The sequence below is a fragment of the Candoia aspera genome, chromosome 10 (genome assembly GCF_035149785.1).
Source record: "Candoia aspera isolate rCanAsp1 chromosome 10, rCanAsp1.hap2, whole genome shotgun sequence".
NCBI lineage: Eukaryota > Metazoa > Chordata > Lepidosauria > Squamata > Boidae > Candoia > Candoia aspera.
Window position 1 is genome coordinate 17,561,787 of NC_086162.1, and position 104,047 is coordinate 17,665,833.

At 41.8% G+C, this 104,047-nt stretch overlaps 3 protein-coding genes and 1 long non-coding RNA gene across 4 annotated transcripts; 1 reads left to right on the top strand and 3 right to left on the bottom strand.

The window, feature by feature from the left end:
- The first annotated feature begins 24,312 nt into the window (after positions 1-24,312).
- FCGBP (Fc gamma binding protein) lies at positions 24,313-60,483 on the top strand. Its single transcript, XM_063312299.1, has 20 exons — positions 24,313-24,334; positions 26,027-27,052; positions 28,560-28,909; positions 30,985-31,558; positions 32,383-32,984; positions 33,629-34,187; positions 35,822-36,420; positions 37,513-38,092; positions 39,639-39,838; positions 40,831-40,972; positions 43,558-43,886; positions 44,976-45,549; positions 46,169-46,764; positions 48,703-49,267; positions 51,723-52,315; positions 53,662-54,232; positions 56,111-56,310; positions 56,902-57,282; positions 58,239-58,525; positions 59,662-60,483. Exons 1-20 carry the CDS (start codon positions 24,313-24,315, stop codon positions 59,669-59,671), a joined length of 8,760 nt encoding a protein of 2,919 aa, XP_063168369.1. The 3' UTR covers positions 59,672-60,483.
- Positions 60,484-60,953: 470 nt separating this feature from the next.
- On the bottom strand, positions 60,954-80,216 carry LOC134503499 (IgGFc-binding protein-like). The gene is made up of 13 exons (XM_063312300.1): positions 80,157-80,216; positions 77,718-78,986; positions 75,873-76,201; positions 74,835-75,453; positions 73,081-73,679; positions 71,871-72,435; positions 69,834-70,429; positions 69,090-69,660; positions 68,352-68,551; positions 66,326-66,706; positions 64,682-64,968; positions 63,646-63,682; positions 60,954-61,218 (listed from the first exon to the last, which is right to left on the bottom strand). The coding sequence occupies exons 1-12, from the start codon at positions 80,197-80,199 to the stop codon at positions 63,676-63,678; spliced, it is 5,466 nt and encodes a 1,821-aa protein (XP_063168370.1). The 5' UTR covers positions 80,200-80,216; the 3' UTR covers positions 60,954-61,218; positions 63,646-63,675.
- A 6,631-nt stretch (positions 80,217-86,847) lies between these two features.
- On the bottom strand, positions 86,848-93,325 carry LOC134503065 (fish-egg lectin-like). Its single transcript, XM_063311684.1, has 5 exons — positions 93,252-93,325; positions 92,126-92,179; positions 90,638-90,871; positions 89,438-89,774; positions 86,848-87,399 (listed from the first exon to the last, which is right to left on the bottom strand). The coding sequence occupies exons 2-5, from the start codon at positions 92,175-92,177 to the stop codon at positions 87,255-87,257; spliced, it is 768 nt and encodes a 255-aa protein (XP_063167754.1). The 5' UTR covers positions 92,178-92,179; positions 93,252-93,325; the 3' UTR covers positions 86,848-87,254.
- Positions 93,326-99,782: 6,457 nt separating this feature from the next.
- LOC134503170 (uncharacterized) lies at positions 99,783-101,568 on the bottom strand. The gene is made up of 2 exons (XR_010068508.1): positions 101,482-101,568; positions 99,783-100,763 (listed from the first exon to the last, which is right to left on the bottom strand). It is a non-coding gene; the product is annotated as an uncharacterized LOC134503170 (long non-coding RNA).
- Between the last annotated feature and the right edge of the window lie 2,479 nt (positions 101,569-104,047).

Here is a 104,047-nt window from a genome sequence, read left to right on the forward strand (position 1 = left end):
CTAGCTTATATAGGAATGGAACCGATGCAAACAGATGTGTTCAATATCTAACCTTTGCAGATCATCCAGAAAGATACCATGGTTAATGGCATCAAATGCTGTCAAGATGTCTAATAGGTCTAGTAGGGGTGTACTCCCTCCTTTCAGACCCCTACCAAGGTCATCCAATTCTGTTTCCATCCCATAACCAGGCTTGAATACACACTGAAAGGATCCAGAAACTCAATTTCTTCCAGTACCCCTGTAGCTGAAACCTCAAGATCTTCTTCAAAAACTTCCCCGACAAGGGAAGACTGGAGATTGGTCTAGAGTTGTCCAAAATGGCTGTATCAAGAGATGGTCACTTCAGAAGCCAATGAATCATTGTCTCCTTGTTGCAGGTGGTTCCATTCTCCTTTTCAAAGACCCACTTATCCCCTTCCAAATCTAGCTGCACATGCTGCACCCAGCTGATCAAATAAACTAGGAGCATGGATCTAGCCTACACGTGGCACAGCAAATGCCACACAGTGTCTTATTCACATCTACAAGCTCCAAAAGAATCTGAGGAGAATTCTGAGGTGCAACCTTCAGAGAGCAGTTCTAACTCTCCACCTCAGCCTTCCTTGAAGCTCTATCGTGGCCAGCAACTGATTGACATCTATGGCCCTACATGATTTCTTAGGGACACCAGTTGAGTCCAACACATACTTTAGGTCATGAAATTAAACCTAGATCCTTATGCTTGTAGGACCCCAAGGTGAGCAGTACTGGTGTTGCTGAGAATAACCCTAACCTGCAGTGCTATTCTTAGTTTTATCCTTAGATTGCAATAGGGCTGAAATAGGACCATGTAACAACCTTGCACTATAATTCATGGCTATGTTCCTATCTTGGGTTGGAGAACTAGGTGGGAGAACAGCTGTAGCCTGAAAGCACCCTTGCAATATTGCCTGCTGAATATTGTAGGTCAGTGGTGGGACTGCATTTGCTTGGATTCTTTGTGAATCCTTCTCCTGTGTCTCTGGGGTTACAACAAAATCTCCTGCATGTAGCTGAGGACTTGGCTTGGTGTGGGAAGAGATTACATGCGGGAGATTCACGTGCCAGCAAGGCACGCAGAACAGTTGGCATGTCTGCAGTCTTATAGCCTTCATTTCTAAATCTGGCAGAATTTGGTTTTCCAGTCCAGTTTTCCCAGTACAAGTCCTCTTCACACAGAGGGGAGAGGTTTAAAACACACACACACACACACAAACACACACCTATGCAGGCATTTAAAGAAAGTGGTAGTTTGGTTGTGATCATGGGATGCAATCTTGGGCAGCATACTCAGTACTGAGATATTTGCATCTGTGCCCAAGTCATGATATATTATGGCTTGTTTAACCATGGTCTATTGTTTGCACAATGTACAAACCAAACCTTTTGCTTGCCTTGTTTTCCATCAAACCTACAGATAGTCCTCGGTTAACAATGGCAATTGGGACCAGAATTTCCATCACTAAGGGATGTGGTCCTAAAGTACAATGTCACCCAACTGCACTGCTTAGCAATGGCAATTCCAACACTCTTGACTGCCGTTGTTAAGCAAATCCCATGCCATTGTTAAGCAAGGATGTCTGGTGGTTGACCTCCTGCTGGCTTCTCCACTGACTTTGCTTCGCAGAAGCCATCAAAGAAGGTCGCAAATGGTGACCATATGACTGTGGGGATGCTGCAATGGCTGGAATTCTGAGGACCAGTCATAAGTACCACACATTCAGTGCTGTCACAAATTTGAACAGTTGCTGCACGAATGGTCATTAAGCGAGGATCACCTGCCCTGAGTAACATAAATTGTCTATGATTTTGCGGAACTAGCCCACTTCTTCCACAGAAATATTCAGAATCCTGCAAGGCTGTACTTACACAGCAGAAGAACCAATTTCCTCAGAAGCTGCATTCTGGTTGTCTTGCAATCTGGAAAGTAAAGCAACAGAAAGTGCGTTAGAAACATCCGAATAAACGATAGGGTCACCTTTCCTTCTCATCGTTTTAAATGAGTTAGAAATGACCAGTTTCTAGCAAACTGCAGGCTAAAAAACTGAGCTTCCACACAACAGAGAGGGATTTCTTTTGAATAAATGTACTTAAGGTTGCTTTCCACTAGCTGTTCCATTTGATGAATTAAATCCCTCTGTGCTCAAGATTATAGACTAAAGTCATATCCGTTCGAAATAGGAACAGAAAGATATAAGCAGAAGCTGTCTTTGGGTGCATACAAGTTAGCGCTGGATAAGAAATCTGGTTTATCAGGAATTTTAGAAGAACATACCAATTTCAGAGCTGCCAAATATATGCAGAATATAAATGCACCTGAATGACATTGCTTTTTAAACTTTTCGGGATGTGAGTTGCACAAGCACATTTTTGTTCACCTTGTTCAATCTGCACAACAAATTTTTGCAGTGTCTGGCCAATTGCTAGATTAATTTATTTCAGCAAAAACAATAGTCACCTTGCTAGGGCACTTTAATAAAGTTATTATTGTATGGCCTTGCATGGATCACACCCCAGTCACTGTTGAGAAAAAGAATAGCAAGTTTTCAAGAATTACAGGCACAAAAAAATAAGCGTTTTTCTATGGAGGAAAAAAAAATGCCTTGCCCCAAATGGTACACTATGAAAAGAGAATACAAAAACACTTAGATTTGAAAATGTGTGCACAACAGTGCATGTAAATATTTGTTGTGCATTTTTCTGCATAAATAGTAGGTTGGTAATTTACAGTTGCTAAGTTGAAAAAAAAAACCCAATTGATATTCATTTCCATACAATAATAGGAGTGATTTCGCTCTTTTCATTACTGTGACATTAATCCTGCCCAAAGGCTGTTAGCTAAATATTCATGCAAAAAAAGTGGGTGTAAGGAAAATAACAGCTGCCCCTCCCCTACTTTCTTGACTAAGTGCAGCTTCTGATCTTTTCAATTTCATGGTAGGAAAGAAAGAACCTTTGAACTTGCAGAAGAGAGAGTGCATTTTATCTAATATCTTTACAAAGAAGATCTATTTGAGAGCCCTGCAATGGATATTTGAAAAGCTACCAGGATTCTCTTAAACGTATGTGAATTTGCATAAACCCTTTACCACATTAAAAACAATGTTTACATTAAAAGTCTTAAAATGCTCCAAGCATAATATTTGTATGTGAGAGAAATGGGTGATGATTTAGGTAGGATCCAACAGAGTTTTAACCAACTTAGGAGAGAGAACTAAAAAGCATGAATTTTACAATCACTTATGAATTCTTCAGTGCCACTTCTCAACTGATGATATTGGACTGCCTATTTGCCTTTTAACAATTGATTAGTGAAGTATTGATGCAGTTAGTTAAAATATTGATCAATGTTTCTCAATAGTAGCGGTTCTTTAAAATATTGAAGGAAGGGTAAAATAACTTTACTTGAATAATGGATAAATTCCACTCATTGTTATGTTGTCTTTCATTAAAAAAACCCAACTTCCTGATGAAAGAGGAATATTGGAACCATAATATAACTTGATGATGACGACGATGATGATTTGCTTGCCAATTATGGTTAGTTCCCACCAGCTATTCTGTTAATGCATCTACCCTTGTTCCTCCCAGTTGTGCTGAATAAAAAATCTCATGATCTTTTGACAGCATGGCACTTTTTTTTTGCTCATCCATGTCCTTCTAGCTTTCTCAGTTGCCTTTTTCTTCCAGACTGAATATACAACAAACCACAGACAAAATTCAAGGCAAGAGTGAACAAGTGGGAGAAGCAAGGATCTGCAACTAAGATTAGGAGGATTTGAAGATTAGAACCTGACATCCTTAGAGAAATATGGGCCTGGGCACATGCCCAGTGGTTCCAGCCCCAATGCTGGTTCTGCTTCAATCACTTTTACAGGACACTCATCAGTATTTTTATCACTCCAGATATTTCTCCCAATTAAGCATGCTGCAGAAGAATACAACTTTGGGACATTGACCTTCAAAGGACAGAGAACCTGGTTGGGGGAAAATATTGCCTACATACTGGGTGACGTTGGCCTCACTCTCCTGCATAGAATATGTATTCCATCCTACCTTGATTGACTTGATCTTCCCAGTCTTGATCTACCTCATTCCTGGGTCCCAGGTGAGAACTTGGACTCAATGTCTCAGTTTTCTAGGCTTCGTCCAGCCAATGAGATAAGGGACACTCCTTGACTTCAGAAAGACTATATGCTGATTATAATAAATGAAATGGAATAAATGAAATCCAGGATTTCTTTCTGATTGGTTGCTTCATAGCATAGAAAGTGGGAGTTGATGGTGACATCATTCTGGTAATAGAGTCAGGTTGCCACGTGGGGGCAGCCCTAAGAGTCAAACCATGTGGTGTTTCCTCTCTATAAAAACCCTTGGATTTTATAGAGCCAGTATGACCCAATGGTTAAGGTGTTGGGCTAGGAATTGGGAGACTCAGGTTCAGATCTACCTTCAGCCACAGAAGCTCACTGGGCAACTTTAGGCTAGTGATTTTCTCTCAACTTTCCAATTAGGATTGTTGTGAGAGAAGATAGGGGCAGGTAGAGATACATATATGCCACCTTGAGCTCCTCAATGAAAGGCAGAATATAAGCCACATACATACATACAGTATGTACATTTTCTGTATAAATGTATTAAAGACTTCAAGAAGAGGAGGGGGAATGAGCAAAACATGACCTTTCATTTTAACAATGATTATTTTTTAAACTGGCAAATTTGGACTTGTCCATTTTGTGAATTGTTTATTGAAGGCTAAAAATGAGGACCCTTGAGGTCAGGGGTGAGAATCTCCAGCCCTCCAGATGTTACTGAACCACAACACCCGTCAGATCCAACCAGCATGGAAATAACTTTCTTTTCCTCTCTTCTCCTTCTCCTTCTCCTCCTTCATTTCCCCAGCCAGTGTTGCATTTGCAAGAACAGAAGAGTATTAAATATTTTAAGTGGGATTACTCAAGGGCAATTGCTCAACTTATTCAGAAACCTTTCCTACCCTGGCACCCCTCCTGCTCTCAGAGAAAAGAAGCCAATGGCCACTAGCTGGAAAGGGTGGGACCTTTCATCCAATACATCTGAAGCTTACCAGTTAAGGACAGGGAAGGTCTTCTTACCTTGAAATCATGAAATACTACTCAGCTTTTTAAAAAAGCCTAAGAGAGGAGTAGGGGTCCTGCATCCTTGGTCCTTGGCCTAAGAGTCACTTGCTGAGATGGGCGGCTATAGAAATCAAATAAATAAATAAATAAAACAAAGTCTTTACAAGTTAACAGTTCGGACTTCTTGCAAGGGTTAGGCATCCCCTCCACAGGAATTTGGAGCAAGAGGGAAAGAAAATCGTAGCTTTACCCACTTCTGGCCTCAGCTGTGACCACAGCAAATATGCATTCCTCACTTGATTCCTACTGTGAACTAAAATCCTTCAGGGATAAAGAGATTTGCCATGCCTGCGCTAGAGGTAATAATTTTGTCCCCCCCCCCCCCCAGGTTGGAGGCTGACTTGATTTATTTAACTTTCCCCGATCAGATTCATTAGCCCCGTTGTGTCATTCTGCTGTGGGTCAAAGGCAGGATCATGTCACCACCCAATTATGCCTTTTCTTCCCCTTAATTGCTGAGTAAATTAAAAGCATAGACACAGTCACGGTGGAATCACTGCACATAGATTTACGGATAGAGTGTCTCCCAGCCTGGAGACGGAGAGACCCAACTCTAAGGTTGATCCATGCTCAGTGGCAGATCGGCCCTTCAACATCCATCTTGTGGCACGGAAACTAAGAAAAAATTGCCCTCTCCTTGCAAGACATTTTCTTTTCTATTATATAAAATCATACTTTTTGAAAAAGTCTCAGGGACATCTATCTCTATCTCTATCATCTGTCTATCTATCATCTCTCTCTCTCTCTCTCTCTCATCTTCTAATTAATTTCTAGGTCACCCTATGACTCCAGGCAGCTTCCCAAGTTAAAAAAAAACAGATTAATCTACCCTCGGCCACTGTGCAGAAGTCTTGCAACTACACAGATGACCACCCAATAACTTAAGTTCCTCCAATGAAAGACAGTCTGCTACTTTCCAAAGTGGTCTGTTCAATGGTCAGACTGTTGTCTCTGTCTCTCTGAGATGGACCTTTCTTCCCTTTTCCATTCATTTGTGATCGTCCTGCCCTCTGAAGAACATGGGACTAGTCTGCTATTGGTATGACAGTCTTCCAGATATTTGTAGGTTTATTTATGCATTTATTTATTTATTTATTTATTTATTTATTTATTTATTTAACAAGTGTATAGAGCCGCCATCTACCTAGGGGCACTCTGGGTGGTGAACAGGAACTGAAACATAGCCCAACTATAGAAATCAAATACAAAGAAAACTGGGTCAAGTCCCCCCACATCGTATCATTAACATATAAACAAAATGCCCATGACTGAGCTCTATCAACACCCCAACCCCAGTACCAGCCCCAGTAACTATCACAGCCTTCTGGAAGGCTGAAAAAGTTGGGGCTGTCTGTATCTCAGCGTTCCTTCCAAGTTGCCTTCCAGACTAAGCACATCCAGCTTTTTCATCCCTTTTTCATCTGACTAGTCACCCAGTCTTCTGTTTTCATGGATGATAGCACTATCAATAGCTATGAATCTTAGTGGGTTTATTCTCTCTCCTAAATCAGAGTAGCTGGGGACAAATTGAGGATGACAACACCTTCCAGTTGGACCCCAAAGAAGCAGGTTAGAAAGAGTATTGATGCTTTTGAATATTGTATTGGAGGAGATAATAGAGCAAATCAATCCAGAGTTCTCCCTTGAGGCACAAATGACTGGACTCAAATTACCTTATTTTGAACTCATCATGCAAAGATCCAGCTCCCTCGAGAAATCCATAATGCTGGGAAAGTGGAAGGAAAGAAAAGAAGAACATGATTAGCAGCAGAGTGGATAGACTTGATTATAGCAGTGATGGGTGTACCATTGGAAGACCTGAAGGGCCAGGTTGGGGACAGATCATCCTATGGTCTATGGTTATTAAGAGTTAATATCCACTTGATGGCAGATAATTGATTGATCAATCAATCAATGCCCTTCCATATTTGTGAACTCTTTTATTCTGGTATGTGGGACACAGAATACTTGATGACTTGGGCTTTGGGTCTGATCAAGCAGGATTTTTCAGCTATTCTGATACTGCTTCTCATCTTAGGAGTATGCAACACTGTCCACATTGCTTTCTTCCATATTTCTTTTTCTTTTAATCAACTCCTTTCTTTTTTGCTTAGGAAGGAACGCGAGAATTCCTTAGAAGAGCCTTCTCCAGATGTGTTGGAAATTGCAGACCCAGACAGCTGGACGATGCCAGAACAGAGAAGGCTGCTGTAGAACTTAGAGGCAGCAAGTCATAGTGACAGGAGAGAATGACAGATGGGCTGATGGCAAGGGATAGGGGCCTGCCTAGAAGCTGCAGGCTGGATGGAGGGACCTGGTGGGCTGCAAGAACATTACTTTATTTAATATTATATTAATAGTTAAGAACAAACGATTTATTTATTTACAGGACTCTTATGGCTGCCTATCTCATATAATGATTCTAGGCAGCTCATAACAATCCATAAAACATGTTGAAATTAAGGATTCAGCCTGTATCAAACAGTTGCAAATGCAGACTTTGGAAAGAAAAAGATGAAACTGTGGATCACATAATGCAGCAAAAGTGCTCAGAAGGACTATAAACAACCTCATGACAGAGTAGCCACTAGGATCCATTCTGTGCAAAAACTGTAATTTCCAAGTTTCCTGAACGTGGTATGATCACAAAATTGAGAAAGGAGTTGAAATGATGATGCTAAATATTGTGGGATTTTTGCATACAGACTGATTGCCATCTAAAATGCAACACACCAGGTATAACAATAATTGAAAAGAAAAGAGTAATTTTCATAGATATAGCAAAACCTGGGGACAGCAGAATCAAGGAAAAAGTATTAGGAAAAAATATTTAAAATATAGAGATCCAGTGTTCAAAATAGGTAAGTTATGGAAATGATCTTGCAATGTTATCCTTATAATTATTGGTGCATTAGGCAGAATAACAAACAAATGTTTACAGAAACTAGATATTTTGACTATATCTACTGTGGATTTGAAAAAAAAAATCCACTTGGTGAGGCACATGTAATGTCTTATGACATTACTGGGATAACATCTAGGTTCCTGGCTGAAACTGAATTTCCAAACAATGTACTGAATACTGAAATCCCCACAGTGGAGGAATGGAATGTGAAGATGGCAGAAATGGCAATCTGTCCAGTCAGGGACAAAACAGTAAGTGCTTTTTTAAAAGACTGGAAGCATTTTATGGACTTTTTGCTGAAAATAAAAAAAGTGATAATTTATGGATTTGATGACTGAAAAGGGATTAAATAAGGGGCTGGAGGGATTTCTGTAATACCAAAGAGGGAGGATGGATAATGAGTTTGTGTAATTGTTGAAAAGGTCAGAAGTCACTTATTTTTTCTGATTCTTGTTTCTTTAATTTTCTTTCTTTCTTTCTTTCTTTCTTTCTTTTTCTTATTATTTTTCTTTAGATTTGTCTTTTACTTATGGAAAAATTCTTAGTAAAAATTATACTAAAAATGAATTTCCAAACAACACCAACCAAAGATGTCATTCTTTTTATTTGTTCTTTGTACTGTGTTATTCCTTGAAGAATAAAAACCAGTAATAATAATATCAACAATAATTTTACATAAACATTACTGTTATTGAAAAGAAGAAGGTAGGGTTCATTGACATGGCAATATCTGGAGAGAGTCAAACTGATGAAGAATAACTGCAGAAAATAGCCCAATATTGTGATTTACCAATTGAGGTTGAAAGATTATTTATTTATTTATTTATCTATCTATCTAATTTATCCCCACCCATCTCCTCCCATCGGGGGACTCTGGGAGGTTTACAACAATCGATTAAAAACCGCAACCATAAATACACAAAATAAAATACAGTAATAAATAATCTAAATAGAGGTAAAAATAAAGAGTCCAAGTGGTGAAGAATCTAAAACAGTCCAAGTGTGGGAGGAGTGGAGGGAATTATGGAGGAAAAAAACACCGTCATGCTGATTGTAAGTTGGAGACTTTGGTGCAATGCCCTCAAAAGATCACCAAATATTTAGAAATTTAAAACTTATTGGACTTGATCCCTTTGATGATATAAAAGACTACCATACTTGGAACAGCATACATTTTACAGCAATACTTCCATGACTTTTAGATTAGGACCTGAATTGTTGGAATTAACACCTGGTTGATTAGACTGTGATAGTCATTTGGATGATGGTGATGGTGATGACGATGACATTCACCACCGTTCTGTGATGCCTCTTCTAAGAGAGCAAGCCAGAAGTTCCCTATTCCCTGCTTATTGCACTGAGCAAATTCTAGAAGAAATCCCCGGGATGCTTTCCAATTGCATTAGAGAAGACACAACTGGAAAGACTTCCTAGGGCTTTGCTGGGACAAGTGTGTGTGTGGTGGTGGTGGTGGTGGGGGGTCCTTTTCAAAAGGCAGTAAGTACTTATGAGTTACCTATTGCATCAGGAACAAAAGCCATCAAGCTCTGTGATCAGGATGGCGGTTCTTTCAGGGTGCAATTACTGTGGGCAGAGGAGCATGGGAACCTCAACTGGAGTTAAGGAATAGTGTGCTACAGCAAGCAACCTGATAACAATGGGACCCATGGTTATTTGCAGTTTGAAGGGGCCACACTGACCTGGTCAGGACCAATGTGCCTTTAGACAATCTCTGCAAGGCATGAGTGTAAAACAATGGGCCAGCTGGACCTTCTGCTGGTTCAGATGTCTATTCAAAGACGAGAGAGTCCTACTGGTTAAAAGGGGGCAGACAATTGACCACCAGGGGCTTTTTAAAATGATTATGTTGCTTGTTCCCACAGGAAGAAGGGTGCAGCTGTATTGTTACCCCAAGGGCAGAGACAGGATGCTCTACCTTATTTTCTCTTTGGGGGGAAAGGATTAGATTTTTTAAAGAAATCCAAAACAATTATCATAATGCTCGCCCACTGGTTGTATTCCCTTTTTTGACAGAAATCAGTAGGGTATTTAAAACAATAACAGCAGCAGCAACAATAACTAAGCAGGCTGCTGTTGATTTCTACTGGCGAGGTCCGGGAGGAAAAAAAAAGAGGGCTGGTGGCCCATGGAACAGAGTTGCCCACCCCTTGGTTAACTCTCGGGCTGTCTTTTCAATTGCTTGAAAAGAACTCATGTGCCATTTGGAATACTTTTTATGATTCTGGCTGAAAGAGAGTAAATAAATAAATAAAAGAAGGAATAAAGTAAAAATGAAAAAATCTTGGGAATTTGTTGATACTCAACAACCTCCCCCCCCCCCTTTCCTGCAATTTTAAGATGCTTCACAAAAAGGAGGCATGGATTTGCCATTCTTCTGATTCCCCCTGGTTTTGGGGGGAAGGGGGGCAGCTTGCCCATTTTAGAAATTGCCATGTTGATCAGGACTGCTCAAAGCTGAAAGGTCAAAATTAATGTCTGCTGCATCCTTTCTCTTCATCCATCTATCGGTTATGTATCTTTTTGTTTTCTGAGGGTCCACCAGATATTACTGGTTCTCATCCCTTTGAAACAAAACCCCTGCATTTGTTGAAACCCCCTCTAAACAAGACTGTTGAAAACAGAAGGTCCAATTTCCCAGCATGTTGGGGTAGGAAGCAGAAAAAGTGTACAGGTAGTCCTCGCTTAACGACTGCAATTGGGACTGGAATTTTGGTCACTAAGTGATGCGGTCATTAAGCAAGGCATCATATGACCAGACCTGATTTTACAACCATTTTTAGCACAGCCATTAAACAAATCACGCAGTTGTTAAGCAAATCAATGGTTCAGGATTGATTTGGTTTGTCAGAAACTGCAAATTGTGATCATGTGACCACAGGACGCTGCAACCAGTCATAGATGTGAGCTGATTGCCAAGCACCCAAATTGCAATCACGTGACTGCAGGGGTGGTGCGATGGCTGTAACTTCGAGGATGGATTGTAAGTAACTTTTTTTAGCCCTGCCATATCTCCGAACTGTTAAACAAATGGTCATTAAGTGAGGACAACCTGTAGTGCAAGCTACCAAAAAAGGCAAATAATTGTTAAAAAAAAGAGAAAAATCTCCAAATCTTTTTTCCCAAACTTATAATCTATGTGGTTTGACTCCCCCTACGTTACACCCTACATCCTTTCTCCAAAACTGTTGAGGGGGGTCCTTTGGCTATCAAAAGTCGGCCATCCCTGCTACAGGTGACGCTTTACTTGATTTGCTCCTCAGCTGACACCTGCAGATCACTGTCTCCTCTTTGATTAGATACAGTGAAGGAATGGAGCAAAGATATCTGGCCTCTGGTTCAGGGGAAGATCCTGAGCATAATGGTAGAACCATGCTGGCAGGCTGGAAGTCCCCAACTTCTTCCATCCCTGAATGAAACCACAGAAATGTGCTACCATTCAAGTTCTGAGTCCAGTGCCCTGTTGCTCAGGTGGTCCTGGGGTAGAAACAATGCTCTCAGCTGTCACAGATAGAATTTCCCCAAGTTTGGGAAAAGGTGCTGCTAATCCTGTGCAGGGACGCGGTGGCGCTGTGGGTTAAACCGCTGAGCTGCTGATCGGAAGGTCGGCGGTTCGAAACCGCGCGGCGGGGTGAGCTCCCGTTGCTCGTCCCAGCTCCTGCTCACCTAGCAGTTCGAAAACATGCAAATGTGAGTAGATCAATAGGTACCGCTTCGGCGGGAAGGTAACGGCGTTCCGTGTCGTCATGCTGGCCACATGACCCGGAAGTGTCTATGACAACGCCGGCTCTAAGGCTTAGAAACGGAGATGAGCACCGCCCCCTAGAGTCGGACACGACTGGACTTTACGTCAAGGGAAACCTTTACCTTTACCTTTAATCCTGTGCACAGAAAGTTTCTTCATTCAATAGAACTTTCTTCTTAGTATGTAGGGAGGGGGGACTGCCCTAGCCACTATTAAGGGCCTCACTCCAAAAACAGGCAGGGCCCGGACCTATTTTTAGAGAGGGGATTCAGAAGCTTTAGGGTGTAAATTGGGTACTTTAAGCATATACAGGGCTTAAGACTAAAGATGTTGCCCATAAGCTTCTAACACTGTACGTATGTATGTATTATGTATGTATTAAATTTATACGGCCACCCAACTCACACATGGTGACTCCAGGTGTCTTACAGAATTAAAATCCACAATACAAAAACCCATCAACCCCCCACCCCCTGCAGCAGTTACAAACACAATCAAATCAGCCACTTGATGGGCTCTGCGTCAACCTGGGGTCCCCAGGCCCGCTGATGAAACCAGGTCTTCAGGGCCTTCCGAAAATGTATCAAGGTGAGGGCCAATCTTACCTCCGGGGGAATGATATTCCACAGGGAGAGAACCATCACTGAAAAGGCCCTTTTTTGTGGTCCCATTAGATGAACTTCCCTCATAGAAGGGACCCGCAACATAAATATGTATCTTCTATATTTTATAATACGTATATATTTTTAAGTATTAAAAATATTTATAAACATAAAACATATTTTATAATGTTTTAATTGAAAGGAACCATTGTTGTTTTAATGTATTGCAAGCTGCCCAGAGTCATGTTTGAGATGGGTGGTGGAAAAAAAAAAGTGCTAAACAAACAAACAAACAAACAAACAAATAAATATCCTGCCTCCCCACTCTGGTGGGCCGGGTAGATGTGACTGGGGAAAGGAGGTCCTTCAAATAACCAGTCCCTGAGCCATGTAGGGCTTTAAAGGTGATACCCAGTACCTTGAACTGGACCCAGAAGCAAATTGGCAACCCATGCAGCTCCCACAAGAGAGGTGGCACATGAGCAAATCTAGGCTTGTGCAAAACTATGCCGGCTGCTGCATTTTGAACCAACTGGAGCTTCTGGATACTCTTCAAGGGCAGCCCCATGTAGAGCATGTTACAATAGTCCAAATGGGAGGTGGCTAGGGCACATTGGTCCAAGAATTGGACCAATGTGTGAGAAGGGCACATTGGTCCAAGAATTGTAATACAAAGCCAACTTCATTTGCTCACCTACTCTGGGAGGGCTTTGGGGTTACAGAAGGTATGCTGGAAGAATGCATGTGGTGCCCAGGCCACACGTCTTTCATCCCTGCCCTAGTAAGTGTGCATTCATTTCTAGAATTCAGCTAAGGAGTTGTACTTGTGTTTTTGTTGATGGTGGCTCACATCATGGGCTGTTATCTGGCTGGGGGAAAACAGGGGGGCTAAGAGTACTGCAAGCACAAACACCCAGCAGAGGGCACTGTTTGTCTACTATCAAGAAACTGCAGAATGCAATAAGGAGCAATTAGATTTCTTGGATTTTTTTTTTACACTGCAGTGAAATGTCCTTATTGCAGGACTCATTGGGAGAATATGAATTAACTGCAGCTTTATGGCTGAGTAGAAGTTGTGGCTAATAAACACAGAGGAGACTTTTGGTGTGCCTGACATTTCTGCTTTCCTTTTCCTTAGTTCTCAATTTTATTACCTCTTCCCTCCTAGGACTTTAAGGTTCTTCCTCCATTCAGTCTTCACAAGCCCAGTGATGGAAGTTAGGAAGAGAGAGGGGCTGGCCTAAGATGTTTAGAAGTACATGTCTGAGTATTTAATCTTGGATGGTTGGGGAATTCTGGGAGTTGAAGTCCACACATCTTAAAGTTGCCAAGGTTGAGAAACCCTGGGCTAGACCTTACATTGAAACAGCTGCAATTAAACACGACCTTGATTTTATTCTTTGTTAAAGGCACTAAAACTGGAGCCAGCAAAAGAATTGGCAACTCTGCAGAGAAAGAGGCCCAGAGTTGTTCCTGTACATGAAGGTGAGACTTTAAACTGTGTATTAAGGCTAGCAGATCTGGGTTATAAGAACCTGGATGGAAACTAGATGGCAGAAAAAGGGTTATGTAGCAATTTACTGCCAGTTAGTAATCATCTGGATTTTTGCTGCGGGATCTGGCAGCTTCTCTATATCAAGAATCAACTGTCACAGAAATCTTACAGGACATGTAAATCAGGAAACCAGGCAAGGCATTTGTTATCTTCCTGAAACAAAAAGCGAACACCATCTGGAAATTTTGAATTGCCTAATTCTGATCTCAGTTCTCAAAGTGTTGGTTCTTATGAAGTCAAAGCAGCAGAACCTTTTTAAAACTGGGAGCTACAATTCAGCAAAGTCACAGCTGAGGTGAGATGTCACATGAGGCTTCCACAAATCTGTGGTTACGTCTTTCTTTTCTGGGGCTCTGGTGGGTTTGGCTACAGAAGGACTAGAGTCTTGAGAACTGAGGTTATGATGGTATGCAGTGTAATTCCGCAGAGAGTGCTGTATGAACACTGCCGCTCATGACTCCAAGAGGGGAATTCTTGATTCTTTCAAGAAATTGTTATGTGACAATTAGGTTGTGATCTTGATTGGGTCATTTAGGACTAAAAGTGTACCTGGCAGTCAACCTCAATCCCATCATTGGGAGCAAGAAATAGCATATTCTGGGATGATTGGAAGCAAGCTATTCAAACATCTCCAGCACAAACAATGAGTATCCATCTCAGAATTTACATGGATAATCATGGCTTGTAGATCGTGATTGTAAGAGAGAAGTATGGTGTTGGCTCACGCCGTCTTAGTAAGTTTAACCTGTAAAATCCTGACCAAATGAGTATGCAGACTCATCCATGGGCTCAAGAATTGAGTGTCATGCCCATGTAGACCCCCTTCTGACAAGTAACCTGCATCTTCCTGGCTGAACAATGCTAGGATTTTGTGTGCAATAAAATCAACTTCTTTTCTTCTTATTTAATGCTGTCTGTCGTCTTGAGATCATCTGAATTTGATGGAAAGGGGTTCCTTTCCCTGGCTTGTTGAGAAATATGCCTGATCTGGGTGGTTGGAGATATATAATGCCAAGACCCAGTGGGAAGCTTGACATGGCAATCTCTTTATTTGTCTAACACCTTTTGCTAACACAGGGTTCATTTCTGTTTTAACCTAGTGCAAGAGGGTAAATTTTCCAGTGATAGTTTAGGCGGGTGGCCAAAGTACAAAAGAATAGAAACTCCCCAAATTATAAATGAGCTGTTAAATTCCAGTTAAAATATTGATCCTCTGGGACTGGTTTCTTTGTTAGTCTATTTTCATTTGAGGACATGAAATATATTTTCATCGGACGGGGTGGAGGGCCAAATCAATAAATACCAGTTCCGCTGAGCAACATGGAACAACTCTGGCTTTTACATGCCTGTGCATTATCACTGGGTTCTAATAGCTGGAGGGAACAGCCATGCAAGAGGTGACCTTTTCCATCTAGTCCAGGAGATGTACAACTTTGGGGGACTGCAGGAAGTCAACACAAGCCAGATGGGGTTGCTGCTTTATTTTCTTGCTCCTGAACTTGAAGAGGGCAAGTGAACAGGCAGGAGAAAAAAAAAGAGTTGCAGGGTTGTAAGTTAGAGCAGGAAGATCCAGAGATCAGCACTGGGTCACCTGCAGAAATGTGGGTCTGGGCATAAGCCCAGATCTTGGTCCTTGCTCTGCTGTCAGTCTCTTTTGCAGAGCTGTCGTACGTGCTTAACTACTCTGCTCCAGTGTTTCTCCTAGTTAAGCCTAGTGCAAAAAATGAAACACAGGAATACAATTCTTAGCCATTGACTTGGAAGTTAAGTAGGGTCAATGTTGATTAGTACTTGGCTGGTAGACCTCCAGGGAATACAGGTAGTCCTCACTTAACAACCATTCATTTAGTGATGGTTCAGACTTATGTCGGTGTTGAAAAAACCAACTTACAATGCTCACACTTAGAATCATCGCAGTGTCCCCCTGGTCACACGATCACAATTTGGGTGCTTGGCAACAGGTTTGCATTTATGAGCATCACAGCATCGCATGTTCATGTGATCGCCATTTTTGACCTTCCTGGCCAGCTTCTGGCAAGCACAATCAATGGGGAACTTGCTTAATGGCCATGTGGTTTGCTTAATGCCTGCAGTGATTCGCTTAACGGCCACCACAAAAAAGGTTGTAAGATCGGGTTGGATTCGCTTAATGACCACTTCGCTTAGCAACCAATATTCTGGTCTCAGTTATGGTCATTAAGCAAGGACTATTTATACCTGGACTGTCCATGAAGACACCAGGTGTCACATTCAACTTGAAGAAGATTTGACCTTTGTCTGGATAGAGACTCAGGCACCTCATTGGGGGCATCTGTAATCCGTAATCTCAGCCTTCCTTTTGAGTCTCAGACAGGGGATGTTGAAGGGCAATACTCGGTCTCCGACTGGCATACCAGTGGCCACATCCCAAAAAGTGTGGGTCTGAGCCAAATAAATAAATTCAACTTACATTTTTAAAATGAAATTAATGATGTACAAACATGACTACTCTCCATGACTACTCTCCATAAATCTAACCACGTTTCCGTTTTGCTACAGTATAAATTACAAATTACAGGCTACTGAGGGGCTCTCTGAGGATCTTGCAAGCATCTGTTAATTATCTGCAGTTCTGGTTTTCCCTCTCAGATTTAGCTGATAAAGTTCTGTTAGCATTTCATCAACTTTTGTAGCTTTATTATTAGTCGTATTTTCTAGGGGGCTTGTAATTGCAATTTCTAAAATGTCTGCACAGGGGTCGATAGTAGTATTTTCAGCTCTTGGAAGGGAGTTGTGGATGGCTTATAGAAATCAGGGAGTGACCAGAAAGGGTTAATTCAAATTACAGAAGTGCTCTTTCTTACTTGTAGAAGGATAAGGGTGACTGGCCCAGGGGAGAAAATTCAGCAGAGAAATAACTAATCAAGCTGCTATAATCCAGCAGCTAAAACTGATATACGTGCAAGCCTGGATTCCTGAGTCTGATGGCATGGTCTGTTAACCTAAAACCAGAAAACAGCAAGCATAAGGAAAATTCTGTTCTGATTTGAATAATTTGGATATCTCATTGGTTTTTATTGCATTGGTTTCATGGGGGAAAGAATAGGACTATATGAACTGGAAAACAATTATGCACTGAATGCTCCTTTTTTTTTTTTAGTATTGCAAGCCATTTTCATCTCCAAAAAAAGTGCGCCAAAAAGTATATATTGGAGGAAGTTTCCTTACCAAACTGTTGTAATATAAGATATTGTACTTTGGGAGGGTTCAACTTCAGTTTTTGTTTGCTTCCTTGTGCTTTGACTTGGCCATCTAACTAAAGGTTAGTTACATTCTGTCCGGGATTTGACCAAATCTGAAGTCCATCTCTGTTTTAAATTCCTCTTCCAGCCAAAAAGGGAAGGAAGATCGCTTAGCAATGCAAAGGAGTCTTAGCATGAAAGCACCCTTTTACAGTAGTGTTTCTCAACCTTGGCCACCAAAATGTGTGGACTTCAATTCCCAGAATTCCCCAGCCAGCCATGCTGGGTGGGGAATTCTGGGAGCTGATGTTTACACAACCTCCAGTGGCCAAGGTTTAGAGTATGATCCATGGAGCACTCTAGAACAACTGAAAGATCACGTTGGCTCTATTAACATCTCTGGCTGACTCTTTGTGCTAGGTCTCCAGAATCTATGATGGCTTTCTACTGGTAATCAAAGAAACAGTCATAAATCATGGCCAAGTGTAACTTGTCACATTTAATGAGGCATTTTTTAAATAAACAAAAGAAAAAGTGCCATCCAACTTTACTGGACAAAACCCATGTAGCAAGAAGGTGAGGCTGGGAATATTTGCCTCATTGCTTTATTAAGAAATCATCTGCATAGAATTTACTGTTTGAGGATATTATTTATTTCTCCTCATGCACTGACTGCCTAGGTGAGAGTCAAGGATGTTTATATACTTCGGACCGTGGAGTTGGTATCATCCGTTCTTAGAAATATTTATCTGATTTTTGTACATAATTTAAATTGAAGGAGTGGTGAAATCTCTAGGCTGAAAATTGTTTTCTGTAAATTGACTGTGCTAAGATTTGTAAACTGCAGAATGCAAAATGACACAGAATGTAAACTAAGATGATCCAGGGCCTGGAGCATTTCCTGATGAGGAAAGTTTGTGACATTGGAGCCTTCTTAGTTTAGAGGTGAAGGAGAGGGGACATGACTGAGGTGTACAAAATGAGGCATGGTGTGGATAAAATGGACATGAAGAAGTTATTTTCCCCTTCCCAAAATATTAGAACCAGAGGTCACCCAATGAAATTGAATCTTTGAAGAATCAGGACAGACAAAAGGAAATATTTTTTTACACAATGCATAATTCAACACTGGAATTCACTACCATGAAATGTGGTGCTGGCTACCAGCTTGGCCGGCTTCAAAAAGGAGTTGGAGCAATTCATGGAATTCATGGGGATCCATGGCTCTTAGCCTTGATGGCAGTGGGACTGTCTCTGAAGGCCATCTGCTGGGAGACTTGTGGGCTTCCTTGTGCAGCTGGTTGACTATAGGAGAACAGACTGCTAGACTAGATGGGTCAGGGGTCTAATCCATCCAGTTTGGTCTAGTGGTTAAGGTGCTGGGCTAGAAACCAGGAGACTGAGAGTTCTAGTCCCGCCTTAGGCCTGAAAGCCGGCTGGGTGGCCTTGGGCCTGTCACTCTTTCTCAGCCCAACTCACCTCACAGGGTTGTTGTTGTGGGGAAATAAGAGGAGGAAGGAAGGAGTAACAGATATGTTCACCACCTTGAGTTATTTATAAAAAAAAATAATAAAGGTGGGATAGAAAAAAAAAATCTGATGTAGTCCATGGAACTGCCAGGCATCTATGCAGATTACAGCAGTATGTAAATAATGGAAGGAAGGAAAGCTAACCGGATGATGGTCAGCAAATGATCTCTGTGTGGCACGTGAGTTTAAATATGTGGCACACAGGCTCTTGGTAACAGTGATAAACTCTGGCCTGGTCTACTCAGCTATAATATACTTTGTTGATTTTGGCTTTGCACAGACATGAATATTCTGCTCCAATATGATTTAGTATGGTGTGTGAAGAAGGCCATTATGACTTAATCAACAAGTCATGGTCAGAAATTTGGGGACAACTTTATGTGTGAATGCAGCCTTTGTGCTTTCCATTGTCTGTTAGTCTTCATGGTTCCTGCGACGCCTTCAGTTTTATGGAGGCAAATGTCCTTTTGTGTGGTATCATGGTTAGAACATAGAATAGTGCTAAGGTGGACTATGACTTGGGAGACATAGGTTTAAAATCCCATTGAACATGGAGCACTCTGGAGATTTGGGGCCAGTTACTTTCTTTCAGCCTAATCTTTTTTACCAGGTTAATGTTGCAAGGATAAAATAATATGGCTTCTTGTAAGCCATCCTGAGCTCTTTAAAAGCAGAATGATGAACAAATGAATGATAGATAAAGGCTGTTGAATACTTCCTCTTAACCAATCTAACTGTGGCTTTCCTAGGCTTCTTGGATCACCCCTGGATATATCTGGCTGCCTTAGCTTTGAAACAAAATGTAATATAAGGTGAGGCCAGGCTGCTCTGAAATGGAACCCATCATCTCACACTCTCTGTAAGTTGAAAGTGTTCTCGTTATTTTCTTTATCATTAATATATTTATTAGCAATTTTCCAGCCGAGGCCTATAAAGTGGTATACAACAAAAGATATCCAATTCAGGAAGTCATCAAAACAGTATTTGTGGTGTGTCATGGATGAGTTCAGAGACGGCTTGCATGAGGCCTTAATTCCTTTGCTGTACACAGTTTCAGTCAATAGCAGATTAAAGAGCCATGACTGTGAAAATCTCTTTGTATTTAATCCCCAGTGAAAACGGGCAACAAATATTGATAGGATGGGTCAACAAACATTTTAAATGTAAAGTTCTGAGAAAGGGTAAACAAAAAGGGGTAGTAGTTTTGGGTGGCGAAAGAATTGAGGGGATGCTGGAAGGAGACATGGCGCAGAAAATAGTCTAGAGGCAAAAGTAGAGGAAAATGATGGGTAAAGGTTAAGTAACTTTTTCTTCTGAATCTTCCCTGAAAATGTTCCCATCCAAAATTTGCTATGAGATAAATGCTTAGTTGAGAACTGTGCCTTAGACTCTAAGAAACCCAAACTGCCAGATTCTTCCTGAAATAGCTTTCCCTTAAGGAATATGTCAAACCCATCCTCTCCAATGTTTTGGAGAAGAAGACTCAACCCATCCTTGTGCATATTTGCTAAAAGTAAAATTCCACTTTCTTCAGCAAAACTTTCTTCCAAGTAAGAAATTGGAAATATATTACAGGAAATATAATGCAGACTGTGAATTCACATATCTGAATTTTGCAGTGTAATCTGCTGCTCAGTTTACAAAAACAACAAACAAACTTTGCATTTAGGATCAAGATGCAATGTGAAGGAAATGCATTTAGAAATTGTCCTAACAGCCAGGAACCACGCTGAGACAAGGAATAGGTCTCTAGTGTTTTATTACTGCTACATAACAGAGAATCCTAACAAACTGAAGAAGCGTGGGAAAACCCAGACATATAAACCCCAAAGACTAAGGCGGGCCTGATCTGTGTCTCTTTGAATGGCCACCTAATTCCTCAGTACTACGCATGCGCTTTACAGCCTGGATGGGAGCCCCCTGCTCGCCATCCTCACTCATGACAGAAATGTTCATTTTTAAAAAAATAAACCAACATGTTCAAGAATGCTATTTAAATAATGTATCCATTGCAATTTTTTAGAATTTGGAAATTTAAAGATTAATGTAGACAGAAAGAGTTTTGAATGGAAACTTGCAGAACTGACACATTTCTATCATCTTATCTGTCCATCTTGGTTGTTTAGGTAAACTCCCATCCTAAAACCTCTTACGTGGGAATGTATTTCATTGATCTCGGAGTTACATCAGTAAAAACATGCGTCTGATCACAGCGAAGTTTTCCAAAAAGGTTAACTTTTTGTAAACTTATCATTGAACAAAATTTATGAGCATGGGAAATTACACCAAATGAGCTGATATAGGCTGGAAACCAAAATGTGGATGGGAAATTACACCAAATGAGCTGATATAGGCTGGAAACCAAAATGTGGATGCTCAAATTCCTTTAGAAAAAAAAACTGTAGAAAACTTAGCTACAATCCCAACCTCAATACTTTTCCTAGACCCTGATGTGGTGAATTCATATCCCTTTAAATAATCCAGACACTACCATGGTAAGGAGAACTGAGTTTGTATTGACCCAAAGCCACGCTTAGCATCCCTCCTCCCAGAAACAATAATGACTCAACCTGTTACTCTTATCGCTGAATGTGTTCTGGGCTCCCACGATATATAAAGTCTGCAGGTGTGATGTGATACAGACTCTCATCAGCAGGTAAGTGTGATACTCTCTTTAACTTCTCATGAAACAGACATGGCAAGGTGAGATCATTGTAGATTTTGCCTAAGCCTTAAGAAGGGGGTGTAATGGGGAAGCAGGTGTCCACTAAATATGGTGAATTCTCTCTTCCTGAAGGTAATAAGGTGGAAACCCAACAACCATCTACCAGAGATTATGTAACACAGCCTCCTCTTCTCTGATACCTTGCTGATGTGTGGATGGGATTTCTGCAAGTTGCTTTCTCATGATAGATGGAAGGTACCAGGCCAGAGAAAGCTCTGTAGCGAATTATTCCCTGGAAATCTGACAAGAAGCTGGGACTCTTTTTCTAAATCAAAAGGCCACCTTCCAGTTGCACACCACGAGCCATTCTCAAATTATTTTTAAACTGGGCTTAGGATAAAAACTAAATAAGTTTCACACACAAGTGTGTGTGGATGGATGGATAACCAATAATCAGGCACCATAGGCCAATCACAATACGTTTTATTAATTTTCTTTCTAGAGAAAAAGTTGCTGTACTTAGGAATGTTCAAAATCATTGTCAAACAACTAAAGTGTTTAAAAGAAAATGGCAACCAATTTGGACATTTCATATAACTTATACAATAAATTGTCTATGGAGTCTGATTTTTGGAACATCCTGTAGATACGCTCCCCAGTCATGTATCTCATAATTGTTTATGCTGTCACATCAAAAATTACCATTTGAGAACCATGTTTGGGGGATCTCTAGGGGCTGCACCCAAAGATTTCTGGCACCAGGTCAAAACCTAGGACCACAAATAGCCCACTTCTGGGAGATATAATTCCCCCAAACTATAATATGAGCTTTAATCAATTATAGCTTGAACAATTTGCATCTGAATAAAACAGTGAATTTGAATAAAAGGGAGAAACTTCTTCCTTTTTTTTTTAGATAACTGAATGTTCTTATCATGGCAGGCATCATTTTTTAAAAAAGCATTTTATGCTGTGCATGGGGGGAAAATGGTTTTGATTGATTTTGGAGCAACTCCACGAACCAATGAATTGAAGAAAATGTTGCAACCCTAATAGAAAGAAGAAATATTTTTTAAATTAGCCACAGCTGGTGTGAAACAATAATGAGAATTTTGAAGCCATTCCGCTCATGTTGAAATGGGTTGCTTCATTTAATCAATCTTTTCATCAAAATAAATGAGAAAAACCAAAGTGTTTCTTTCCACTGCGCCTCCCCCCCCAAGCATTTCAGGGGATTGGGAGCAGCAGAAAAAGAAATGTAGGTTAAGGTCCAGCCCAGTCCATGTCTAATCAGAAATGCATTCCATTGAGTGGGATTTATTTGCAAGTAAATATGCTAGAAAAGCTACAAAAATCAACCTGCAAAATTGTGTATGTGTGTGTGTATGAGGAAAGCCATTTTTTCAAATCGCTTCTTGAATACTATATCAATTTCACATTGGGGTTTGTCTGTAGGGTGATTGGAAAAGTCAAGATGACACACTCAGTGCATTCAAACAATGTATCAAAGATCTTAGACCCTTATATACCTGATTTTGAAGAAATTTCCAGGTAGGGAGTGTGATTTCAATTTAATGCTACTTCTTTCAGACAAGGACTCGAAAATATTCTCCCAAGTTGCCCAGTTTTGTGCTACCACATCCAAATGATACGCCACTTAGGTTTAGAATTTCTTAAAATAGTATTTTATTTTGATTTATTTTAGTATTTTTATTCTTAATTATTTTTAGATCCTAACATACTTATTGTTTTTCCAATGTGTCTGTGTGTGTGTGTGCGTTATTAGGGTTTTAGTGTATTAGGGTATTAGACCAGAAGACAGTGGTGGTGATAGATGTAGTGGTGCCAAGTGACAGCAACATCAGGAGGAAGGAGTATCAGAAGCTGGAGGAGTACCATGGCCTGAAGGAGGAACTAGAGGGCATATGGAAAGGGAAGGCCAAAGTGGTCCCAGTGGTGGTAGGAGCACTCGGGGCTGTGACTCCCAAGCTGGGAGAGTGGCTCCAACAGATTCCAGGAGCAACATCAGTGCTCTCTGTCCAGAAGAGTGCAGTGCTAGGAACAGCCAAGATACTGTGCAGACCCTCAAACTCACAGGCCTCTGGGAGGAAGACACATACCACCCATAGGGGTGAGAAGGGAATTTTATTTTTAACTAGATATTTTGATTCTATCTGGCTTTAGGGCTGTAATAAACGTGATTTGATTATCAAAGACCTGGAAGCCCAACAGGACCAGTCTGCTCTATCCAATAACATTTTTCTGAGCAGTCTAGCCCCATTTTACAAACCCGTGAGATACATACATCATATAATCATTGCCAAACTCTAAAGAGCATTAACTCTAGCACGCTTCAAGGCTCTCCCCACAGCATTGTTTTGGAGGGCCCAATTTTGTTATACTGCTTGTAAAAGTAGACAGACTTTGAATGCCCATCGATGAACCCACCACCAACTGTAATATTTTAATCCTGTTTTGTTTTGTTTTTACTTTATTTTTATTCTTCGATGGGCTTCAATCTGTAACTCTGGTCTGTGACCATAATAAAATAAAAATTCTATTCTTCTATTCAAGATGGCGTCCATGACAGTGTGATCAAAGCTCTGCCCTTTTAAATTATGCACATAGACATTTTTGCCCCCCACTACCACAGATGCTCATGACTAAGACCATTTTTTTCCTCCAAAAATTTCTGCAGCAGGCAAATGGGCAGGGTCAGATTTTTGCTAGGACCATGGTAATATTCTATTTGAAATGTTTTGGATTTGATTTAATTTAAGTCTAGTGATCCTTGATATTGAATTTTTACCCTCTTCCAACTCCTAGTCCTTAATTACTGTTTTCCTTCTCTTTTTCACAGCCATGGGGACATGCAGGCTACTGCCATTAGCTATGGGGCTGGCCTTGCTCACAGGTGAGTAGGAAATTATCTTCAAACAAAGGCCTATAAGTAGACTGGGTTCACGGACTCAGATGAATAAATTGCAAATTGAATTTAGGTAAAACTAGAGAGCAGATTCACATCACAGAGTCAGGGAAGAAAATAGCTCTGGGATTTGAGTTGCAGTAAGTGCATAAGTCTGTCAAGACATACTATCTTGGTTGATGTGCTTTGAAGATATATGAACTCTCAGAAACCCAGAAATCCTGTGAAATCCTTTAATCTACAGATAAAGAATTATTCATTTAAAACATTCACTTGTGAACCATCTCTTCAATGTATTTGCTAAAATATTAAGGAGGTAATCAGTTTAAATTGTTCTAATTATGGACTTAGGGAGCCCCCCTAAATATGTCAAGAATGCCTGTTGATTTGTAGAAGTAAAGACTTAGGTCACTGAGTCGAGCCCTCCTTGTGCAGGAATCGATATTAAAGCATCCCAAGCAGATGGCTGTTCAGCCTCTGCATGAATGAATCTCATGGAGAGAAGCTCATCAAATCCTCTTAGTAATTAATTCCTCTGTTAAACCACGCTAAGGAATTTTACTTTAGACATTCAACAGGAATCTGTCTTTCAGTAGCTGAAACATATTATTCTGTATCCAATTTCCTGAGCTGATAGAGAACACGCCTTAGACGGCTTCTCTGTGATGTTCTTTCAGGCATGTGAAAATATCGCTGTCTAACAGAAATGATTACTCTTTCCACCAAATTAGTTTAGTGAGATTTATGAAATGGATATGTGTCTTTTTGCCCACAAAATCTCCAGCTGCTCACCTGAACATGTCAGTTGTAAAAAAAAAAAAGACTAAAAGCTGAGATATGACAACATTTAGAAAATGTGTAAAGTGCCCAGAGTCACTGGGAGTTGGTGACATATCAATTTAATTATTATTATTAGAAACCAGTGTTACATATGGTAAGAACTAGTTAAAATAGCAATTTGAGGGCTATTTACCTAGTTCTGAAACACTGGTCACCTAACAGCTTGGAAACACTAGTCTTAAGCCAGGAATGTCAAATCTGTTTTGGACTGAAGATTTTAAATTATATTCCGGGTTGTACTTCAAAAGGTTCACATGTCTAGGCTGATGAAATGGATGGAAACAGGACAAAAACTCACTTGATTAAAACTGAATTAAATGCAGTTTATTTATTTATTCAAATTTTTGCCACTGCTCATCTCTCCCCACAAGAGGGGGAGTTACTATAATTGTTCCCCATGTATTTAATAATGTCCCCTTTCTGTCATAACAATATTATAATTTAGTAGCAGCTTCGGGGGTAGTGGGACTAATTTACAGCCAAGGTGTTGGGAACTATACAGTCGGCTGTTTCATCATCTTCTAGGGTTTTACAAACTCTGTATTCAGAGACTACACTTAACTGGATTATTGAATTAACTCATTTGTATAACATATCAAACCATCAGCAAACTAAATGGGATGGGTTCACACAACAGACAAAGTCTCCCTCTCCCTAAAGTAACAAAGGTTACGTAAAGCAAGCTTAGCAACTGTGTAAAAGGAGGAACTAGGTTTTTACCTGATATGGTTAAGCGTGTTGTGTGAACTCATTCACTGAAAGGAATTTACTCAAGCATGCACATATATTGCTTAGTTTTGCTTCCTAGCTCTCATTTCCTATGTTTTCCCTTCCTTGTAGGCCTCCATGCTGTAGCACCAACTGGCCAGGAATTCATCACAGCCTTCATGCAGAATTACCAGTTAGACTATTCTGAGGCTGAATTTCAGCTTTTCATCTCTGGCAACTTACCCACCACTACTGTTAATGTCTTAGTCTATAAATCCAAATTCCAGCTTCAGTTCTCTCTTTCTCCAAGACAGACCATGTTAGTGAAGATCCCTGCTTTTGCAGAAATGGTTGGCACCATTAAATTCTGCCACACTGTCTTGGTGACAGCCAATCAATATATCTCTGTGTTAGCCTTGAGCTCAAAGAAAAATTCAGCTGACACCACAGTTGTCTATCCTATCCAGAGTCTAGGAGTGGAGTACTATGTTCTCACACCCTTGGGGAAAATGTCCAAAACGTACAAGGAGTTCTCTGTCATTGCATGCCATAGTCGCACTAAGGTAGAGATCCATCTCAAAGGAAGCGTGAGATTCCAAGAACGCATTTATCCTGCAGGCAGCAAGCTGCATGTTATCCTTCTACCCTATGAAGCCATCCAGCTTCAGAGCCACCAAGATCTCTCTGGCACACTTGTCAGAGCCACACACCCAGTAGCAGTGCTAAGTGGGCACAGCTGTGCCCAAACAAACACCAACTGTAATCATGTGGTAGAACAACTGCTACCAGTGCCAAGCTGGGGCCGATCCTTCTTTATCCTTCCCTTTTCCTTCCAAACTCAATACGATATTGCATATATAATAACCTCCCAGATGACCACAATCACCTATGTCTCTGGTAGGATCCATAAAAATTTTGACCTCAAGTCTGGACAGATACTTCAGCTGAAAGTCACACAAAGAAGCCCGATCTACATCACAGCCAATGTTGGCATCCAGGTCTTCTTTTTCTGCACTGGTGGTACCCATTCTGGTCACACATATGACCCCTTCTTTTTGACCATCCCTGATATTCTCAGCTATTGCACATCCTACTCTTTTCAGAGCCAGATGGGCTTTGAGAATTATGCACTCATCGTTGCTAAGACTGCTGCTGCTGGTGAGATCACCATGGATGGGCATTCGTTGGGAAGTGTCTCTTGGAAACAGATTACAGGAACAGAATATTCATGGAGCGAATATAGCCTTGGGAAGGATGGATATCCCCATTCCATAGCCCATCCATACCACCCCTTTAGCTTGCTAACTGTTGGCATTGCTGATAGGCATGGCTATGGAGCAGTAGGAGTCTGCCAAAATGGTGAGTACTGGGATCATTAAGATAGGAGAGAAGGCGGCTGGATAACACTTACAAAGCAAAGTGTGATGGCCTTTTTTAGCTGTGGGCATCCAATTGTGGAATGATCTCCCACAGAGGCTAGGCTGGTAGCAACACTGGCTTTAGGTCAAACTCAAATGACTATTCACTTATGATTTGGGGGTTTAATATTCTCATTTTATGTAGGTTGTCAGAAGGGGGGTCTCTTATGTTTTATTGCTTTTATTTATTTTATCTTACTCAAAGATCTGTTCTTATAGGCTAAAAAAAGCCTTAGACAAAATTAAATTGTTGGGCTTCTCTATGGAAAGTCTGTGCTCATTAGGATTTGATAATGCTAGAACTACCCTGAAACAACGAATCTCCAAACCAATTTAAGTAAGGTGCTACACCCCAATATCTGTCATTTTCTTCCGGAAGGGTTCGTTCCAGCTTCTTATCTATCATCTATCACAATTTTGAAATTTTGTAAAGCTTTCACCTTAGCCAGGCTGGATGCATTAACCTCAGCAGTCTTTTTTGGATGTTTTAAGGGTACTCCTATACACGTTCGGTTATGTCCATGTGGTGATGGCTCAATAGAAACCCTAAGCCATATATTGTTATACTGTTCCCTATATAAGGACTAGATGGATCCTTATATATATCCATTATTGAAGAAATTTCCAGGCAGGGAGAGTGACTTCTATCTAATATTACTTCTTTTGGACAAGGACCCAAAAATATTCTCCCAGGTTGTCCAGTTTTGTGCTACCATCTGCACAATACACCGCACCATCACTTAGATTTTGAATTACTTAACATAGTATTTTATTTCAATTCATTTTAGTATTTTCATTCTTAATTAATTTTGGATTGTAGTATATTAATTGCTTTTATGTGTATGTATGTATGTATTAATGTAAGATTCTTGCTATTGTATAGTTTTATTGTATCTGGCCTTAGGGCTGTAATAAACGTGATGATGACGTTCTTACAGGCTGGTTATAACTATTCAAATTAAGAAAGAAAAGTGATGCAGTCATTCTTAGTAAACTTTCCTCAGGTTGATGCTCCCTAGGTCTGTTGGATTTCAACTCCTGTAATCCTATTGAATGAGAGATTCCCTCTCATTTTCTTCTTTTTCTCTGCTTCTCCACCTCCTTTTCTCTTCTGTTGTATCCTTCTCTTCCTCACTTTTCACTCCTTACCATACAACCCAGGTTGTAGCAGCTAAGATGTTGGAGGTCCTAAAGGAAAGGCAAGATACAATGGATAATTAAATAACATGCTGCCTTTTGTTGTCCAGAAGTTCAACCTGTTTCCAAGGCTTCCTGCAGTTCCACACAATGCCGGAAGAAAGAGACTTGCCAAATACAAAATGGCCAGACGGTCTGTGTGCCTCAATCTACTGCCACTTGCTGGGCTCTGGGTGACCCACATTACCGGACGTTTGACATGAGGAAATATAACTTCATGGGTACCTGCACCTATACCATAGCCAAGACCTGTGGACCAGACACAACTCTCCCAGCCTTCCACATCACCATCAAAAATGAGAATCGGGGCAAGAAGAGCGTGTCCTACGTTGGACTGGTGATGATCCAGGTCTACCGATATGACATAGTGGTAGCCAGAAAGGAGTATGGGTTTGTCAGGGTAAGAATAACTACATTTATTGCTCTTAATTATACATGCAAGTGCCCAGATCATGCTGTAAGACCTTCTATGTTATCAAGGCATACGTATCATACCCAGCATTCCACTGGGGACAGCTCCTTCTTTTGATAACCTAAGGCACCCTTTCCTAACTCGCACATGTTCCAGATGTGTAGACCATCTCTCAAGATGCTCAGCAATGTTCTGGTTAACTAAGTCCTGAAAACTGAAGTACGCACAAATGGCAGATATCCAGGTTGGGGAGGGGGAATTAATGTCAGGCAACAAGAATGGGAAACGTATCAAGCTGCTAACTGGCTGTTATATACTGTATGTTAGTAAACTGTAATTTGGGTTATATGCTGCCAGCGATTAAATAGCACATCCCCTCTCTGCTCCTACAAGTTTAGTTGTTTAAATTTACCTCTTGGTTTTCAAGAGGCATCCAGGGAGCCAATGTGGATTTTGAATCAAAGAAAATTCATCACTTTTGGAGAAGCAGATGCTATTTTTATTTCCACTACCTTTGCCTTTGAATATTTGCCTTTTAGGGGGAGATGGGCGGTGATAGAAATGTGAATAATAAATAAATATTTAACATATTTCCAGGAGACTTGAAGTTGCACCAAAGCCAAGTCTAAATTTTTCAAGGAAATATTGAGCATTTGTCAAGACGCACTCCTTTCTCTGATTTTGGCACCTCCACCAAGATTTTTGTTTGTCTTCAGCAAATATTTTAGATCCTAAGCCAGTGTTTCTCAACCTTGGCAGCTTCAAGATGGGTGGACTTCAACTCCCAGAATCCCCCAGCCAGAATCCCCCAGCCACACATCTTAAAATTGCCAAGGTTGAGAAACACTGTACTAGACATAACTGACTCTCACCATGTTGTTTAACCTTGAGTGTAATGCACATGGTGCATCCCCCCCACCCCAAATCTTCCCCTCTTTTTGAGCTTCCCTATAGAAAAAGCCAGATGCACAAAATAAGATGGAGTTATTGGCTCTAGAGGCACCCATTTGCTATCTTCTCTTTCCCCCACCAAAACCAGCCTTAAACAGCAGGTTGGTAGGCAGATATTCAATGGGTGAAGTCTCCCATTCCTTTGACTGATTTTCCATGCTGAGTAAAGGCATCTCTCTAGTCCAGTGTTTCTCAACCTTGGCAAGTTTAAGATGGGTGAATTTCAACTCCCAGAATTCCCCAGCTAGCCATGCTAGCTAGGGAATTCTGGGAGTTGAAGTCTACCCATCTTAAACTTGCCAAGGTTGAGAAACACTGTCCTAAGCTAAAGTTGATGATGACACATTGTCATACATAATGTAGGAACATGATCACATTCTGTCCCAAACATCAGAACTGACTGAGCATGTAAATACACAATATTTCAAACAGTATTGACTCTTAGTCAATATTTTCACCAAATGTAATGTGATCATTCAATTTGCAATATGTTATGTGATTGTCTTTAGTACTATGATAGTGGTAGGGATCAAATCTTTGAGTATTGAGCATAAGTTTGCTTGCCAAAGATCCCAGGTACAATTCTTAGAATTTCTAGTTAGATGAATGAGAAGGATCTGTGGTTGAAACTATGGTTGGTCACAGAATGACAAATAATATGAAATGGCATTAGAGAGCTATATTTTTTGCTACAATTTTCCTTCCGTATGAAATTCTGCTGGGGAGGGATGAAATGGCATGACTGAAAGCATTGCTTTTTCCAAGTTTGTGCTTGTAGAAAACTAACTGATCTAAATGAAGATTAGATTAGAATATTTACTCCCGAGGTGCTAGTTTTCTGTGGGTAAGAACTGAAGCCTTAAAAAAAAAAAGCTTAGAGGTCAAAATTGCACTTCTTCCCATCTGCATTTTGAGATGGTAGAGTCCTATGGGGATTAAACATTCTTCTATTTCTGAGCAAATTTGCTTAGTTCCACACTGCAGCTCAGATTGCATAGGTGAGTGGCTTTTTAAGGGTGGATGGTTCTGCCTTTCAACAGGGGTTGATCCTTGGAGTTGTATCTACACCTGAAGTATATTGTGATGCATCTTTAACACATTTATTGCACCAGGTGAATAACCAGCGCTTCCGACTGCCTGTCTCTCTAATCAAGGAAAAATTATGGCTCTTCCAAAGTGGGACCTCTGTCAATATTGAGACAGACTTTTCACTGAGGGTGTCCTACGACTGGAACAGCCGCTTTGTAGTGAAGATCTCCAGCAGTTTCTTCGAGAATGTTTGTGGCCTGTGTGGTAACTATAATGGAAAACCTGCTGATGACTTCAGGACCCCCAGTGGATCCTTGGCCCCAGGTCCTGTGGAATTTGGGCAGAGTTGGAAAGTGGAGGATGGAGACCCATTGTGCTGGAGTGACTGTCATGGAAAATGTAAGAATATCCCCAGGGAAAAGCTCATTAAATACAGAGGCGAAACATTTTGTGGCTGGATCAGCAAAAAAAAGGGGGGACCATTCAGCAATTGCCATTCTTTGGTTGATCCTGAGGTCTTTGTGGAGAATTGTGCCTATGACCTCTTCATCTATGAAGGCCATAGAGATGCTTTGTGCCAAGCACTGAAGAGCTATGTCGATGCCTGCCAGCAAGAAGGTGGAGCTGTATTTGACTGGAGGAGCCTCACCGGATGTCGTGAGTAGTAATTGCTTGCTTATGGTAGCTTTCCTCTAGATGTGTTAGACAGGGACTGATGGGAACTGTAGTCTAGAATACCTGAAAGGAGCCCTGGTTGAGAAAAACTGACTTGAAACTTTGTCATAGAATGGGATAAGTACAATAATAACAAATTGCAGCAGTTACTTAGAAAGCCCAGCCTTTTCCCCTCTTGTGGAATGACTAACTCCAGTTCAACTTCAATTAATTTATCCCACAATAGCCCATTTGTTTCAATATCTTTTTGAAAAGGCTACACAAATTCACTGGAGGCAAATTTATCAGTAGGTATCAGAAATGAGAAAGAATGGGACATTCATGGTAAATGACTTCGGTACCTTTGAGGTCTAGGGAAAAAGAAAAGAGAGAGATTGCCCTTTTACCTAATTTTTAATCTTTTGAACTCAGTCCACATCCATCAATGTCACACTGAGGAATCAGCAGTTATCTAGCATAGCATGCAAATTCTTTAGCATACTCCACACTTTTTTTTTACTCACTCTTTGATTCTGAAGTAATATTAATGGGGAACAGAGTCATGGAAATTATTACCCAGCTAAGAGGATTTGATCTGGTGAATGGACAAACTCCCTCCCAGGACAGTTTGTTTGTGAAAGCGCACGATGCACACTGTCAAAATTCTAAGTGTGCCTATAGCTCAGAAAAGTTAGGGACTTCTGCCCTAGAGAATTGGGCTAAACAGAGGCTCTTTTTTGTGTGGGTACTCCAGAAATTGAAACCTGCCAAAGGAGTAAGATATGGAAAAAATGGACTTTTACAAATCTTCCTTTTCTCATTCATAGCTTTATCCTGCCCTGAGAACAGCCTCTATAAAGTCTGTGGGCCACCCTGTCCTGCCACGTGCAGTAATCAGCCTCTTCCATCCAACTGTTCTTCTTCGCAATGTGTGGAGTCTTGCCAGTGTAAGGATGGCTTTGTGATGGATGGCGGGAAATGCATCCCACGAGCTGCCTGTGGCTGCCTCTTTGAGGGCCGTCTCTTGGCTCCCAATGAGCAGTTCTGGGGAGACAGCACATGCACGAAGCGCTGCACCTGCGATCTGCAGACCAAGAGTGTGAAATGCCAGGCCACCCGGTGCAGGCAGGAAGAGCAATGTCAGGTGAAGAATGGCATCCAGAACTGCTATCCAGTGAGTTATGGGATGTGTTCTGCCATTGGCCACTCCCATTATCACAGCTTCGATGGGCGCAGTTTTAACTTCCAGGGCACCTGTCTGTACACGTTTGCTGGGCTGAGTAAGAAGAGCCAAGATGTGGTTGATTTCCAGATTTTGGTTCAGAACTCACATCATGGGGGCTGGCCCAGAACCCCTAAAAGGGTGGTCAAGGTCGAACTCTACAGCCTGCAGATAATTGTCAGCTGGGCTTATCGGGGCCGAATTATGGTGAGTTGAATCTCATGTGCTTCTGAGAGTGTTTCCATTACCAGGCTTAGAATGCAATATGGTAAATCTGGAAACTCATATTTAAATATTTATACTGAAAGACTTTTCATAAAATAAATAGTATATTTATATACAATTTATACTGTTAATACTTATACCTAAATTTAATTTAAACATACTGAATTTCACTAGGATTAGATGAGTATTTAATTACATGTATCTCTTTCTCTGTCTGGCTCTAATTTTACCTCTCTATCAGTTTGCCTACCTAGTCACCTACCTATCTGTATATTTTCCTACTTATCTATCTACCTATCTGAAAAACCTACCAATGTGTCTTCATAAATGAGATAAAAAGAACATTACAGTTTGTTTTCTCCTAAAATAACTCTATTGGGGGTAAATAAAATGCTAACTAATTTGTCCTTTCTTAATTCTGAGTAGACATGCATGGGATTAGACTGCTCAGAAATCTTAAAGGGTTTTCGTTTAAGTCAACTTTTGAAAACAAAATTAAACACTTATTTTTTAAGCACCCTAAGAAGAAACCTGTCCATTTCAACAGCTCTGATTGACTTAGAGCCAAACTTCTGGCAGGTGGTTTGTTTCTTCATTGTTCCTTCTCCTATGTCTCTTGCTTCCAGATTAATGGCCAGCTGACCAACCTGCCCTACAAGGTGGGCCCAGATCAAATTATCATCTACCAAAAGGGCTGTGACACTGTGATCCAGGCAGATTTTGGCCTCATGGTCACCTTCAACGGTCAGAGTCATCTCACGGTCACTGTGCCATCAACTTACCGAGGTGCTCTGAGTGGACTCTGTGGCAACTTCAATGGAGATAAGCAAGATGACATGGCATTGATTAGCGGTGGGCAAGCCACCAACCTTGGCCAACTCTGGAAGGTGGCTGAGTTCACTGGCTGTGGAGAAGTAAGCCCAAAGGTGTGTCCAGACTTGCAGAGTGTGGGCCAACATCAAAGAGGCATTAGCACGGAATGTGGACTCCTTGTGGACAAGCATGGCCCATTTAGGGAATGCCATGGCAAAATCAATCCAGAGGTGTTTTTCCTTGACTGTGTGTATGACTACTGCACATCCAACAGTCAAACATCTGTACTGGGCTACATCATCGCTGCTTATGCATCTGCCTGCCAAGCTGTGAGAGTGACCATATATATTTGGAGGATCCATATAGCCTGGAGTAAGTAAGATTCCATGGGGTCTCCCTGTAGCTGGGGAAAAGGTAGGGCTACTGAAGGTACATTTAGTCTGCACTGAATGTTTCAAAGGGACTTGACATCTATACAAAGCTATCTTCTAGCCAGACTAAACACATTGCTCTGCTCCTTATTTAGGAAGCATCTTTGGTAGCAACTGGGCAATTGCCTTGAAGAGGGACTAGAGTTTGTAGCAATGCATAGCAATTCCATCAGCTCAATTAGTCTTAAAAGAAACTTTCCCCAGGTATTCCCTGACTTCACTCTGTTTTCTATTGGAAATCGAAAGGAAGGGAACCTTATATATTAAGGGGTGAATGCCATATGCTTCCCAGTTTATTATAGTCACTGATTTCAAGTCAGTCAGTCTAAAGTAGTTAGAATTTATTGGAGTAGGACTGGAGAAACCAGGTTTAGTCAGTTAGTGACTTTGAGTTGTTCACTCCCTTTTAGGCCATTGGGTTGTGGTGAGGATAAAAGGTATTTCATTCATAGATTCTTTGAAGAAAGGTGGAAAATGAAATATATAAAAAGGGTATACCCCAAGTTGTAGTTTTAATATATTTAAATAAATGCATGATTATCATAAATGACTTGTGCAAATATTCTGCATTTCAGAAACAGTTCTGGTAATAATAATAATAATAGCAACAACAGCAATAATATCAGTAACATCAATATAGTTTGTATTCATATGCACAAATTGCCTTGAAAAATTCTCCGCCATATCTGTGGATGGAAAAGCTTGGTAAACTACTTCAACGAAATTCTCCAGTGGGAGAAGACATTTTCTTGGGATCACTTTTGGCAGGCTCCTAAACAATTCTCAGACATGGTGGGAGAAATATAGCTGCCCCCACATATATGGCACAACTATACAGAGGCACATGAGATTAAATAAAAATCTCAAAATTTTCTCAGGAGAAAGTCTCCTGAGAAATTTCAAATCACTGATTGATTGATTGATTATGTGCCATCATGGTGTTGTTGACTCTTAATAATCTTGTAGATAGATTTTCTCCATGACACTTCAACTCATTTCAAATGTAGGTGTTATAATGAATGCTCTAGATCAGTGTCTCCCAACCTTGCCCATTTCCAGATGTGTAGACTTCAAATCCCAGAATTTCCCAGCCAGAATGGTCATTGATGAGAGTTCTGGGAGTTAAAGTCATCAATGTCATGAGCACTGATGGTGAGCAGGAGGGGGCCCCTATCCAGGGGGGAAAACGCATGCGTAGTAGCGAGAATTTGAGCAGCCATTCAAAGAGACACAGAACAGACCCGCCTTGACTTTTGGGGTTTATCTGTATGGGTTTTCTCACGCTTCTTCAGTTTGTTAGGATTCTCTGTCTACTGTAGCAGTAATAAAACACTAGAGACCTATGCCTCGTCTCGGCGTGGTTCTTGCTTGTCAGGACAATCAATCTGTTAACACCTGGAAGCTGCCAAGGTTGGGAAACACTACTGTAGATCAACTTTCCCATCCTGGCCTCTCTCTTTCTCCCAGAATTCAAAACACATCTGGAAGGCTACTTAGGTTGGAGAAAAACAAAGGAAGCACCTGAACCAAACTCAAAAAAGATGGTCAATATCTTTCCTTATTCTCCCATTTCAGAACTTGTATGCCCATCAAACAGCCACTACGAGCTCTGTTCCAGAAGCTGTCAACAGACATGTGACAGTGTCTATTCTGCTCTGCCTTGCTCCACTTACTGCACAGAAGGGTGTGTCTGCAATGAAGGCTTTGTGCTCAGTGGCGACCGTTGTGTCCCTCTGCATCAGTGTGGCTGCTCATACCAGGACCACTATTATCTAAGTGGGCAGATCTTCTACCCAACCAATAACTGCAATATGGAGTGTATGTGCCAAGCTGGTGGAGCTGTTACCTGCCATGAATTCTCCTGTGGGCCCAATGAAGAATGCAAGACAGTGGATGGATTCCAAAAATGCCACCCAATTAGTTCAGCCACTTGCTCAGGTTCTGGTGATCTTCATTATTTCTCGTTTGATGGAGTCCACTTTGACTTCCAAGGCAACTGCTCGTACGTCCTGGCTCAGACTACTGTTGAAAGCAAGAGTAATCTGGCTCCCTTTACTGTCACAGTGGAAAATGAGGCCTGGGGGACTAGAAAAGTCTTGGTCATTAAGCAAGTATCTGTGGAAGTCTATGGCTTCAAGCTAACTCTGCTGCAGAAGAAGGAAGGACAGGTCCAGGTCAGTGTTCACTCTAACATTGTCCAGTCTATTTATGTAAAGCATTGTCCTCTTAATCTGAAAAAGCTGGAAACTGCAGCCATGGATCTCCTACTATCTCTCTAATTTATTTCCACAACAATGCTATAGAATACACTGATCAAAAAGATAGTGGCTGTGGCAAGCAGAAGCTCATCTAGTAAGCTTTTGGGTCGGATTGCTTTGAACACGGGTCCTTCTGGTCCTAATTTGTCATTCTAACATTTCCCCAGGCAGTTTGCATTCTTTGTATCTGTGCAGTCCTCTACTATGTGGCATCTTTTCTCCATAGCCCAACAGCCCTGACCTTTATGCAGCATTTAGGCTATAAAAGAACTCTGAATAGGGTTTGCTGCACTTGAGAAAAAGAGGCCACTAATGGAGGCTTTTTAAAAACCTATTGCTGCATAGGGGAGACTTTTTCAGGGAACAGCAGTAGACATGGAATGCTTGACTCTTGTTCCTACAGATGAGTTCCCTGGACCCTCAAACCTCTAAAGAAGCTTCTTTTGATTCAGTGGAGCCTTCTAAAAACACTGAATGGTTTTGAAGGGAGCAAAGTAGAAAGGGTGGTTTCAACATGAAACATGAAGGGCCTTTTCTATCTGTAGGTTATGGGATGTATGGAGAGGCCCTTTGGCTGCATTTTGACTGGAACTACAGTACTTCTGCATCGCTTCCATTTGTTTTCAACCCAGGAAATCAAAAGTGTAACTGACTTGGATTAGGGGGGGAAAAGTGGGGTGGGTGGGTTGAGAGTTATCTAGCTCAGTATTTTTCTAATTAAATAAGGCATACATGGAATCTGCACTGTCTTGTGAACTGATCTAGCTGGGTTTGAGGATCTATTTTGAAATAGCTTTTCCAAATGTGTCTGCTCCTGAATGGAGCACAGTTAAGCTTTGTTGACCTTTCACGTGCATGTTTGTTAAAAATGTCAATGTGTATTGACTTCCACATGTCAAGAATGATGGTATGAACTGGGAACATCAATGTTCTGCCATTAGAAATCAAAGATCCTTGAGGCCACCTTTGTGACTACCTTACCAATTCCTTGCTACCCCTCTCTTCCAGGTGAATGGGGTATTCTGGTCCCTCCCCATAGACCTTTCTGGAGGACATCTCAGAGCCTATCAACATGGCACTAAGGTCCTGATAAAAACCAGCTTTGGCCTTGTTGTGAGCTATGATCTGGTTTATCATGTGAGAATTACTGTCCCGAGCAGTTATCAGAAGCAGATGCAAGGTCTGTGTGGGAACTACAATGGGCTGAAGGATGACGAGTTCATACTTCCCAGTGGGAAGAAAACTTCTGATGTGGCTGCATTCGGTGCTTCCTGGAAGGTCCCAGTCCTTGGGGCAGTGGGACCCTGTTCAGGTGGATGCTCTGGGAAAAACTGTCCAAACTGTAGTGAAGAAAAGAAGAATATTTTCAAACAATACAACTACTGTGGGATCCTCACTGCCTCGGATGGCCCCTTTCAGGCTTGCCACAGCAAGGTGGACCCCAGTGTGTTTTTCAATGACTGCATCTATGATTTGTGCCAAAGCAATGGAGACAGCCAGGCCTTGTGCCCAACCATTCAGAGCTATGTGTCTGCTTGCCAAGAAACCAAGGTCCTTATCCAGCCATGGAGAAGTCCATCTTTCTGCCGTGAGTAATGTTGGATTTCAGATCTTGTGGACCATAATTTCTCTTCTTTTAAAATATAGAGCTTTCCCCTGAATGGTTTAATGGAGAAAAAAAAGCCAACATGCTCCTGTACTTAGGCTTTCTCTTACCACCAAAATTAGAGAAGTTAAAGGGGAAGAAAAGAATCCAGTTGAGAACTTGTTGCAGAGATTGAAATAATGGAACAATTCATAATCTGGTCTTTTTCAGAGTGATCCAGATGAAAACACCCATCATCCTCAGACGGAATGGATGAGCTGATACGAGTTCTAGTTCACTCATTAGTAAGGTGCTAGACTGGAGAAGGTCGGCATAAATGATAGGATTATTTCCTGCAAGAAATAATCAGTTGTCCACACACACACACACACACCATAATTTCTGGAGTCCTCTTAATATTGTAAATCAAAGATGATCAGCCTTTTTCAGACTCAGGGTAATTCTTAGAGTTAGTGTGACATGGGTCACACTTTCAAAAATGGATGGCAAAAAAATAAATTGAGTTTTATTTCCATATGCATGCAAACACACATAATTGCTTACCCATCAGATTTGTATAAACAACATTATGCAAAGTATAGAAAAGGAGTAAGAACTAATAAGGCAAAGGAATTAAAGGCATGAGAAAAGCAAAAGAAAAGGAAATATAGTTAAATCTGGTTCGCACCAAACCATTCACTATACCTCTCCATGCCTTTCTTTTCTTGCAAATCATCCTTTCTTCTACCATGTCCATAAACTCTTCTATACATTATATACATTATCCATTCTTTGAATTGAAGCATAGATGCAATTACGATTTAACTAAATATAGCTAATAGGATTAATCCCATTAGTATTTCTATTCTCACCTTTCCAGGGTGTACATAAAGTGCTTCTGCTGATTATTGAATGAACCCATTTTCTAGATTTGAACAAGCCACAGAATCATCCCCTTTGGGGCTAAGCCACCAAAGACTCCTGAACCCAGATTAAAAGGGACACCCACTTTCTCTGTTCAGATATCTGCCCCCTTCAAGCAGGAAGCTTTTTTGCAGCTGTCAGAATCCACGATCAAAGGATTAATGAATCTGCCATGATGAGCCAACACATGTCAAGCACCAGGAGGGAGGGGGAATCCAAAAGGAGTGTGAAAGAATGCTGTTTGGGCTAATGATGAGAGCCCAGGTTGTACCAACTGAAGACATCTGTGCTTGGCATGCAGGAAGGGGGAGGAAGGCAAAGGTGGGGTGGGGGGTGCTGGTTTGTCTGCTTGCTTTTACTTAGGTAGTGAAGGCAGGAATCTCTAGCTGTGGCTTTTTGCCTTGTTCTGTACACATCTTCAGTAAATCTGAATTCTGCATTTCAGCTTATGCATGAATCAGACTACTATTGGAACAGGTGTGTCAGATTCTTACAGCAGCCCTAGGTGCTCAGCGCATCTGTTTCACATGCCCCTACAGATGACATAATGCAAAGGCTGCAGCGGATGTGAATCCTTCTTTTCCATTGGGGGTGGGGTCTCCCCCCCACCATCTCTTTCTTTCAGCTCTGAGCTGCCCTCCCAACAGCCACTATGAGGAGTGTGCCGATCTTTGTTCTGATGACTGCTCTGGGCTCATCAGCCCCAGAACATGTCCTGAAACCTGTGCAGAGGGGTGCCAGTGTGATCTTGGATACTTCTTTGAAGGGCTTGGCTGCGTCTCAGTGGAGAGCTGTGGATGCTTTGGAAACGGAAGCTATTATAGGGTAAGGCTACAGTCTTCACTTGAGTCAGATCTTTGCTCCGCCCAACCCAGTTTTACGTGTCCCAGTGCAGCGGCTAGTCAAGCCTTGCTCAAGAGGCTCTGTCTTCATTCTTCTCTGACAATCAGCTAACAAAGCCCAGGATTCACCCCTGGGCAAAACATTTTATTCTTCCTTGTGTCAAATGAATCAGGATGAACTAAGAAGAACCCAAAATGTAAACAAAATATAACACTGAAATGTGCCCAAAAAATAAAGAAAAGGGGAAAAGACAGAAAAAAAATGTAGTTGAAGAATAAAGAAAATAGCAAAAGGAAGTGACAGAGAGTAAATATCCCAGAGATAAATCTATTTAAATCACTATATACGTAGTCCTTGTTTAGCAACCACAATTGAGACTGGCAACTCGGTTGTTAAGCAAAGTGGTTGCTAAGTGAAACTCCAACTGTGCCTATGATCTTACTTCAGCTTTCCTTTGCTTTACAGACCTGCAAAGGTCGTAAATGCAAGGATTGGTTGCAAAGTTAATTTTTCATCCCTGTAGTAACTGTGAATGGTCTCTGTATGAGGCAGTTGCTAAATGAGGACTACCTGTATAGCAAAAGGGTGGCAGGAAGTTCAAAAGCTTGGATGATTTTAGAAGAGCTGTGAAGGATTCCTAAAGAGTAATAGAGGAGGCACCAGATGAACGTCTCTGGGAGAACATCCCACACTGGAGGGCTAATCCTGAGAAGGCCAGCTCTTAACTTGTTATTGTCATAGCATAGGAGGCTTTCTTATTTGGAATGGGACACACAGTATCTCCATATCTCTAAGCCCAGATGCTTGAGTTTTCCTCCTCCTAGCATGGTAAGGATATTCAATATCACAGACAGAATAGAGAGCTTAGGAACCATGCTACACAATAGCTTTCAGTTCCTTGATGAGAGCTTAAAATACCCATTGGAGGCTAAACTTACTGAATTATTTCTTTGTTTTGTTCAATGTCTTCTCAGCCCAACGAGCAGGTCCTGCTGAATGAATGCCAACAAATCTGCGAATGCACCCCTGGACAGGGACTCATTTGCAAGTCTTACCACTGTTCTTCTGATGAAGACTGCAGGGTCCAGGATGGGATCATGCGCTGTATCAATAAAGGTGACTGACTCAAGAGCTAAGTTTGCACAACATGCTAAATCCTAATCCCAGATCACCAAAACACAATGGCTGTGTTCATTTAATATGTTATGCCCAACTAAATAAGAGATGGCTTTATACATGGACTTCCCCAGATGGACAACACCGAAATCAGATTGACTACATCCTTTGCAGCCAAAGGTGGCGGACATCTGTACAGTCGGTAAAAACAAGACCTGGAGCTGACTGTAGTTCAGATCATGAACTTCTTCTTGCACAATTTAGAATCAGACTAAAGAGATTAGGGAAGACCCACAGATCAGCTAGATATGAGCTCACTAATATTCCTAAGGAATATGCAGTGGAGGTGAAGAATAGATTTAAGGGACTGGACTTAGTAGATAGGGCCCCGGAAGAACTCTGGACAGACATTCGCAACATTGTTCAGGAGGTGGCAACAAAATACATCCCAAAGAAAGAGAAAACCAAGAAGGCAAAATGGCTGTCTGCTGAGACACTAGAAGTAGCCCAAGAAAGAAGGAAAGCAAAAGGCAACAGTGATAGGGGGAGATATGCCCAATTAAATGCAAAATTCCAGAGGTTAGCCAGAAGAGATAAGGAATTATTTTTAAACAAGCAATGCGCGGAAGTGGAAGACGACAATAGAATAGGAAGGACGAGAGACCTCTTCCAGAAAATTAGAAACATTGGAGGTAAATTCCAGGCAAAAATGGGTATGATCAAAAATAAAGATGGCAAGGACCTAACAGAAGAAGCAGAGATCAAGAAAAGGTGGCAAGAATATACGGAAGACCTGTATAGGAAGGATAACAATATCGGGGATAGCTTTGACAGTGTGGTTAGTGAGCTAGAGCCAGACATCCTGAAGAGTGAGGTTGACTGGGTCTTAAGAAGCATTGCTAATAACAAGGCAGCAGGAGACGACGGCATCCTAGCTGAACTGTTCAAAATCTTTCAAGATGATGCTGTCAAGGTAGTGCATGCTATATGGCAGCAAATTTGGAAAACACAAGAATGGCCATCAGACTGGAAAAAATCAACTTATATCCCCATACCAAAAAAGGGAAACACTAAAGAATGTTCAAACTATCGAACAGTGGCACTCATTTCACATGCCAGTAACGTAATGCTCAAGATCCTGCAAGGTAGACTTCAGCAATTCATGGAGTGAGAATTGCCAGATGTACAAGCTGGGTTTAGAAAAGGCAGAGGAACTAGGGACCAAATTGCCAATATCTGCTGGATAATGGAAAAAGCCAGGGAGTTTCAGAAAAACATCTGTTTCTGTTTTATTGACTATTCTAAAGCCTTTGACTGTGTGGACCATAACAAATTGTGGCAAGTTCTTAGTGGTATGGGGATACCAAGTCATCTTGTATGCCTCCTGAAGAATCTGTATAACGACCAAGTAGCAACAGTAAGAACAGACCATGGGACAACAGACTGGTTTAAGATTGGGAAAGGAGTACGGCAGGGCTGTATACTCTCACCCTACCTATTCAACTTGTACGCAGAACACATCATGCGACATGCTGGGCTTGAGGAATCCAAGGCTGGAGTTAAAATCGCTGGAAGAAACATTAACAATCTCAGATATGCAGATGATACCACTTTGATGACTGAAAGCGAAGAGGAACTGAGGAGCCTTATGATGAAGGTAAAAGAAGAAAGTGCAAAAGCTGGCTTGCAGCTAAACCTCAAAAAAACCAAGATTATGGCAACCAGCTTGATTGATAACTGGCAAATAGAGGGAGAAAATGTAGAAGCAGTGAAAGACTTTGTATTTCTAGGTGCGAAGATTACTGCCGATGCTGACTGCAGTCAGGAAATCAGAAGACGCTTAATCCTTGGGAGAAGAGCAATGATAAATCTTGATAAAATAGTTAAGAGCAGAGACATCACACTGACAACAAAGGTCTGCATAGTTAAAGCAATGGTGTTCCCCGTAGTAACATATGGCTGCGAGAGCTGGACCATAAGGAAGGCTGAGAGAAGGAAGTTCGATGCTTTTGAACTGTGGTGTTGGAGGAAAATTCTGAGAGTGCCTTGGACTGCAAGACGATCAAACCAGTCCATCCCCCAGGAAATAAAGCCAGACTGCTCACTTGAGGGAATGATATTAAAGGCCAAACTGAAATACTTTGGCCACATAATGAGAAGACAGGACACCCTGGAGAAGATGCTGATGCTAGGGAGAGTGGAAGGCAAAAGGAAGAGGGGCCGACCAAGGGCAAGGTGGATGGATGATATTCTAGAGGTGATGGACTCGTCCCTGGGGGAGCTGGGGGTGTTGACGACCGACAGGAAGCTCTGGCGTGGGCTGGTCCATGAAGTCACGAAGAGTTGGAAGTGACTAAACAAATAAAGAACAAACAACAAACTAAATAAAGCATATGTTGACTTGACATGATGACCTGTGTCCCACAACAAGCCAAAACAGTGGCTAGTTTCCAAGAACATCCTAACCCCACCACCACCACTACAGATTACCCAACCCTATTTTTCCTAGCACCCAAATCTTAGATGTGTTTATTAGCAAAAGGCCACTGCTATTGTGTTTGATTCTCTGTCATGTCTTCTATTAGATCCTTGCAAGATGTTACAGTGTCGGATCAAAGAAGTCTGTAAGCTAGAAAATGGCAAAGCCTCATGCGTCCCAACTTACAATGAGACCTGCTTTGGCTGGGGAGATCCACACTATCACACCTTCGATGGGTTGAATGTGAACTTCCAAGGCACTTGCACCTACACTTTTGCCAAGTATTGTGGCAATGACCCCACACTGGTCCCATTTGTTGTGGATGAGAAGAATGAAAACCGGGGCAGCCAGGCTGTTTCCTTTGTGAGATTGACCAATATCTATGTGTACGGATACAACATCTCCATCCGCAGGAAGGAGTTAGGCAAAATCTGGGTGAGTTTGTTTGTTTGTTTGTTTTTGCAGTGAAATAGAGGTAGTGTCAGGACACAGCCTAAAGGAACTCTTGGGATAGGTAACCTCTCAGAGGCTGAATGATGATGGATGGAGTTATGATGCAAAAGTAGGCATGGTCACAAAACAAACAAACTAAATGGACATGGTCCAAAAAACCTTCCCTCTCCCCCAGTGTTATGCTTATAATCATCATCCCCCTCCACATAAAATGGCTTTAAAAGTAAAATCTCCCTTGGATCAAGCTTACCTTCTGATGATATGAACATGCCCATTGTCATGAGTACTGATGGCGAGCAGGAGGGGGCCTCTATCCAGTGGGGAAAACGCAGGCATAGTACTGAGGAGTTAAGCAGCCATTCAAAGAGACACAGATCAGGCCCACCTTAACCTTTGGGGTTTGTCTGTCTGGGTTTTTCCCATGCTTCTTCAGTTTGTTAGGATTTTCTGTCTTATGTAGCAGTAATAAACACTAGAGACCTACTCCTCGTCTCAGCGTGGTTCCTGACTGTTAGGACACCCATGTTGTTTTCTTGGCAATGATAAAGAAGTGGCTTGCCTTTGTCTTCTTTCAGGATGTTGTTCTGACTTCCCCATCTAGCTTGTAGTCCTGGAATTTTAGGATGGTCTCCCACCCCGATACTACCTGTGTCCAGCCCTGCTTAGCTTTTTTTGAGGTCAGCTAAGCTTGGCCAGGTTCTGGCACCTGGTATGTGAAACTAGTCCAAAAATGTGACTTGATCATCACGTTCTGAATGCAAATGAGGCCAGTGCAAGGTGACCTAGATTCACTTTGACAAATGCATGGTGCAGAGGCAACAAATTCACTGAAGCAAAAAGGCAATACTCTTTCTTTAGATGAAGCATTTTGTGGGGGCCTTGAAGCTTCTCCCTGCCAGATGCCAAAGCCAGAATGGGCTTTGGCACAGTTTTGCCAACCCAAACTACATTCTAACCTGTTTCTGGGTCAATCTGCATGATTTTTAGAAGGCACCATGAAAATTCATACTATATACATATACAGTTGTGTTCATACATTGTGTGTGTGTGTGTGTGTGTTTTAAAACACAGCTGAATGGTGTCATCACAAACCTGCCTGTGACCCTGGAAGATGGGAAAATCCAGCTTTTCCAGAGTGGTTTGAATGCTGTTCTGCAAACTGACTTTGGGCTGGTTGTATCTTTTGACTGGAGTTCCATCTTAGCGATCACCCTGTCCAGCAGCTACTACGGTTCTCTCTGTGGCCTCTGTGGAAATTTCAACCAAAACCCAAATGATGACATGGTGACAGCTGCAGGGGACAAGGCTAATTCTGTGGTGAAGTGGGCCGCAAGCTGGCAAGTGAAGGACCGCGATCCGTTCTGCTGGCACCACTGCAAAGGCACCTGCCCGACGTGTGAGGAGAGCAAACGGCAGCTCTTTGGAAGTGATGAATTCTGTGGGCTCATCACCAAGTTGGATGAGGGTCCCTTCTGTAAATGCCACCCCAGGTTAAGCCCTGACAACTTTTTTGACAGCTGTATTTATGACGTCTGTCTCAACGGGGGTGCCAAGAGCATCTTGTGCCAAGCTCTAGAGGCTTATGCAAGTGACTGCCGCAAGGAGGGTGCGATCATTGCAGACTGGAGAGCGCAGAGCGGTTGTGGTGAGTACAAGTTAGTGCAGTGGCATGAGGGAGGATCAAGGTCCTTGTGTTTTTAACTCTGGAAAGGGCGGGCTTGTTTATTTGAGGAGGAGCTTTGCAACCAACTGATTGCTGGCACACTTGTGCAATGTTGGTACCCTAAAGATATGGCACCCCAAATTTGCACACTGTGGCTAATTGTCAAGCTCTTGGCAGCCCATTCAATAGAAAGCAAGAGTCTCCCTGGGTTTCTCTTAACAAGAGTTATGGAAGAAAGTTAGAGAAATCTCAGCAATTGATAGAATTCAGTTTAGAATGCAATTTATCACTCAACTGGTTATAGTAAAGACTTTTTTTAGTCAATGCTGAGGGCTTCTGGGAGAACTGGCAAGCTGGTTGTTCTCTTAACTGATATGGGTAGAATGTTCAGGTAGCCCAGATGTGAACCTCTGTCAGGCTCTGAAGATGCCATTATACTAATATGTGTAGTAAACACACAAGATGGTTGGTTGAATTTACTGCTGTTGGGTAGGCCTGCCCTGCTATGCAACTAACTTGTTGCACTGGCATTCTATCTGTTCAATTTACTGCAAAGTCCTGTTTTTTATCCTAAAGTCCTTACTCTTCTTCTGCTTTCCAGCTCTGCCCTGTCCTGAGAATAGCCACTATGAGGCCTGTGGAAGCGCCTGCCCAAACAGCTGCTCTGACCGATTGGCTTCCTTATCTTGTGAGAAGCCCTGTGTGGAAACCTGCCAGTGCAATGAAGGCTACGTGCTCAGTGTAGATACATGCGTCCCCGTGGGGAGTTGTGGCTGTACCTACAATGGCTTGTACTACAAACCGGAGCAGGGATTCTGGGATGACGAGAGCTGCACCTCTCGCTGCAAGTGTGACCCCAGGATGGGCATAGTGGTATGCAAGCCAGCCAGCTGCAAGGCTAGTGAAAGATGCAGAGTAGTCAACGGCATCCAAGGATGTCATGCTATCAGCTCTGCCACCTGCACAGTAATGGGGAATCATCACTATGCCACTTTCTTTGGGCAGAGATATGACTTTACTGGCACTTGCGTCTACCAGCTGGTTGGCTTCTGCACCAAAGATCCTACTCTCTCTCCATTCATCATGAAGATCCAGAACAGCCAAGGCAGGAAGACATTGCCATTCTCTTCTGTCCTTATCTTGGAAGTCTATAATATGACCATTACAATCAGCCAGGAGCATCCTTACGTAATCCAGGTAGGAGGGGAGGCTAATAATATCAACCTATCAGAAGGAAGCACTGGAGTGAATTTTTAATGGCAGATTTTTATAACCATTCTGTTTTTAACCTTGGACTATTATTTTTCCCTTTGTATTGTATAAGCAGAGCTTTGGCTGTACAGGTAGTCCTCGTTTAGCAACTGCCTCATTTAGCAACCATTCGCAGTTACAACGGTGATGAAAAAGTAACTTTGTGACCAATCCTCACATTTACGACCTTCATAGGTCTGTAAAGCAAAGGAAAGCTGAAGAAAGATCATAAGCACAGTTGCGGGTTCACTTAGTGACCTCTTTGCTTAACAACCAAGTTGCCAGTCCCAATTGTGGTCACTAAATGAGGACTACCTGTAATCAATAACTTCCTCTATCAGCCTAGGTGCTGGGTAAATCACTTGTTACATTTAGGAAAGGCGATTACTTAGGTAAAATGCTATGTAAAAATTACACTGCAGGATGCACTGTCAATTTAGTTCTTTGTTTTTTAAAATTAATTTTTATTGAAGTTTTTTTACAAAATAAAAACAATACAAATTTAAAGAAAAAAGAAAGTAAAGTAAAAGAAAAGTGATAAGTAAATAGAAATCATGGCTCCCTTCTTTCTAATCTTCAAACCCATAAATGACAAGTTCATTTCTTTCCATTTTCAGCAAAAAGTCCATAAAGGGTTTCCAGTCACTGACAAATGTAGTTATTGTCTTTTCTCTGATTAAACAAGTCAATTTTGCCATCTCTGCAAAATCTGTCATCTTCACCAACCATTTCTCCGTTGTGGGTATTTCAGAGTCTTTCCATCTTAGTGCATATAATAATCTTGCTGCAGTTACCATGTACGAAAACAGTCACCCATAAGTCTTTTCTAGTTTTCTGTCCATTAGTCCCAACAAGAATGGTTCTGGTTTCAGCTGAAACTTTAATCTTTAAAACTGAATCTTTAAAATTCTTTGTATCTCTGTGTGTATCTGAACCCAAAATTCTCTAGCCTTTTTACAAGTCCATCAAGCATGATAAAATGACCCTTTCATGGTTTCCACATTTCTGTCAGTTTAGTTCTTTGGAGTAAAAGAACCAACTAATCCAACTGCTCCATTCCACCCTGCATGTTGTCTCCAACAGACGACAGAACTAAATGTTTTAAAATAATAGTACCGAGAAACTCTTTAGTCTCCCTACAGAAATGCCACTTAAATATGGCAGCAGATCTTTTGTCTCGATCTTTTAACTGGCTTGAAATATAAGTAGTCTAATCCTGGCTTTGGCTCTGTTCTCCAAAACTGTGGTCACAAATTAACCCCTTTATGTGTTCATAAATTTGGTTATAAATATATTTATCTGAATATAAGTTATGCGCATTGGGCTAACTGTATGTCTTAATTCTTTTCAACCATATCTAACAGACTGGTCCTAATAGAGACCAGTCCACAAATTGACCACTGCAGTAACCAGTGTAATATTGAAATCTTCATTCTATTTCTTTTCAAATACACATCCTATTTATTTAATACAATCTCCAATTCCTCCAAAGAGCTCAGGGCTGAATAGAGAGTTCTCCTGTGCATTTTTATTCTCACAACAACTCTGTGAGCAGATCAGCATGAGAGACAGACTGGTCTAAAATCACTGAGTGAGTGGTATGAATTTGAACCCCAGTTCTGGTCTAAAACAATAACTTTAATTCTGGTAAATTGAACTCCTACACCCCAATAATACTCAACTTCTCTGAGTCTGCTGCATTTTGCAGCTAAGAGTTGAGTGCAATAGATTTTGTTCCTCTTTCTTTGGGAGAAAATTCTACTTTTTCTATGGAGTTTATTCTATATAAGGATGTTGTGGGCTGGAGCCTTCCTTAAATCTGGTCTCGATTGTTTCCTCTGCCTTTGTTTTCCATTTTGACAATATTCTCTGTCTTTTCTGTAGGTTGATGGAGTATTAGTAGACTTGCCCTTCTACTACGAAGACAAGATCAAGGCCTACCTTAGTGGAAATCACGTCCTTATAAAGACTCAATTTGATCTTTCCATGATCTTCAGCTGGAATAGACTAGTTCATGTCACTGTTCCTGGCAGCTATCTCAATGCAATTTGTGGTCTCTGTGGCAATGGCAATCAAAAACCTGGCAGAGATCTGACCATGAAGAACGGGAAGCAAACAACCAATTTTATCCAGTTTGCTGACAGCTGGAAAGAAGGGGAGATTCTTGGTTGTGTGAATGGGTGTACCAGCAACTGCCCAAGCTGTAGTGAAAACATGAAACAGATCTACAAGAATGACCGCTACTGTGGGATCCTCTCCAGAAAAGATGGACCATTCAGGCATTGCCACACAGCTATTGACCCGGCTCCTTACCTTGATTCTTGTGTCTCTGATGCCTGTCTGTTCAAAGGCCACCAGGGCATCCTGTGCACTGCCATTGCTGCCTACGTAACAGTGTGCCAGGGACAGGGCATCCAGATTGACGAATGGCGGTTGGCCTCCTTTTGCAGTAAGTATTAGAGATTTTGGCAAGGGAGGGTCAAAGAAAGAAGCCAGGAAACAGTTCTTCTCTGAACCAAACTAGATCTGATGTGTTTGATGTGCAATTTTTTAAATTATTTTTTAAATGCAAATAATGTCAGCTAGAGGAGGGAATTTACCATTAGGTGGAAGATGATTGATTGATTGATTTTCTATCCTGCCTTTATTATTTTTATAAATAACTCAAGGTGGGGAACATACCTAATGCTCCTTCCTCCTCCTATTTTCCCCACAACAACAACCCTGTGAGGTGGGTTGGGCTGAGAGAGAGGGACTGGCCCAAGGTCACCCAGCCGGCTTTCATGCCTAAGGCAGGACTAGAACTCTCAGTCTCCTGGTCTCTAGCCTGTTGCCTTAACCACTAGACCAAACTTTTCCTCCTGTTCTCTGATAATTGTGAAGAAAATTCCTTCTATGAAGGTTTTATTTGAGAGAGAGAGAGAGAGAGAGAGACCATTATTTATTTATTAAACCATTGTTGGCCTGCTTTTCATTGAAAATAATCCCAAAGCAAGGTGCAATAAATCGACCCAACAAAAACTTTCTGTTGAATGTTCTTTCTATTAAAAAGAAGTGAAGTATAAATATACACTTAACTTTAGCTCTAGTTTAGGTTCCCTGGTACAGTCTTTTTTTTTCTGGTTTCCAATCATAAATAAAGAAGTTATGATGATCACCATCATTATCATTACAACAGCAATAATACAGAAGATTGTATTGTCTTCTGGGTGGACAAGAAAGACACAAAAGAACTTGTAGGATTGTGCAGGTCTTCGAAGGGACACGTTCCTGTGATGGAGGCAGGACCATGCATGGGAGGGGGTCAAAATCTTTAAGAGGTGAGGCATGGCATCACAATTAAAGAGCTGCCTCTTTGTCACAAAAGGGGAGTGGCTTCACTCTCAATAGTATGCTTGGATCTTGCAGATCTTGATTCTCTCCACCCCCCCACATCCCTGTTGGAGACCCAGGCAAAGCATCAACCAAAGCAGCTTTGCAAAGCAACACGGCCTTCTCGTTTCTAAGCACAGGTAGGGAGACTATAGTACCCTCAGCGCCCACCGTCAAATAGTCAATGTATCCCCTCCCACTCTGCACTAAGGTGCCAAACTGAGGGTGAAGCGATGGTTCAGCTTAGCCCTGCTTAATTTAACCTGATTGTGAGATGCTGTGCATCAGCCTGACAGAAATCTAACAGGATGTCAAGCTAAGGAGCCCCGAGTCCCCTCCTGCAAAGTCAGCAAGGATCCTATTACATCAAGGGAGATTCTGATTTGGTTTCACTGCTATTTATAAGCTGATTTCACATACTGCACCAAGCTGTGATGGAGTTTTCTCAGTTTTGGCTTAATGCATTATGCGAGTCCGAATATTCTTTGTAGATCATGAATTATGGCTTAGCATAGCCTAGCACAGTATGATAGGATCAGGGAATGAAGGTTTGGGAGGTATATTAGCAATCAGCTAGTCTACTCCCCACCACACCCACTGCCTAATGCAAGAATCCACTACCCCAGTATTCCGAAAGATGGTCACCTAGCCTCTGTTCAAACACTATCAGCAAAAGAGAGGCCACCACCTCTCAAAGTAGACTGTTCCATTGTTGACGAGGTCTTACTGTTACGAAATGTTTCCTGATGTTCAACTAGAATTTACTTCTTTGTAATTTAAACCCATTGTTTCTGTCCTGTCTTCTGGAACAACTCTGAATCATTCTGTCCCCAGTTTTACAATTCTTCAGGTTCTGTCATGTCTTACTGCAGCCTTTTCTTCTCCAACCTAAAATACCCAGCAGCTCCAACTACAGGTAGTCCTCACTTAATGACCACAATTGGGACCAGAATTTCAGTTGCTAAACAAAGCGGTCATTAGGCAAATCCAACCCGATTTTACAACCTTTTTTGCATTGGTCATTAAGCAAATCACTGGGCATTAATCGAACCATGTGGTTGTTAAGTGAATCACGTGGTTCCCCATTGATTTTGCTTGCCAGAAGCCAGCCAGGAAGGTCGAAATGGTGACCATGTGACCATGGGACGCTGAGACAGTCATAAATGCAAACCAGTTGCCAAGTACCCAAATCATGATCATGTGACCGGGGGGAACACCACAATGGTCGTAAGTGTGAGGACTGGTCGTAAGCACTGTTGTAAGTCCTAACTGTCACTGAATGAATGGTTGTTAAGTGAAAATTACCTGTATTCTCCATTTTCCCTTTAAGACCCTTTTTATCTCGATCGCTTTCCCCTGAACACACTCCAGTTATACAACCTCCTTTTGTGATGTCCCACACTGGACGCAATGTTCTAGGAGTATGTGGCAAATTGCTTGTTGTATGAGCCCAAATAACTGAGTGATTCCATAAGTCATAGTTAAGCAAGCCATGCATGATCCCTGCCCTAATATTCAATTGTTTCTTTCAGGCCTTTCCTGCCCTCGCAATTCTCACTACGAACTCTGTGGAAATGGCTGCCCTGTTACTTGTCATGGCCTCTCAGCTCCCGATGAATGCGAGAGATCCTGCAAAGAAGGCTGTTACTGCAACGTGGGGTTGGTCCTGAGTGGAGATCAGTGTGTTCCGATAGGGGACTGTGGTTGTCTGTACCAGGGCAGGTACTATAAAAAGGGTGATGAATTTTACCCCAGTGCCTCTTGCCAAGACAAATGTCGCTGTGGAGAAAATGGTGCCGTGGAATGTCGGAAGGTCTTCTGTGGGGCTCAACAGCAATGCAGCATTGAGAACGGGAAGCAAGGTTGCCACCCTCTTGGCTGTGGCAAATGCAGTGTGACTGGTGGAAGTCACTATCTCACTTTGGATGGAAGGACCTTCAGCTTCCTGGGGTCCTGTTCTTACACGTTGGTCGAAGTCTGTGGCAGGGATCGCGACCTTGTCCAGTTCTCTGTGGTGGTGGAGAACGAGGGCTCTGGGGAAGGCAAGGCTGTGCCAAAGACGACCGTCATCGCTGTTCGAGGTTACGTCATCAGACTTGTGAGAGGAATGACTTGGCAAGTTCTGGTAGGTCCTTTTTTCTGCCCATTTTACAGTGAAGTCACCAGTGCATTTCTTCCCACTCACGTACAGACGAACCCTTTTGGTACTGTGTGAAGACTTCCTCGGACAAACTGTGCGGATGCTGTCATGCACCTCCAGCCGGTCTAATCTCTTTCATTTGGACAATGCTCAACTTCTAACGTTAGTTCTTTCCCTGGTCTAAAGAATCAGTAATGAAGCCCAGAAAGATGGAGTGAGGAAGCTGGTATGAAACATTCACTGGTAAAGACTGTCCAGGCATTCTCAGATTTGGAGTCAAAGTTCCCTCCTAACGCCTGGAGATACATTTATCCAGCAGCAATAGCAGCAGCTTGTGGTTCTAGCAATTTCAGTTGCCCACAGTGCCACATAGTGATATTGCTGCCAGGAGAATGAGCCATTTATTTTTAAAGAGGATTCCCATGCCATTCATCATCAACGGATGCTGGTTTTAGCCCATCTATCAGATTTCAACACTTGCAGATTAGTAGGGTAAGAGTAACTCAGAGTTTGTCTCCCCCTTCTGTCCATTTCTCTATCCATATATGTACCGTTTCACAGAGACAGAAAGCAAGTTGTGCTTCTCGGAATCAGAGATTCCAAGGTCATTTCCGTGCTGGAGATTTACAGCATCTTCTAAAGTCATCCAACCTTTGCTGTGCCCAAATAACAGTAACGCAGACAGGCTTTATATCACTTCCGTGATGGCTGAGTGATGCTTTGAAGACCCTGTAAATGAATAGTGCAGAAATGACCCAAGTAGTATGAAAGAGTGTAAACTAGAGCTGGGTACAAATGGCCTTTCTAAATTCTGCAAACTAACCTGAGGACAACAGTATTAGGGAGACACATTCTTAAAATTTATCCAGGATGATATTTCCCCTTCATGATGAAAACCGCTCTGCTGGTGAAAAACCCCAAATGGGAGGAGGTCCCTCATAATGTCTTTCTTTGGAATTTAAACATCAGGGTGCTGGAGAGAGGATTGAACGGTGGAAGGGCAAAAGATTCACACTCATGCCTGGCCCGCCTCATGGCAAATTAAGTGCAAGAATACCGTACTTCAGCCATCACAGTTTCGGAGAAATACTCTTCTCCTTTGGGAAAAAAACATCTGAAGCCAATTCTCTTCCACTGAACAAAATCAGAACTTTAAGGGGGGAAAAAAATCAGGATATTTTTCTCAGGCTGACACCAATGAAAACAGGTCATTTGCTTTTTTGGGCTATTTTAGTTGTACTTTTCTTCCCCGTTGGAAAATGTGGAGGTGGGTTGTGTCTATCTTCATGTTAGTTAAATCTCACGTGGATTTTTCTCTTCTGTCAACAAAGGTAGATGGAGAGGCCTATACCCTTCCACTTGAGTTAAAGAGAAGAGCAATTTTAATCAATCAAGAGGGGAAGAATATTGTGCTCCAGACCGACTTTGGTCTCAGAGTTCTCTATGATTCTTCCCATTACATCCTCGTGCTCATCCCGAGCACATACCAAGGACAGGTGTGTGGCTTGTGTGGCAACTTCAACGGGGAGAGGCGAGATGAATTCCAGCTGCCTGATGGAAGCAGTACCTCAAATGTGACTACCTTCGGAGCATCCTGGAAAGTGTCAGCTGAGCACCTCAGTTGTTCTGATGACTGCGGGCAGAATTGTCCCCTGTGCAATGCTATTGAGATCAGGCCATACCAGGTGGAGAGTTCTTGTGGGTTGATCAAGGCCACATCAGGCCCTTTTGAAGTCTGCCATCGCCTGGTGAAGCCAGCTGAGTATTTTAATCTCTGCCTGTATGAAATGTGTGCTGCTCATGGAGCCAAAGAAGCTCTTTGCCAGAGCCTCCAAGCCTATGTAGCTGTGTGTCAAGCAGCTGGAGCCATTATCAAGACATGGAGGACAGCCTCCTTCTGCCGTGAGTTGAGAAATGGATCTGCTTCTGCTATGCTCAGCTTCTGATCTAGACTGTAGCTGTTTAAGATTCCTTTACTCCTTTTCTTTATTCTATTTCTTTATTTATTTTTAGAATTTTATCACCACCCATCTCCCTCAGAGAGCGACTCTGGGCGGTTTACGATAAAACTAAAATAAATACAGGTTAAAATACAATAAAAACAGTATTCTTAAATAAATATATAAATGTAAATACAAATATAAAATCCAGGATGGGGATGTTAAAAAGTTCTTAATTTAAATGCATGTAATTCATCTGGGCCTCTTCAGGGTGCTGACCACCCCCGGGATTGATTAACCCTTCTCCTGCCCCAAGCGAGATGGCAGAGCCTGGTCTTCACCCCATTTTTCCTGAACATAGTTTTCTAGTAACCAGGGTTCTGTGGCATGCTCGGGTTCTGCAAGAGGTCCCTAGGGGTTCCCTGGGAGATCACAATTTATTTAAAAAATTATTTCAAATTCGGGCTGCTTCTCATTAAAGAGGTAAGTTTCATTCTTTATGTTTAGTTTATGAACACTGTTCAGGCATATTTACAGGCCTACCCATGAAACAAATATCATAATTTTATACTTCTGGCCTACATTTGAATCTGAATGTGCAGGGGTTCCCCGAGGCCTGGAAAATATTTCAAGGATTCTTCCGGGGTCAGAAGGTTGAGAAAGGCTGATTTAGAGTTTTGGAATCAAACTGGGGAAGCCCAGGTTCAACCCTTTTCAGTCATAAGCTAAACAAACATGTAACCATCCCTTCACCTAAACTATCTTCAAGGTTTGTTCTTAGAAGAATTAAATGGGGTGGAGGGAGAAAACCATAGAGGCAATCCTGAAGCTAGACAGACATTTTGGAGGGACACCTCAGTTTAAGAGCTCTCCATGGCCTGATCCAACTCTATGACCTATAACTTTTATTTATTTATCTTACTTATCTAATTAAAACATTTATATAGCCGCCCATCTTGTACCAGCTCACAACCAAGAGATAAAACCACATCTTTATACAATAAAAATATTATAAATCCAAAAATATTAAAACCAAAAGGCTTGGCACCATAGTCAAAGTTTCCTATGCAGCCCACAACAGGTTCATCTCACAAAAGTCATACTATCACAGATCTTGAGTGCTTTTTGGAAGGTTAAAAGGGGTTTAACCTTAACATTATTTGATGGCATATAAGTGTAGTGATCAATGAAATCCTAATCCTTATTTGTGACTTATTTTGTCTTATCTGCCTGCTTTTTCTATGTTGGATATGACCAGCTCAGCCAATGACAGACTAATTTATCTTTGCTCTACCTTTTTCTGATAGCATTAAGATAGCTTAGCTGGCCACTATGTTAACATGCCAACAGCCTCTTTATCATGTGATCAATTAGCACAGGAGTGGGAAATCTTTTTCCATTGAGGATTATATTTTCTCAGTGATAATCCGTTGGGACCTCATGACAGATGGAGATGTAGCAAGCCTTTCATTAGGTGTCAGTAGAGTCAGGCTCAACTCCTGATGATTGTATGGACAAAAGTCACCATGTTCTTCCAGGGACATTCCAATACAGACACCATTTTTTCTTTTTGACACCCTCTTCTTTCTTCTAAGCAGTTGACTACAGGCAAAGGAGAAAGCATCTCTTATTAAAGATAGAAGCTGATCTCCTGCAGAGAGTTTTGAAATGAGGCTTAGGATCTCATTAAGTTAGTCAATTTGCTCACACCGCATTAGCACAGTGCAGTGCAGATGCTCAGCCACTATTACACATGCAGTTAAGCCATCTCTTTCCCTGAAGCATGAAAATCATGGACACTTTATCTTGATCTGTGACTGTGCTTTCCTTCTTTCTTCAGCCTTTACTTGCCCAGACAACAGCCACTACGAGCTGTGTACCAGGTCCTGTGACCTCACCTGTGCAGGCCTGTCTTCTCCCACCCAGTGTACTAAGAAATGCTTTGAAGGCTGCCAGTGCAATGATGGCTATGTTTCTGATGGGGAAATGTGCATATCCATGGATAACTGTGGCTGTGTACATGATGGGCGCTACATGAAGGTGGGTGCCAGAACCGTTCTTTGCTGTTTCATGAATTTGCAGAGCTGTAGTGGTGCCATGAGAAGAGGAACCGGAAGCCCTTCTGGTCTGATGCCCACTAGGGGTGTGGTAAAAACAGTGAATTGAGATGCTTGCAAAATGAGTACACCAGCATTTCCTGCTTGCAATCTATTTGTCCTACAGTTTGGGAATCTGTAGCAGCCTCGTCCTTCCTTTGCCTGTGCATTGTGACAGGCCACATGTCTTAGAATATGCAAAAGGACAATAATGCTCCAATAATTAGAGAGGCTTCTTTTCCCAAGTGGAAATTGATGCAGAGATTGCCACATTCTGGATTGAAAAGGTGGGTCCAGAATTAGTGTAATGGAGGAGGGATGCAGAGGAGCATCACTGGATGTATTTCTTGACATGCCAAGAAAAAAGCCACTGTTTAGACAGAAATGCCATTCTTTTGAGGATGTAAGATTAAAGTGTCAGCTCTTTTGATGATAAGCTGAAATCTACATATTCATTTGAACAGAGTTTTTAAAAGAATCTTTTCCAGAACATGGTATTTATGGATTAATTTTGTTTGGCAATGTTCTGCCATAGGCTGAACAGAGCATTATCTCCAGGGATTGTTCGGAAAAATGCACCTGCCATGCTTCAGGCCAGCTTGCCTGCAATAAAACCAGCTGCCCCAAAGGGGAGGTTTGCGCACTTCAGAATGGCAGACATGGTTGCGTCAAGCAGGAAGCTCAATGCAGCCTCACCTCAGAAGCACAGCTGACCACCTTTGATGGTGTCTCCGGGACAATACTTTATGATAGTGCTTATGTGATGGCCTCTCTCTGTGACAAAACAGCCCAGACATGGTTCCGGCTAGTGGTGGATCTCCAGAGCTGCAATGGTGGTAGATCAAACTCTGGTTCTGTGGTCTACTTCTTCTTCCAGGAGGCTCTTCTCGCTATCAACCAGGACAAGGAAGCTTGGGTAGGAAATGCTGAGTCAATACATTGTGTTATGTCTTTGTTATGTTATGTTTCACTTGCAAGATTGATGTCAGCCTTACCAGGTAGACCAGACAGGAAACATGGCCAGATAAACTAATTCTACTTTATTGTAAAGCTACATTAACAGAATCTTGCAAGTCTGAAAATACAATTCTCCTCCCATCTCCTTTACAGCCCAAGAAATTAGGGAGGGTCCCTTCTGAGCCTGTTGCTTCACCCACTATGCAGCTGTGGGCTATGCTTTCTCTTATCTGCCCATTCCCTAGGCAGCATCTCTTCACCCAGTCTCCCAAGGTCATTCCCACATACCATTACAGTAAGAAATGCTGAGTTGATATATTTTATTATGAAGATTCCTGGTGTTGTAGGCAAAGAAGGCTTGTGGGAGAGTTAAACGCCTTTACTGAACTTGGATTTCATCCCTAAGTTTCATTCCTAAGTTTATACCTGGGTGACATACAAAGATTAAAGCCCAACAATTAAAACAATAATCCATGGTGCCCCTGATAAATGATACTTTCCAATCATTATATTCACCCAAAGAAGAGAATTAATAAATCTTCTGTATGTTTGGATAGAAATTCTTACAGAGGAGCCATTATTAATTTCATATAATTAATGTCTTCCTTTTCACCCCTTCTTTTCACTCTCATCTCTTACCTCTGAAACAAACACTGGGGAAAATGCTGGTTAACCTTGCCATAACCCACCTCTGATTAGACCAGTGTTCTCAATCTTGTCAACTTTAAGATGTGTGGACTTCAACTCCCAGAATTCCCCAGCCAGTCCTGGGAGTTGAAGTCCACACATCTTAAAATTGCCAAGGTTGAGAAACACTGGATTAGACCATTCCCTCAGTTTTGGACCCTGACCCTCCATTTGAAGATGGATGCATTTCAATAAACTTAACATGTGCCATGATCACTTTCTGTTCAGGTGAATGGGCAGCAGGTGGACCTCCCAGCTTCCCTTTTTGAAACAGTGTCTGTAGGCATCTCTGAAGATGTTGTTACAATTAGTCATGGGACAGCTCTTCAGGTTCTTTTTGACCTCAAAGGAAAGGTGACCGTGAAGGTCAAAGACAGCCTGGCAGGCAAGCTGTGTGGATCCTGCAGAAACTTCAATGGTGACATCTCTGATGATCTTGCACTACCCAATGGTAAAGTTGTGGGAGACATTTCTGAGGTGTTTGATGCATGGAAGGCCAGAGACTTCATCAACTGGTAAGTTAATGCTTCAGTCATTCATTCTCTAATTTAGGAAGGCACTGCTGGAATGTTTTTTCTTGTCCAGAACTGTGTTCCCATTGGGATAATCTGCTGAGAATACATGCTAGCAGCAGATAGAGCCAAAGACAGAGGTCAGAGTGGGCAGAGCCAAATATGGGTAGAGGCAAATCTCTCTCTCTCTTTTGGCCAATCTCTTTCTTTCTCCTGCTCTCTCCTTTCAGATTCTTCCTGCAAAAGGCCAGGAGATGATGGAGATGGAGATTTATTTACTCTGTTCAAAAGTTATTAACTTTTGAAACTTAGCTAGAATGGAGGCAGTTTCCCCATCTTTGCTTTATGCTACCAATTTACTTGTGCTTGTAGTGGTAGACCAATCTTTTCAATTAGAAATAGCCAGAAGGCACAGCCTGTCACCCCAGCATCCCACAAACAGCCTACAACAATGCTAAAAATGTAAAGCAGTGAATCTAATTGCAATGAGCAACAGCCCCGGGGCATCTATAATATGGTATAGGAAATGAGATACCACAGATTCAGATGCATGGAACTGATGTTTCTGGCTAGGAGCAAATGATGTTTAAATAAACCTGAAACTACCTTAAAGTCGAAGTGGCGATCTGCAGTTAGGAGGCCTGGAATCCCTTCCTTTTGTTGGCACTGAAGCAGCCATCCTTGGTCAAATCAATATGGCTCAATATAACACTCAAAGCCCCGGCAATGTCCATATTTTCCAAAACTCACATTAAATATTCTTCCAGGCTTACTTTTCAATCTGATTTCCTGATTTTTTCCTGTAATGCTGCTCTTAGATCTGCAAAGAAACATGGGTGTTTTCTCTCCAGGTTTCCCTTTAAAATATAGGATGTAGGGTGCTAATTTAGGCCAAGGAGACATCAGCACTGTTGCCCCAAACAAATTTGACTCCCAGTGGCCTTTGTTTTGTTTTAAGAAGTTCTGATTATAAAGACCAGGTAGTCTGGGATGTTTTCATTCAGGTTGGCTGTGGGTTTGTAACCTGCTTAGGTGTTTCAACTGGGTTCTTAACCCTCTTGAGCATCACTTTTAGCAGGAAAGCAGCTGTGGCTATGGCGTCTATAACAATCCAACTTACTTTTCTTTCTCTTTTCTAGCAAGCAATAGTTCAAAAGGTCAATCCAGACCATCAGCCTCCATGAGTGACCATGGCTTACAGCTGCTTTGCGTCATTTTGCCCTTAACGATGCAATGCCTTGAGAAGGCACTGTAAAAACACAAGCACATGTCAATAAAAGATATATATCTGTATCTACAGAATTGTCTCTGGAGAAGTCATTCTGCCCACAGGGCACATCCTTTGCACATTTCTCAGCCTGGGGCTGGAATCATGTAAGGCTGATTATGGATTTTTTTTTAAAAATAAGCCATGATGAAGAGATCAGTCATGCTCCCTGGTTTACAAGGCCCTTCCCAAAAATTGAAATAAAGGATTTCCTTTGGACTAGTGTTTTAATGTCACACAGCTCAGTAATGAATAGCCAAGAGCAAAGGAGTCACAATAAAGAATTGTTGCTTGAGAGACAATTGATGAAGTGAAATCTAACCTGTGTAAGTGGTTCAATTTCTGGAACTTCTCTGTTCCTGAAACTTGTATATATGCATTGTCTTGAGTTTTTTTTTCCCTTCTCTCACTCACTCCCACAGAAACCATTGTGACAACTTTTGGAAGAAATAAATGTGGCTGCTAAATTGCTAACATGCTATCATTTCACCTTCACAACTGACAGCTTTTAAATGTTACATAGGAATGGTGGTTTGGAACTCGGGAAGCTTTCTCTCATTGCAACTGCTCAGATTTTTGCAAACCACCAGATAAATGGCTCAAGCACACTAGTAATTTATTTCCCATTTCGATGACGGGGCGGATGGGGATTTTTGTTACTCCAGCATTTATGATAGTCCAGGGTGGGCGGAACACTCACTGGATGATATTCTTTACATTCTGTTATTGGTCTGCTGAAGTTTGGGCTCTGATTCAGTTTTGGTGTTCCTTATGTACTCCCTCTGTTCCTGTTGCCTTTAAACTGCTTTGTGAAGGGTTGGGGAATGGGAAGTGCTCTAACCCAGAGATGAGCATTCTATAGATATTGGATGTTCCACTTGACATTTCCCACTGCACGTAAGCACATACCTGACAAAGAAAGCACTTTTAAAAGGCATTTCTCCTTGATAGTGGGAAGGGAGAAGAACATTGAGCTGATAGCATTCATGCTTTCCAAGAAGTGTGTGTTTGTGTGTGTGTGTGAGAGAGAGAGAAGCAGAGAGGAGGAGAAAGAATATGCATCTGTCGACTGAAGCACTGGGTCTGATTCTGGCTATTATTTACCCCACTGTGGAAATGCCATTCAGTGGTAAAAAGGACACTTAGCCCTCTCTTGCTATAAATATTCCTACGTCTCTCCACCGCTCTCTTGACACAAAACCACATAACTCTGGTAGCAAAGTAGGTAGCAATGGATTTTGGTCACAGTATCGGAATGTGTAAATATGTGGAGGTGCAACAGGGTAGCAGACTTTCTCTGAATAGTGGGGAGGAAGTGAATATAGTTCTGTCATGCTCTGTTGAGGTTCCTTCCTAGTAAGTGACATCCAAAGAGGCCTAGTGGCAAGGGAGGGATCTCAGCTGGTCTGTCCTTGGAACAGGAAGCAACCTACAGGAAAGAAAAGGGATTTAACGCTACAAAACTGTAGCTGGGCACCACCCAGTCTGATCTAGCTGAGAATATTGTGCTGATGAAAAAAAAAAGAAAAAACTAGGTTTGTACCAACCACCAGGCTAAGGGTCTTATGTGAACACAACCCCTATAGTACAAGAAACAAGACAATGCTGGTGAACGTTGCATTTGCTGGAGTTTTCTCCCATCATACTTAAAAACATTTAGCTAGTATCTAGTGAAATCATATGATGGGTGAATGTGTATTTCTGGGCAATGGAAATGGTACTAGGCAAACAGTAAAACAATGGTTTACTTTGAACCATCAGTGTACTTCCATCCCAGATACAACTTAATCCCCTCTTCTCCTTTAAATATTGCACATTTGTATGGAGATATTTCACACAAATACATCCAGAAATACTTAAGAAAATGAGTTTGCATAGATATGTGAGAGTTATCAAAGGATTTATAGTGTGCATATGAATTTATAATGCTTGCTTGCTAAAAGCAATAGCTTTACATATTTTGGTTTCTGAATATGCCAGTGTGGGACCAGATGCTGAGTTCGCACTAACGTTCATAAAGCAACTGGACCTGTTGAAGATAAAGCTTATACTAAATGATTCTTGTAGTTCTTACAGTAGACAGACAGATGCTTATGGGAAGCCTACAGGTCATTAAGATGATTGTATTCTGCTTACAGATTGCAATCTGCTTATCATATGCTACCTTTTTAAATGTGGGTTCCATTCTTGTCTACTAGAGTTAATAATTGATTGCATATTAATTTGACTCAGGAGTGATGTGTTTTATTCTGATGCTCATGATTGTAGGGTCTTTTTATTATGTTCGTAGCTGCTGCAAAGAAGATTGGAAGTTGCTTCTATAGATACCTTTTTTTTCTTTTTTCTTTGCCTTTTGCTGTCTTTCACTTTTTCTTTTATACTTTATATCTTTTTCTTCTCTTATTTCCCTGTTTAAGGTTCTGTAGTTTCTTAATTTTATGTTTAAAAAACATGAAATAAAAATTAGGGTTATAGTATCCTTTGAAAAAATGCTGAAGTGCTTGTACATGATTCTACATATAATCATATGGGTGAAAAAGGAAAAGGGTGTTATTCTTGACCTGTTAGTTGATGCTACTTCTGCAGAGCAACTGTCCCCAATCTGTGACCCTCCAAATGTTGTTGGGGGACAATTTAAAGGAGTCCTAGGATGTAGTCAAGGGTTATAGAAATAAGAGTCCAGGGCAACTGGAGGACACCCTATTGACCATACCTCCTGAGCATCATGCATGGGTTCAATTATCCTGCAGTCCTGAACATTAGAATCATAGAACATTTCATCCCTTAAATCCAACTCCCTGCTCAGCACAGATTTTTGCAATATAAAGTATTTCAGCCAATTTCTGTGCATCAGATGAAACATTTTGAGCTAGCAATATATAATTATGCATACATACCACATGATGAACCAGGTCAGTTACTAACCTAATGGCTACATTTACAGAACACAATTTGGTTAGCTTTTCCGTGGCTTCACTTGTGAGTGTGAATCCAGAATGTTTAATTTATTAACAGTTTGGTTTATTACGCAAACTGAGACAATAGGTTAATTCAGGTTTCAGGTCAAGCATGTTGTATGTTCACAACTATTTCAAGCTGTAATGATGGAGTTTAAACTGAATTGTGCAGGAATGTTTTTATACTCATTAGAGTTCTTTCATGGAAAATACTTGCGAAGAAATGTTTCTCATGTCTTTGAATTAAGGACAAAATTGTAAAACCATCAATTCCTGATTTTATCACCTTAAATCTCTTGTTGCTTTCCCATTTATTCTTGCAGTACCTATACTCAACAATATTTTCATGCTTGCTTTTTTTTTTAAATGCGCCCTGATTCTTAGCTTTGAGCAAAACACCTTTGGAGCATGAATTACATTACATACCCCTGAAAATGACAAGTGAAATTCTTCCTTTGGGGGAGATGGGTGGTGGCAAAATTTGATAAATACATAAATAAAATAAATAAAATCAGTGTAATACAGCAGTTTCCTTACTAAAGCCCCTCCAGATGTGTTGGACAATGACTCCCACCACATTAATTATTATTAGCTGTGTTAAGCATCTTTCTTTGGTGGAAACCAAGCCAGCAAATAAAGTGGGGAAAGGTGTACTGTGGTGTCCAAGTGAAATGTATCAGACACCAAATGTATTGTTCTGGGGACTTCCTGCTACCTACTCCACCATCTTTTGTTCAAAGAAGACTTAAGGAGGAAAAAATCTAGCCAAAAGTTTGATAAGCTAAGAAATCAGGATGTGTTCATGGATCCCATTGAAGCCCATCAAACCGCCATTATTCAGTCTCTATAATTCGTATTATGTCCATGATAGAGCAACTGTAATCTGGAGAATCACTTACCATTCTAAACAGCATCAGGTCTCTTGGGAATTAGTAACTATGGAAAGAAGCAGAAGAAAAAGGTGTATAGGTCTAACTTCAAGGAGTTCTTAGAAGCCTCTTTTCACCATTTCACTATGAATATTCAATCTGAGCCTATGCATTGCATTTTTCTATTTGGGAAGGCTAAGCATGGGAATAAAAATTCTTCACTGCTGTTTAATCATTGCAGGAACTGATCAACAATGGGTTTACATGATACTAAACTATGATATAGTTTCCTCAACAAAGCCTGGATAAAACAAAACTGGCTGAATTCAAGTATCACTCAGAACTATAAACCACTGTTTACAAACGGCTTGGTTCACACACTGCAGTACGCCAATACCAAATAAACCATATTATGGCTTAAGGCAATCTGTGAACCAATAACAGTTGGGTTGGTGCAGCGTATTTAACTGGGTCACTTAAAAAGTCCTAACTGCTGAATTTGCACCACAGTTAAAGGCTAGCTTTTGCAACGGTGTTTTTATGCAAACCCAGGGTGTTTGATTAACTGTATGAAACCAGCAAACTGGATTCAGTAACCAGGTTAGGCATGTTGTGAGCACAGGGAATTAGTAAGGAATGAAGTGGGTGCCTTGAGCAAATGGAACTGGGTGCCCTGGGATGGAAAAGTAGAACGTGAAACTTGGTGAGGAGACTCAGGAGCATGTATTATTCTTCTGATTAGTATATCTAGTCTACACATGCTTAGCATGTTGGAAACCCTAAGTTCTGTCCCTGCTATCTCCAATTTAAGTTTTTTATAGCAATTGATGAGAAAGTTCAGGGAGCAGATTATGGACATAGGTCTCTCTGCCTTAGATCCCAGAGAGCCATTGCTATTAGCTTAGCGGTTTCCTGGTATTGTTGGAGTATAACTCTGATGATTCCTGAATAACAGCAATATTGGCTGACGTTGGTGGAAATTGCAGTCCAGCAACATCTTAAGACCAAGGCTAAAAATCACTGCCTTATTCTTAAACTGTCACAAGCTGCAACTAGTATTTCTTACCATCCCATGAAATCCCTGGCCTTCCAGGCATCAACAACCTCAGCAATGTTATCTGCAATCTGATCACTAGGTAGCTTTAGGTCATCCAAAGCTTTGTTGTTAAAGTTCCCACAAGGGGCGCATAGCTTCCCTGCCAGGCTGCTGGTGACCTTCACGGTGACGTTGCCATTGGGGCTGTAGAGAACTTGTAGCTGGGAGTTTTGCTTGATGACAATGTTGTCCTCAGATTCAGTGATAGAGATGGCTGTGGAGATGTTCTGTGGGAGCTGGACCAAGAGTCCATTGACCTGAAAGAAAAGGAATGGGAGAGACGGAAAGTGAATATTCCTGGCTGAAGACTCTGCTGTTGTAGGTCTGTAATGGAATTAAGTATTGTCAAGATTTCTTATGTGTAACACTTAAACCTGTTCATCAGTTTGACTCTTCTATGTTTCCCAAAGAATCATGGGAAATGTAGTCTAATTCAGGTATCAGAACTCTTTCAAAGTGCTAGTCCCAACCTCTTAGAAATTTATAGGGAATGATTATTTAGGAGCACAGTCAAAGTTAAGTCATTTTCTCTTCTAAAGATGTTCTAATTTTTGGCAGAAAAATTTGATTATTTTATCTGAATGCAAGAATGCAGAGCATAGGATAATACTGGAAACCCATTAAACACAAAGTTAGAGATTTGGGCAGTAACTTTGGTTACTGAATTAACCTATGTGCTGTCTTTGCACACTATGTTAAGCCGCAAAAAATTTATCAATGTTCATATGTTGTCCAGCCCCTAAATTTGTGACTCACCTGCTTAAGAGTGTTATGCAAAAACAGCCATAACATGGTTTGTTTGGTTGATTCAACAAACCACAGTTAACACAAACTATGGCTTAACACATTGTGCAAATTCAGCCTGTGTTGATATGTCCCATCCTCTACTCTCTATAGGAATGTAAGAAGCTCCCTGCTGGTTGAGGCTGGAAAGGCACATTTGGTCCAGCATATTGCACCAAAAACAAACCTAGCCAAGACTGGCTAGCTTAGCATTTTCTTTGTTTGCTAGATTTATATCTTGTCTTTTCTTCAAGAGCTCAAGGAAGTTTATCACCCTTCATTTTAATCCCGTAATAACAATCCTGTGAGGAAGACTGATCTGAAAAGAAGTTATTGGCCCCAAATCAACAAGTGAGTTTCCCTAGCTAAGGGTAGACTTGAACTTGGGTCTCCCTAATCTTAGTCCAACATCTTAACTACTAAACCACAGGGGAGGCCACGAGGTCCAAGTGACCTGATTACAAAGGTTATGTGAACACAGCCATTCAGTATTTTGCTTTGAGGAAATCCACAAGCAGGAATTGAAGGAAATAGCCACCCACTACAGTACTTATCCCTGCTAACTGATATTCAGAGCAACAACATCCACAGAATCCAGTGGTTTCATCAGAATGACAAAATGTATGTTGTGATACCACAGTTCAAGCTCCGCCCCTTACAGATGTGCATATAACAACTCATATTCAAAAGGTGGAGCTTGCATTGTGACGTTGCAGTGCGTGTTTCGTCATTTGCCCCTGACTCTGGCCCCTCTCTCCATGCATCCATAATTTGGTGAGACATAATTTGGGGAAACAGAGTTCCGTTGTATCATTGTGGGCAACAGCTTACCCAGGTCTCCTTGAGGTTAGTCACTGTGATGAACGCTTCCCGGAAGAAGACATAGATTGCTGTAGCAGCGGGCACCATGTCATCGTTGCAGTCATTGATATCCACCACCAGTTTAAACCAGGAGGGTGAGTCCTCATCACAATAGGACACCAGCTTGTAAACACCGCTGATGATGAGCTTCCCTTTGACGCCATCAAAGGAGCTGAACCACGCTCCTGGGATAAGAGTGCAATGGCCTTCCTGCCTCATGCAGCCATGCCCCTTGGTGGTGAGCATACAAGTCTCTCCCACAGCGCAGCGATTCTTGACATGGACGATCTGGCTATTTGGGTGGCAAGTGGTCTTCTTGGAGCAGTCACTGGAGAAGATGATCTCCCCTGGCTGGAGAGCAATTCCAGACAAAAAATTCCAGTGAAAAGTCACCTTAGAGCTACCAAGGAAATCATGCATGGAACAGGATAAACAAAGCCAAACAAATGGCAATATTAAAAAGAAACACATGAGCACTTTCTGACAAAACGGGGCTGATGGTAGCCATTCAACTCCAAATGCTTATACAGTCTGGGCAAGCCCATTTTTGCATAGAGCAGATGCCGAACTGCGTATGCTTGAGGCAGTCTGACTCATCAGACCAGCCAGGAAATGGAATGAGTGCTATGGCTCTGAGCTGAGGTTCTGGCTTTCATCCGGTGAAACCGTGGAGTGGAAGCTGTGCAGTGAATTCCATCTCTAGTGGCTCTACTTAAACAGAGGTGCACAACCTGAACACATTATATCTACTAGCAGTTTTTCATAGGAGACGTGAAAAAGACTTGCAGAAAAAGCATTTTAACTGTATTAAGTTAAACTAAATCAAATGACATTAAATTTCTACATGTTATAAAATCTAAGGGGACCCTTTAGCTGCCCAAAGGTTGTGCATCCCTGACTTTGAAAGCATCATGGGTAACACGACTGATAATCTTTGTCTGATAACCAGTGGCTGCTATTGCTTCTCCTTTAAACATCATCAGCTAGGATGAGGAAATTATCTAATTTAGCATCACATGTTCGTAATATTCTTGAATATAGGCACGCATTCTAGAGCAGCTGCTGTGCAATTAGGCTAGAGCCCAGTAACTTTGATAGATGGATAGGTATGGAGAAAAAAATCTTTTCTAAAATCTATCACGTGGCTGTTATAGTCAGAAGGATTGGGGGGGGGGGGAATTAAAAAGCAGAAACCTGGGCTGAACATAAAAAATCTAAAATCAATACAAGCTAAGGGTTTTGTGGAGGGAGGCTATCTGAGTAACTTGGAAAATATTAGATTCAGCAACAGAGTAGAATCTGTCCTATCCTTAGAACAGATGGTATTGGGTGCATAAAAACTCCAGGAACATGCCAATTGTAGCATTCTCAAATGGTCCTCAAGTGGTCAATTCTGATTGGGTAGATATTGTTTTAACATCACATTCACAATATAATCCCTGATTGGTTGGAAGGTAAGAGGGGGAAAAAGCCCTCAATATGCATCCAAATATAAATTAGAGATAAAATGGTTGTGAACCAGCATAAAAGAAGGTGAGCATTTTTAGCAACGGGATTATTTTTCAATGAATATATCAAGGGATGCAAATCCCTAATTTAGTCAGAAGACTAATAGTGTGTGGCAACATCAGGCTGGATGGCAAGCTGGCTGGAAAAGAAAAACCCTTCATTGCATCATGCATTGATAGCTTCACTGTGTGAACTAGGCAAGCATGTAAAAAGCAAGTAGACAGTGCAGCCAAGCCAGTCAAACCCGAAGAAGATGAACAGCAACAGCAAATGAATGTCTGGCATAATCCTCATTTCAGCACAGCTTGGCGTTACATCTCAAATGCACCAAAAACTAATAATTGCACAATATTGTCAGAATGATAAATCAACACATAGACAATTTCAGAACCACTGCAGCAAGAAATAACTTTAGAGCAATTTTTCCCAGGCTCTATCACAATCACAGGTTGAATAATGAACAGTTTATTTCGTGAACAGCACCCACCTTGATGTAGCGCCCATCGTAAACACATCCACACTTATCCATAGACACACATTCCTCCCCATCAAATGCATAGCCACTGTCACATTGGCAGCCTTCAAAACATTCCCCAGTGCAGTGGGTTGGAGCAGATAAGGCAGCACATGTGAAGTCACAGGTTCGGGTAAACAACTCATAATGACTGTTTGCTGGGCAGGACAGCGCTGAAAAGGGCAAGGAAGTTTGTACACAGAGAAGATGGAATTAGCCATATTCATTCAGGTGGTACTTAAAGTTCTTTATCAGTGCTGGCATCACATAACACTCCACGGAGATACCTTCTGCAGAGGAGACAAAGCCTGTTGTCTCTGATATTTCACTTGGAGCTCAAGGCAGATTGTGCCACTACTGATATTTGAAGTGACACACCAAAACTGATTGTGTTGTAGGAGTTCTCTGAGCTTGGTTTTTACTTGCAAACCTTTCATTACTGTCTAGGTAGCATCTTCAGTGTTACCTAGGTGGCTAATGAAACATCTGCAAGTGAAAAACCAAGTTCAGGGTATCCCCATAATCCAATCCCCGAAACCCTGAGCTACCAATATTCTCTAACACTGCAAAGTACCTGCTTTGCACAGGCCCAAGATACAGTATTCCCAGTTTCTCTTCGGTACAAATTTGCATAAAGTTATTGCCTTGGAAATATGGTGAGGAATATAGTAACAGCCAAAGAGAAGTGGTGGTTAACTATCTCAAACTTACCACAGAAGGAGGCTGTCCTCCAAGCAACAACCCTGGCTCCAGCTAGCTGGCATGCAGCTGTGTAGGCCTGAAGGCTTTGACACAAAGTTTCTTTTGCTCCAGTGGCCAAACACATGTCATGGAGGAAATGTCTTAAGTAGGCAACAGGGCTAACCAATGAGTGGCAGTATTTAAATGGACCTGTCTTGGACAGGATTATTCCACAAGAACTCTCAGCTTCATATAGTGCTGTCTGGGTAGCATTGCAGGTGGGGCATTTCTCCCCACAACCATCAGAGCACACGACGCCATTCACAGGAACTTTCCAGGAAGCACCAAACTCATCCATGCTTTGAGTTACTTTTCCATTAGACAGTATAAAATCATCACTTGGATCACTGTTGAAGTTGCCACCCAAACCACACAGCTGCCCATGATATGTGCTGGGGACTGACACATGAACATGTGAAGAAGTATCATAGAGGACTCTGAGAATAAGGGATGACTGGACAATGATGTTGTTCCCCTCCTGTGTGATCCAAAGTTTGCCATCAACAGTGCTCATTGGCAATGTATAGTACTCATCATCCACCTGTACAAAAACACAGGATATGGTTCAGATGAAGGGTGTTAGTTCTTGTCACACTTGCTTCGTTGCAGCCCCCTAGGCATGTGCAAAAATCTATGACAGACATGTGAAACATTTACATTTGTGAGCAACATCAGGATCTGTTATACACTCCTGCTAATGTATGAGGAACATACCATAGCCTTCCACTTTATTCCTCTTTCAAGGACAATAGAATATCCTTGAACCGAGATCATAATTTTCCTTGTTACAGAGGTATGCCAGTTTTCGTGCTTCTCATTCTCCACCAGCACAGAGAATTGTGCTAATCGAGGATCCTTGCTACATACTTTGGTTAAGATGTAAGTGCAAGAGCCATGGAAATCAAAACTTTGTCCATCAAAGGAAATGTAATGAGCGTCACCAGTAGCTATAGTTGTTCCATATCCCAGAGGATGACAACCTTGGATTCCATTTTCCATCCTGCAGACCTCATAAGTACCACAAGAGAACTGGTGGCACTCAATAGCTCCCTTGTCCATACAGTGACACTTCTCCTGGCAAGAGGTGGTTGGGTAGAACTCCTCTCCCTTCCTGTAGTATCTGCCCTGGTGTGTACAGCCACACTCCGCAAGAGGGATACATTGATCTCCACTGAGAATGAATCCAGCATCACAGGAACATCCTTCTACACAGGGAGCTTCACATGTTTCTGAAGCTGAGAGATTATGACAAGTGGCAGGACAGCCATTTCCACAGAGTTCATAGTGGGAATTATGTGGACAGGGAATGCCTGGAAAGAAAGAATAGGGAAGAAAAAAAATAGGAGCTCTTATATTCTAGCAGGGAAAACACCGCCTATTCCAAGCCATAATAGCCCCAATGTAAAGTGTAGTGCCCTTGTAACAGGGAGGAGGGAACACCAGAGAAGAAGGATGTGCTACATGGGCATCTGCAGGGGGGCAGTGCTGTTACATGTAACATGATGTCATCATATGATGTAATTTGCATAAGTCACATCATTGTGATTCTGTCAAATGCCAATATGTCTCTTTTCCCTGTGCCATCACAATTTGCTCTTCCCTTGCAAAAGTGCTTTCTGATTTTGTTCTCTAGGTTCTTCAACCTCTCTTTCAAATTTCTCCTGGTGGTGCTTTTGAGTGACTTTATGGAGGTGCAGAAAGTGCTCCTCCGCATCTGTTATTCGTTGTTCCATACTTCTGAAGTCTCCCTGGCTGTCCACACTTCCCAGTCTGAAAAAAAATGCATGGGGGGAATTGTTTCAGGTAGTCCATTGGGATTTAAGGGAAATCTGGAATGCTAAGGAGGCTGCAGACCACTAGAGACATGACTGCACAATGAAAGGCAGGAGTTTTTCACATACCATCTTTGTCATCAGTATGTGTAATATGAGCAAGGATGCCACACTTGCTCCAACCATGAGAATGTAACCCAATTCTCTTCTCCTTTCAAATTATTTTTGCAAGCAAATTCTCCTTCATCAAATTGAATAGGAGCTAATGGGCAATAATAGGTCCAAGATTCTGGAATAAAAGCCAGGTATTGAAAGGAAGGTGACATCCAGGAAGGAAAAATGCATGGAAGAAACAGATTATTAAAGACTTTCCTTTATGAAACTCAGAATGAGTCACCATGTTAGCTGAAAATTATACTTCAACAGCCAAGTAAGTAATCTGAATAAATGCTTCAGGTTCTGGCAGTGGAATGATTGAAAATTAAGATTTTCAAGAAATATTTGAATTTTAATGAAGTTGGAGAGAGTGCAATCAACTTCCCTAAAAGTACCATATAGCAGATCTGATTTCTGCAACTAACAAACTTGTTTCTCCTTGACTTTGGAAATGTTGGCACCCCAATGCCTTTGAAAGTAAACTTGGATTCTGGTCTGAATGCATTGTTTTCTTTCACAAAAGTTGACAACTGTAGAGCATATTTATGCAACGAAGTAAAATAACTCCTGGCTTAAAACATGTGATGTAATGTTTATCTCTCTGCAAAATGTAAAATGAAATTTGCTCACTGCTAAGTTTGAAAGGATATGAAAACCATAGTAATATTTATTAAAATCATGTTTTCAGGGAAGATTCTTTAACATGCTGTTGACTCCTAGTAGGATTCTCCACCTTGCGGACACAGTAAGCATAGAAAGGCCAGAAGCACATGCTCCTGCAAAAGCAGAGTGTCTGTCTATAACACCCGAATGCAACACTTACTGCAGAAAGAAGCTGATCTCCACTGCTTAAGTTGGATGCCCAGAGCCTGGCAGGCTGTCACATAGGCACTGATGGCACCACAGAGAGTGTCATGATGGCCCTTGTACACACAGGTATCAAAGACACAATCATCAAAATAGGATGTTGGATCAAGGATCTTATAGCATTGCCTGAATGGCCCATTCTTTCTGATGAGGATGCCACAGAACTGGTCCCCCTTGTAGATTTGTTTCTGCTCATCTTTGCAGATTGGGCAATTAGTAGTGCATCCTGTTGAGCACCCTGGGACCTCCTTCACCTTCCAGCTGTTTGCAAACTGAATTTCATCCTTTGCTTGTGTTCCATCTTTCATGAGAAAGTCGTCATTTGGATCTTGATTGGCGTTACCACAGAGGCCACAGAGAGCATTGGCATAGGTTTTAGGAACGATGACTCTGGCATAGCTGTACCAATCAAAGCTGACACGCAGGTCAAAGTCTGTCTTGATAAAGCCATGGACGCCACTGACGTAGATCTTCAATTTATTTGCATAGGAGAAGGGGAGGTCCATAAAGACTCCATTGACCTGGGAAACAGGGAAGATCAAGGTTTTTCTCAGTGAATTGTCAGTTATTGTCAATCGGTGAATTTAGCTATTTTTTTTACAAGCTAAGCTTTATAAAATAACTTGATGCCTTGGGGGCTGTGTGGGGTGGAGGTAGGGAGTGGCTCAAGTAATTTCTTGAGGTTATGTGATGATGCCAGACCTGGAAGTTTACTGTTCACTTTGTTAGAACCAGTACCCAGCTAGTCTCACAGAATTTAAAGGGGTTTGTCTATTGGAATTTTTCAGGACCAAAATGATGAACTCTCAAGATCACCACCACCACCACCACCGCAAATGACATTTTGATTGATCTGGTTATTGGAGTTATGTAGCCCCACATAGCAAAAATAAAACATAGCAGTGTGCAAGCAAGGAAGTGAAAAGCAGCCACTGAAGAGCGAGTTCAAGGAGATTAGGATACATTAAGGAGGTGGTAGTAATATATGAAGCCAAAGATATCTTCCAGAAGGAAGGAAGGAAGGTTAATTAATCTCTGTCCTGGTACGTAGCAATCAAGTTGCAGGCTCAGACATTCATAGTTGGCTCATACAACACTCTACCCCTGGTCATCCAAGCCATATCCTTTCCTTTATTTTAGCTTCCCCACCCTTTAGTATTTTTTACCTGAATTTTGTGAGGATACTCTTGGCTTAGACTGACAGTCATATTGTAGACCTCCAGAGTCACTACTTTGGTGAAGGACACTGCCTTCCTGCCTCGGTTGTTGTTTTCTACCATAACTGAAAAGGGGGTGAGAGTGGAATCCTTGGAGCAGGTCCCAGACATCTGATAAACACAGCTACCCTGGAAGTCATACTTCCTTCCGTCAAAGGTGGAATAGTGAGGGTCTCCAGTTGTAATGCAGGTGGAGTACATCAGCCCTTTGCAGTGGTGCACGCCATTAACCGTGGTACATTTTTCACTGGCCTTGCAACTGGCCTTCCAGCAGCTCACTGTCCCCTGGCTGAGATCACACTGGCAGCGCGAGTGGCAGTTCCCATCTTCCCAGAATTCTTCTCCAAGTTCATAATGGAGGCCGTTGTAGACACAGCCACAGCTTTCAATAGGGACACACTGGTTGCCGTTGAGGACATAACCCCTGTTGCACTGGCACATTGGCACACAGTTCAGTGTACAGGAGGAGGAGGCTGATGGTTCAGAGCAAGTATCTGGGCAAGCATTTCCACAGGTTTCATAGTGGCTGTTCTCTGAGCAGATGTGAGCTGTTGGGAGAGCACATAACACTAGATTATAATTAAGAAGCCATTCTGTTATATCACAGATCAGCCCAGATGTAGATAATGTTGTTTTCAAAGAGGGGGACAAAGACATCCTGAGAGAGACTCTGACATCAGAATAGATGTGAAGTTGTAAATATGTTTGTTTCTTTACATCCAGTTTTCTTGCTTTTAAATGTTGCTGTTCCCTCAGAGCAGGGCCGCAACTAGGGTTTGTGTCACCCGGGGCAAACATGGATTCCATGCCCATTTTGGCACACACACACACCCAGCATGGCACCCGGGGCATATGCCCAGGTTGCTCCCCCCTAGTTGCGGCCCTGCCTGGGAGAGTGATTGGGTTAGCCAGCCCAACCATAAGTCAGAGTCATAAAGATGGCTGAGGGAGGTTTTAAGCCCCTTTGGATCCTGTTCCTCTCCCATCCAAGCTTGATCTGGATCCCCTCTGGAAGATTTTCAAACTCAGAAAGCTCCAGTGTTCCAGCTCACAAGGAGATGGGAGAAGGGATTGTATATTGGATTCCTCCCCCAAAGATGAGAATCCTATATTTGATCTTGTTAGGAAGGTATCCTTGGATGTTACCATCACATTGCATTCTGAATAAAATAAATCAGAAGGAGAACTTAAGATGAAGCTACAAAAGGTGACACCCCTGGCACTTTACATCATGCATCTGGCCACTGTTTGAACGACTGTATTACACATCCAAGGATCCTGACATAAAGTATTCCTGCTGGGCCTTTTTCACCAGACTATGAGATGCTACATTTTCAGTGGCTCTGCTGGGATGATCCTCAAGGACATGCATTTTCCTGAGGTGGGTTTTATTCTGCAATAGTACAAAAAGGAAAGAGAGAGAGGGAGGGAGGGAGAGAAATCCTACTTTCACTGCAGCTAAGGATTACCAGAATTTGTTAACCAGGAGCAAACCTATTTTCTGTTCAGGGCACACGAAATTATACTAGAACAAAGTTAGGCTAAAGACTGCAGGATCTCCACCCTTGCACTAAGCTTTTCCCTCAACAATTTCTTGTCTCTAATTCATTGTAATCCAACCATTCCTAATCTCTTAAACCAGCAGCATTCCATCCTCTCCTCACTTTATGGTGGTTCCATAACATTCACTTTTGTACAGATACCTTCATCAGCTGTCTCATTTGTCCTGTGGTTGTTCTGTTCTTGACCACAGCCAGATGCCATTTTCCATTCATTAATGAGGATGCCCCGTTCTTCACAGGTAGTGGCATACGCCTCCACTACTTGGCACAGCACATCATGGTCCCTTTGGCTTACACACATTCGGCTGATGCAATCATTGAAGTAGCTGGTGGGGTTCACAGTGGAATGACACTCCCCAAAAGGTCCAGTTGAAAGACGGTTAATAATTCCACAATATTTCTCATTGCCATACAGCTCTTTCTGACTATCATCACAAGCCAAGCAGTTGCCTTGACAGGAATCTGAGCAAGCAGGGTCCTGGTCACTGACTTTCCAGTTACTGGCCCAGTCCATGATGGAGGAAGCCGGGGTACCATTAAGATGAATCATGTCATCCTTTGCTTTCTCGTTGAAGTTCCCACAGAGCCCACAGGTGGTTCCATAGTAGCTGCTGGGGAGAGTCACCACTAAGGTCCAGTTGCTGTCAAGTGTCACCCGAAGGCCAAAATCTGTCGCAATGGTGAGATGTCCACTACTCTTTATGATTTTGACTTTGCCACTCACCACTGTGGCAGGGATGTTGACCTCCACACCATTCACCTAGAAAGAGAAAAGGAGAAGAAGCAAGACATAACTAACATTTCTGGCCAACTGTGTCTCCATTATTTGTCACTACTTCTCATCTTTAAAAAGAGGCATCAAAGCCCATGCCTCCTGATAGATGGGGGAGTGGGGAGCTGTATGCTTCCAATATAGAAATTCTGCCTCCTAATTAAAGAAGCAGGGATTTTATCTATGGTTTCATAATGGCAACTGAAGGGTTCTTTGAACGTGGTTGGAGATGGTCCTTCAATGTTATTAAAAACAGGCACAGAACCTGAAAATCAAAATGTTTTATTTTACAAGATTTTTAGACCTTGTGATGCCAACCTTTTTTTATTCTCACTGCGCTTCATTTCCCCCCCCCCCCAAGTAACGATAAATGAAAAAGATGCAAACAAATCAGCTGTAATTCCTACCATGATTCGGGCATGTTCTTCCTTGTCAATGGTAATACTGTGACCATACACCTTGATATGGATCTGCTGGAGCTTGGAAGCACCCTGAATGTCCATATTGCTATTCTTCTCTTCAACCGTGAAAGGCAACAGCTTTGGGTCACTGCCGCAATACTGTACAATGATGTATGTGCAAGAGTCTTTAAAGTCCATAAAGAAACCATCAAAAGTCTGGAAATACTTGGCTGTGGTGCCCACACAGGTCCCCAGGTATTCATGAATACAAGTTGCTTGGCCCTGCAATACTTTACATATTTCTTTCGTCCGGCACTTGAACATTCTGCAGGGATCTGAGAGAGGCAAACAGGACTAAGCAATATGTTATGTTCTTGATTAATTTACTTGATTAACAGCTTCAAGCACTTAGATCTTAAGATAAATTAATTTATGTTGACGGAACGTAGTTTTCCTATCACCGCCTTGCTCTGCCCATTGAAACCTATCTTTGGGACTGTTTTGAATAAAATGAGGGCAGCACTACTGCAAAAGGGGACAAATCCATTTTGGACCTTAAAATATGTTAATCTAATGAATTTTGCAGGAAGAGTATTTCTTGTTCAAACTACCCCCTACAAATCCCTCCCTGCATCCCACATCGTTCTTATTTAGGTGGGCCTTCAGAGAGAGAGCTGTTCGGAGTGAAAATTACACTCAAATTGCCATGTGTGAAATCAGCTTTCTGATTCCACAGCAATAATTTCTGGGGTTTTTGAAGAACTAGGTAAGAGATGGATGGATTAAATCAAATGTTTTCCCAGTCCTAGCTCCTCTTTTCAACAGTGGCCTACCTCTTAGAAGCCTGCAGACACAGCACAAAGTTAATAGACTTCCCCTGCTATATATTCTATATTATTATTACAGTACATAATGTCGATGCAACATATGTGAGATTGATTAGACGTATAGGATGAATAACAAGAATGTAGTCCAACTTATCTGGAAGGCATCAGGTTAGGCAAAGGTCAGTTAAAGGAAGAAAGAAGAAGGCTGCTTTAAAACAATATGCTTAATCTGATTACTGAGTTAATCCATGTCCTAGGTTTGCACAGTACTGTACATTAAAACATAAACCAACCAAACAGATTGGATTCATGTAATAAAAATTCCAAGCTACAAACAACCCAACCAAAATTTGTATTAATCAAGCTTATCAAGTTGTCCATCCTTGGAAGAAGAGCAATGACAAATCTCGATAAAATAGTTAAGAGCAGAGACATCACACTGACAACAAAGGCCCGCATAGTTAAAGCAATGGTGTTCCCTGTAGTAACATATGGCTGCGAGAGCTGGACCATAAGGAAGGCTGAGAGAAGGAAGATCGATGCTTTTGAACTGTGGTGTTGGAGGAAGATTCTGAGAGTGCCTTGGACTGCAAGAAGATCAAACCAGTCCATCCTCCAGGAAATTAAGCCAGACTGCTCACTTGAGGGAATGGTATTAAAGGCAAAACTGAAATACTTTGGCCACATAATGAGAAGACAGGACACCCTGGAGAAGATGCTGATGCTTGGGAGAGTGGAAGGCAAAAGGAAGAGGGGCCGACCAAGGGCAAGGTGGATGGATGATATTCTAGAGGTGGCGGACTCATCCCTGGGGGAGCTGGGGGTGTTGACGACCGACAGGAAGCTCTGGCGTGGGCTGGTCCATGAAGTCACGAAGAGTCGGAAGCGACTAAACGAATAAACAACAATCAAGTTGTCCAAAAGCATCTGTTAGTGCTTTTGTTCACCTAGCTAAACATATTGCGTGAATGCAGTCAAGATATACTCAAGGTTAGGAAGAGAGGAAGAAGCCATTTCATCTTACCATTTGCACAAACAGCGGGAGAACCATAAGCCTTTCCATTTCCAATTCCAATACTCAGCAGCCCAAAGGGGGAGCTGGAATGTTCTATTCTGCTGATGGTATATCCTTGGCCTAAGCTGTGGGCAGTCCAAGAGTAATCGGTGCCAGAAACTCGATTCCATTGCAGACCACGCAATGGCTTTTTGTCCAGAGTGATCCCAGAAATCTCGGAAGATTTGGCAATGATCAGGGCATAGTTCCCAAATTGGTCATCTCCATAGATGTTATAGGCCAGACAGTAGCTGGAGACATCAGGTATTGCCATGAAGAATGGATCATATATAAGATTCCCAAAGGTGCCACCATCACTGAAAAACATAACTTGGATGCCAGAACTAGCTGAGATGGACAATGCAGTTGTGCCTTGAATGCCATAGAATGCTACCCGGGCAGCCTGCAAGTTCTTGCTATTCAGGTTTTGTCCGGTCTGAACATCAACACGGGTATTTTGGGAAGCAGAAACATACACAATGTCATACTCTGTGTTAAAAGGTAAGGAGGGAACAATGAATTTAGTGCCCCAGCTGGAAACGGGCAAAAGCTGTTCAAGGACATGATCACACTGGACTTGCCTAGAGACACATGTATGTCCACTGTAGACAGCCACTGGTTTCTGGGAGACTATTTTAGTACCCGAGAGGTCCACCTGGCTTTGGAACTGAGCAGCCTGGTAAGGTTGAAGTGAGATGGTCAGCTTGCTTCCTCGTAAATAACGTTTTCCTTGGAAAGTAACAGGACCTTTCAGGTAGACATCAACTGATGTAGGTTCTGCCCAGCCTACAATAGCAAATTCTCTGTAGTGATCAGTACCCACATTTGGTGTTACAGCATAATATTCAGTACCCAAGCTTGCTATGGGATAGACAATCGTGGTGTCAGCTGAGTGTGGTTTGTAGGAAAAGGAAAGGATGGAGATATCATTGTTAGCCCAGATGGTGAGTGTATTGTCAAAAATATTGCTTCCAACCATCTCAGCCTCTGGTGGGATTTTCACTGACAATGTTTCACCAGTATTCACGATGGCTGTTACCCTCAGTGTGGGTTGTTTCATGGAGACAGTAACAGATGTGGACTGAACAGAGCCTGTGATAAGAAGCTTAAAGTCTCCCTGGAACCTTTGTGGAAAACCATTTTGCATGAAAGCAGTGACAAACTCTTTTCCTAATGGGCTTGAGGAAACTGGGATGGGGAGGACATTTAACATGATCCAGGTAGGCCAACTCAAAATTCCTAAGTAGAAAAAAAAAGAGTTGATTAAAATGTTATGGCATTTTAAAATAATCTTAAAACAAGCATGCCTATGTTCTCTGCAAGTATGGAAGGTATATTGGCCATTTGTTGAACTAAGGTCAAGAAAGATGCTCTAAAAAGGGATGGAATCTAGTGGAGATCACTGTATGGCTTGGAGCAGATCAACATGGGATATATTCCTATAACTAATGGTATGTGGGAAAGACCTTGGGAGACTGGGCAAAGAGATGCTGCCTAGGGAATAGTCAGGTAAGAGACATCATAGCCCACAGTTAGATAGTGGGTGGGGCAAGAGGCTCAGAAGGGGCCCTCCCTAGTTTTTCAGGCTGTAAAGGAGACCAGTGGGGGTGGGAGGAGGATTGTACTTTCAGATTTGCAAGATCGATGTCGGCCTCGCGGGGTAAACCAGATAGGAATCACAACCAGATGATCTCATTCTACTTGATTGTAGTGCTACATTGACAGAACCTTGCAAGTCTGAAAGTACAATTCTCCCATCTCCTTTACTGCCCAAGAAACTTGGGAGGGTCCCTGCTGAGCCTCTTGCCCCACCCACTGTCCAGCCATGGGCTACGCTGTCTCTTACCTGACTGTTCCCTTGGCAGCGTCTCTTCGCCCCGTCTCCCAAGGTCTTTCCCACATGCCATTACTATAACAGTGATGGAAAACAGTTACTATACAAGCCCATCTCCAAAACAGTTTGTCAGTTATGAGCCAATGGAGTCAGTAGTTTATTACAGAGTCCCTGTCAATTATTTATTTTAATCTGTTAGTTCTCTTGCCCTTGTTTATGTTTGCACGTCTTGTCTACATGTTATTTTTTTCTACTGAGATTGTGTAATTTTATTCAAAGCTTGCAAAGGGGCCAGCCCTCCCGCCCCCCCATGGCTTAGCAAGACCACAGGATTGTTCTCTGGACTGAAGGCAATATACTGAGAAGTTCCAAAGATGTCCTGATTTGTGCAATTTTGATCTGGCCAAAATCCTACAAAGCCACAGCCAAGAATCTTGGGACTTCTGCCAAGCTTAGAAGGATATCTTGTATTCACATGAGCACATAATGTGTCATGCCTCTTGTGCAATTACATCCCCACTTGTCCCATTTACAAAAGAGAATAATGAGCACCAGGGATGGTATGGAGTACTCACCATAAAATATACCAAACTTGCTCCAGAGATTGGTTATCTCCATGCTTGACCACCTATGAACAGAAGCTGCAAAATAAGGTCTAAGATTAGTTCTATCCTGCATTCTGCTGGAAGTTCTGCCTTCTAACGTATGGCTGTTGAAAGGTGTTCCATGTTTTCAGGTGTGTGTATGTGCCTTTTGAGTCAATGCTGATGCCGAGTGACTGTGTGGACAAGTCCCTGCAGTTTTCTTGGCAGGTTTTTCAGAAGTGGTTTGCCATTGCCTCCTTCCTAGGGCTGGGAGAATGGGACTGGCCCAAGGTCCCCCAGCTGGCTTTGTGCCCAAGGTGGGACAAGAACTCAGGGTCTCCCAGTTTCTAGCCTGGTGTCTTCACCACTAGACCAAACTGGCTCTCAGTGTGGTTACAGCACATGCCATTATTTCAAATGTATTTGCAAGTAGGAGGGCTAAGTTCAGCAGAAATCTCTGTGATTCAGAAGATGTTGTTCTTCACCAGCATGCAGGTCAATCTAAGTAAGACCAACAGAATTTTCCCACATGTGTAAGAGGAATGCTACCAAAGTTTGGAACATCTGGAGAACATTTTACTTATTTATGGGTGTCTATGGGAGACCTTAAAGGGATGCGGTGGCGCTGCGGGTTAAACCACTGAGTTGCTGAGCTTGCCGATTGGAAGGTCGGCAGTTCGAATCCGTGTGACGGGGTGAGCGCCCATTGCTAGTCCCAGCTCCTGCCAACCTAGCAGTTCGAAAACATGCAAATGTGAGTAGATTAATAGGCACCACTTCGGCGGGCAGGTAACGGCGTTCCGTGTAGTCATGCTGGCCACATGACCAAGGAAGTGTCTACGGACAGACGCCGGCTCTTTGGCTTTGAAACAGAGATGAGCACCGCCCCCTAGAGTCGGACACGACTGGACTTAATGTCAAGGGAAACCTTTACCTTTACCTTATGGGAGACCTACAACGCTTACATCATACATAATCTCATATCTTCTTTTGTTTTAGCAAATAGAATGGTTTTGTGCTATTAGAGACGGTTGGTCGCAGTTCTCTCTCAAACCATTGTATCAGAAGCCACAGGAACACTGCTAGTGATACCTTCATATCGTGTGTAAATATCTTGTATCTTGTATTTCAATATCTTGTTTTAAATTATTTTTGAGTACTTTTTAACCTTAACAGATAACCAGGATACAAATATTTTAAGCAAAGAAAGAAATCGCAGTAAAGGGAACAGGCTGGGAATCAGGGATCAGGTGCAAGACCCCAGTCAGCAGCAGTGTCTGCGGAAGGGGGGGGGGTGTCAGAAAAGTTGAGTTGGTGGATGCAACTGAGTAACTGAAGCCTAGTTCATTTTTTATGCGTGTTGCATGAGTCCAGTGAAGTTGGGCGGCCAATAAATTTAAAATAATAACAACAACAACAACAACAACACAAATATTTAAAGGTGGGGAGCCTTAATCACGAAGTTGCAGCCACCCTCTTGGCTATTATAAGCCTCCCCCACCCCCCCACCCCCCACCCCCTGGCTCCCTGCAGCAGATGCTTCTGCCAGTCAGAACTGCAGCATATTGAGATTAGGGTCCCACAGCTGTTTTAAGAACTGAGACCATTTTCATCCATAATTTAAGGGCGAAAAAGGGAAAGAAGGAAAATATGTGATCTGAAATGCCTTTGGGCTCATGATAAAGTCTCTGCCAAAATGACTTCTTTTCTGCTAGTTAGAATCCTGTGCTTTAAGAGTAAGTGAGACGTAAAAAAGAAAGAAATTCAATCAGCAAATCTTTCCTAGTTACCCTATCTCGAAATCAAGCAAACTGGCACTTACTGAATTTCTGCCTGTTCATATAACTGTTACCCTCTTTTTGTGTCTGTGAGCAAAAACGGCAACCCAGAATTACAGGATGCCATATCAAATTTTAACGTTGAGTTAAAAATGAAGGCTAGGACGGATTACGCAGTCCGCAGGTATGAATGCCTACTAGTTTCGCCCTGCAACTGACTATCCCATTCCTCGAGACAGGAAAACAACTATTATTGCTGAAATTCCTGAGCATGATTTAGTCAAAAGCAATACAGATTTTCTTACCTTCTGTTCCACTGACTTTTGTGAAGGAGATGGTGCCACTGTGACTCTGAACTTCCTCCTTCCACTTCCTTGATATAGGAATCAATGGCCATTCCCAGAATACACTCCAGGGAAGATTTAAATCAGACTTGGACATAAATATATCAACCAATGCTTGGGAGTCAATATTCCTAGGCTGTGGACATGACCTTGGTTGTGAAATGTTTGGCCAGTGGGACACCAGTGGTGACTAATAGGAAAAAATGCTAGACTCTTCAGATTCCCATTCAGTTACTCAGAATTTACAACCATCATGGCTAACCCTTGAAGAGACTGTTGCAACTGAAGAGAAGTTGTGTATGGAGTGTCAGAGATAGGATCTGGCAAGTCAAGTATAATGACCAAGCTGCCAACAATTCATTAGAAAACTGCAGTTGTAGGTCTCAAAGCTACACATCATCTCAATCTCTAAATCATTCAAGCAGAACAAACATTCCTATGAGATATATGCCAAGTTAAACAAAGGTATGATAGCCAATTTTGTGTATCTGTGTAAAGGAAGATGGGGGATTTCCATGGACCATGCCCAATTTTGGAATTGTTAGGTCAACACTGGTCATTACCAACCCAAGAGCCAACATTTGTTCATCATTGTCTGTAAGAGGGAAAGTGGAACCAGATGGAGGGAACAGGGTGGAGGAAACAGGGTGGAGGGCACAGAGTGACTAACAAGTTACTTGTAACATAACAAAACAGTTGAGAAAAATTGTGGAAATAAAAGGGAAATAGGAGCAAAAAGGAATAACATAACAAAAAGAGGTTTGGAATTCTTACCGCCAAATCACCTAGAATGGTGGGGAGACAATGGTCCATGGTCTATATGTGGTCTTTTAGACCCCATTTTGGAATTACCAAGTCCTCATTTTGCCCACTTGTTTGATAGATGTCTGTCCCACCTTTCTGCCAGGAACTCAAAGCTGTGTACAATGCACCCCATCCTCCAATTCTGTCTTCCCCAAAGCCACTGATTTTTCATAGAAAAACCACATATTTAACGATTTAAACTTTATGGGGGGGGGGTAGCATTTTTGGAGGGCAGAATTGTTTATGACTTGGATTTTTTTTTAAAGGCATCAGAATCCTTCCTGCAGTGTTATTATTCCACATCCAGGGGGGGAAAAGTGCAATTCTTAGGTCCTGAAAGATTGCACACCATTGTTCTAGGCTGAGCCTGTCAATTTTGAAGTTTAAGAAGAGTATGACTAATAAATCAGATGATAGGAAGTGGCTGCAGAGAAGAAATCCCTGAAGTGAAATTTGAGGCTACTCTGAAGAGCTTTCTTAAAAATACATTTGATGAAGTTGGAAAGTATTTGAAAACACTAGCAAAGAATGTTGGAGGTGAAGATTCACAGAACTTTATGATAGTTTTTAATTTGAAATTGAAACACATTTGAACAGTACAGCTCCAATGAAACATTTATAGAAATCTCTAGGCAAATTAAATTGTTTTCAACTAGTACAAGGTGTATTTGGATGTAGTGCAGTGGTTCTTAAACTGTTTGACCCATTTCCCCCTTTTCCTGGTCGCAATAATGTCGTTGTGCACCACCACCACCCCACCGGCTTTGTTGTTTTACACCTGTGTCTCAGTAGCTGCAGTCCACAATTGGATTCTTGACTCACAAACCTCCAATTACAGATTGCTCCATCACTCCTAGGATATGCCCAAATTATTCCCTTGGGAATAATTACCCCCACTTTAAGAACCACTGGTATAGTGCCTGTCCCAATAATACAGGGTGCCTTAATTTTGGTTTTGTGAGTTGTGTCAGAAGCCAGTGTTAAATAATCCATGGTTTGGCATGATTAAGAATCCATCCTTAACTTTGGACTCAGGGGCTATGTGACAGTGTTGTGACCTCAAATAATAGGTGTGCCAAGGAAGAGTGAGGACATTGTATCCATCTCTGCTCTAAAGTTGGCTTTGATTTGCTCACAATGGTTATATGGAAGAAAATACTTTGATTTTTCTTTCTATTTGTCTTGTCAACCTTTTACATGTTGCCACCATTTCTCAGTATGGTCACAAACAACTTTCTGTAGCCTCAATTTCAAATTTTGTTTATCTCCGCTGAAAATGATTGCAGACATCAGAGATGAGAAAAATGTTGCCTTTGACCCTTGACATTGTTGGGCTAAGTGGCCAAATGAAAGGACAGGGTAAATTGAAAACAGCAACAACAATCTTTTCCTGTGTTTCATACCCAGTCTAGTCTATAATCAATATTAAACTATGTTGGTGATGGCAATAATGGTAAGTCAATTTTACATAAACTAATATAGTTTAGCTATTTCCTACATGTCAAGCCTATCCTACCTGGACTAAAGATACATCTTTCTAAATTAATATTAATATATAAATTAGGGCCAGTTCGAAAGGGACGCGGTGGCGCTGCGGGTTAAACCGCTGAGCTGTCGATCGGAAGGTTGGCGGTTCGAAACCGCGCGGCGGGGTGAGCTCCCGTTGTTAATCCCAGCTCCTGCTCACCTAGCAGTTCGAAAACATGCAAATGTGAGTAGATCAATAGGTACTGCTTCGGCGGGAAGGTAACGGCGTTCCGTGTCGTCATGCTGGCCACATGACCCGGAAGTGTCCTATGGACAACGCCGGCTCCAAGGCTTAGAAACGGAGATGAGCACCGCCCCCTAGAGTCGGACTCGACTGGACTTTACGTCAAGGGAAACCTTTACCTTTACCTTTAGGGCCAGTTCACACCATCATTAGGAGCACAATGGAAAGGAAAAGTTTACTTGAAATTTCTACACAGTGCAGATACTATCTTTTTCCTGCAATGGAAGGCAGGATTCCATTTTTAGGAACAATGTTTTACACTGGTAAGTAATAATAGCAATAATTATAGTAAAAGAATAAGAAGCACCCACTGTGAATTTGCTTATCATGAGCAAAAGAGCAAGCTAGTGAAGGAATTCTTTGCACCACTGTAAATTATAAGACAGGCTTAGTTTTGTTTAGCATGTTTAGCACTCCCAGATTGTGGCTTGTAAATCATGGTTTATGCGTTAGCTCAGCAGTTGTTGAATCTTAACATGTGTAACCTCAGCAGTGGGGTTAACCATGCTTAATCCAACCACTGCTTAGTGCAATACACAAACTCAGAGTGGTGCTCGTGTTTTCCATTGGAAGAAATCCCCAGAACCTGCTGCATTCTCTTTCTTTACTTCTCCATAGAGACAAAAGCCCACCGACTCCGTAGAAGAGTTTTCCAAAAATAATTTACTGATGGGTGTGGGTGGGTGGGTGGGTGGGTAAGATGGCAATCTTATTCAGCATTCAAAGCAGGCTTCTTTCTTTTCTTCCCCGCAGCCAACCACCTGCTGCTTTGCAGAAAAAATTTAAAAAACGGAAGGCGCTAGGAAGCTCTTCCCTTTCTATTAACCTCAAGGGCAAGGGAATTATTCCCTCAACATATTTTGCTATTTACAGATCGATTGTAGGTGTGTTTCTGATCTACCGGAGCTCTCTAAAAAGTAGTGTTTCTAGAGGTGCCATTGCATGAGGCTTTCCCTGAGATTTGCTGTAATGCAGAAAATCCTCCTAGGGTGAAGGGGAAATTACAAATGATAAAGCAATGAGAACTGAGCGGTCTCAGTAGTGCTGAGTGTGAGCGATTAATGAGCTGATCCAATGCAAAACTGAGTGGAAAGGGGAAAGGGATGGAGTATTCTGAAAAAGAGCACTGCTGGCAGTTCCTGCTTCTAATGATTGCTTTTGACTTGGTTAATGTTTAATGGCTCTTTATTGTTTTGTGACTTCTTTTAGCCAGCTTGAGACCCAGAAAAGTAGGAAGCAAAAATGCAATGAATGAAGGAACAAGATTTGGAGATTAAGTCAGCAAGTTGCTGGCCTGAGCACTTTTCCCAGCACTCCTTGTTGCCACTAGAGGATCCTCCATCTCTCTGAATATGCTTCCCCAGCATGTGTCCATTTGGCAAATTGTGAATGTGGAAACAGTGTTGCTAGTCTGAGGAGAGATGAGGAAGACCCCCTATACTTAATCGCAGTTGGAGACACCCAAGTAAAAGCCTCAAATACATTCTCCGGATTGCATGATGCTTCACCACACAAACTGTGAATCCGTGTGAACATTTCCCCTTGAACAACGACAAAGGGAATTGAAGTGGCTATAGACCTCTGCCTTCACTGCGCTTAGGCAGAACCCCAACCCAATCTCCAAAGCCACGTGAGGCCTGGATGCTTGTTAGCTGGTAGCTGTGGCTTATCCATCTTGAGGAATGGCTCAGGTGCAGTAGCCGTATTCATAGCTCAAGAGTCATTATTCTCGTCCCCTGATTTCCTTCTTCCTCCAGCTGATTTCAGAGCTGCAGCATCTTTTTTTCTGTCCAAGGAAATCAGAGTTGATGTAGCTGGTTCAAACATCCCAGCTTTGCCACAGTAGTTTATAAGCCATGATCTAGGGGAAATGTGCAAAACTTTTTCATGGACAGAAAGCAACCTTTGACCTTTGAATGACAGCCAAGGAGGCATATTGCAAAAAAAAAAAACCATATGGGAGAAGGAGAAAAAAGGTTAACTCAAAATTTATTAAACGAAAAGTATTCTTCCTGCAGTTAACAGCATTCCCCTTTGTTAACATCAAAAAAGGACAATTGTTAATTTCAATTCAAACTTTCACTAAGGTTCTGGAACAACAGCCAGGGTTTTCAGATATGATATCTGGCTCCAAAGCCTCCCACACCCTCCCCAGTTTATGGCTTTACATCTCTGGTTTATGTAATAAATCACAACTTAGGACACTGTGTGAATCTAGCTATAAATTCTCCATTAATCCAAATAGATTCATTCTGCTAAAATTGCTGATGCTACTTCTACAAATGCTTGCACAAGAGCTTCACATATGCCCCTGAGCTTAGAGCTGAATTAGAAGAAGGAGTAAATAAGCAGAAGGTCTGCAAGGATGGGAAAAGGCAGCAGATATGCTTTACTATAACTGACAACGCAGAATCTTGTCATCTATGGTGATCAGCCACAAAATATTCAAGTCGTAGGTCAAGCGCTTGGCCTTCTCAGTGATGCCATTAACTCTTGCCCATCTGCTTCCTGTCACTTTGTCTGTTGTGATTCCATCCCTGCAAGAATTAAAATAAACAAGAAGTACTTTAGCAGAGCCATGTGGATTAACCAGTCTCATCAAGTCCATCAGCTCACATATCAAATGGAAGATGGGAAGCCCAGGTCAGGAAATACACCTTCTGACTTGTGTTTTCCAACAACCATTCTTGAGGGTCACACTAGCTGAGTTTACCCACCATGTGGTTTGTTTGAACCCAGCCATTGGGAATTATGCAAGAAACCATGATTAAAACTAACAATGGTTTAATGTGGATACTGAACCCAGCCATCTTCTCTGCTACTGAAGATAATATAAAGTGATCTTGGTTAGTAGCTAGTGATTGTGAGCACGTTGGTGTTTACCAGAAATTGAAACTCTCCATGTTATAAGGAGCAGTGGTATGTTCCTTGCAATGTTTTAAGACCCTTTTTGTTCTAGGTCAGAGGTGAGTCTAAACTGATCTTAATAAACACTGTCAATCAATTTCTTGTGTCCTTGCCTGCAAATAAATGAGTAACACATCAATAACCCTACTCCCTATGGATTTGCTTGGTGTTTTTACAAAGTTTCCGTGGATCATTCTTACAATAATAAAAGAAGGAAAGCATTTTCCTATCCATATTATTTGTGTGGGTGCACCAGGAGATCATAAGTATCATTGGAGGGCAGCTAATTTTTTTCAAAAACACTGTTATCCAGCCTGATTTCAGATCCAGCTGGATCACACCATTTCTGTATAAGACTGGGGAACATTTGTTCAATCATTTTGTCTATGTCAACATGCTGTTCAGAGATGTTTAAACTAAGTTTCCTTGGGAACTAAACAAGGGGAAAAAATCCATTCAGTTCTGTTGATTTCATACAATTCACATCTCTTGGATTCCTGGTGTCCCTTTGAATCTCTGAGCCACCTCTCCCTCCAGAGCAAAGGAAGAAATGATTCAGTGGCACCCTTTGAAACGTGGGCTGGTTTTGCACAACACTCTAGACTAAGGTTGGGACGCGGTGGCGCTGCGGGTTAAACCGCTGAGCTGTCGATCGGAAGGTCGGCGGTTCGAAACCGCGCGGCGGGGTGAGCTCCCGTTGCTCGTCCCAGCTTCTGCACACCAAGCAGTTCGAAAACATGCAAATGTGAGTAGATTAATTGGTACCGCTTCGGCGGGAAGGTAACGGCGTTCCGTGAGTCATGCTGGCCACATGACCCGGAAGTGTCCTATGGACAACGCCGGCTCCAAGGCTTTGAAACGGAGATGAGCACCGCCCCCTAGAGTCGGACACGACTGGACTTTACGTCAAGGGAAACCTTTACCTTTACCTTTACCTAGACTAAGGTTAAGTCATTTAATGTTCAATGTATTCTAGTCACCTAGCCATTGTCCTAGGATATTGTGTGAACATCATCTTAAGCCATACTATAATCCTCGAACTGGTAGAGGTCCTGGAGGAGAACCTCCAGCTTGGTACAGAAATCCCTGACTGATGACTGTCCAGTTTCTGCTTGAACACATTCAGCCAAAGGAAGCCCATTAACTCTCGGGTTCCATTATTGAGTTGCTCAGATAAGTTTTATTTCAGCTTTGTTTGTGTGTGAGAGACAGTCTTGACTCCTGCCAACTCCATGGACCAGTCCACACAGTTTTCTTGGCAACATTTTTAGAAGTGGTTTGCCCTTGCCTTCTTCCTAGAACTGAGAGAGAATGACTGGCCCACGTCACCCTGCTGGCTTCCATGCCTAAGGCAGGACTGGAACTCAGTCTCCCAGCTTCTAATCCAGTGCCTTTAACCCCTGCACCAAACATAGCAGGAGTAGGGTTAACCTTATGCAGCAGCGGGGGACATGGCAGTATTGGCTATGTGGCAGATGGAACCTCAGAGTTCAGTCCCTGCCACTTACATTCATTCATTGTACATTCAGGGTCACACACACATTCAAAAGGGGTTGGACTTGGTCCAATATTTCACTCTCTTGTTTCAACTGTGGTGACCACAGCATCATGTCAACTACATTTTTTTCCTGGAAAAACACTTAAAGGTTCTAATTTAGTAGCCCTTACCTGCGATAAGTATTCCCCGATTTCAGAGCAAAGACACTTCCATCACTCCCAGTAGCAATCATGGAGTAAATGCCAGGGATATGCTCCCAGGTTGTGCCTTCACACCTCTCTGGCTTGACACCATGGCGATAATGCACATCACTGTCACTGCTCACACCCCAACAACCGTTTAAGCCACAGGTGATGGATCCCAGACTTCCTTCCATATTGGTCCAGGTTAAAGGAGAGCCTGCTTTCATTGTGTTTAGCTGAGAACTAGAAATGCAAGAGGCCTGTCCTTCTGAGTTAATGCCAACCACATAGAAAGCTCCTCCAGCATTGATCTGATTAAATGACCCTGAGAAAGAAGAATAACAAAGTCAAAAGGAGAGAAAGTAGTAATTAACCCAAAGTTACACCCAGGGAGAACAATGGCTTCTTTAATCTCTAGTTCCCCCGAAGACAAGCAGAAGGATCCATTTCATAGGCCATATAGGTGTGATATACTAAATTAAAGAGCTCCACATATCCCCTATCCCTGCCACATATCCACTTTGTAGCTTGCATCTTGTTGCTATGTCACCTGATCCCCAAATATCCACCACTTTAGATTTCTGGAAATGAGGATTTATAACTAAGATTTGTTATAGGTTCTAAATAAATCCTGATTTCCAGAAAATCCAATGGTTGCTATTTCAAACTGGGATGACAAAGGAATCACAAACTTAGTTAAAGAACATGAGCAATGGAGTATAACTGGAAATGTGCATGCTTGTTAACTGAATGTACTAGCTTAGTGTGTCCTATAAACTCAATTGTAGACACTCAAGAGCAAACCTAAAGTTGATTGCTCTTACAGTAGATGAATTATGAGGTACAGTATAATAGGGAGCAAGTCATTTTGATATTTAATCTTTCTGGAACTACTAGAAGATGTCAAAGTCTTTCTCCAGGTTCAATAGTTACAGCAGTTCATTCTCGACAGATTCCCCATCCCATCCCCAAGTGTCTACTGCAAAAGAATTTGTTATGAATACAACACTGGAGAATCTGAATCTCATCCAATGTATTACCTGTGGAGATCCAAATTGTACAGGTAACATAGCTATAGCAGCTTTCCAAGCCAGTGGTCTCCACCTATAGAGTCCCAAGCAGAATAACCATACTTTGGCTGAAAAACAGAATTTCACAATTGCTTTCTCTTCACCAATTATATGGTACCTGGTATTCTTTCCAGATTGCCTCCTATCATCCGATAGATCTGGTCATTGTTGTCAACCATCCATATACCACCAACTCCAGAAGTTACATGTTTCATCCCTCCAGCCAGATAGAGCCAGTCTTCTCCATTCATCATGAAAACATTGCCTGTTGGCTCCAGACCAACTACCAATCCATTGCCAGCATGAATCTGTTCCAGGGTTCCAGGGTTAGGGATTTCCGTGCAGACTTGAGCTGGAATCAGTATAGCAAAACTTAATGATTACATGTACCTCTAAGCATCATGGCATTTCATAAGAAATGGATGCCGTTGAGAAATAAGAAGCTAACTTGGAAATCAGTAGTTCTTTTGTCTATTCCTGGTTATTTCTTTCCTACCATCCATCAACGCTGAAAAATTAACTTGTCTTAGGAAAATAGAGCAAACACAAGAAACTGTTTTCTCCTTATAGGCATCATTGCTTCACTCACTCCAGTACTGCCAGTACTGACTAAGCATAACTTTCCAGGGTTTCAAAGAAGGGTTTTTCCAGCCTTTCTTGGTGTTATCAGAGATGGAACTTATATCACTGAACCATGGCCTGAATGAAAGGAATATGTGTTTATTTATGTCTAACGTAATTTTCAGGACACTCCTGTGGCTTAAAAAGATTTCAGAAGTCTCCTTTTCCACTAAGGATTAATTAAAGTTGTAGTTTTGAATATTTACAGTGAAGAAACCATGGCTAGTAAGTTTCATGTATCACATCTGCTATCAAATCCCCAAGTTCCTTGTTTGGATTAACTGACAGGTGTGTGTTAAGTCAATAAAGACAATCTTCTTTCATATTTCCAGGTCAGTTCTGGTCACCTAAGAATTTAAGGTGGGGACAAAACGATACAACTGGCCACTTCCCACTCTGATCTGATCTGCCAACATTTCTGTTGATGCCCTTTCCCAAAGCTCTATTTCCCCTGAGAAGGGAACTGCCTGAAACAGCAGGCCCAAATATTAACTTGTCTGTCTACTTCATGAACTGTGTAGGCATAAAGCTGAAGCCTCACAGCAGCAAATGAATTCTCCAAGAGCCTGGAGTGTTTTCTGAATTACCATCTCTAATGCAAGATGAGAGAAAATTGTTATATAACGGAGAAACATTGTATTGATAGCATTTAATTTATTTCATTTTATTACACCACGTCTAAATATAAAGTTTGTGTCTGGAACAGTCATATTACAGGAGAAGATAACGAATTGTCTGTGTTTACACAAAATGTTAATCCACACTTTACTTAATTGTAGTTTATTAAAGAAACCACAGTCCGTTTGGCACCCAAAATACGCTCAACTACAAACATGGAAAGTACATGTTGGCTTAAAATGTTATATGAGGCTACCCAGGGTTTCATGAATAAATTAGCAGAAGAGGAACAGAAGAAGCATTCTGCTACCCCGACAACCCCAGATAGAAACAGAAGCTGAGATTTCCTCCAGCTCAGCTTAATCACCTTTTAAGAGCACCACATTGGCCAGGAAGATCAGGATCTCCTTCATTACCATGTCTACAGAACAAAACAGAAACAAATAAAATATGAATGCATATTATTTAAATAACATGAATGCATATGAAGACACCAAAACTTTAGAGGTCTGCTGTGCCTTCCTCCTTGAAGTTTTGACTCTCTGTTTCCATCAGCCCCAGCCAACCTGGTCAGTAAGATCATATTATGGAAATGATAACTCAAAACCTATAGAGAGAACACTGATGTAGACTGGATGATGATCCATGGTCTCAAATATGCATATATTTGGGCTCAACAGAGTATTAACATTCCTTAATATTAGGGTTACATATCACACAAAGCTATGATTTGCTAACTCTGTATTTTTTAATGAATTACAATGGCTGCATTCACATGGCACACTGAATCAAAATTATGCAAATCATAGTGTATGAACATAATTATTCTGTTCCTATCTGCCCATTAGATTTGTGGAAGGGGACAATACTTGAAGTTTGATAAAAAGGCAGAATGGTTTAGTTAGTATGTGGCATGCTTTGAAAAAAACCTAGCTCTCAGACCTTTCCCAACATGGAACCCTCTGGATTCATTGGGACTACAGCTCCCAGAATCCTTGGGCATTGGACTCACTGGATGGGGATTCTGGAAGCTGTAGGCCCAACCTATCTGGCTCCCTGTTGGGGTAGGTAAAAGGGAATTGGATCCAAAGAATGATAGAGCTAATGGATAACATTCCATGCCAAGCAGAAATGAAATTGAAGAGAAAAGGGGAATTAGCAAAGAGATGATTACAGACTTTCCTCCCAAAATATGCACTCATTCGTGGGAAATGGGTGGTCCTCCAACCATTGCTAATACTCATAGTGCCAGCCCAAATGGTCAATGAAGACAAGAGCTGAGAATTTTAGTTCTATAACATCTGAATGTCCGCCTCCATTTTAGATGAAGGAAGAGAGTTGATGTTCTCCCTGAACTAACTAGCAGCCCTTACAGACATTGGTGGGGAAAAGTCCGTAAACTAGCTGGAATCCTTGTTGCTGCATGATGAACGATTTGGTCTGGAGGGCCAACTGAAAAGTGACCCAAGATACAATCCAAGATAGTCTCTTACCTTCAACCCTTCACAAAACTGTTCCTGGAGAAGGAGAGGAAAAAAGATGTCCACTCTGTTTTTGAGTCTTAGCTACTCTTTCCCTTTTATAGAAGTTCTGATAACGCCTATTTCTAATGAATTTACAGGGAAGTTCCAGTGGCCCCAAGGGTTGGATTTCTTGGCAGGACAAAGGGAAGAACCAAATGGTCTGCTTTAGGAAGCCAGCAGAAGACACTTGTGCTCTTGGCTTTTCAATAAATGCAAGAAATTGACTTTGGTTATATCCTGGAATGGATACAACTATGTGGAGAGGCGTGTACAGAATTTCAGCTAAGATAGAATACAGATATATTTATCTCTCCCAGAAGAGTTCCAAGGAACTTTTAGAGATCAGGCCATTTTTTTTGCAAAGTTCAGGCCTGTGTGTGTGTTCATATCAATGTGAGATTAAGGTATAATCTCAGAAGGCAATAGGCATCCCCCCCCCTTTTTTTTTCAGGGTTAAACAAAATTGAAACGTTAAATCTGTTTCACTAGCATGAAGACAATCATTATTTTATTCAGACACATGAGTTATGTGCTGTGAGATAAAATGCTACAAGAGACAAGGCCCATCTTTCAACCTGATTTACTCTCCAGGCCTTACTGTCTAGACTCCCATCATCTGGCTGTGCCCCTCCGCTCATATGAGATCCAAGCCTTGCTTTGACTCAGATTGTTATAATGCAAAGGAGGCCCTTCTCACCACATTATATGCTTTTCAATCTGACAACTCATTAGGTTCCTTTCAATCACTCAGAGAGCATAAGATCTATAAAGCTCTTTTCAAATCTAAGAAACAGCAAGACTTGAGAGAGGATTGGGGGAGATTAATTGCAGTAGTTAAGCTCAGGAACTCAGCCTGGTTCTGGCACCTAGTTAACTGCTCTCCTATGAGCAGATGTTCAGGTCCTGTCTGTCAAATACCTACAGATACTTGGAAAAATTATTTTCAGAGCACTTTCCACTTAAAACTACCAAATAACCCAGTGGTGGTCCCCCATTGTGATGTACCTCCAGAACGGCCACCTGTGTCTATAGCTGAGTTAAGGGTCTCATCACACAATTGAAACCTGGGAAAGCTCCTGAAGGCAATTTTCAGAGTTACAAAAGGAAAATAAAGGTTAATGGGCCCCCAGTGCTGGCTGCATTATTTACCTATGTCAACAGCCCAGCACATTTTCCATTGGAGTGGAATGAGGCCATTGTCATCCCTTTCTATACAAATGAAGGAAATAGACTTGACCCTGCCACAGACCTATTCCTTTGCTAAATACAAAAGCAAGCTGTATGCAAAATACCTTGGTTTAAAACTATTGGATTGGGTCCAGTAAAAATATCTTTGCTGAGGAGCAGGCAGGATTTAGAAGGGCCATTCAACCTCGGACCATTGTTTGGCCCTGCACCATTTAGCTGAAAAATGCATGGATTTCGAATCAGCTTTTGATCTGATTCCAAGGAACAAATATGGGAAAAACTGTTGGCAGATTGCTGGGAAAGCCTTTAGCCCAGGAGAGATCAGAAAAGTCACACACACCAGGCATATCTATAAAAATAATGTATTTACAGAAAGCAAAAACAAAAGCAAAACATATTTAAAGGACTTAGCTCTCATTGAGAGCTACCTGGCTTGCTACATGCCGGCAGACAAGGGAAAGAGGAACTGAAACAAGTCCGGGCAGGTTCCTCCCCCCAGGCGATTTGCATGAAGCACGTGAAAGGAGACAATCAAATACAACCTCTTCACCCGGCCAAAATTATTAGGTACAATAGCAGTCTTAATCGTTAGTAGGAAAACATCAACAAAAACTACAGGTGTCATGAGTACTGATGGCGAGCAGGAAGGGGCCTCTATCCCGGGGGGGGGGGGAAACACATGTGTAGTACTGAGGAGTTGAGCAGCCATTCAAAGAGACACAGATCAGACCCACTTTAACTTTTGGGGTTTACCTGTCTGGGTTTTTCCCACGCTTCTTCAGTTTGTTAGGATTCTGTCTTGTGTAGCAGTAATAAACACTAGAGACCTACTCCTCGTCTCAGCGTGATTCCTGACTGTTAGGACACAGGGATCCTCAATGGATAATAGATTATTCCTTCTTATCCAGTCTCTTCAGTCTATCACCTCATTGAGACCAGAAGTTCCCCCTTGAGGCATCTTTCTGGAGCTGTCACCACCCAAAGAGGGGTAAGGCAGGGGTGCAGTCTAACCTGCCTACTTTGCTATCGTATATCAATTCAGTTACTTAGGCTCTCGCATCTTCTGTTCATCATTTTCCAATGTTAGCAGATTGTGCAATTCCAGCTTTGCTATACGTAGACAACATAGTAATTTCTGTGTCTCCCAGGTGGGAATGAGAAGGGCACTGAGGTCACCGGCTTCCTTTTGCCTAAAAGGACAAATTGTAATTAGTTATCAAAAAACTGAAGTGTTAGTTTTTGCATGATATAACTATGGGATGCAAATAGAGCAAACTTCCCAATAGTGCAGTGGTGTACTTTAAATATCTTGGGATGCAGTCCCAGTCTTGGAACTTGGCACACATTTCTCTTATTGGGTCAGTGTTTCTCTACGTAGCTTTTCTTGAGATTTTTCCATTCAGAGGTGACACATTTTATTCCTGCAGCTTGCAAGGTCTTTCTTGGTGTGATTGTTTCTCAGCATTTTTATGGTATTCAGATTTGTACTGTTACAAAATTTAATGCCCTAGAAGTTGTCCAGTTCAAGTTTATAACAGCTGTCCTTGTGGCTCCAAGACGCATCAAGAGTGCTGCCTTGCAGATAGAGGCAGAATTACCTTCCACCGGTGCCAGAACCTGGTAATATCTCATTAACTTCTGGTTAAAATAATTTTTTCCCTGTGGGCCTGGCCCTAGTAGTTCTCAGAGGTCATTTTAAATCAACCTGGCTAAGAAGAGCTAATAGCAAATTCTAGTCTTTGATCTCTCTTTACATCCATCTACAGAAGTGCTTATGCCCACATGGGGGTAGCCCTGCAGAGTTCCTCCTCTGTTGCTCTCTTTACAAGGAATCTCAGATGCCATTCATCCATCCCATTTTAAAGAAGTACCCTGGCAGAGAGCACAATGCTTATTTGTCATCTCTTCTATCCAACCAGGACTCTGACGTATCTCCCTAGGATGCCCAGTTCTGTCCCTCTATTTCTTCTATTCATCCACCTACAACTGAAAATTAATGCTAATCTTCTCTCATTTGTACAGGTAGTCCTCACTTAACAACCATTTGTTTAGTGATGGTTTGGACTTACGAGGGTGCTAGAAAAACCGGCTTACAACCGGTCCTCACACTTATGACCATTGCCACTTCCCCGTGGTCACGTAATCACGATTTGGGCGTTTGGCAACCAGTTCACATTTATGACTGTAACAGAGTCCTGTGGTCACGGGATTGCCATTTTTGACTTTCCCAGCTGGCTTCTGGCAAGCAAAATCACTCTGCACACTTACGTAGTACATATCCCATTATGTTCATACTTGCTTTAAGTGAGCAGGTATGAGTCATGCCACCACTGTTTTTTCCACTTGCCTCCTTAATTTCTTAAAGTGACAAAGGGAAGCAAATCATGATTGCTTCTCACATATTTCACTGCCATTGATTTATATTAATCCAAATTCAGTTGGCCCCAGGTAGAATCCATGAGGATTTCAAAACGATCACTTGTATAATAACACAAGTACATTATCCGTGTCATCTCTGCAATGATGTCACGACGCATGCAGTGTCACTTGCCCCCTCTGCAGATAGCCATGATCATGCCAACCCCTCCCCCCACTTTTACAAAGAGTAGGCCCCTACCCATACCAAGGTCAAATGCAGCCTGTAGAAAAAATTGTTCCACTTTGCCCTAAATCAGTGCAAAGCATGATACAGAAACCTTATTAAGGAACCACATGTTAAGGAACTGCTGTGCAGAAGACATATGTGGTTTCCCAACTTGTTTTGAATTATGGCCCCTCATCTTGCCATCACCCAAACCATTCTTTCCCTCGAACAGACATTCTCCCCCTCTGGATTTCAAACTTCCCTCACTGCTGAGTTTTAATGCTCCGCACCACTGTCTGCCCATCCCTGAGTGATCAGAAAACTCTACTCCGTTAAATTTGCTGTCCCTGCTGTCAGAAGACCATATTCCAAAACACAACTTATCAGCCAGGTTCTTGTTGCATCAGCCAGTCTTGCAAGCTACTTTCCCAAGAAAAGGAAAGCCAGAACAGGCCTGTCTTTGTGTATTGCTTAACAATTCCCATGGAACTGTCTGATAACAAAACTGTCACTGGGCAAAACCTCACTTAGATGCATAGCCCAGTAAGGAGCCTTCCTTAGATAATAATTCAAATCTAAGCCCTTAGGGAATTGCCCTTAATCAAGCCAGGAGTTCCAAGGAAACGTACATTGGGCAGATCCCCGATATGCCTGCCCTGAAGTTGTTTGTCACGGTTATCTCTGCATGAGGACCTTGCAGAGAGTGTTTTCATGGTAACTCCACAGAAGCTTGGAGTAATTGTCCTTTTATTAAATTGTCCAAGAGATTTCAGTCCTCTTACAGATGATTGTGGGAAGGAAGAAGAGGGAGGAAGCATAGTGACTAGGTGTGAGTTTGAGGAGAAGGGAGAAGAGAGAGAATGGAAGTGACATAGGAAAAGTATTTCAGTTCCATTGCAAATGGGAGAGAGGAGGAGAGAAACTGGAACCAGTTGTTGGAACTGGTTGCTGCCTAAATTAGATAATACCCCCATTCATGACGCCTAGTGGTAAAGAATGTAGTGAAGGACAACAAGGAACAGTTAAGATTAAGAGAGACAGTGGAAATGCAAGGTGATTTCGATAGAATTCAACAGTTGTTCTGGAAATGGGCAAAGAAATCTAAAACCAGGAGTCTCCAACAGAGTGAATGGGATTAAAAGCAAATGTGATTAAAGAATTTCAGAACATGATTAAAGAAAGTGAGATCATGCTGGAGTATTTTAGAGATTTGTATGGGAATGATGGTGATATCCCCAAAACAGAGTTACAGTAAATGCTATAAATGTTAGTGTCCAAAAAAAAAAATGATAGAGAAAATCATAAATGCTGTGATAATGTGGAAAGCTGCTAAACATGCAAGTGTAGATGGTGTAAGTGCAGAAATGTTAAAATATGGATGTGGTTCACTTCTGGAGTAGCTATGCAGCTTTGGCCAACTGTGTTTGGTTAACTCAGTTTTGGAATTTATATTTATATTTATATTTATATTTATATTTATATTTATATTTATATTTATATTTATATTTATTTACTATCCCACCTTTATTATTTTTACAAATAACTCAAGGCGGCGAACATACCAAATACTCCTTCCTCCTCCTATTTTCCCCACAACAACCCTGTGAGGTGGGTTGGGCTGAGAGAGAGGGACTGGCCGAAGGTCACCCAGCCGGCTTTCAGGCCTAAGGCGGGACTAGAACTCTCATACCATGCCTGATTGGCTCTTGGGCTGAGAGAGAGGGACTGGCCCAAGGTCATTATACAAACTCAGCCTATATTGATCAATCAATATGCACATACACACACAAACAGAGGCACCAGCATCTAAAACTGTATTTTATGCCCACTGCCTTTTACCAAACAGGTCTTCTAACAGTGCCCTATTCCTCCTATGAGTCCTCTGTGATAATTTTTTTATTCTAAATCATTTCTTCTTTTATAGAAATTGTATTCTTAGTCATTTTTTCAGGATCATAGCATTTAGTGTTGCTAAATAGAGTATTATTAGAGTATTACTCAGAGGCATGCACCCAGTGTTTGGGGAAATGGAGGGGTAAAAGAAGCAGTCGGAGTAAAATTGAGACAAAGGAGATTATTTATAGATCATGGTCATTTCCAAACCAGTGGCTAAGCATGGCTCAGGATTATTGTCCCGATGACTTTGGTCAAATTATAGGAAACATAATTAATGATCTCCAGCTCAGCTGATTTACAGTGACATGGGGATTTATAATTTGTAGCTATTTTGAGGTTAGTGTGATCAAATGTTGAAGCATTTTCCTGTGTATGAGCAGTATTTATTGCTGAAGAAAAGATGGAAAACAACAACGTTTTATCTAATCCAACTTTATTACATTTTGAAATAAGGACAATATCTTACTTGCTCCTCCTTCATATTTGCACCAGTTAAATCTCTGAATGAATTACAGCATCCTTGGTGGGAATGCATGTGTATCAGGGAGGACACAGAGATACCATAAGTCGTATTTGGTGAATGACGTGTGCTGCACAAACAAGCCATTTTAAATATTAAACAAAAGTGAAGTTGCAATTTCAGGTGGAACTTTGGGTAGGAGAGGGCATGGGGAGGTATGGGTGATTTGACGTCAGTCCTGCATTGCCTAACCTACTTTATTATTTTCTAGTATGGTGGATAAATGCTTTCCCATCAATCATTGCTGATGTTAGAATTAAGTATAACTTGGATCAGCCTCACTATGCCCAGGCTAAGCTTACATGCAGTTGGGTAGTTTGTTGTCCAGCATATTTATTGAGACAAGCCATCATGATAAGCCATGGTCTGAGTTCACACAACATACTTAACTGGTTTACTGAATTAATTCATTTTCTATATTTGCACAATATACCCAATCATAAGCAAATGCATTCTGCAGCTAAATGTATAGTGGTCAACAGTAAGGAAGATGACCTTGACAGAGATATGCAGGAACTGTTACCTAGGCAAAAGGGGCTGAAACATTTTTTAAGTCCAGAGCAGCAAGATTACATTCTGAAGTGCCTCAGGTAGATGCCTCTGAACTAGAAGAAAGAGGAGGATGTACAGCACAATCAGACTTGCCAGATTCTTCCATTATAGCTGATTTCAATAATACTCGTTTTAGCTTTCCTGCGGAGTTGATTTCCTGGTCTGATCTGTCTAGTGGGGCTGGCAGTAGTTCCTCCAGAGTACAGAAATTAATCAAGTTCTCCATTCCACTGAAAGTCTTATTAATGCGTTTAGGGATTCTGAAATTTCACTCTTGCAGGAAGTTCAGGGTCACTTTCAAAGAGAAGTTTAGACTCTGAGTCATCCAAGAATGTGGTTTCCTGTAAGCAAGTGTCTGAGCATATGCTACACACAATGTTGGGCTTCCATTTTGCTTTGCTATAGTCTGTTCAGACCAGATCTCAAGCACAGATGGAACAGTCTGCAGGGCAATTTAAAGGAGTTAGTAATCTTCCACCTCCCAGGACCTGAGAACTTCATCAAAATTATTTGTGTTTTTTCCACTGGACAGCTTCATGTCATCCAAATGGTCCCTGTTGAAGTTTCCACATGGGGCACATAGCTTTCCTCTGAGGGTCTCCTTGGCTCTCATTGTCACTGTCCCATCAGGATGGAGATAAACCTGCACTTGAGAACCCTGGTCAATAACAATTGTGTCTTGAATTCTCCTCATGGACACGGAGGTTTTCTTGTACGGCAGCATTACTCTATGACCATTTACCTGGAAAACATGATTGAGGTAGGACAAAAGTTAGCAACCTGAAAACTTCACTGTATTCATTTTAAATGTTTGTTTTCTTTCTTTGGTCTACTGAGGTAGTCCTCAGCCTAGTTTCAAAATCCTCTGCAAGAGATCAGATGTCTGCAGACAGCAGCTACGTAGAAAGAAAAGAAGATGTTGGGATAAAGATAATAGGTATCTCACCATTTCGGTAGAGTTACCAGAAAGTCTGCATAGTTTTATCATCAGGAGTCAACTCATCTGAAGGATCCCATTAGCTTATAGCTGCTGTTGCTGGCCCACATTGCCCAGTTTTGGAAGCTAAGCAGTGGCAAGCTTGCTTAGTAATTGACTGGGGGTTTCTCAGAGAATCCTATGGCTGCACCTTGACTGAGAAGTCAAAAAAATCCCTGAAGATAGCAGTGGCAAAATTTTCTTGTACAAGAGAGAGGTGTCCATCAACTCAGCCAGAATCCAGCTTGACTCAAGGGAGACTTTACTTTAATTCAGTTATTTATTACCAAATTTAAAAATCAATTTTATGATTAAAATGTAAAAGTTAAAGGTAAAGTATGAATTGTCCTAATCAGCTAGCCAATCCCCTTTACATTCTCTAGCCAGAATACCTGAAGGACTATTCTAGGGGTGGGGGGTGGGGACCCTGTAAAGAATGTATGCTGAATGCTATTAAGTTGATTTGCTCTTGACTTCCACTTACCCATATCCTTTCTTGGTTTTTAATCAGGATGGATCCATCTGGGAAGTAAAAGTAGATAGACTTTCCAGGTACCACGCCAACCTGACGGTCCTTGTCAATGCTCACTAATAGCCTGAACCAGGAGAAGGCGTCCTGGTCGCAAAGAGAGGCCATTTCATAGACTCCACCACAGGAGTATCTTCCTGAGGCACCATCAAAAGAAATGATCTGGGCTTGGGCTGTGAGTTTGCACTGCGCTTCCAGCTTCACACAGCTACGCACCCCATCCTGAAGGGCACAGCTCTCCCCAGTCCGGCAGCTGCTCTCATTACACTTCAGCTGGCCTGCTGTCTTGCAGATGCATTTTTCTGTGCAGCCCTCTGAGTAGATCTGCTCGCCAGTCTGTTGGGCACAGTCCCAGAGTTTATTATAATGAGAAAGGAAACACATTTCCTCCCCGGCCCTTCTTCCAATTTTTAAATTAATTTAATTTTAAACATAGTTAATGTCCCTGGGCCCATAATCAGGGACATCGGCAGAGGGGTCATAAAAGTTAAGATAATGGCCATTGTTTGATGCTCCTGGGTAGAAGCCACAGTGAACATTTGTGCAATGAAGCAAGTATGTCATCCCTGTGCCGTCCATCTATCATCTGGGTCTGTGTAATCATGTCATGAAGCACATGGCATCACCCACCCACTTCTATTTTTCTGGAGAACAGACCCCAGTCCATAGCAAGCTCACATGTAAAACAAGTCCCTCTCTCTCAGCCCAACTCACCTCACAGGGTGGTTGCTGTGGGGCAAATAGGAGGAGGAAGGAGTATTAGGTATGTGCCCTGCCTTGAGTTATTTATAAAAATAATAAAGGCAGGATAGAAAATAAATAAATAAAGCAAAGCAGAGATGCCATCTTAACTTTGTTTTACTCCCCCAACCAGTGCCCCCACCCTTAATAATCCTGTTTTCTGACTAGAGAAGTGGCCTAGTATGAGTCCATTTGTTCATTCATAAAATAAAATAAAAGCAGTAGCTAAAAGATCCAGCCGCCGAGAGAAAAGATTCAGAAGTCAGGATCTAAAAGTACTATATGAGGATATACAGCAGCTTAAGGGCTTATACAGGCTCCATCTGGCCATCTGACCTGCAGCATATCAAGCAATGGCCCTTTTCTTTCTCCAGGTCCTGCCTCCCCCTTTAAGTTATTATTTCCCACTGAAGAGTCTGTCAGAAATCATTCCTTGTCTTCCTCTGAGCAGAGAAAGTCCTTTTCTCCTCTCAGCCACCTCAAGGGAGAGAAACATTACCTTAAGATAGACCCCATGATAAACACAGCCGCATTGCTTCATGGTTACACACTGAGATCCATCAAACACGTAGCCCTCGTCGCACTGGCAGCCTTCAAAACAGTTCCCTGAGCACTGATTTGGAGTGAACAGGGCAGCACAGCTGTAATCACAAGTTTTGGTACATGGCTCGTAGTGGCTGTGAGCCGGGCAGGCCAGAGCTGTGGAAGTCAGAAGAAGCAAACAGAGTAAGACATTCTTTGCACAGATTCAGAAGGATAAGAAGAAAAAAACTAACTATAGAAATCAAACAAACAAACTATGGGTTGTTTCTATCTCCTTTCTCTGCAATTATTAGCCAAGTTGGTTGGAAAAGGCCTCCCCTCAGAATTCACTATCCTATGAGGAGGGCTACTGGGCTGTCTATTATGGGCTTACATCTGAATCTTCCTGAAGAACCACAGCTGTCCATTAGAAAGCCCATAGGACATCAAGAAGAAAGCCTTCGTTTCCTTTTCTTTTTCTTTCCCCTCACCAGCCTTGATTTTTCTGTCACATCTTCTCAGACATCAACCCAAAGATGTGGATAGCCTTGTGTTTATTACTCCGTAAACTGTAAAAGTGGTGTGCCAATTCAAAATAAAGAATCAAAATCAGAAGCATTCTTTGTATTAAGTTTTAAATATCCTGGGTTCCCAACATGTTATTTGAGCAGGACAGTGTGTCCACCCACATGTCCATTAGCACCTCCTTAGCTCCCAGATCTTTCCAATTTTATTTTTATTTACTTGTAATTCAGTGGAAATGGATGGAAAGCCAGCATCCTCAAAAACTGGTCTCAAGTACAGGCTGTGTTTCCAGTGAAGTCTCTCAGCCTCAGAGTAATTTTAGAAAATAAGATGGCAGGTGGCTTCAGCTGAGCGCTTTCTTTATCTTATAGGATAGGACCACTTGTGATTGCCCATCCCACCATGACAGTCATTTGAGTTCCAGAATATGCTCTCACAATCCCAAATGTGCCCACTGGCCCAAAAGGTTTTATATTGTTTAAGCAGCCTCCATTTCTGTGGCTGGTTCATTCTCTAAGAAAACAGGTGACCCCATTTGGCTACCACAAATAAGGAATTAGCTGTCTAGCTAGAAGAGTGTTACCACACTGTCAACAACAGGGCTCCCCTATCCTTTTGTTGTTGTTTATTCGTTTAGTCGCTTCCGACTCTTCGTGACTTCATGGACCAGCCCACGCCAGAGCTTCCTGTCGGTCGTCAATATTCCTATCCTTAAAGCAATATTTTTCCTTTC

What these genes read in the sequence shown, in the direction of transcription:
- FCGBP (XM_063312299.1), top strand. Translation starts at nt 24,313, where the DNA reads ATGGGGCTGGCCTTGCTCACAG. An exon ending in AGGAGTATGGGTTTGTCAGG is followed by an intron (nt 28,910 to 30,984) that starts GTAAGAATAACT and finishes TTATTGCACCAG; the next exon opens with GTGAATAACCAGCGCTTCCG. An exon ending in AGGAGTTAGGCAAAATCTGG is followed by an intron (nt 43,887 to 44,975) that starts GTGAGTTTGTTT and finishes TTTAAAACACAG; the next exon opens with CTGAATGGTGTCATCACAAA.
- LOC134503499 (XM_063312300.1), bottom strand. Translation starts at nt 80,199, where the DNA reads ATGGAGATAACCAATCTCTGGAGCAAGTTTGGTATATTTTATG. An exon ending in GAGATCAGCTTCTTTCTGCA is followed by an intron (nt 70,430 to 71,870) that starts GTAAGTGTTGCA and finishes CTTTCTTTCCAG; the next exon opens with GCATTCCCTGTCCACATAAT. An exon ending in ACGATGGGCGCTACATCAAG is followed by an intron (nt 66,707 to 68,351) that starts GTGGGTGCTGTT and finishes ATTGCTCTCCAG; the next exon opens with CCAGGGGAGATCATCTTCTC.
- LOC134503065 (XM_063311684.1), bottom strand. Translation starts at nt 92,177, where the DNA reads ATGGTAATGAAGGAGATCCTGATCTTCCTGGCCAATGTGGTGCTCTTA. An exon ending in CAATGTGGTGCTCTTAAAAG is followed by an intron (nt 90,872 to 92,125) that starts GTGATTAAGCTG and finishes TACTGATTCCAG; the next exon opens with CTCAAGTCTGCACGGAAATC. An exon ending in CAATCTGGAAAGAATACCAG is followed by an intron (nt 89,775 to 90,637) that starts GTACCATATAAT and finishes CTTCTTTCTCAG; the next exon opens with GGTCATTTAATCAGATCAAT.